General features: G+C 42.9%; 1 protein-coding gene and 1 long non-coding RNA gene across 5 annotated transcripts; one reads left to right on the forward strand and one right to left on the reverse strand.

Moving 5' to 3' along the window:
- Positions 1-56,609: 56,609 nt before the first annotated feature.
- Positions 56,610-75,419, reverse strand: LOC144721607 (uncharacterized). 4 transcript variants are annotated; one of them, XR_013585934.1, is made up of 5 exons: positions 75,202-75,419; positions 71,391-71,555; positions 63,388-63,481; positions 59,834-59,877; positions 56,610-59,388 (listed from the first exon to the last, which is right to left on the reverse strand). It is a non-coding gene; the product is annotated as an uncharacterized LOC144721607 (long non-coding RNA). The 4 variants fall into 4 exon arrangements; XR_013585933.1 differs by having other exon boundaries at positions 63,388-63,484; XR_013585932.1 differs by lacking the exon at positions 71,391-71,555.
- A 9,405-nt stretch (positions 75,420-84,824) lies between these two features.
- LOC144721608 (uncharacterized) lies at positions 84,825-114,318 on the forward strand. Its single transcript, XM_078599381.1, has 7 exons — positions 84,825-84,991; positions 90,631-90,765; positions 91,769-91,869; positions 92,808-92,953; positions 96,418-96,646; positions 98,316-98,536; positions 113,549-114,318. Exons 1-7 carry the CDS (start codon positions 84,834-84,836, stop codon positions 113,714-113,716), a joined length of 1,158 nt encoding a protein of 385 aa, XP_078455507.1. The 5' UTR covers positions 84,825-84,833; the 3' UTR covers positions 113,717-114,318.
- Positions 114,319-144,179: the final 29,861 nt, after the last annotated feature.

Below are 144,179 nucleotides of genomic sequence, written 5' to 3' on the forward strand. Positions count from 1 at the left end.
GGAAGTTATAAGCTTATCTTTTTTCTCTCTCTGGCTATTTGTTCTCTCTGCCTGTGTCCTCTTTTTGGAATTTTCACACTTAAATGATAACTTAGCAATCTTTGAAATACGTAATCAACCGGGCTATGCGTTAATTGTGTGTTGACCGATTCTCTGTGTTGCATTACATTACATTTCGATATTTTACTAGGTTATTTAATTTTAGTGTGTCTTTCTCCTGATTTTCAAGCTTGCGTGCCGTGCCGCGTAGTCCTCCCCCCCCCACCAGCGTAATGTGTGTATGCGTTGGTCATATCAGTAATGTGCTTATACTAGGCGAACTTATAACCAACTGCTACTGTATTATACAGGAACACCTGGTGAGGAAAAATGTGACCACGTGAAATGAATGCTCGCACGTAGATATCGTCATCATTAGATCTGGGAAGTTCAAATTCCAAGGTCTGATGGTGGCCAGATGTCCAACTTGCATCACAACAGGGCTGTACATTAAAATGGCTGTACATGACTATTTGTAATGACGGAAAATGTACACATGTGAAGTATTGGAATGACGGCAGGAAACCACTTGACGGGTATCACACTTTTATTAAACCTTGACTTGTCACGATACAACGTGTGGTCACTATTCCTCTGACTACACACACTTCACTTGACACGTGTGGTCACTATTCCTCTGACTACACACACTTCACTTGACACGTGTAGTTACTATGCCTCTGACTACACACACTTCGCTTGACACGTGTAGTTACTATGCCTCTGACTACACACACTTCACTTGACACGTGTAGTTACTATGGCTCACACTGCATTCCGCCCCGTAACGTCCGTGGAGCCTACAGGCCCACCCCAGCTTGGGCGTGGGCCACAACCTCTGAGTCCCAAGGGCCGGCCCTCTCACAGACGCTCGGCCCCGGGTCCCAGGGTTCCGCCTCTGGGTCACACAGAGCCCCGGCCCCTACAGGACAGCGGCACTAGGTGCCGCAGGGCCCTATCTCTTCCTCCTCCGTCTTCAGTCTTCGCTGGTCACCCGCTCCCCGTGCGCCTGTGCGCACCACCTTATATAGCCCCCGCTCACGGGAGACGGAGCGTATGCGGACCTCGACGTGAGCATCCCCCTTAGTTGACCAATCCCCGCGCGCTTGCCCCAGGATCCCATCGCTGTCAGCGCGCGTCACTCATACCCAACCAATCACTGCCTCATAACCCCCGACCCCGCGCTGACCCCTGATCCTTCACCGTCAGCGCGCGTCACCAACACACACAGCCAATCACTACGCGCTGGCACACGATCCCTACCCCAGCGCGTATCACCACTACACATGTATTACAGTCGTGGCTTTTTCAAACAGATCCCCAGTGAATTTCGATTTAAAGCTTTCGTGACTGCAGGGATTCATATGATTGGTTCTTTCGGTAAAGTCACGTAGAAGGGAAATAATAAATAATACTGCCGGATGGATATCTGGCCATCATCATATCTCGTGTGAAAACCACACCTGATGATGATTACTTGTGTTGCAATCGAAGCGTCGTGAGAATTTAATTGTTTTATTTGTATGATTGTATTATTTCCCTTCTATGTGACTTTACCGAAAGAACCAATAATATAAAGATCCCGAGTGTTTTTGTTTTGCAAATGCAATGCGTGTTGACTAAAGTCGAAAGCGTTAGAAAACATACCGATGTTAAACAAGATTGGCATTAAATGTATGTGAAAGGTAAAATAGAGTGAATGTGCAGTCCTGGAAATTGCTGCTCACACTACTCCTGGCGGTAGGACCTCCACGAAATGGAGCCCTATAGACCCACTCCAGTGGGCATATTTAGTCTACTCTACCACGCTGGCCAGATGTCTCGGAAGAGGTGAGAGTTTATCACACTTTACCCCAAGACCTGCCAATACATTAACTGTGGTGCAACCAGAGCCGTCCCCATGGGGTGCCGTACGCCTTCAAACTAAACCGGCAGTATTACATCTGACACCGTGACGTCGAAGCGAGAGGCCCCCCAAAGCGTGGGGCCCAGGGCGTTCACCCCGAATTACTGTGCCCGAGGGACGGCTCTGGGTGTACCCATGCACAATAAATATACTTCTGCAGGGACAGAAGCCGGGAGGGGCCAGGTGGGCAAACGGGTGACTTTAGAAACCTGCCCAGTTTTTCAAATGCTGAGCCGGGAGAATAAACAGGCCTTCCTCTAGATCAGTGGTTCTTAACCTGGGATGCACGCATCCCCTGGGGATGGGAGATTCTATTTCTGGGGATGCGAGACATGGAACAGATTTTTTTTAGGAGGTAAATCTTCGAAAACACAAATTAAACATGGGCACGTAAGTACAACAACTTTGTTTAATCAAACCCATGTATTTATTAACATTTGAAAAATGTTTACGATTGGGAACCAAAGGGGTGCAAGGCAGCAGTAAAGGTTAAGAACTGCCGCTCTCGATGGCAAGTCAAGTGCATGAACCATCGCAGGATCCCATATTTATGTAACGCACAAGAAACTACGAGAACTAACATATACACTGGCATGTGATGGGCTAAGTCAGGGGTCGGCAACCTACGGCTCCGGAGCCGCATGCGGCTCTTTACGGGCTGCTTCTTGACGATATGTACGTATGTACAGTATGTACTCAGATGCATTACGGCTCTTGAAATACTGAATTTTGTACCGAATTGGAAAGAAATGGCTCTTCTTGTTATTTTGGTTGCCGACCCCTGGGCTAAGTAGTTGGGTCATACAGAAACCAATGTATACTGCCACCTGTCGTTGGTTGATAAAAATACAGTTTTAAATGTTATCGGCCATGATCGATTCACTGCTGGATGAAGGCAGCCCCAATCCGCCGCCATTCCCCACGGCCGAGCAGTGCAACAATTAACCCCGCACCTTCGCATGAGCCCATCTCACACTTTTGAGATCTCTACTTTACAATGGAAATTATATTCTGAATATTTTTCCTCATGCCTCCTTTGGTTGGTTAAACATCAATATGCGCTTTTTAAAACTATGAATATCACTTTAGAGATCAGGCTACATCTTGATTCATTACGCTATCATTGTAAACGCACATCGCGGCAGTTTTTAGTCAATATTTATGTTAAAAGTATCTCAACATATTTTGCCTCATGACTCGTTTTTGCTGCCATCGGATTCCCTCATTACATAGTTGAGATGTTTCATTTGAACAATCACGGGTGAAAAGAACGATACTGCTTGACAACTGGAGCGGGGGTGGGGGCATTCAGCAAAATGAAGAAGCTTCGGATCGGACAGGAGGATGGAGAGAGTTTGAGCCAAAGTACTTGACATTGCACAGAGGATGAGAGGGGAATTAAATTGTACAATTCCTCAAAGTGTTCGGAACGAGGAAACGATTGAACTGGATGAATGGAGATCGCTCCGCTCTATGTTTTGTGACAGGTTCACAGGGAGTGATGTTTCACAAAATAAAAAGCTATCACAATAATGCTTTTTGTTATTGTAGCGTCTTCGCACAGAACTAAACCATACGGACGGGTATCTGCCGTCATGAAAATGCCGGAGATACAATATTTATACCGACGGTGAAATATTTTTGTCTTCCACGTGACAGTCACTGGCGGTTTGTTCACGTCAGTGTTAGAATACAATAGACCAGATCTCACTCTCTCCCTTAGCATTGGGTTGGTAATGAATGTCCTTAGTGAGTGTGTTGGCGAATTCAGGTTATTGATAAATACCGAAATATCATAGAAGGAGCGCACACAAAGCAGCTGGCAAATGAAGTTTTCCAAGCAGTCAGAATCTAACGCGTGATGATGAAATTGCTAAAATAATAAAATGATTTTTGGATGTAATTCCACTCGTAATCTTGCATTACACACTTGACATCATCAGTGGCGGCTAAAGTACGCGTGCACTCCGCCAGTAATATTACGTAGGGCCTCCAGGAGGCAGTGTCCGTTAAACTTCCGAGCAGACCGGGCAGCATCGAAAGGGCCTTCTTCCTTTCTCAGCGATGGCTCTCATCGAGTGAAAGTAATTTCATCGCCTGCTTAAGTGATATGCCTGCGCGCGGTTTCCATTTGTCATGAAGTTGGCAAGACGAACTGCACCACAGCCGCCTCGCGCCCGCCGCCACCGCTGTGTGACAGTCAACGGTCACAAATGGAATTCTCAACGAAATTGCTGCGACAAGCAGATTGACATTAGACAACACCCAAGTCCATATTTGTCATAATTTTTTTTTTACGTCTTACACTTTATTTCTTTCACGGCAATGAAATTTTATTAAGGGCCACGACACATTCGTAAAATAATTTCACGATTAAAAAGCACGTATTGATAAATAGGCACGCGTAATTTCATGACGCTTTAATAGAGTCGCCGCATTGTCTAGGCTAATACCTACCGTTAGCGGTGATTAATTTTTAAAAGATAATTTAATTTGTGTCGAGACATTTTAATCGAGTGCTTGTTAACAGCACTTGCCTGCTCAAGCTAATGACCCAAACTGCACCCACCTTACTTCTACTCTCCCCACCCCACGTTCAATGTACGACTGATAACAGCTCAGCCCCCCTCTTTCCCCCTGTAAGCGATCTCCTTCACTACTAATTGCCATTAATGCCGACGTAATCTGCAGAGCGTCTTGGCGCATTACTCAGCTTGACAAATGGTGGATAATTATTTCTGTGGCTGTAAAGGTGAATTAAGCCCCGGGGAGCGCCTGCCAGTTTGTGTAATGAGATTTCTCGGCCTTGCTAATCAGTGCCTTATTAGAGGTTAATTAGCAGTTAATTATTACAAACCACAAGCTGTCGCCACCTTTCTCCAGGCACGAGGGCAGCTTAATCAGAAACGCAGAGTCGGAACGTGGTGGTGGCGGTGACATGTTCTTCGGCACGGATTCGTGCAACGATGACCAAGCCAGATTGTGCCACGGTGTTAATGGTTGGCCACCGGCTTCCACCCTCAACACTACGGAGAGTGTTTCAAAGCCACGCGCCTCTCGGCACCCAGCGGTGTGAATGAGTAGACCCGCAGCTTCGTCGATGAGGGTCGTTGTGGGATGGGGTCAAGTGTGGGTACTCCCATCTCGTCCAACGCGTTTGAGCAGCGTGGAAGATTAGGCCAAAATACAAAGGGGCTCCCCGGAGCACGCGGAAACTATTGCGGGACTGCATCTTTGCATGGGCCGGCCAACGCGGAAAATTATTTCTGTACCCGGCACACCGAGTGCAGCGTACCTCTCGCTTCGGCTGTAGTTATGAGTCCCATGTCGAAATTAAACCCCTCGTGCAAGTCTTAAATGAACCGACAGGCCCACACATCAAGCGATGTTTAGAATGTTTGTATTTGGTCACTTAAGAACAACAAAAAAGCATGTATATGTGTTCTTTTATTATTGTTGATAATATTGAATTAAATGTCTAATTAACAGAACAAAACATGAAACTGTATGATACAAATGCAATTAAAGCGTAAACAAGTCAATATCGCTTTTCATTGGCTTAAAAGATCGAATTGCATATATCGCATTGTCAATAAGAGACGGCATTCACGGTTTCCTCATTGGCTTCATGAAATGCTTTATTCTATAAAATAACAAACGTAAAGCATGTTTACGTCATTTGCAGTTTACGCGTTGATAACCAGTCACAGTGACTTCATTAAAAGTGTTTACACAAAGGGGCAGCCCTGCATGTGCTTGCTCACGTCACTGCTGGCAGACGGGTCTCCCCTAGAGGGGGGCTCTCTTCCTTAGAGGGGGGCTCTCTCCTCGTGGGGGTGTTTAGGGCGACTCTTCCTCGCCGACGTCTTGGAGGAGGTGACAGTACCCACGCTTTACCCCACGTACACGTGACGTGCCGATAGACTCTGATTTACCCATTTTCACTGCTGGGTGAACAGAGGCGGGCAGGATTTAAGAAACTTGCAAAAACATAGTAATAGGTTTTTACCCTTTCAACTGGTACACAAACTGACACCTTTATACAAGGCATCATGTTTGCAATAACCACAACACGAGCAGTCAAAATGCAAACAAAAAGAAACAACTCTGATAATGATATGCACTGTCATTGAAGTTGATTGGTCCACACCCGAGACAGCTTTTCTTAGAGCCTAGTCTCCATTGGTGTTGGACCAGATGACGCTAAAGGCGTACAACTCAAAAACAGTGCACTATCAGAATATTGAGAGCTTAGTGTCAGTTTTTGTACCAGTTGAAAGGGTAAAAACCAATTACTATATTTTGCAAAAACATTTTCGATTGCCACACCAATTTTAGTTTGGTGGTCTGATAATATTCTTAATGTAAAAGGGGATGAATTTTCGCTTCGATAGTAACAAAACAGACTATCTACACGTTGTTGTCTACAGGATTTACCAACAAGACATTTTCACAGTGTTATTCAACAAGACATTTTCACAGTGTTATTCAACAAGACATTTTCACAGTGTTATTCAACAAGACATTTTCACAGTGTTATTCAACAAGACATTTTCACAGTGTTATTCAACAAGACATTTTCACAGTGTTATTCAATAAGACATTTTCACAGTGTTATTCAACAAGACATTTTCACAGTGTTAGTCAACAAAACATTTTCACAGTGTTATTCATCAAGACATTTTCAGTGTTATTCAACAAGATATTTTCACAGTGTTATTCAACAAGACATTTTCACAGTGTTATTCAACAAGACATTTTCACAGTGTTATTCAACAAGACATTTTCACAGTGTTATTCAACAAGACATTTTCACAGTGTTATTCAACAAGACATTTTCACAGTGTTATTCAACAAGACATTTTCACAGTGTTATTCAACAAGACATTTTCACAGTGTTATTCAACAAGACATTTTCACAGTGTTATTCAACAAGACATTTTCACAGTGTTATTCAACAAGACATTTTCACAGTGTTATTCAACAAGACATTTTCACAGTGTTATTCAACAAGACATTTTCACAGTGTTATTCAACAAGACATTTTCACAGTGTTATTCAATAAGACATTTTCACAGTGTTATTCAACAAGACATTTTCACAGTGTTATTCAACAAGACATTTTCACAGTGTTATTCAACAAGACATTTTCACAGTGTTATTCAACAAGACATTTTCACAGTGTTATTCAACAAGACATTTTCACAGTGTTATTCAACAAGACATTTTCACAGTGTTATTCAACAAGACATTTTCACAGTGTTATTCAATAAGACATTTTCACAGTGTTATTCAACAATACATTTTCACAGTGTTATTCAACAAGACATTTTCACAGTGTTATTCAACAAGACATTTTCACAGTGTTATTCAACAAGACATTTTCACAGTGTTATTCAACAAGACATTTTCACAGTGTTATTCAACAAGACACGCTACATTAATAACAATATTTCCGTACATTCTTTTCACCGTACTTCGTACATCGACTCAAAGTAAATCACCACCACAGTCGTAGAACAGGCCAGCTTCAAATAAGGATGAAGTGCTATTTGAAAACTGACCTTTGTCGTGATGAATATAATAACGTTGTGTCAAAGAAAATCTGCCCATGATGATTGCTGCTGGCTATTAGAGTAACTGTATCATACCCTCCCCGTATCCCCTCCCATCCCGTCACACAATTCATTGAATTGTGACAATTCATGGTGGTGAATGTTGCGGCCTCTAGTGGCTGGAGCGGGTCACATGAATCCGTGACGTACAAAACAAAAGATACGAATTGAACAAAATTCGATTCTTACACACACCATTTGACGCGTTATCGTGAAATTAAGAATCGATGTTTATTGGTGGAATCTATATCGATGCGTCATTACACCCTTAATGGTCATGCGTGGCAAGTGTGGTAGCCATCGATTGTGCAGGATGCGCAACTGGACGGGTGGCCCAGGGATGGGAGGTGCCTAGACGTTGGGTTACGCAGAGGTGGAACATTTGACAAGGAGAGGGGTCCCATTTCATTCTCTGCGCAAGGACCACAATGTCGACAAAGCTACGCAACTGGCTGTGACATGTGGACTGAAAACATATTCGCTGAAAACGAAAATAAAAGCATCGTTAATAGAACAAATAACAATCTGAGACATCGTAGTCACGATTAAGAAGGAAAAATAAGAGACGTTGCCACGATAAGGTATAAGAGTGATAGATAAGAGCAGTGGGGAAATGGCAGGGGAGAGAGGAAACACGAGTCACCGATGATATTGGAGATGGAGCAACGATGTTGGGATGTGCAGAAGTGAGATGGATTGGCTCTACTGACGACTGTAGGAGCAGGTTCAACTGTGGAAAGGCATTTGCCAAGCAGCGGATTGAGAATGGAGTCCTTACAATGGCAAATATTGTCAAATAGTCTTTTCTGCCTAACGTTATTTTCATGATAAATGTCTGTAGTTTTATTCCCTGATACGGGAAATATTTAAAAAAATAACTTGATTGCTTAGATTAATGGACTTTTTCAGGCGTGTAATATTAATACGTAGAAATGAAAATGCCAGCACATTTAAATAATGCCAGAATTCTATTTAACTATACTATAATTCAATATACTAATTATAAAATGGCCATATATTTTATCCCAATTTCCTCTTCCTTATGCGTTTTGTTCCCACCTCCTGACAGAATCGTGTTAATTATTAAATTGGTGCACTCATTTGTCTTAATACCTTCATTAAGGCTTTGTACGAAGTGTCCGATGGCAGGTAACATTTTTGCCTAAAATATTAAATGAAATTCCTCATTCTGAAATGTATTACTTTTTAATTGACAAATGGGAATTTAAAGGTTAAGAAGAAATACTTAATGTTCCGCGGCTTTAAAATTCTGATTGCGCCGCATGGCTATATCACGGCGGTGGTGAGGTTTCAAGTCACATTAGAAGCTTACTCGCCACGTGAAAAGATCACACGGTGGAACACACGTAGCCGCGAAACCACGTGAACTTACCTTGACGCTCTCCACCGCGGTAAGTTGTGGAAGTACTGCATATGCACTACATTTGTTTTAATCGTACCATTTACGGATGTGCAATTTGCGCTTTTATGTACACCCATCCAGCCTTCGAGGTTGATTTGCAATTGCAACTTTTCTGCATTAAAAGCACACGTCAGTGAGATTAACAGCCTTTTCACAGGCCATTAGCCATGGGAGCCAGATACAGTCTCCTATGTCTGGGACCCCAGGCATGTCTTATCTGTTTTTCGGGGTACAATATCTCTCGGGCTCTTTCAGAGAGGAGACCTCGGAGATGCAGACCCAATTGAATAAATCACAGGCTGTGACAAGTCTACTTAAAGCCACCATCTGTAACTTTCACGCATTCAAGTGGCCCCTTGAATAATGGCAACTGCTTTGCGTTGATCTTTACCCAGAGCGATACCTGCAGAGGTAAACCCGATGCCGAACCGCACGGCAATCAGTCATCGCAGGAGCAGATTGGAAAAATCCCACCGAAGAGCATTGTCACAATGAGAAGGGGGCCGTTCAAATGATATCTTTTTGTCTTTCCTTTCCCGATTCCTCTTGAAAATGAATGGATTCCGTCGACATTAAATCGGAAGTGAATGATACTTTGCCGTTTCCCCCCCCCCCCCCCACTGATGCAATTATATAAAAAAAAAAGCTTGACATGGAGGTTGGTGATGACATTTAACGCGTTATATAATTTAATATTCCAGGTTTTAACAAATAAATAAAAACGCGTTGCCTATCGGCACCCACCCATGAACCTGATACAAATGCAATAGTATCACCTCTCTGATAGGCCTCTGCTCAGTGTAACCAGGCAGCTGTGTTAAACACGTGAAAGATGATAATAATAATAATTCTGAGAACGCCACCTGATGCCTTTTGTCGTGTCCCGCTGCTTTTGAAAATATCTTTCTTTGAGAAGAAGCTGACATCTCCTTGCAAGCTGTTTGTTGTTCCTGACGGACATTAAGACAGAGTTCGGAGGGAAAGAACGTGCATCTGTCAGGACAAACGTTGCTGAATGATTCATGCTTCCTTTTCTGCTCAGAGGGGTCCTTGATGGCCTCCAAAGTGCTGATGAATGGGCACCTGCCCTCCCCTGTCACATTAGGCGAGATGAATTGGAGGCGGTATGAGGAATGCACCAAGGTGTCCCGCGCATTTATCTCTGGGCGCTCCCGAGTTCTGGTCTTGCTCAAGTCTTGAAAACCATCGGGTTTGAAATGGTATACGTGGCCTTCAGGGCTGTTCTGGCATTATCATCGCAATGCTGACATTAACTGCCCCAGTTACTCAAAAGCCCATGAAGCTAACTTGTAGGGTTGGAAGGAGGAGGTTTAGTGTGTAAGGCTAGAAGAGGCATTGGAGAGTGGATGAGCTGAAAGGGCGGTGGTGGGGGCAGAGGGTGGGGGCGGGGTGCTGTGTGTGTGGTAGAGAGAGGGGGGGGGGGCAAAGGGAGAAAGGAGGGGGCGTGGGAGACTTATTTGCCTAATTTGTTTCAAAAGGGGACCGTGTCGCACCAGGGCATTCATAATGCATGAAATTAAAAGGTTTAAATGTAACCCAATGAAATAAATGAGGCCTGTGACTTTCATTCTGCACGCCTTAAAGCTCCGTAAAGGATAATGGAGCCTGCAGGCAGCGCAGCTTTGAAAATGCTTCAATGTAATTATTCATTCATTGGAGCGACAAGAAAAAGGCAAACTGTGATATTTGCAGCAAATTAACGCCGGTGTAAGATTTGACATTTCTAAATGAAAAGTTCGGATAAAAGAGAACACTCATTTTATTTTGAGAATGTTTTTTTTTATCTTCCCCCCCCCTTCTCTCTCTCTCTTCGTCACTTTATTGCACGCTTTTGAGCGAGCCGACGAATTTCGCAAGAAGATTTTGTCCAATTGGTTCTATTACACGCGAGGATACAATTTATGAGTTGCTATCAAAAGGATTTAAGAACACGGGCTTTTGGTGTGTGGCCCCATACAGAGCTGCTTGCTCCACGCATTGTTTCTGTACACTGAACATCCCACTTAACTGGAGTCCAGCATAAAATATTTACGTGTCTCTGTGCTGAATAATTTATTGCTTGGGACTTGGCGTTTCAGTCACAAATTGCACACAGATGCAGGTGCAAACGTTGGACGAAAAAAAATTGTTTAACATCGCAAATATATGAACAATCTTCTCACGCTCGTAAAAAAAGTAAATTGTATGATTATTTATATTCTTATGCAACACTCTTCATCTGATGTCTCAAAGTAACTGTGCTGTGTGTGTATTCGTGAACTATTCCCCTTTTTGCTGCGTTTATCACACTATGGCTCTTAGATGGTGTTTTGGATAATGCAAATAGAGTCAATCGTATACACAAAACAATGAGTAGGATGAAACCATATGGGGATTATTGGCTAAACACTATGCGTAACTGCTATGGAGAGCTTGTGGCATTTCTATTCCATATGGGTCAGTTTGAGTGCAAGCCAGGCTTAATGGATTCAGTTTACCCCTTATTAGGGATTTTATGCGATTATAACAGAGCTCTCTCTCTCTCTCTTGCATTGTTTTACAGATTTCTCTTGCTTTCTTGAACAGAGGGTACATTATGAGATATGATGAATATTGTGGGTATTTCACATTTTCTCTCACCATTGTTGTGTTTAGAGTTGAGGTTGTTAGAACTTAGGGGATTTCACCCAGTGTTGGCCCCCAAGCATTACAGGACGACTGACCGGCATGGTAAAGTATAGTCAGAGAACCCCCACGACTCACATGGCATGTTTAGTTTGTTGTCCATACACCGCAGAGTTGGCTACGTACGATGCTAAAGAAGTTCAACATACAACAACCGCCATTCGCCACTAAGTGGCGGTGACGTCACCACGACGCTTGTACCAGGCCAAGTGCACCTTGAGGCCACGTGAAGTGTCGAACGCCCGCTGGCAGGAGGTCACGGGGCAGACCCAGGTGCCACGGGTCGACTGACCGAGATGACCGAGATGACTGGATGATGCACCACCTGTGCCCCCTACTGTACCAACTTGCTGTGCTTTAGCCACCCGGCGATCCGACATACATCCATCAACGGATTGTACGTAGATAGTGTCGTAGCTATTGAGTGTGCAGGCAGGCAGTGCAATTGCACCGATCGCCTGCGGAACGGAGAGGCCCAGGTACCGGGCAACGAAGGGAGGGAGACATTGGAGAGCGAGGTCCCCCCGTTTCATTCCTTCCGCCAGGGCCCATGGCAACCACACTACGTCACTGCATATGAGATATTGCATGATATAATTATAGGTTATGATGATAAATGATATGATTTATACGTTGTAAGGTATGATGTGCATTCGTCATGATGAGAATTATATACTCGGGGTCTAACAACACACTGATTAATCGATTAATGCAAAAAATAATATATGAGCTCACAATTGTATACAAGTGTTTAATTTAGGAAGAATTAATGGAGTTTCCCCCGTTCGTTTATGTTTAGGCAATGGAATAATGTGACCCTTCCAGCCACGATAGGCCATTACGTTTACACCCTCCAAAAATAATCTATTTCTTAATTTGAATCTCGAATTATATATTTCCACCCATAAACTTTGTACCGTTATATGGCAGACACTTGTTTTACCTCTTAGAACGGAGGACAATCAGTTATTGTGGAGCTCCTCCTTGCGATTAAAACTCAACTTTTCAAAGTTGCATGCGATATCCATTGCGTGGGAATAAAACAATCGATTATGAGCCAGGAATTTTGGCACGCATTGAATTGCGTCAAATGTTATCCTGCATTCCTTGTATCAATGTAAGATGGGGAACAGAAAAAAAATATTCCATAAGTAATGTTGTCATTGATTTAAACAATGGGGGGGGGGGGGGGTGTTGCTCTGCGGCAAAGCCAGTGAAACTGTCTGAAACAAACAAGTTAGTTCAGATTGTAATGTGAAGCACGTATCCAGTAAAGTTCACGCGTTCCAACCACAAACTAGTTACATTGTTTTAAATAATGTGAACACACCCACCTGTTTTCACAGGTCTACGTACATTGCAGACTTCGATACGGTGTTGAGTGCCGCCCCCTTTGTCTTGAGGGATCGATCTGCGTGGTCCACAATCCTCCCACATGCTAAACACTCATTTACATGAAATTGGCCAAACATCTAAATGCAGAACAATCTGAAAAAAACTATCTTGATACACTTTTATAGGCTTTCCTGGGCAAATAAAGGGCATTATTATTATTATGCGTGCATGTGTAGTGTTCACAAAACGTTGTTTAAATGAATAAATAATAGAGCTGGAATGATGTGTATCGAGTCAATGAATTGACTACAAATTTACATCAACTTTTGTGGACAATTTATTTGGAGCCGTTGAAAGATGGTGGCCACCCCAATATCCTGCCTCATGAAGGCAGGTAACCCGCTGCACATGCAACACCCAGTGTGATGAGCCGGAACATGCCGGTGATGTCACCAAGCTCCGCCCATCACCTCCCGTCCAGCAGCACACGTGGAAACATAGGTGATAATAAAAAAAAAATGTCATGTTAACCCATTAGTCGATTTATGAAACTGATTATCGTTCAAACATTCGGACACATAAATAATAGGATAGGCCACCTCTAATAAACAAGTGCGAGTGTAAATACAAAGTAATTTAAGAGACACGATACTGCTCAGTCATAGGACACGTAAGGGCTGATGAAAGAACGGCTTGCAGAGGTCATAGAAAGCGCAGAATTGATGGTGAGGTTGGCCTTTCTAGATTTATGGAAGCTCTTTCTTTTGCCAATTCTTTTCTTCCCCCCGATGGAACAACAAGGAAATCGACACGTGTGCTGGTGATTTATTTTATTACATTGCTAGATTCCAAAACACTCCTTCTAAAATTTTTCATTGATTTATATATATGTGTATATATGTGTATATGCGTAACAGTTACCGTGCATGTGGAGTCGCTTGAATTGAAAAGACCGTGAAATCGAATTAGCAAAAAATCAAACAAGAAATTTGTACAAGAGCATATGGTCGGGTGTTATGTTCGCCATTCTCGTGAGCGTTTATATTTAAGCCAAATTCTTGTTTGTTGGAACAAGGTCAAGTTAAGCCATCTGGTCTTTACGCTTTATTAAAAAATGTGTTTCTCTTAATACTGCATTGTTTATTACATTTAACCAGGTCAGGATAAATTTAACGCACGATTTAAACGTGCCATTCAGAGCGATGTAGCTATTTTATGAGGAGAAAAAAAAATATTAGAGGCAAAATAAGTAAAAAAAATGTTGTTTGGTTTTTTGAAATGTGTATTCTGGAGCATTGTGATCGTGTTATTGGTACAAAACATTAACAACAGTGCACTTGTCCTTATTTTGTAGCCAGAATGTTGAAACCGGGCCAGAGTTTGCTTTCTTATACATATGCCGTAAGATAATACCGCTCTGGAAAGCCAATAGGCCGGTGGACTGAAAAATATTTTATTTAACGGAGGTCTACTTATATAATTTTATTTTGTGGCTAATGGCCAGTGCCATCTTATGAGATCATTTACCGTTTATAGTCAATGATGTCTCGTCTAAAGGTAGCCATAGCATTAACATACTTACGTTACACGTGTCCTTCCTCTGGAGGCACTTAAAGCAAACACAATTACGCTCAGCTCTTACTGTCGACAGCAGCCACATTTCATCATCTACCGCACTATACATTGCGTGTATTTTTTATTATTATTGGACATATCCATATAAGACACGTTTTTTTTAAAATCCACTGCTGGATAAGGACCTCCTTAGACCATGCGGGTTATTTAACCATACTTCACCACGCTGGTCAGTGGAGTTGGGGGAAATACACAACAATAGCATTTGCTGACCCGTCCTCTGCTGCCCCCACAACGCCTGTATCACCCGTTGTTTGTGCTTGCTGGGCACCCGTCCAAGCACTATCCAGGCACTATCTGGCTTAGCTTCCCGGAACTGACAGGACCGGCTGTATTCCAGGTTATTTGGACATATGCATATTATTATTACTATCGACATTTCCTTTTTTATCAGCTTGCTTCTGTTGAAACTTTGCTCTGCCTATGAGCGAATCAAAAGGAATGTGACTGATCCCATCAGATCTCAGAAGCTAAGCAGGTTTGACCCTGGATTAGGGCTTGAATGGGTCACAAGCACGCACAGACAACGGGCGCTCAAGGCATTGTGGGCAGCAGAGTTCTAGGCAACTGCAGGGATACACGGTGGGCAATGCAGCAAAATGCATCATTGCATTGTACTTCAATGCCCCCACATCTATGCTCCCTGCCTTCACCAACCCCCACAGCCTACGTGGCACGGGCCGGCCCTCGTGCCGATCGTGGATTGCCAAAATGGTTGTAGATGTGCGTGCACGGTTTTGTTATAGTCGAGAGGGAAGACGTTTGTTTGTTCTTCAAAGCGTTTGGACGAGGTTGCGCGGTTCTGCCGGTAAAGGAGCTCACTCACCTCAGACGACTTGCGAACACAAATGCCCTTTGGTGTCTCGGTGCACGCGAATCAAGCTCCACTGCGTTGCCTTTCAAGTGGCCCGCTTGTCGGCGGTAGTCTCTGAAAAAATAGAATGTTGGGCTTTTTCCTAACAAATAAAAATGGGACCTTTGTTCTGAGAGGCAGCCAGATTTATCGGTACCCGTCTGTCAGGAAGGCCCTTAAATTCAGGTCAAACAAACCGACGTCTGTTGACAGCTCAACAGGAAGTGAAGGCAGCAGACAAAAGCGGAGTTTGTAGAGTAAGACAGAGCAGGTGAGCCACTGGGGATAATCCACCCTGAAGAATGAGCAATATGATAAAACACACAAAAAATATTTCCTTGCCCTAAATGTTTATCCTCAGTAAAATTAAATAGCGTTGATTAATCACTCTTCAAGCGACGATTTACTTGGGTCGGTTTCATCCAAAGTATTTCGGGTTTGTGTCTGAATCTCACAGTCACTTGATGGGTTTGCATTGACCTCCAACGTGAAAAAAGAAATGGAATAAAATAGACATGCAAACAAAAATTGTCTTCATCTGTGCCTTTCATAATATTTTGTTATCCCATTTCAAATGTCAGCTAGAATAATTGCCAATACAAACTTCAAGTCAGTGTGACATTTTTCTCAAATGAGCATTGAGGCAGTGCTGGTCTCCTGTTAATAGCTTGGAGCCAGCGGTGGACATTCCACATTCCTATGGTGGGGGTGAGTCTATCCATAGGGCAACCACTGTTTGACTTCATCACAAAGTGATACCTATAGTATTGACCCTAGGGCGATGGTGGGCTAAGTTAACTTCCAACTAGGATTTGAACTCGAGACTTTCCATTCCAAGCCACTCGCTGTAATTGTTTTAGATTTTAAGTTTATTCATTTCCCAAATGTAACACGCATTCTGTTTATTTCTGGTTATTCCTTGGAAGTGTTTTTGTGCTTCAGATGAATGCTGGTTGGGCTAGCTTGCTTTGTCTGGTGGGAACGATTAAATTGCACACAGCTTTTTCTGGTGTAATCAGCCTGTTCCGAGTGAGCAGTTTAAGTCCCTAAAGTTGCTTAACCAACCCAGCAAGCTTAATCAGGCCGACCTCTGCATGAGCATGATCAACAAGGCATTGCTAAACAACCTGGCAGCCCCAAGGATGCAAAACACCCAGCGATGTAAAAACAGGGCTCTGCTAGCAAGGTGCATTGGTCCTGAAAACGACTGTTCAGATAAAACAAGTTGTTTCTCAAAAATGTAAGGTTAGACACAGACTTGGGGTAAATTATTATTGCAATGGTCTTATTGGAAATGAGTATAAACAAGTATAGCCCGTAAAAACAAAGTTTTTCACTATAAATCCTTTATATGCGTGGCGGCTAGAGTCCTCTCGCCCTCTGGCTTGAGATGGCAGCCACCTATGGGTCAGATGATTGCATGGCAGCATTAAGCAATTGGTAATTAAATATAATTATTTTGTCCTAAAAAGTGTAAAATTTTGGAAAAAAATTTTCACGAACATTAATTGTCACGCACAACGAGTCTGTGTGGAAATTGTCAGCTCGATTGGATCACGGGAAGTGGGTTAAAAAACGACCGAAAGATTTGCACGGTCCTAAGCAAGCAAGTGAACTTAATATAAAGGATTTAAAAACAAAGTTTTTTACTATAAATCCTTTATATGCGTGGCAGCGAACTTAATATAAAGGATTTAAAAATATATTCGCCTGTGGAGGACGCAGGGATCGATCCCGTGACCTTTGGCATGGGAAGCAAGGGCGCTACCAACTGCGCTACTCCGCCACGGCCTGTGGAGGGGTTACGCTCTGGGCTCTTACACTCTGACGTTCAGCCAAAGCCATGAATGCGTTATATTTGAATATATGTAAAATATTTGTTTTGCCTAAAAAGTGTAAAATTTTGGGAATTTTTTTTCACGAACAATAATTGTCTGGCACAACGAGTCTGTGTGGAAAATGTCAGCTCGATTGGATCACGGGAAGTGGGTTAAAAAACGACCGAAAGATTTGCACGGTCCTAAGCAAGCAAGCAAGCACGCAAGCAAGCAAGCAAGCACGCGAACTTAATATAAAGGATTTAAAAAATCACAATGTACATATGATTTGCATTTGAGCTAACAAAAACTGCTGTAGATCTAATTATAACTCATCCACGGCCTGCTGAGACTTAATGGCAGAACAGGGGCAGGCGGTCAATCTGTTAGCAACGCGCCCTAGGCCCCACACACAGCATGGTCATGCAGAGATTTCCACGGTCCTCTGCATTAAGTGCTTCCCTATAAAGCATATTGACATGAGCAGCCACTGTGAAATTATCACATGTGTAGTGTTGGCTGGGGGGAGTCGGGTTCATAGCACAGTGGTAAATGCAATACGCTACAAATCCGGCGATCTGAGTTCGATTCCAATCAAGAGCTGACATCAGTGTCGAGTGACATCTGAACCAGTCCTGGGCCGACTAACTTCACCGACCAGCACTGACAAGTCGTGGTGAAGTATGGTGAAATCAACCCCCCACCACGAATATGACATGATGTGGCCTTTATCCAGCAGTGGATTAACACAGGGCAGTACATTTTTGTTTCTCAAACTCGTTTCTTGTTATTAAACAAGAGCTGGGTACAAAGCTCAAGCGACGGGCAGATTGGGGGAGGGGGGGGGGTAGAGATATTCCGCAGACGATAATCCCGAGGCCTGGTGCCCTCGAGGCTTGGGAAAGTGAAGGTGGTTTGGGCTCACTGCCCTGCTCACGTCGGGGCAACGTTCGGAATGTGGTATTTTTAGGGGAGGGGAAGACGAGGGAGTGGGGGGGGCACATTATAATTTTGTCATACATATATATTATATCTATAAAACGGCGTGGATACCTTTGTGATATAATTCATTTGAAAATGTTGCATTGCAATACAGTAATATATTTTAACACAGGCAAGCACATTTTTACTTATAAGCCTTGAGAAAAAGAGAAGTAGACTTAACAGTGTATTTATTTTATAGCAATTGCATGAATAAGTAGCTAAACGAGTATTACATCCATCATTTAACCACTGCAATGCAATTCACAAACCCAATAATCTCTTTAGGACCATTGTTTGTGGCCCAGCCACCCAGTTTGACCGGATTTGTGTAAGTGGCCATGAAAATAATTATGACTAAGCCTCAACGGGAATTTTACCAACGTCACTTAACCTTTCTAATAATATGGGCTCATGAGACTACCCTCCAACTGAACTTTGCTACAAACATTCCAGACATGTCAGCGGTTAGCATTGCTGAACTTATTGTAGAAGAGGAAGGCGAATGGAGGAACAACTCTGCGCTATTCCCTTGCCCTTCTGGACAAGTCCAATATCAGAATCGGAATCTTTTGTTCATCCTGGAGAAATCCGATGAGCTATTAAGCTCTTTTTTTACAGATGCCCAGTAGGGGCAGGTTAGAATGTTACAACAACAATACAAACAACATCAGAGTGCAAGGTTTAAGAAAGGTGTGCAAATCATTAAACATAAATCAAAACTAAACTATTGTTATTCTTGGTTCTTTCGGTAAAGTCACGTAGAAGGGAAATAATAAAATAAAAAAAATATTAAATAATAAAATTCTCACGACGTTTCGACTGCAACACAAGCAATCATCATCAAGTTTTATATTTTTATTATTTTATTATTTCCCTTCTACGTGACTTTACCGAAAGAACCAAGAATATGAATCCCTGCAGTCACGAAAGCTTTACACCAAAAATTTAACTATTGTTATTTTACCAGGTAAAGTCCACTGAGCTATTAGTTTCTTTCAGAAGCGACCCGTCCGCAAATTATAGCTCAACGAAGTGGCTTATCATGTTGAAATGTATAACAGCCAAATAATCTATACGCATGTTTATAAATGTGGAGGGAAAAACCGGAGGGCGCGGAGAAAAAAATCTCCACGCGATATGAATTCAACTCACCTTGCTCAACCACGACGAGCACCCAGGGAATATTCAACGTGCCCCACATTAACAAAATGGGGAAAATCTAAAAGGCAGGGAGGGAGTGCGTCACTGAGCAATGAACCACAGCAATGTGTGATTCGTTCTATCTCATGATAATGATACAGATTTATCTGCTGATTGTAAAAATTCGATGTTTCATCTCATTAACGTTTTCCTGGTCAATTGTTTGCAATACAAATCTAAATTGACATTGCTGTTCCATGCCCTTGCAAAAGGAGGTACTTTCTAAATACATAGAAATAAATAAAACACCAAAATCATCTAGAAATTTGGAACCACTATGATGAGATTGTTTGAAGGAAGTATGGATATGCACTCTTACCAAGACTATTCACAGATGCTTTACAACATATTTATTAATTTTTTTGGATTGTAGAAATATAAGACTAAAGATAAATGGTGAAAGGACGAAGCATTCCAGATATTCTCATAATTATTCTAACAATCAATGGAAGTGAACTTGAACAATATATATGAAACATCATATTGCACCTCTAAGAGAAGTAATGAATGATGTGGATGGAAGATTGTGGGTAATACATTAATAGACAAGAGTCTGTTTCTTCGTGATTAATATAAAAATGAAATACACTTAAGTACATCAACCTGTGGGTCTTTTGGCATTGATCGTTTTGTAAGGAAAGTGGACTTGGGCAGGACACGTCACTGGAAGGGATGATGAGATGATGGACGGGACTGGTGATGGAATGATTGCCAAGATAGAGAATGCGCCAATGGGGACGTCTAGCCAAGATGGAGCAAAGGGATCAGTTCTTGTGAAAGAGCGAGATGGATTATATCACCAGGGGACCTTTTTAAATAGTTACAGCCTGGGGAGGCTTTCATCCAGCAGTGGACTGACCATGGCTGACGATGATGATATCACGTGGATTTCCCTTTCCAGTTATTAGCCACGTAATAAAATCTGATTTGAAATACACTGATGAAAAAAATGTAATGAGGAACAACACGCCTTTAAAAATGTCTATAAACATGTAATATTGATTATGTAAACATTATTTATTATATATTCATCTGCTATAACTTTCAAACACTAAAATTAAATGTGCAATAATGCTTTTAAATGCATAACATGTTTTATGACGGAACGAAATTCTACGAGAGAATAAATACGAAAAGAGAGTGATAAAACTGACTTGAAAATTTAAGGACACATTAGCCTCTAATCGCATGAGTATAAATCCTTAACAAATATCTTAGAGAGCAGAATAACGAATAATTTAGAGGCCATCCAACAGCGGGAGCAAACTGGAGTTTAAAAAAGGTTTCTCTACCATCGACCATATTCTGGAAAATGAAATTGAATATCAAGTAGCATTTTGCCGAGCCAATTTAGGCGATGAAAAAGGAATTTCACTCAGTGGAAAGTTATGCAGACATTATAAAAGCCAGTCAGTTTAACACGTAGGTTTTGTGACCAATACCATCCATAATACAGGTTTTTTGGGTTAGATCGCGTTGTAAACATGTATTATGGATTATAAAAGCTGTGACAAACCAAAGCCTAGATTAATGGAAGAAAGTAACAACTTTAGATACTCTTAATCTATATCCTTTTTTATTTAATCTTGTTGGCAGCCTTACAAGTACGCACGTGGGTCTGAGTGTGTGGTAGAGGCTCACGCACTGCGCTATGAACCCAGCGACCTGAGTTCGATTCCTACTCACGGCGAACAACAGTGACGATTATCTGAACCAGTCCTGGGCTTCTCCTAGGTCGACTGAGCCTTAAATGAGTACCTGGTGCGGTGTGTAAACACCGGCACTTGGGAGACAAAGGCGATCGAGAGCGGTGCTGGCCACCGACCCCCTCGTGTGTGCTATGCCGCCTTTAGTAGGAGCTCGCTAACAGCACTTGCCCCAACTAGTCTGTTGGGATCTTCGTCTTTGTGTGTGCGCGCACGTACAGTGTGTGTACTCGTGTGTGAAAAATCAGGCTGTGCGGGGGTCTTGTAATCACCGAGTTAGGATCAGTGCCCAATCTGCACTCAGCCAGCTTGACCACGATGCCTGACCTACTTGTGCGTTTACATTATCGCAGCAGTCATAATCAGCGTAACAGGAACGGTGTGTATTGAATTATAGCATTCGAGGTGGCCACATGTGCTAGCTCCAGTGATTAATTTCAGCCTGATCGATCTCGGTCGACGACCCTAGAACATATATCTTCACCCGGTACACCACATCTTGTATAGCTCTTGCTTTGGCTGTGGCGACTCGCGATGTAGTTTTGCGCAGTAACCCAAGGGTCTAATTTCAGCCGTGTCTGTTTGATTTGGCGACCTGGATATTATTTCAAAACCCGACACACCACACACCACATCTAGAATACCGCAAGCGATGCCTGTAGCGACCACTCGTGTGCCTTCCCCAGTCGACTAGCGACCTGGAAATGTTTCCATGAGAAATGAAGCCCTTATTGAAGTAATAAAAATAATAATTTACACTTCTAAAGCGTCTTTCACTCGGAGATCACAAGGCGCGGTACAAAAAACAGACACACACACACAGGTTCACACCAATAAAATTCAACCACAAAACAAAGGATTCAAGAAATAGAAAAAGCCCTAAAAAGAAGTGGAGTCTTAAGGCGTGGTTTGAATAAAACGAGGGGGGAGTCAGCAGAGAGAACGTCCAGTGGAAGTGAATTCCACAGCCAGTGGGCCACACGAGGAGAGGCCCGGTCACCCATCGTCGTACAGAGACGTGACCTCAGCACATACAACAGGCCAGACTCAGAAGATCGTAGCACTCTTGTTGAAACATATGGGGGAAGGAGGCCCTGTATATATATGAGGGAGCAGCCATTACTGCAGTGGCCCTCAGATTAAGGTGGGTTCACAAGTGTGTAGAGCTGATAGAATCAGCCTGGCCGTCAGTGACAATATACAGGTACAGAGCAATTCCATTAACTGGTCACACAGGTTACAACAACAACGAGTAGATACCTCATTATTCTATGGAAATAAACTCACCATTGATGATTGCCGTTAGCGAAGAAGAGTGATGAAATGGCTGTGATGACGGTGTTCTTCACTGCAAGGCCCACAGGCCACTGGCGGCCCCTGGTGGCCTTCAGTGCGGCCCCTGACATGTGACCCCCGACAACACACAGCACGTGACAACACCCCCATCATGCCGTCAAATGCAATGGCTTCAAATGTGTGGCGGGTCTCACACTGATGTATTACACTGGTCAACAAAAAAAAACAATTCTGGCCTGAACTTTTGCAACTGTTTTCGACTAATTTCAGGTTGCTGATTCCAAATCTGATCTCAGATTTGCTCGATCACATCGCATTTTATGCTATCGGCATACCCCATTTTCATTGATTTTACCCGAAATTAACTCTGTCACTTATGATTGCAAGTTGTTGCGAGTCAGTGACTGCTTTAGTGTTAAAATATGGTGCTGTATTTTTAGGATTGTGTGTTTATAATATCATTGTATGTAGATATCCACATTTATTTAATATTTTTCCCCTGCAGTTTTTATTGAAAATGCAATATTTGATATCTCAAAACCCTGATGTGATAGACAAAAACTGATGCCAGATTTCGAATCAGCACTCCAAAATTACCTTAAAACCGTTGGAATACCTTATGCCAGAAAAAGTGTGTTGACCAGTGTTATCGGTGAAGTACCCCCCCTCCCCCTCTTAAAATGTGTGAAGAACACTGAGTCATGACGTGAATTTATTCTAGAACATGTCAGCAGAATGTCTGTTCTACATATTTTCACCTCATAATAAACGTTTTTGGGTTAGATCGCGTCATTTATAAATGTGTCGTAACCCTCCACCACCCGACACGGCCAATCAGCAAAAAAGTGTCACGTTGACAAAAGACAAATAGTTCACTATTTTAGCCCACCGGTGTGTTGAAGAGTGAAACCACAACATTTACAATTTTTGAGTACGACGTTTCACTGGTAATTGCATCCAGCATCATCGGGAAATTCGCCAGAATGGCGCAATTACCAGCGAAACGTCGTACTCAAAAATTGTAAATGTTGTGGATTCACTCTTCAACACACCGGTGGGCTAAAGCAGTGAACTATTTGTCTTTTGTCAACGTGCCACTTTTTTGCTGATTGGCCGTGTCGGGTGGTGGAGGGTTACAACACATTTATAAATAACGCGATCTAACCCAAAAAGTTTATTATGAATACAGTAATCCCTCGCCACTTCGCGGTTCAAGTTTCGCGGCCTCAGTGCATCGCGGATTTTTCGAACTGATTTAAAGGCCTCATTATACCTGTGCAGTAACACCATCATCATCATTCGTCATCACATTCATCGAACTGCACAGGTCTGTCATCGTCGTCATTGTCATCGTCATTGTCATCGTCGTCGTCGTCGTCATTACTGGAGTCAAGTCTCAAGATACTACTGTCATTGGTGAGTGTAGAACACCATAATACGTATCGTATGCGAAAGAGAGAGTGAATGTATAATATTAAGGTTTTATAATTAAATAGATTTAAGTAAAATATATATATAAAGTATAAATATACATATTTTAAACATTCTGGTACCCACACACACATATACGGAAATTCCTAAGGGGCCAATCCTACTTCGCGGATTTTCACCTATCACGAGGGGTTCCGGTCCCCATTAACCGCGATAAACGAGGGATCACTGTAATATTGGTCGCGAAAGCCTACCACGTGTTAAATATTTTCACCTACAAATACTGCGCCCCGATTTCCAAGAGTAACGAACGTAGCGCGAGTCGTGACATCGCGATGCTTTGTTTGGTCCTTAGAAATGTGTTGTTCAACTTGATCGCAAGCAATGCTGAATCATTTCGCATTCACGAGGAAAAAAAAACCCACGCTTTGTAACTGAACAATGGCGTTTACAGATGGCCCAATCAATACCGGCCAATATCTGCTTAACATTCTATTGAGCAGTGAAACTACACTAAACGCCGGCGCTGATGGGAAACGCCAAAAAAACAGATGAATAGTCTTTAAGCCAATCTCCTGGGCATAATCAATCTCATTTACGGGTACAGATACTCGATAGAAGACCCAGACTTACACTGGACACCTCATGGTCACCCATGCCATTACAAAGAATAAATGTCCTTCCTCATCCCATCCCTCCATGCGCCTTGCTATTTTTCTCGTTCATACGGATTGATAAAAATGTTTCCAAAACAAATGAATAACCGCAAAAATTTAAATCGCGATCAAAATCGGATTGTCAATGCCGCATTTGAAGTAGAGCGGTGGCACAGTGGTTAGCACGCCACGCTTTGAAGCCAGCGCCCTGAGTTTGATTTCCGCCTATCGCCAAAATTATTTGCGAGCGATAACGGGCTCGCCACCACCCTCTGCTCAACTTCACCAACCTACACTGACCAGTGCGGTGAAGTATGGTCAGCCAAGCCCGATGACCGGCATGGTTTTGGCAGGCTGCATCAGTCAAGGGGGGCTTACAAAGGGCAGAATTTAACTAATTAGTCAATGACTTATGTCGTAAACATTTTATAATAATGAAATCATAATAATTAACTTATTAACGACACATGTTCACAAAACCAAAATTACTGTACTGTAAATTTATTTAAAACATCATATACTTTAAACGCGTTTTTTCTTTTCTTTCTGAACTGTGTTATTTTGAATGCAGTTAAACGATCCTGGAGCGGCAATACTCATGTTCATCTTTGCGGCCTTTGTGCCTACCACACGGTCATCGTCCTTCCACGATTATCACGGTTGGCTACGTACGGTGCGAAAGAAGTTCAACATGCATACGAGCGGCAGAATGATCGCTTCATTGCTCTGACAGCTGGGGCCGAGTTGTGGACGATAACGTGGCTTTTTAACAGATGATTGAGCGGAACACTGTCAACAAAGCACTATTCCCATGAACATTCGCAGCGCCACGAGAGATTTTTCCTTCCCAAAGCAATTATTTTTAAGTGCACGAACAATAGCGCTCCGCTGATGAATTGATCACTAAATTGTATTGTGCGGTTTATGCCCCAATTAAAAGAATGTTTATGCTCAATTGACACTTCTGAAAAGTATGTGTATTTTAATCTAGCACAAAAGTGCGCACTCCGCGTTGTAGCTAATGATGCACAAGGACGAGCCCCCCCCCGCCCCTCCGGCCAAAAATACAATGTGAGGTCTTTTTGTTTGGCGGATATCACAGAAATTATTAATCTCAACAATTATTTCACATTCAAACGTTCACATTCGGTTGAAAAAGTGCTTTGCGCGACGTGCTAAAATCGTTGAAGTTAATCTGTGCTTTGCACTAACCGGGCATGTAGGGACACTAATCTATGCCACGCGTGTCAGGTGACGTCATAGAAACACCTTTGCGAATGAGATGTCCCATCACAAGGTATTATCCAGGTAAAATATATCAATACATAAACGTGTTGTTAGTAATGAACGAGTGGAATACATTTCAGTTTCCTCTGAAAGAATCTAGTTTGTCTGTAACACTAACAATGTACTGGAATGATCTTTGCCAATCCACTGCTGAATTGAAAGCCTACACACATATTTTGGTAAAGGGGGTTGCTTCACCATACTTCACCATATTGGTCAGTGCGGGTAGGTGAAGGACAGGTCAAGGACCAGTTCACATAGCCCTCAACACTGAGGCAGTATTAGCCCTAGTGGTGAACTAAAAATCTGGAATTCCCATAATCGTGAACCCGTGGAATGTTTATAATAATGGTAATGTGTTCGGATGTTAATACATACTGAGAGACTGCAGTGTATGTATTTATACAATAGGTTGGATATTTTTCTGCTCAAGTTTTGCCAATCCCAAAAAATGTAATTGTGCTAACAATTGTCACATGTAATAGGAATGTGAAATATATAAAATATTGAATATTACACGGAGAAATATGAAAACTCAGATTAGAGAACAAACGAAAATCAGATTGACTGTAAAAAAAAATGGACGATGGTGGGTGGTCGAGACGAATGATGGAATAGCAGACACAGGAGTGAACACATTGGAGAGGACAGCTACTGCAGAGATTGAGCGATAATATCAGCTTGCGTGTAAGAGTGAGGTGACCTGCGGCATCGCATGAATGTAGGGAATGACGAAAGTGTAGAAAAGGCCTTCATCCTCCAGCGGATAGAACATGGCTGATAATGACAGTTTATGGTGTACTGTAAAATATCGACTTGATTAAACATACAAAAAGATTATTCCTTTCTCAAGAGAGTGATGCAGGTTAACCTGGAAATGATTGAACGTCGCTGAATACAAATTGAAATACAATTGTCAAAAGCTTCCGAATAAACGGAGTAAAGAGTCTGGTTATTTATTTTTGAACTCTGGGAGCCACTCTTGAAGAAGCATTGGAGAGTGGATAAACCCACCCCAATCCAGCCAAAAACCAGCAGCAATTTGCCCCAGAGAACCATGTAACATGCAGAGACAGAGACAGCATGTTTGTTACGTGATTATTTCCAGTCAATGGAGATAAATCGACCATTTACACAGTGTGCTGTGAGGATTTCTGCGAAGAAAGGCAGCTCGTAAAGGGGAATGCTGCTCCAAATTCACACAAATGCGTTAAGTGTGGTTCAAATTGCCGCACGGTTCGCCGTGAGGAATTCTGGGCACATGAAGCACCTCTTGCGAGCTGCCGTGAAACACTAGAAATATTAACAAAACTCTGCCTGCCGTGATAAAGGATCATCCAGACGGGGGTCGTTTGTCAAGGCTACAGCTCTCCGATGGGTCTTTCGGGTTGCGGCACATGTTGTTTTTGCACGATGTCCGACGTTTATTCTCCACGTGCTGGGAACTTCTTCAGGAACTGCCTAACAACACCGAAGAGCCACAGCGTACAACTGCGAAAGCCGACACAGTTGTATCTGTTAAGGCTCGTCTTTGAGAAGTAAAACGTGAAGGGCTCCTACTTTTCTCGACGCAGGGGACATACTGGTATTGTTTAATATTGGTTCCTAACCTTTACTGCAGCCTGCAATCCTCTGGTTCTCAATCGTTTAAACAAATTATAACCTTAATAAATACATAGGTTTGATCAAACAAAGTAGTTGTACTTACGTGGCCATGCTTAATTTGTGTTTTAGATGATTTACCTCCTAAAAATAATGGTCAAGTCTTGCACCCCCAGAAAGGGCATCTCGCACCCCCACGGCGTGCATGCACCCCATGTGAAGAATCACTGCTTAAATGCGAACGCTTGTAATGTTGGAGATCCACGGTGCATTGGAGATTCAAGTGTATGGTTGAATGACTCGATCAAATGAGCATATGCATGTTTAAGTAAGTTTCACTGAAGGTGGCTGGGTGGCTAAGAGGACAGAGCGCTGAGCTGACACCACTGACCTGCTGGGTTTGTTTCCAGGCAGCCACCTGCAATTAAAATTGGTTCCCAAGTTTAGTGAGTTGATGATTTCAGCCCAGTCACCAATGATTGCACGTAAAAATTGTTTTATGTGGTTAGCTTCCATAGACCATTTGCTTCCATGAAGGAACGTAGTGCTCTGTGACAAATCCAAATGTATACTCAGTTTAATGACAAATAAACAACAACCTATAAGACAATTGGGATAAGGTAAAGGTGCAGCCCTGCAATTGCTTGCTCATGCCACTGCTGGCGCAAGCTCTAGATAGGTAATCTAAATCATATTTGGCCTATTCTGGGGGGGGAGGGGGCGGACGGATGTAATAAACTTGCTCCCTTGTTTAAACTGCCATTCTGGGAGATGGAGTCGAACCGGTGGCCTCTGGGTGACCATCTGATGTTCTAATTAATATAGTATACCACGGCAGAATCATCATAAAACCGGGGGGGGGGGAGACGGGGCGAACATGACAAGAAAATAAAAAAGAGTGTCCATTTACTGGTGCGGCCCGAACCTGTAAGAGAGCCAAGAAAGGGGGTATTTTGTTTTGAGAAAATAAAAAAAGTCCATGAGAAACGTACACCTTTAATTGCTCGACGGTGGCGCAGACCAGAGGTGAAACGAAGCCCGCTGGGACCCGATCGATGGGGTCCGGTTGTGCCGACGGCGGTTGTACGCCGTGGTTGTGAAGCACAGCCACATCGGTGGGGTGGCGTCTGCACATTGTCATCTTTTGTTCGGGCCTCTCTCTCTCCCCCCCACCACCACGCCGCCGCCGTTGAAAAGAGTGACAGGCGATTGTCGTGACACGGAACAGACACGTTGGCGTATCGGCTTGCGCTACAAGAGAGGCGATGTGTCAGCGTTGGCCGGCCAAGGCTTTGTGCCGTCCCTTACACAACGTCCGAGTTAAGATGTTCCCGGGGTGCCCTCGGCGAATTGTCTTCTTCAGTAACGGGCGGGCGTCCGACCATAATTGCGCGTAATAATCCCCAGCGTGACACGTTACTGCTATATTATGAGACAAATAAGAATTTCACGGTTTTTTTTTCGTGAAGCTAAGTTTGTTTTATCTGAGAAGTGCAACGCATTAACCGACATTCAATGCAAATGTCGACTAAGGGACTGCATAATAAGGATAATTTTCTCTTGCCATTAAATTTTTGAAGGTTTCGATTTAAAGCTTTCGTGACTGCAGGGATTCATCTTCTTGGTTCTTTCGGTAAAGGCACGTAGAATGGAAATAATAAAATAATAAAAATAAAACATAATAAAATAATTCTCACGACGTTTCGGCCACGACAGACCTGTTCTCCACCTGAGGACGGCTGCTTGCGTTGTGGCCGAAACGTCGTGAGAATTATTTTATTATGTTTTATTTTTATTAATTTATTATTTCCATTCTACGTGACTTTACCGAAAGAACCAAGAAGAGTATTTGAAGGTGTGCAGATTTATTTAAGGCCTCGACACAGAGGCGTCGTTTCTCTGTGTGCCTATGTGTTTGTCTCTCTCTGTGTGTCTCTGTGTTATCTCTCTCTGCTTACGTGCCTGTCTATGTGTCTCCTGTTCTGTGTTTAATCTCTCTCTTAAATTTAGCAATCTTTAGAAGAACGTAATCAACCAGGTAGGGTGCTGACTGTTATGTTAGCCGACTATCTGTGTTGTATTACATTATATTTCTAAGTTGACTAGGTTTTGTTTTTCTTCTTGGTTCTTTCAGTAAAGTCACGTAGAAGAGAAATAATAAAATAATAAAAATAAAACAAAATAAAAGAATAAAAGTTATTTTCATTATTTTATTATTTCCCTTCTACGTGACTTTACCCAAAGAACCAAGAAGATGAATCCCTGCAGTCACGAAAGCTTTAAATCGAAATTTAAGTTTTGTTTTCTCTTTAATTTGTACCTGATGATGGTTGCTTGTGTTGCAATCGAAACGTCATGTGCTATTATTTATTATTTTATCTTTCTACGTGACTTCACCGAAAGAACCAAAGAGTAGTCCGCAGGATCATCATTGCTGCTTTATTAGTGAATACTTTTTTGTTTTAGGGTGAGGATCATCTGGCTCATAGCATTTGTCTGAAAACTATTTAATAAATGTTTGCTGCATTACTATTTCAGAGGTTTTCGTAGTTGTACTGTGCTTCTCCACGACGTGTTTTTGGGATTGTCCTGCGTGCTGTTAGGCACGATGAACGACATTCACTCCATCTGCTGAATTCAGTTCCTAAAACAATCTCCTTGCATGGTGGAGCCAGGCGTGGGACATCGTACCGAATGGAGTGTGGTATCTATCGCATTACTGTCTGTCCCACTAATTTTTATTATTTTCACAACCATTTTTGTTTTACGATATTGTTAATCATTATGGGACTCAATGTTGCTTTGCATTTCCCAACTACTAAATATTTGTGTTCTTGCCTGATTATAAATTAAGCCCGAATCGAAATGATCCAATGCTCTCTTACCATGTATCATTACATTTCATTATTTGTTGTCAACACAGCTTAATTATAAACCGTTAAATGTTGGTATTTCTTTTGCAATCATCTCTGAATCTATAAAGTGCCACACCGGAGTGCCGCTATACATATTTCATACGCACTTGATATAAATTCCACGGTAATCTACCAAGCCGTACACACCCGTTTCATAAGATAATCTATAGCGTAAGAAAACCCCTTCGATACGAGCGATCGATGCCGCTGTAAATATTCACAGATTTTGAAACCGCTTGTACAGAAATGAACGAGTATTGACACGAAGCAAAGGAACACTTTGTAAGAAGACAACAGCGGCCACGTGCTTTATCAGCTATCCATGAATCTTTGACCCTGCGTGTGGGTACATCGAAATAAAGAAAGCCGTGCGAGTTTCACTCTTTGAGATGCTTAATATGATGAGACATCTCCACCCAACTGTAATGTTCTAGCCAGGGCTCAGTAATCCTTCACCCGCCCCTCCCCCCCCCTCTCAATAAAAAAAAATCCAGGAAAGGAAAGCGATAGAAAAAGAAGTGTTTGTGGAATTTGAGTCTTCAGCATCACCCAAAGCTTATGGCAGTGTGACGGTTTTGACCTTCAACTGGCTTTTATGTTCCAGGTTAACATGTTGTGTTATAAAAGACCCTTTATGTGTCCCCTTTTATGTTGTCACGTGGCTGAAAATAAGCACTGGTATTTCTTTTGTCGGATCACATTGTAAACACTTGGGGGTCATCTGCGGATTTCACAAGTGGGTGTTGTGTGTCAACCCGTAGAGTGTATTGATGAATAACGATAATATTGATGTGCAGCTCTTGATTAATCCACTGCTGGATGAAAGCCTCCCCATGCTGTGTTGGTCAACGGGGTTGTTTGACCATACTTCACCATGCTGGTTAGTGCTGGTTGGTGAAGGGGTGGGGGGGTGCAAAACTGGTTCAGATATCGCTTTAGGTAGAGGAAATACATGGCAGGCAATGCCCACGAGAAACGTTTTACTTTTTGCGAAGAAGTGTCATGCTGTCTTCTTCTATGAGGCTAAATCGGCAGACACAACTTGTATTACTCAATGCGACTGTATGTTTATGAAAGGAAGGAGTGAAATGGAGCTGGGAGAGGTGAAGGTAGGCATGGAAAGGACAGATTTAAGGCCACGTTATTTCATATGTGATGTCTCAAGCCCAACTAGTCGGGAAAGTTTAAGTCATATTTTTTTGGGTGATTACACATTTTGGATAGTGGACAATGGTAGTTTAGCGGTTGACATGTATTTTACATAAACTGCATTCATTATAAAGGTGCAGTTTAAATGCTTATTCATATCCGTATTTATAAAAAAAATACACATTTCAGCTGGTACGTATTTTTCAACAGCTTTCCGATGACAAAGGTTGGGTCTGTGTGTGTTGGAGCAACACTTTTAAATATAAACTGTTGCATAACAAAAACACGCTGCAGTATATTCATAACAATACTCAGCAGCACAAATATCTATAATTCTATGTGTATGTATATGTATGCAATTTAATTCGATTCGAGCATTTTTTGTTACATTATGGTGACTGTAGTGGCCTCTAGTGGCTGCAGAGGTGACAACCCAATTACTTGCATGTACGGATGTAAAATATTTATATTTACACGTGATTCTATACACGTATCTCGAGCTTCAGAATAAAAATCATTTACACATCGATTCATCGTTCCACCCATTCTGTGTATTTTATTATAAACATAGATATTTTATTCCAAATTACCTTTGTGAGCAATGTATAAACGCGTATGACATGAGGCAAATCGCTATGTAAATCCTAAAGTCAGATGTGTACCATTGAATTGTTATATATATAATGCAAATGTAGGCATCATTACATTATTTAGGAATTTTATTTCCATGCAAATATTTCGTAAATAAGTCTGCTTGTTTTGTTTCAACAACTGGTTCCAATTATTTTGACGACGTCCACCACTTCTACTATCCGGTCCAGGAGCTTTCCCTTTTTCTCACGTGATGACTTCGGTAATTCTTCATCCAAGCAGTAGATAGATCATTGCCGACGATGTCGTGACCGTTGAGGACCGCGCGCGGGTCCTCCTCTGCGTGCCGTCCCAACGAAGCAGTGCCATCTTTAACTCCATACGACGAAGAACCGACGACTCTTTGGGCAAAATATGGTCCTGGCAGAACGTGAGTCGCGTGGTGCTTCAAGTGGCAGCTGGACATAGGTCTCCTGTGGGATCACAGGGGAGTGCGAGGGGGGGGAACTCCCATTGAGAGACAGCGAGAGAGAGAGAGGCACGCTGATCTCCGGAGAATCGACAGAATGTCCCGCCTGCCACTGACCAGAAGGGGTAGCGGAACCACATTGAAAGTGAACGGAACGCACGCGGGCACAGGCGGAGGGGGGGGGTCAAGTGCAGTGCAGGTCGACAGCGGAACGCCGAGGCGGGCGACACGCTTCGTTTTGGACAAACAAACAAAACAAACACAAAACCTTGATAGACTAAGTGGCGAATATATCATCCCCGGCTCGCCGCGGTCAATCCTCCCCCCACCCCCCCCCCCCAAGAAGATTTTGACTCAGCCTCCACGTTTCAGGGCCGAGCGATAATCGGGATGACAGTTTGGAGACAATTGCTTTATGCGGGGGTGCAGTGTTGGCTTGGGAGACGACAAGATGTGCTTCCTGAACCATGACCTCCAATAACCAGCGGGTCCAACGTGTTAGTCAATATCTTCGGTCTATATGAGCCCACCCCTATCGGATGGATAGAAAAAAAACACTTTCATTAATATTAAAGAAAATCATTACGAGAGTAGCAATGATGATATCCTCGCCTCTGTATTCATTTAAATGTGATGTATGCACTTGATGCTCGTTTGGGTCAATAAAATATGAGATGTTTCATTGATTTTAGTTTTAGTATATTTTTTTGCAGTCGGTACATAGGCATAATTAATGCCTATGTACCGCGTTCGAAATGCGATACATTTTGAAAAGCAAATCTAATCATTCGTGGAAAGGCGGAAGGTGAAAGGGGCTGCTTTGGTTGGAGAGTAGGGGGGGGGGGTGGTTCAAATTTAATAAAAACTCCCACTTGTAATTGGGATCTCGGATTTGGACCAGGAAGCAACTCGCGCTATTAGCAAAACAAACACCAATTACCCCGGCCAGGGAGCGGCTTGGGATCAGCGTGGGAAAGAGGGCCAATGGCTCGGTCCGCTGAACTGCCTTTACCCTCTATCCCACAGCCCCCCCCCCCTCTAGCCCCAGCACGTATCACCGCCGTGCGTACTGCCACCCCCTCCCGCCCTGTAGCACTCCCCCTGTAATCTCACAATGGCCCATAAGGTTGCACTGTTCCCAGGCTTCTGTTACAAGCCAGCACTTGAACTGCATTCAGAGGCCAGTGCAAGGCAGGAGACACAAGATCCATTCTCGTCAGCACGCCAGCCGGCTGTGCTCTGACAGCGCTTCGAGATGGCTCTGCCCTCTGGCTATGACGCCCACTCTCTCTCTCTCTTACATTTTTTTTCTCATCAGGATGCAATGGGGGGAGGGGGCAGTGGAGGGTGGGGGTCATGGGTAGAGGTGGTGGGGGGGGGCATTTGGAGGCTCTCTGATTCCTATCGTCTTTGCTTCCTCTACAGCTCCTGTTTCAGAACGTAACAATAACACCAGCGCGTTTACAAAAAAAAGGACAGCCGCTTCCGGCAAAATAGGCAGTTATTACAGTTAATATAATACGTTACAGTTAATATAGCGTAGTGCAGGGCAATTTATTTGAGTGCTCCTCCCTCTTCGAAATGACAGAAGGTTTCAAACCAAGTGATTTACTGCAGGATGTCCTGCGGCTAGGCAGAGACAGCTGTATTCGACGGGATGAATGTTAAGGGAGGGCTCCATCAAAATCTCAACAACGACTCAGGATTCTCATTTGAAGCGCTGCACTTGGGATTCGTTCTTAGGAACACCATTCAATTACGGTGTTGAACCATGACAACCGATTTACATCAACCTAGCAAGTGGTAGGAGTAATTGCATTGTTATCGCTGAAAGAAAATATATCGAAAGGAAAACACATGTGTGCGTGGAGAAGTTGAGCTTGGCGCTGGACTGTGAACCCGGGGGGGCCCTGAGTTCGATCCCTGGCCCCGGCAAATACCAGTGGTGAGTGATCTCTCAGTCAGTTATGGAAACTTCCTTCACCAATGAGCACTTACCAGCGTGGAGAAGTATGGTCAAACAACTTCCCTAGTGCTGTGTAGGTAGACCTTAATCCCACAGTGGGCAAAGGGCTGTATACACACACACACGTCGATTTAAAGCGTTCGTGACTGCAGGGATTCATATTTTTGGTTCTTTCGGTAAAGTCACGTAGAAGGGAAAAAATAAAATAATAATAAAAAACATAACACAATAGGATAAACTAATAATAAAACATAATAAAATAATGAGAATTTTATTTCATTATGTTTTATTGTATTTATTTTATTATTTCCCTTCTACGTGACTTTACCGAAAGAACCAAGAATACACACACACGGGTTTAGCTCAAATTGCTGTTTAATGTTCATACCTATATAATGGATGATACCTTTGGTGGACTGCCGGTATATTCGTGTTTTGGATGTGATTGCAGCAATCAGTAAGAATACACAAGGCATGACCAGCACTACAATACAGTATTGAAATGTATCAATAGCAATATGGCTTGCAATAAATAGCAATGATAATTTACAACCTTTGTCACTTGACATCGATAATGTCTGTGCATTCTTTTCGATTCCTTCTGTGAACGCAGTTGTTTTTGCTCTACTTTCTGTAATCTTTGCTCTGACCTCTATGCGCATCATTGCCGTGCCTAGTATTCTGTTTAACCTTTTTGCTTTCGTAATTTTGGTGACCCAGGTTACTCTCGCAAATGAGACTGCACCTCATCACCGGAGCTCTCACCTTGTTAAACAAAATAAACTTGAATTGCTGTTGGACGAAGGCCTCCCCATGCAGTGCCGGTTATGTTGACCTCTCGGCCGTACTTCAGCACGCTGGCCAGTGCATGTTTGGCGAAGTTGTCAGACGCGCCAGGGCCGATTCAGATATCACTCGTCACTACTGTTAGCCGTGGCCAGGAAACTAAATCGGTTTTGCCACATTCATGTCAGAGTGCGTTAACCAATGAGCCACTGTCCCAGCCTAGCGGAGAAATGTATGTAGCCAGATTCGCACCTCGATGGCACCACCGAAAAACATTACCAAGAAGATGTTACCATGATCGATTATGAAGAGTTTGGTACATTTCCACCATAAATCCTGGCAACGGCCTTTGGCTAGCCATCGAATAAGAACGAGCACTGCATCGCATGCTTTCAGATGCACTTGAGCGGCAATCTGGAATGCTCTTCCTTCCGATATTAGGAGTCTATGGAGATATGCTCTAGATTGAAAACTAATTTCTTTAGAACGGCGTTTTGTGCTAAGTTTGTTGTCCTTCCCCTGCACCTACAATTAGCATGGTGGGCTACATATGATGCGAAAGAAGTTAAATATATATATATACATAAATAGTATACAAATTGACATTTACAAAAAAAAACATGACATCACTCTTATTTGGCATAACCAAGAGGTTTCAAAATTAAGGTATCACTCATATTATCTTTCCATATACGCACCACTATGAACACCCCTACACTTATTATATGAACTCATTAGCGCATAGAGATTGGTCTTCAAAATGCGTAATAGTATTTCGGTGTAGATTTATCATGCGGTGTGACATTTCATTTTCTAAACATTTGTGTTTATTTTCTCAATTAAATTTCAGTTATATTGGTATCGTGTCATGATGTGTGTGTGTGTTGTTTATTTGTGGGGAGCAGTAGTGTAGCAGTTAGCGCGCTGCATGACGAACATGGCGACCCAAGTTCGATTCCCACTCAAGGCCAACACATGGGACGATTATCTCCCCTAGATCGACTCGGCCTAAAATGGTGTTGTGTGTAGACATTGGCACTGGGGAGAGAAAGGCGGTCGGGCGTGGTGCTATGTCAGCCTTTTTAGGTGCTCACTAACAACACTTGCCCCAGAAGTCTCTTAAGGCTATGAGGGTGGTCTTTGCCTTCATCTTTTATGCAGGGATTGTGTATTTATATGATATGAGAGCCCAAATAGACTGAAAGTCAAATTTTCTAGGGTGAGCTGGACCACACAAAGGAAATTGTAAACAAATGGCCATTCATCTTCTTATCACTATTTTATCACTACGACCAGGTTATTGTTTCCATGAACTTAACTCCCTAATTACCCCATCTATGTTGAGGACTTGGTATAGCAAACTGATTGTTGAATGTCATCTATATTTTTGAAACAACCATAATGCAGGTCATAACACTTATTTCTGATTATTTTATTTTTTAATATTCATTTATCCATGAAAGCCATACTGAGTCGTTGGACTCTTGTTCAAAAAGGTTCTGCATTCAGTTGCTATTTTAAGATATTTTCAGACAATTAACTCTTTCCCATTCCGTTGACGTATGTGTTCATTATCAGTTGTTCTTCTGATTCCGTTCTGATGACGCACGTGTGCGTGTGTACGTCATCGGAACGGAATCGGAAGAAAAACTAAAATAAAATAACTTTATGGGTAAGTCTTATGACATACCCATAAAGCTCATGCGGGAGGGAGTGGAGCACAGTTTGCACCAGCTATCAGAGAGTGTGGTTGTGTCGCTACAATTCTCTGCGGTGAGTACAATGTCTTTAAAAACAACGGCGCTATGCCTCTCTAAATAAAAATAATGCGAACTCCTTGCGCATTCCGAGATTCAGCAGTGAATGGGACTCACCCTGCAACTTGCAGACGTCTCGGAACGGGAACGGGTTAATAATGAGTGTTTATAAGTGTGAGAGGAAACCAGAGCACCCAGAGAAAATCTACGTGCACGAGGGGACAACATTCTATTCCCGTACAGGTGGAAACAGATGGCGATTAGTCCATTTGCTGGACTGTCTTCTGCTGGCAAGCCAGGGTATGGCATATCAATGCCCACGGGAAGAGAATTTCACAACAACTGTGTGATCCACGAACCCTCTCCATCAACGGCTTTAACATTGCCAATTTGAAAGGCGCTTCATAAAACTGAGTTTATTATGATGATTATTACTATCATACTGCTGCATTAGAGGCATACATACCCACCCGGCACTGCTCATCTTAGAAAATTCCCTCCCATCGTCTCCTTTCCAAAGTTCCTATAAATCTCGCTCAATTCAAGGAACGTATTGACTGTTATCTGTTACACCTTTGAAAGTGTTGGGGTTTTTTTTTTGCTGGCCGTTAGGAGGTTTGGGCTTTTGGGCCCTGTGCTAAAAAAAACTACAATCTAACATCATCAGATTAAAGCATTTTTCCCTTTTTGAACTCTCCTCACCAAAAAAATGTTCACTATCCCCTGTAACACGAACAACACGCGTTTTTTCCCTTAAATGTTACTTTAAATATATATATCTACATTGTGGGAGACCATAACATTTCTTCTCCAAAGTCAGCTCGCTATTGCCATCGGTATCACGTAAAAGTGTCATTTTTTTGAAACATAAAGGATGGCATTTACACAGTCATATGCTCTAACTGTGATGCAGTGTGTGCAAATATTACCAAAAAAATATCATGTCTGTCGTTTATGTTTGTTACACGGGTTGCTACGTAGGGGATCCGGAGATACTCTTGCCTTTGGACGCTAGATGAATTCAAATAATTTAAACAATTACTAAAATAACAAAACATTGTTTTTTTGTTGCTAATAACAAAACATTGTTTTTTTGATGCTAATAACAAAACATAGTTTTTTTGATGCTAATAACAAAACATTGTTTTTTTGATGCTAATAACAAAACATTGTTTTTTTGTTGCTAATAACAAACATTGTTTTTTTGTTGCTAATAACAAAACATAGTTTTTTTAATGCTAATAACAAAACATTGTTTTTTTGTTGCTAATAACAAAACATTGTTTTTTTGATGCTAATAACAAAACATTGTTTTATTGATGCTAATAACAAAACATTGTTTTTTTGATGCTAATAACAAACATTGTTTTTTTGATGCTAATAACAAAACATTGTTTTTTTGATGCTAATAACAACACATTGTTTTTTTTGTTGCTAATAACAAAACATTTTTTTTTTGTTGCTAATAACAAAACATTTTTTTTTTGATGCGTCGGTTGTCTTTGGGTTGAATATTGCTCCAATAGATGGCACTGCAGCACTGCAATACGTCGCATCGTTGGAGACGCGTCGTTATTTTGAATCAATGTTCACGAATCATTCATTCATGAAATTTCGTTAACATCAATTTCCTCCATTTCCGAAAAAGCTAAATAAAAACAGAACACTAAACACACAAATTGTTTGTCAGATTGCTGACCCACTTTCACCGCCATTACACCACCGGCATTTACAACATTACTCCGTAAAACGACGGTGATTATTGCCCAACTTGCTTCGATGCAATATTTCTATCAATGCATTGCAAGCGTCATTGCCTTGTAAAATCTTCGTTCACAAAAGTACAGCTACACCCCCACCTCCGCTCACTTCATTTCAAATTTACACATTTGTGAACTAAATTAGCTACACACGGCAAATGGACCAAAGATGGCAGCGGTTGGTGGGGGGTGGTGGGGGGAGGAAATCACAATCAGAGGATCCATTAATAGCGATCTTTTAGATCCTGCCATCACCTGAGGAGCCGTAAAGTGATCCGGTTATATTTTATTACCACGGTTCTATTTTGTGTCTGACGCTGTCAAGGTGCTAAATCGTGTGTAATGTGTCTGTTAGTGGCGCGCCGTGGGGAAGAGGAGAAATACAGCGTCACCGGCCGAGCCTTCGTGTCTCGAGGTCGCCTTGCCCACTCGGTAACCGGAATCTCCGGAGGCTAAACGAGCCTCGGAACCCCTCGCCAGCCCGGCAATGAGAAACGGCCGTACGATAAATCTCGCGGCGGCTGAGAACGATAGCGGTGAAAAAAAAAAATCTAATTATTCTTTCAAAGCGATTCCATTGCCTAGGGTAAAGCTGCAGCGAAGGCACAGGTTAGATTACTTACACAGTGTGCGTACAGCTTAATTCGGGTGCAGCACCGGTAGCTTTGCTCTTAGCCTAAAATAAAAGTATCATATATTCTTTTGTGATGGTATATAATTTATGAACTGAGCTTTTGTGTAGAAAGGAGCCTTTGGTCTTTGGCTCAATATAAATGAATAGATGCGTGCCGGTGACTTTCCACTTTTCTTTAGGGTGTGTTCAAAAGTGCTTACAGCAAGGTCTTATTTTAACTTACGAGATATTTGTTTTGTAAAGTACCATACATGACCTTGTTGGTCAAGAATAATAACAACAACAACGAAGTGGCAGCTAGGCGGAGATAAAATAATGAAATCAGCTCGTGTGAGGTGCTAGGTGGATTATTACATCGCATGTTCGTGAGAGGTGACGGCTTGAAACCTTCATTCAGCAGCGGATTGACCATGTATGCTTATGATGATGGCATGAGCTGATATACAGTACTATTCACCGAATCATGTAAAAAAAAACTTAGTATATTTTTTACACGAATAAGCTCAAAACGTAAACAGTATTATCGCAATAGCTACAAAAAACATGACATTATTATAGGTATTATGTCTTCTACACCGCCCATAACAATTCACAGGCCAGCAGCGTCTGCCTGTCATGTGACTTGATAACTTGATCCTTACGAACTTGTATGTTGTATTGCGAGGAATTCCCTCCCCCCATGTGTTGCAAATAATCACCGTGCTTATTGGACGCACTAAAACCCATCTATCTTACACCTTTACAAATGATTACAATCGTCACCAGCGCTGTATTATAGATGTATTGCTATCATTGTGTATGCAGAAAGTGCGTGTAGATCAATGGACACTTCAAAGTAAAAGGGATACGTTCTGCACATCCCCTCCTGGGGCCTTACGGGCTTCGGGTGATGAACCGGTTACGATTCTTGTTGGACTGGGTTACAAATGACCCCTTTGAGCAGGTGGTCAACGCAATGTGTCGCTGGACATGAGTATATAACTCAACTTCCACCCCTTTGTTTCCGAGTGGAAAGTAGTGGAAAGGTTTACATTTCAAAAAAGTATGATATTGAGCAATTCTTTTTTGCGCACGACACAGGCACACCTACAGATTTATAGGGGCTATTTGTTGGTGTCATGCACAGTACCCTAAAGTGTCGTTGCTCGTTTGAAAATTGACACACTTTTCTTTTTACATCGGACAAAAAAAAAACACCCCCCTTCAAATTTTAAAAAGCTTTCATTTTTCATGTTTCTTTAAGCACCGTGCTTGTCAAACAAAGCGATGCGTGCTTGAAATGATGAATGATACATTGAGATTCCCCTTAAGCAGCAGGTGCAGTGGTGCGAAGTCGCACATCCGATTCGCTGAGGACAGAGGTTACAGGCAGATATGTGAACATTGGCACAGATATGGGGTCATCCATAGGAGCTGACAGCAAAGCACAAACTGTTTTGGTAAAACGCTTCCCTTGTGCGTCAGAAGTGAGCAAAATGTACGCGAGCTTAACAAGACTCCATTCTAGATTTGAAGTTTTCGTGACTGCAAGGATCCATACTCTTTTGTTCTTTCGGTAAAGTCACGTAGGTGAAAAAAAACAAGACTTGACTGCCTAATCAAGCTGTATTTACGAACGCCTCTAGAGAACATCACAGCTACACCGTGCACAAATGCCACAACGGGTGCCGACGGTCTGTTGGTCAGGGGTGACAAGCGACGGTCGGATATGCGACGTCGTGCTGCGAGATGCCCCGCCGCACAGGTGCCCTCCGCCAGCGAAACGGAACTGGCCAGTCGGAGTGGGGAAGAAGAAAAAAAGACATCTGCAGGCTTTAACTCGGCATTTACATTTCTCCGTTGCCGCTAATGGCTTCCACTGCAGAGCTCACGAGGGTCGCCGTATTATCGCTTTATATCATCTCTAATGTGGAATTCCATCACCCCATGCCCAGGTCGCGTCGGAGGCCAATCTCACCGCCGAGTGTTTCACCGCTCTCCCAGCGAGGGGTGGTGCCACGCTAGGGGCGATGCGCGTGGCCGCTCGCCCGCTCCCGGCTCCCCGCCGATGGGAGATCACACTCGGGCAGCAGACCGGACTTCAAACGAGAAAATCCGCTGCGGTTCGTCACAGCAAGTTTCCGTTAAAAGGGGCAAACACATCGCGAATGAACGAGATTAGTTGCGGTGTTTGCACGGACAGAATGGGAAAAAAAAGGATCGTGAAATTTGGGGGTTGCTGGGTTGTTTTTTTTTGCCGTGATTAAGAATCGACTGAAAATGAGTTCGTGGCAGTGCTGAAAACGATATTGAGCGTCAGCAAGTCTGCATGCGTACAAGTAGTCACTTGTTTTATATCTTAGATTTGAAAGTTAATTTAGATATTTATTTAATAATTTTACCTTTCAACATTTTGCTTGGGAGGTACAGGTAAACCACATATAACACATTCTGAAACGTGTATTTGCACTATTGACTCATACAGTAGGTGTGCGTAATTAAAATAATTTACTAACTGCACAAAGTCCCATATTAAACCATGATAACAATTGCAGGGACCATGCTAAAGCTATGAGCTATATTAAACATCGGTACTCGGTGTGCTGTATTGCACACGGCCATAAATATATCCATTTGCAAAAAAAAAAAAATTAGGGTAAAAGAGGAATGGGCAACTAATATTTACCTGGGCTTTATTAAGATAATTGTAACCGTCTTTCCGACAGCTCTGTGCTTCACCTGAGGACGGCTGCTTGTGTTGTGGCCGAAACGTCGTGAAACTTGTATTTTATTATGTTTTATTTTTATTATTTTATTATTTCCCTTCTACGTGACTTTACCGAAAGAACCAAGAATATGAATCCCTGCAGTCACGAAAGCTTTAAATCGAAATATAATAGTAACCATTACATGCGGTATTTGTAGCAATGCAATGAGCTTGTGTTCAGGCTCAGAGTAGCGTGTCGCATCGCAGGATCATAAGAAGTGAAAACGGCTTGCGTTATACCTTCATCCAGCCGCAGGTAAATCAAGGTTGAAAATTATGCCAATGATGATGACAGTGATGACGCTGGTAATACTGAATTATTAAATAAAACATTTATTGCTACACTAAACTGAAATCAAGCATTACAGAATTTGTTTTCCAGACCAAATAAAGTCCAGACATTCACCACCTGTACAAGATCTACTTAAACTGCAACACAGCGTCTGAATATTTGTCATATTTCTAGTTCCTTGGTGTCTGGCTGTCTGAGTCGTAGGCATTATAATCGAGTCTCTAGAATCTGGCTGGGGCCGCGCAGTTTCTTGCAATGCTGCAATGTCTACGAAGGTGGCTCTGGTCGATGACTTCCGCTCCAAAAATATGTTGTGCTCTGGCGAACGCTAGATTCTTAATAAACGTCTCTAAAATGTACGAATCAATGCGCGCACGATACACAACGGTACGGGTCATACGCCTTTTTAAAATGCCAACAATGCAATTGCTTCCGTATTCCCGATGATGAGCTACACACTGGAAACGTATGGCATGTAATTATTAACTATACTGGTTGGGTAACAAATGCAACAATATTTGACCAAAACATCAAATGCCTTTCAAAAACCGTAATTAAACACCTGCAGTACTTCAAGCACTCACTACCCTGGCTATTTCATACCCCACCACACATTATTACCGTCGACAAAAAAAATACTAAACGAAAAAATGTCCTTTACAAGCCACTTAAAAAATACTTAAATCTGCTTTTATGTAAGAAAACCATTAAAAAAATGTGCAGTATTTAAGAATTACAGAGAACGGAAGTGAGGGTAGCTCACAATGGCAGAGACGAAAATGAATGGGTCCTATTTTTCAATATCCCTGACGAGGTAACAAAAGGAGTGAGATGGCTCAAAATGAAGCATCGTCCTTCGCCACTTCCACCTCTCACTCCTCACACAAAATGTGCGGCACGTGGAATGTTTTAAAAGCACGCAGTCTCTTATTTTTCTCGCCGACGCTGCATCGATCGCATCCGCCATCTGTTCATTAGCGACAGGGTACAAGAGCCGGGGATAGCTAATTAAGGGAGTGGGTAACTGACCTCTTCTTTCAGAGGCAGCTTGTTTTCAAAGGAAAACAGAATGTTTTTACCAATACCTTGACAACACTCCGTGTTTATAATGAAGCAATGACACAATCCACTTTCACTCTCAATACGCGGACATCAGTCTTGCATGCAATAAGCATGATATTTTTTAGTGACAAAATGTGTCGAGGGGTGGGGGGGGGTGTACGCACAGAAGACATGGAATGCCACGGTCCTACATCGAACAAAGAGGTTTTTAGTCATTAAAATTGTGGCATGACCAGTTGCATTAAACCTTCAAATGCATTGCTTGTTTTTGCATGCCGTATTAAATTGCATAATGAAAGCTCTAATGTGGTTTTTCTTTTGGGTGGTGGATAAAAAAAAACCCCATCTTGTTATACATCTGAAATGTTGCTGACATTTCAAGTAGAGAATTAAAATTACGTTTGGAAATGTATGGATAAACGTACTATTTATTAAAAAATATATATTTTTTAATATTGAAGTAATCGACAGAAGTTTGCCAATCAGTCTACGTAGGGTGAAACTTCTTAAAGGAGTACCAGAATGCTACAAATACATTAATGTTTTATAAAATTTGTTCTGAATCAATGTACTGGAAATAAAAAGCACTAAAAGCATTGCTGCAAATATATAAATTTTATGACTCCATAATCCAACTTCATAAATGCAATATGACTCATTTATTGCAAGAATTTCTGGAAAGAACTTGAGGCTTTTTAGCATTGAAGGCTGGAAACGTGTGGCACCTCTTCTGCATTTAATATTGCATGAACGCGGTCCGTTGGAGGACTGTTTTTTTTACTTAAATATTATTGCGCATTAATTTATTTATTTGCATGCGAATGCATTTACCTGCACATTCATCCGCGTGTTAATTCATTGGACGCCCGTGTTATTTGTACACAAACCCAGCAAGGACCCATTCGTGCCGTGCAGTTGTGTGTGTGCATTTTGTGGTGGTTGCGCGTGCCATTTCTTTCGCTCCAAGAAAATAGAGTTTTTTTTTCTTGCTCTATGTGGAAGACTTGATTTGAGATGACTCCAAAAAATCTCGTTTTAAGTGACTTCCTCCCAAATTGGGACCTTGCTTTACAGAGCCTGCATGTTAGAGGCTCTTAACAACATGCCACCAGAGAGAATGTACTGTGATTTCTACTTTCCTTTTGTTCGACTGAGCATCACATCACACGGTAGTTCCAGCCTAATCCGCAGCCCCTCGGTTGTCACTTTATCTTTAGTACTTAAAATAACACTATAATGGGTTTAAAAAGACTAGCAGGGAATCCGTATCCTTACAAAAAAATCTTTTTTTTTATACGTTGGAAGCAGGGAAATGGGCTTCACAGAACAAGGCCCCATGGATCATTTCAAATGCTTTCTCTTTCGCTTCATCGCCTCTCCTGCAGAGCGAACATGTCAGGAAGATTTAATGTCATATTCTGCATTAGCCTTCGGATTGTGACCCTATTTCTAGCAGAGTGTATAAATCTGCATCACTTTTCGCCGCTGGAGCCATTGTGAACATGATGGTTCTCTGTTTTATGAAATGTACTTACTGTACGTGATTAAGCCCCCCCCCCCCACCAATATTTAAACACAAGGAGGCGTTGTCGTTAGCTGACTGTGCTATGAGCTCTCCGACCCAAGTTCGATTCCCAGCCACAGCCAACATCAGGGGCGAGTGATAATGGAGCTGATCTTGCCCCTGTCCCCCTTCACTTATCCGGACCGTGTGATGAAGTACGCTCGAACCTATACAGCTTCGGTAGGCCTTCATCGAGCAATGGATTAACAAACGATTGCATATGTAGGAATTTTAACACAAATGCCAAATATTGGCTTGCTGTGGTTGTGCTCAAGTTACAATCCATCTAGTTTAGCATTAAGTTGTGAAGCCACATCGAAGCTATACCAACACATATAAATACATCTACATGCTAGAAATTAGGGGATTGGAGTGGTGTACGGTGATTATCACGCTGTCCTTTGAGCCCGATTATCTGAGTTCACCTCCCCACCATGGCTAGTGACAAGTGATGTCTGAACCGGTCCTGGGCCTCTCCTTCACAAATATGCACTGCTCAGCGTGGTGAAGTATGATCCAACCCCCCCCCATGATTGACACAGCATGTGGAGGCATTCGTCGAGCTATGAATAATTATTATTCATTATTTTTTGCCGGGCAGTGGTGACTATGCGAGCCTGTAATGCAGCGCTGAGGAGGTGATGGTTGGTGGATCGCACAAAGATTGCGAACCTCCCTTCCCGTGGGGCTTCGTGAAGGTCTCATACTCTGGCTTGCCAGGAAAGGGAGTACAGTCAAATATAAACTGATATCACCTGTCCCTTCTGTATGAGATAGAGCGCTGTCCCCTCACGTGTTTAGGTTTTCTCCAGGTGCTCCGGTTTCCTCGCCCACATGTTAACGCTCATTAAATTGGCTGAAAACATCTCAATATATAGAGGATCGCAGAGCTTCGGTAACTGTTGGCTCACTGCTTGGCTGCCTTCCCACTTGTCCGTAGTTCCTCGTACCTCTGAGTCGTTCTCTCTATGTGAGAGTGCGCGAATATTCTGTGGCGCGTTACGAGTTGAAGCGAGTTTCTCATCCTATGAGGGTAAAACGTGAGATCCATTCATAGATACGGTGCATATAACAGAATTGCTAAGAGCTGTGACTGGGCCACGTAAACAAACACGGTGTTAACGGCGACTCATTGAAAAGCTTTTAATCGAAGCGGGCAACGAAATTGTTTGCTTGCTTCCTCGAGCGATTCATTAGCTTTGCAATCCACACTCTTGGCCAGGAATTAAATGGGTTCAATTCAATTACAATCTGGGAAGCAATTGTTGAGTGAATTACTTTAAATGGAGTTAGAGGGGCGAGGGAGAATGGCAGATGACATGACAGCACTGTAACGTTATCTGTGCGGCAGGCTCAAGCAAGACTGCTATTACACATCATTGTCTAGGCAGGAATGCCTCTTGCAACCCTACACTACAATCTTCAAGTGACTCCAAATCATGGTTCCAATTCGTTTAATTTGCAGTTTAAGTTACGTTTGGTTTTAAAGAAATCTGTATTGTGTGTGTGTGTGAGGTTTTTTTTTCTCTTTTTTTTTCTGCTGCACTCTACAATTCTTTGCCCAGTCACTTTGGAGTTGACCGAGTCTGAAGGCTCGTGTTAAACATAGAAGCTGAATAGTGCACGCAGAAAAAAAAGGAAGCATGAAGAACCGTACATTTGGAATTACGGCGAGAGACAGGAAGAAGAATACGTGGATTCGAGAACGTACACAGGTTAGAGACATCATATTGACCGTTAAGAAAAGTTAGCAGGCTTGGGCCGGACGCGATGCAGGGATAGGTGATGGCACGTGGTTGAGACTAAAGGCAGAATGGCAGCTAAAGGATGGAACACACCCAAGAGCAATGAAATGAGATCATATCCATGAGCGACATGGATTGTTCCAAGACTGAGAGATGACGACGGTTCGGGAAGGCCTTCATCCAGCAGTGAACTGATTAGCATTAAAGACATTAACATTTTACAGAATTGCAGAAAGATTGTCGATTTGTTCTCAAATCATTTATTAATATTTTTGCTAAGTTATTTATTCATAGGTTGATGTATTTTTATTTCATTTTACACTGCTACGTATGTGCTTAGTGACACTGTGAGGTAATATTTCAACATAACTGGGCTGTTTGTCTTTGTCGATCTACTGCTGGATGAAGGTATACTCCATGCTGGGGGTGGTCATGGGAGTTTTTTTTTTTACCATACCTCCTGATACTGATAAATTCAGAAAAGCCCAGGACTTGTTCAGATATCACGAGCCACTCATGTTAACCATAGCCGGGAATAAAACTTGTATTTCTCGGTCCAGAGCTCAGTGCAATAACCACTATGCTACCGCTTGCTCGTCATCTCTGTTGGATTCACTATTTTCGTGAGCGCCGCCGATTGCGAGACCTAAATATTCCCAGCCATAACGATCTGCGCATTATCCCGTACCACCCACTGAAATCGCGCAAATCGTTCTTGAGCAAGGTCAGAGCCTTTGTAAATTTGGGCTTCAGCCCTTCAGAGAAATAGCGACAGATTTGGTCGAACAGGTAGCTGATGATCGCCGATCCCACTAAAGAACCCGGGGGAGTGAATCTACCTCAAAAACACCTGACTACATGAGGTCAAATTTGCACGTCTAATGGCAGATGGACACACTATGACCTTAATTAGTGGAAAATATCAGAAAGCACGGCGTGTGATTGCGGAAACACCGACCACACCACATAGCCATTATCCACAGTGAACTCTGCGTGAGTCTAATAGTCTCCCAGTGAATGCATAAGTTTCTGCACGAGTCTAGAGGTCTCTGTGCAAGTCTACTGCGATCCCAAATCGTGAACCACTGAACATGGACATATACGATGACAGTCATTCTGCCATATGCAAGAGAGACTCAGTAGAAAGTCAGCAATTGCGTGTATGTGAAGAGACTGGTCTCTGGCACAGGAATACATGTTTTTTTAGTCGTGAAGTTAGGAACGTCTGGATCAACGAACATAAGCAGATTAAATATATAATTTAAACTGTTATTTTGGGCAGGACATTTCGCTGGAAGGCATGATGGTTGATGGATGAGAATACTGAATCGGTCTTCGTGCTATGTGCAAACATTGGCACTCGGGAGACAAAGGCTGCTGGGCATGTTGCTAGACAGCCACCCCTTCGTGTGCTGTGCCAGCCTTCATAGGTGCTCGTTAACAGCACTTTCCCCCAAGAGCCTGTTAAGGCTAATCGGTGGATCTTTGTCTTTGTGTTACATCGCAGAAATGTTCGTGCAATATGTTGGCGGCTCGGGGAAGGAAGTGGGTTGACCATGTCTGCCGACTGGCTCACAACCTTTCTGGGACCGCCGTCCACTGTCAACCATCAATAATTTTGCGCGAACCACCATGCGCCAATGACATTTTTGTTGTTGTTTTTAATTAAAATGTCTCGGGATCGTGGTGTCCGCAACCGTTCTGCGGGCTACGTCCCGCGGCCTTGCAGATCACCGCGGGTCCATTGGACCCACGTGTTGGGAAGCAATGCACCGGGGCATGGGCGAGAAAAACCCTACTGACGCGTTAAAGTCGTCAAAAAAAAATAAAAAATAATTCGTTCTAATCTCTTTGCTCAATTTTTTTTTCATTTTGCACATTTTTTTGTTTGTTACACTCAAGCAGTTTGTGCGCGCCGAACGCCCGCAAACGGCAAAAGGCTGGAGAGAGCCACTGCCGCACGCGTGTTCGCCCATTGTGGCGTGCATTCATTCGCTCTGGCCGCGTGACAAACAGATACCGGGGGCAGGGGAGCCACCCCCATCCATAATTAATGTATCGTTTATCAAATTAATTACCCACAAAAATGTTAGGGAGCAGCTTCTTTTGAAAACAGTGGGCAAATTCATGGCGGGCGGCGGGGGTGGGTGGGTGGGGGGGGGGGCACGCCGGCGCTGTCAGTGTGCCCGACTGCAGTCCCTGCATTGGGTTTCTGCCGGGTGACAGACAAATAATTAATTATTATTCGCTGACATTCCGGAGCTGGAGTAGGAGGGGGCTGGGGGGGGGGCTTCCTTGTAAGTGGCAGCTTCGGCCAAAAAATTCGCTCCCGCTCCCAACGCATCGCCCATTTCCATCATCGTGCTCTGGACGTGCTGCACATCGCCTTGTGCCGGGGCACGCCTTGCTTGGGTGCCGACTGTTGCCTGTGCTGCCCGTGCAAAACGTTCAACAACGATCTTGATTTGAAGCTTTTGTGGCTGCAGGAATCCATACTCTTTGGTTCTTACGTGACTTGACCGAAAGAACCAAAGAGTATTTCAACAACGATGGTCATCTTCTTGGTTCTTTTGGTAAAGTCACGTAGAAGGGAAATCATAAAATAATAAATAATAAAACGTAATAAAATAAAATTCTCACGACGTTTCGGCCACAACACAAGCAGCCGTCCTCAGGTGACACTGCTAACCTTGGTAGCGTATATTTAAATATACGCGTATATTTAAATATACGCTACCTAGCTTAGCAGTGTTCATTACGACGCTGTTTTTCAGACAGCTCTGTTCTTCACCTGAGGACGACTGCTCGTGTTGTGACCGAAACGTCGTGAGAATTTTATTGTATTATGTTTTATTTGTATTATTTTATTATTTCCCTTCTACGTGACTTTACCGAAAGAACCAAGAAGATGAATCCCTGCAGTCACGAAAGCTTTAAATCAAAACTATGGTTATATATGCGCGCACAAGAAGGTGTCTCAAAACGGTGAAACACAACAGCAATCTACGACGCTGTTTTTCAGACAGCTGTGTTCTTCACCTGAGGACGACTGCTCGTGTTGTGACCGAAACGTCGTGAGAATTTTATTGTATTATGTTTTATTTGTATTATTTTATTATTTCCCTTCTACGTGACTTTACCGAAAGAACCAAGAAGATGAATCCCTGCAGTCACGAAAGCTTTAAATCAAAACTATGGTTATACAGTATATGCGCGCACAAGAAGGTGTCTCAAAACGGTGAAACACAACAGCAATCTCAGCATGCTTAGCATGTCTAGATAGGGTTGTTGTTGTTGTTGTTTTACGTAAACACAGTGCCCCTCGTGCGTAGGCTTTCATGGTTGTGCTGTTTTTGGATTGTACCGTGTTGTGATTTAGTTTGACATCCGACATTCACACTCCCCTTTCCTGGGCTTGGTGGAAGCTTCTTGAGCTTTTACACTGTGAGACCTCCTTTACCAGTGGCAAAATATAGTAGTAGGTTTTTACCCTTTAAACTGGTACAAAAACTACTACTATATTTTGCCACCGGTAAAGGAGGTCTCATAGTGTAAATGCTTACCCCGAGCTCTCAATACTCTGATAGTGCGCTGTTTTTGAGTTGTGTGCCTTTTGGCGTCATCTGGTCCAACACCAATGGAGACTAGGCTCTAAGAAAAGCTGTCTCGGGTGTGGACCAATCAACTTCAAGGACAGTGCATATCATTATCAGAGTTGTTTCTTTTTGTTTGCATTTTGACTGCTTGTGTTGTGGTTATTGCAAACATGATGCCTTGTATAAAGGTGTCAGTTTTTGTACCAGTTTAAAGGGTAAAAACCTACTACTACCTTCTTGAGCTTCTTTAGGAACTGAATTCAGTACCCGTAGCAGCGCCCATCACGATGAGCGAAACGTCGGACGTTGTGCCAAACAGCAACAACAAGAACACGTGGAACAACCCACAACACACCGGAGAGCCACAATGTCGTTTTGTTGTTGTTGTTGTTGTCGTAGCTTTTGCGCCTTTGAGCTACACCAGTAACAATTTCTGGACACTCCGCACACGCCTGGCTACGGAAGCTTTCTCCGGCGCTCGGCTGCATGCTGCTTCCAGGTGATACCACTTCTTACAACACAGCTGCTCTCTGTGTCATTTTATGCTTCATTTCCTATTGAGCGAACACGCATTGATTGAGACATCTGAAGCGAACGACTTTGGCATTTGTGAACATTGTATTAAGCAGAAATGAACGTAATACATCAGAGTATAGGGCACGATAACCACGTGTGATTAAAAATCATTTTTCTATTTGATTACTGCACTGGGGTAATCATCAGCTGCTTATGTCCCGGTGTTGTGTTATAATGAAGTTTGTAAAAGAAAACTCGCTTTTAATCATGATGCGAATCAAAAAAGCGTCTCGTACGAGGAAAGATGACATTGTTCAACTCATTGAGCCTGTTAAATCTATCGGAACAAAACCTCAAATTGCTGAAGCTACTGTAAAAAAATCAGTACTGTATAGTTGGGTGGCAAGGATTGTATTTTTCAGTTTTATTAAAACCTGCCCTAGAGCCAATCTATCATTTATGGGAATAAATATTTCAGGAGAACAACCCATTCAGTTTCGATAAGCTGGGTCGCGCTTTACCGCGGGACGGGGAAAGGAGGCTACATTTCTTCCCGGACAGAATGTCTGCTCCATCAGAGCAAAGGGAAGTGGACCACCGTTTTCGAGTTGGGGACGTGGAAGAGGTTCCACACCAAGGCATGGTGTTGGACGGTTGTTGCGTGTGGCTATAGCCAAATCTTCTTAAGGATCTTTTGAAACATCCGGCTGTCTGGCGCAGAAGAACGGTCAATCGAACGAAGCAGCTCTGGCCGTTGCTGCTGGGAAGACCAGGGAGCCCATTCCAGGTACTTCGGGCGAACAATACGCCTGTGTGTGTCACTCAAAGTGTACACCTCCGGTGTTTCAATGGCCACGGTCACACGGGAGTGAGGATCATTCCACACCGGCATCCTCCTGCCCTCTCGGATATCATTTCCCCCAGCAATAAACATCTAATCTCTCCTCCTGGCCTTTTTAATCAAAACACACTCCGAAAAAGGGGGGCTTTCTGTGGCATTGGGGTTCAGCTTTTAATGGGTGCTACCGTAGCTCCGTGGTGCTTTATCCCAAATTGTGTTTTTTACCGTTTCAGGAAGAGTAAGTTATGATTGACCGTCGTATACTGCTTTAGGTTTGTCATACTTTCTCATTTGTTAACTTATATTTAAGTGATCGATTACGAGACTGATTATTGCCTTGATTACTTGACGAATCGCATAACAGGAGAATAGCTGGTAGATACATTCTCACCTCTGTTCTCACGTGTGCTGGTGGCTTGGTGACATCATTGGTATAATCAGCCTCTTTCTCAAAAAAACCCATATGGTATGCCCGCTATTTGTCATTTAGCGTCTTAAAATGCAGTCACATATTGTCCCTGTACGTTCAAATTGTTTTCAACATTTAGATTACACCTCGATTTCCTTTCCCTCCCCAGTGCCGAAGTTTACACACCGCATCAGCTACTCATTTAAGACTGTGTCGACCTAGCACCAGTCCAGATGTCACTCGACACTGATGTAAACCATGGCCAGGAATGAAACTCAGGGTCATCGGGTTCATAGCAAAGTGTCCTAACTGGTGTGACACCACTCCCCACATTCACACATATGCAGAAATACACACTAACAATACCACAACTTTTTTTTTTATAAATAGTGGTATAAAATACAAAAATGTTTCACTAACAGCATGTACATATTATCACGTATTATTTCTGAATCAGAATCCTGAAATTACCGTGTCAAGGTTTAAAAATGAAAACAATTCAAGGTTGTAATTCAATTATTGCACTACTTAAAAAGTAAATCGCCATCAATGTTTTACCAGCACCACTTAAATTGTCTTTGTGCAGAAAACTGTTTTTTATATATTTTTTTAGATTGTGCAAGCTGATCTAACTTGTTTAGCAGAGCATATTTCTTTCCTGTATTTTAAATTAACATTTACTAATTTTACACAGCGACTGCATTGTTACTATTTACATGTTTATTTCATTCCTTACGCATATAATATTAATGTTGCATTTGCCAGTTGCAAAATTACCCAGAATATGCCATAGCTCATTAGATCTCCGATGCTAAGCAGAGTTGAGCCTGGATAGTGTTTAGATGGGCAACCACCATGCATGTCAGGAAGCAAAGAGCAGTCCAGCAAAATCCATTGTTATGCCATACTTTATATGCTTCCACGTGCATGCTACCTGCCCTCACCAACCCACACTGACCAGCGTGGTGAATAATGATATGCAATCACTTTCTTACCTTCTCACTGATAATTCCCTTGTTATTATGACAAATACCCATTTGTTCTGGCACCTCGAAACGTAATTCATGGGAAGCACGGTATGACCAATACATTATAACACTTATGATGATTGTAAAATAGCCACCGCGACCTGCACAGTATCAGGTGCCCTTAGCCAACAGTGGATTGACAAAAGGGCTGTGCTTGTACACGTGCAATGTTGCATTTGTGGCCATATACCTGCTGAAACTTTATGATGTCATCTCTCAGTTTCCCTCCTGGCCACTCTGCTACTACAAACTCTCACTCTTTTCCAAATTAATTGCAGGGATGCACTCTTACATGTTTACCCTCTGCCTGTACCAATATTATGTTAAGTAAAGTTCTATCATATTTCATTTAATCTCAGTTTAGCTGCTTAGATTGTGTAAATGTTTTTTTTAATTGTTTCTGAATGTTATATTATTATTTTTATTTTAGGCCACGGTTTGTAAGAGCTTGGTTGACTGCATCAATTTTCACTGAGTGAAATGTATTTTCATAGTTTACAAAGGCGAGGCATAATATTCGATTGTCGTTTCCACAATCTCATTCATCGTTTGTATGTGATCAATGATCGAACACATTTTCATAAACCGGCTTGCTCATGTGGATGGTTGGTCTCTAAATGTTCCGTTATACTTTTCCCAATAATTTAATTCAGTTCTTGAGATATAAAAAAATGATGCGTAAAAACTTAGTATTTTTGTAATGTTTTTGGGTCCAAACAAATTGTCCCACTTTATTAACATATTTGCTAAAGTTAAGACAGTCATTTTAACAAGCAATCGATATGAGCCACGCGCAATGATTGAAGAACTCAACAAAGGGGGCTGCAAAGTGCCGTTCAAGATAAATGAGAGCGGTACAAAAGTCTCGGTAAAGCTTTCTCGCGTAGCTATATTAGTTTGCTATCAATAAGGTATTTAAACATCATCAATTTACACGTGGCATTAAATGCAGCGAAGAAAAAAAAGGCACGCATTTTTTTTTACAAGCGAAACAGCAACCTACCCCCCTTCGCCAGCCTCCCTTTTTAGTAATTTAATTTATATCCAGCCACTTCCCTTATTTGAATAAGATTTACAATGGGCGAGTACAAAAGATGTTGCTTTGTGAATGAGCAGACGCCATAAAGGCACTCCGAGAGACACACCGCACCGTGCCCAAATACATGGCAGCTTTGATCGCTAAGCGCCAGCATGGGTGGAGGGTGGGGGGGTGGGTGAAGGGGTTGGGTAGGGCTAGGGCTAGGAGCAGCCCACGGTGTGGGTGGGGTGGGGTGGGGGTGGGGGTGGGGTGGGGGAGTCGGAATAGATTTAGTGACACTGATGACTGTATGTGTTTTAATTCAGCAGGAGCCTCTTTAACACGGCTATTACTCCGGCGGCCCATTCACGTGCCTCCCCCGAGCCCAGCCTTTGTGTGACGCGCGGGCCCGTCTCGTTCCTCATCCGTTCACGGCCCCCGAATTGCATTGATCGCGAGGGCTCGCCTCCGGCCATCCCCGGCCGCTCCATTCAGCGCGCGAGCTCGCGACAGGGGATAGGGCGTCCTCGCTCCCGGAGACATCTGCTGCTGCGCTCTCCTCCCTCAAAGAGAGACGACGCACGCTCTTGTGACACACGCGGGTTAGGGCCTCTGTTTTCTGTCTCTCTCTCTTTTTTGCCGCGCGCGACAATGAAATAAAAACCGTGTCGAGTTAAAAGCGCGGGCGGGTGTAGGAGGGCAGACAAAACGCGTTGTTAGCCAACGCCCTCAAATGATAGCTTCATTATGTGCTTGAGGCAGCTTTGGTTGATGTTTGGGTGTTGCTTGGGCAGTGATTTCTCTTTGACACCTGGCGAAAAATCAAGCTACGCGTTTTAGGGGTGATGCCCGCGCGTTTTTTTTTTCGGCACGATGTCCGACGTTTTGCCCCACGTTCCTGAAGTAGCTCTCGGAACGTGCAGCGAAACGTCGGGCATCACGCCGAAGAAAAACGAGATACAAAGTTAAAATCGCACACCAAAGAATCGTGGTCAACAAAACGTTGTGTGGACGTTGATTTACACGGGGAATTATCTGCGGTATGCTGGGTTGTGTGCTGTGCGTAGATTTTCAATGTTATGCCTTTTAATATTTTACGCCAACCTTTGAATGTGGTTAAATAATGCATTTGAATGCTTTTAAAATGCTGCGCGATCAAAACTGTTGATTTTAACATTCGCTATCGTTCATGAAAGAAAAGGAAAACAATCAACATCGCTTGTTCCTTAATTAAATCAAAGCGCATTTCAAAAAAATCAGAGTTTCCTTTTGGCTGAAACTGAGCTATAAAGTGTCCCTTTTCTCCTCACTTTTATCACAAGCCTTCCGGGATACATTTTCCAGACCCTGCCAAACTAGATGAACTGATACGTGATAGCCAAGCATTCAGGGAAAATCTTTGAACGTGTTCGAGAAATGACATGCACATTTCAGCAGAATTTCATAACACTTTCCTCAATTGTGTTTTAAACTGGCGGAGCGTCTATCAGATAGGATACGAGTATGAAAAGAATTCAATAACAGCGCTTGGTGAATGCTGAGGGCAATCATCAGTCACTAATTTTTTTTGTCTTATTTTAGTCATTATAAATTTGTTAGGACATGTTTTTATAATTTTACAACTCATTAACCTCTCGCCTCCAATTAATGTACGGGCTGCACGGCAATTATAATGAATAATTATTCATACTTGACTTAAAGCTTTCGTGACTGCAGGAATTCATATTCTTTGGGTCTCTCGGTAAAGCCACGTAGATAGAAAAATAATAATAAAATAGTAACAATATCACGACGTTTCGATCGCAACACAAGCAATCGTCATCTGGTGAAAAGTATAGCGGGAGAGCTGCTGAGGCAGGGAAAACAAATTGTTATTATTTTTTAAATGTTTATTATTTTTATATCTACGTGGCTTTACCGAAATACCCAAAGAATATAATTATTCATACGTCGCGATAGCCAAGATACCACCTCTCTATTCATCGATGTTTTAATTCACGTGATGTCTTTGGATGTTATTTGAATTTTATTTATGACTGTAAATAAGTTAAGAAACATTTTAAATAAAGATTTTCCAGTTGCTTCTTTATGCTGATAATTTCTATAACCATCTTAGCGGTGTTCCTCTTAGGGTTGTTCCACTTAGTCTGCACAGTAGGATGTCAAAAGTCACCCGGAGGCTAGACTCATATGTAGAATATTTTGTTATTTTCACTCAGTCTTCCCAGAGCTGATCCGCTCTCAGTCGGGATTAAAAAAAACCAGCCCCCTCTGGACAGAAGATTACAATGCTAATTCAAAGTATTTGCATTTTATTTTTGCCACTAATTAATCGCTGATCTTATGACATATTTTGTATGCTGACTTGAAGAAGGCAAGGTCAGAATATGACTCTAATATGGATGTAATGGCAGCAGGCATAACACTAATTAATGAGGAAAATAATACAAACAAAACAAGGATATATACAAATGAAACAAGGATATATATATACAACTTTTTTCGAATCCGTGAAATGAAGCATCTTTAAACTACATCGAGTACTGATCTGAAGAGTCAATGATACAAACGTTGTCTTAGTTTTGGAGAGCAGTGGTGCGATGAACCGAGCAACCTGAGTTCAATTCTCAGCCACGGCGAGCATCAGAGGGAAGTAACATCAGAAATGGTCGTGAGCTCCCTACCTTCACCAACCCGCAGTGACCTGCGTGGTGAAGTATAGTCAAACAACCCTCGTGACTGACACAACGTGAGGAGGCCTTCAGCAAGGAGCGGATTGACGATTGGATGGATGTAATTATGAGTATAACAAAACCTCAATGAGAGCAATAGTCCATGTCATACAATCATCTCTCCTGTCACCGATATCAGGGTCTGGCATTGAAAATCGCTAAAGTATATAAATGGATCGCCCACGAATTCACCCACTTATTAATGTATTGCTCGGCAGCTTAATTTGAGAAAATAGCCACCCTTTTTCAACTCCTGTGGCAATTAATGTATTGCATTGCGTGCTGTTAAAATGGTGCAGCGTCTCTTTCTGGTAAATATTTAATGCATTGGCCACGAGGCATACTCCTCTTGTCCCGAAATGAAATGCCATTTTGTTAACCAAAGTAACAGCTGCGTGGATTTTTTTTTTTTAGAATGTGCTCAACTGAAATGATGTGTTTTTTTTTAGAGCATCAACACTATCAGGTACCACTTCTGTGATAATTACACACAACACCTTCGACGGTGACACTCGCGCCATTACTAGCTGGGGAAGCATGACGAAGAAAGTTGTACTTAACCGGGCTTGTGTCTTTTTTTTGTTGTAAAATTTCCTGCGGCAATTTTCCTGTAGATAGGGGAAGGATGGAATTTCATGAGGGACGCGAGAGCCTGTGGGTAAGATTAGACTTTTGGGCGATGCAAAGAGCACAGAGGGTCATGGGATAATCTTGTGCCCTGTGTTTGAAGCCAGCGGAAACCTTGAGGTTTGCGAAGAAATGTCAATAAGCTGGATCGTAGGCAGTAGATTTTATGGATTACGCATTAACTGCGTACGCTCCGTATGCTTGCTAGGGCAAGGTAGAACATATACTCTTACGATTCAATATTAATGTATGGTTTATTTGCAGGACTAATAGAATATTATAGAGATATCCTGGCAGAGTAAGACGAATATTGTTCTGTATACATTTAATTCAGCTCTGGCAGATCTTGCTGGGTTTTTAATAGCCGCGTTGTTGTGACATCACTCATGCGTCAATAAATGATTTCTGTTGCTCCATACCGAGCACAAACAAGCTCAATCTCGGCAGGCAGCGCCAGAAGCTTGCTGTGCATTGTCCCCAAGAGAAGCTATACTTTTAACCACGTGCCATCTTGCGTCGACAATAAAACGTGGATATATACAGCGTCCATATGCGACCGCACCTCTCAACATGCTGTGCAAAATCATCGGGCATATTTATTTTATAGACAAATCGGTTATATGGGTCTCTATATAAGTCTCCCGGTCTCTGCGAATCAATACAATACAATGTGGATGTATAGCGTCTAAATGTAACCGCTTCTCAAGATGATGTACAGAAAAAAACCAGCGGGAATATCTATTACACAGTGAAAATAGGCAGTCAGTCATAACCGAGACTTGAACAGCGGGCATGGAGTCGACAGCACGGACGGCTGGGGATATAGAGTTCCAGATATATGTGTAATCATCGTAATGACAAGTTCATCCTGTTCGTAGCCTTGCCACTACATTGCATTGCATTCACCGCTTAATTTTTTTTCTTCTTCAATGTATCAAATGGTAACTCGGCTATACACCATGCTTTCGTGTTGAGGTTTTTTTTGTTAATGCTTTATATTCCAGCGTGCCTAACCCAGCTGTCTGCTCCCATCTCACACTTGGCTAGGCGCATGCAGGGTGTTTTGCCCTCCCCGCCTCCGACGCCCACATCTCTCCCAAATGCCCAGCCTTTCCCCGGCGGAGTAATACGGCTCTAATGAGGTGTAGATGAGCGCTAACTGCCAGTCCCCCAAGTGTCCGGGGGCTGCCTCCCTCTCTGTCCCCGCCCCCCTCTGAATGGCTTCTCTTTACTAAACAATGGGACCTCATTATCACTCACTTAACTTTATGGAGGGTCACAGCTGGGACATGGGGCAGAGGTGCCCCAAACAACAAGACAAATGTTCCTTGTCACGTCAAATACATCGCGGAATACGCGGAACAAAATCTTTTGTTGTTGCTCTCCAACAAAAAAAAAAATGCTCGTTACACATTGTCACAAATCGGGCTCAGATACTGAGAATAACTTGGAGTGTAGTTACATCTCATAGGGGCGGTGCTTGCTTTAATCACGTGTGCGTAAATTGTTGGGTCGTTTTCATTTCGGACGCATTTCATTTAAACGCCGGGCCACTTTTCTTCATTTTGCGTTTGAGGAATACAAATTCACATGGGTGTGGATTCACCACCGCTGAGCGCGGTTGTATTAAGAACCCAATGAGTCAGAGAAAAGACCAGGTGGGGTCCCCCTTACTATCATCGCCAGGCTCCCTTGGGGTTCAGATCCGATCACTCCTGTGGGATGCAAACGAGCAGCGTTAGTCATTATCAGCCCGAGTGCTATGGGGGGAGAGTTTTATTAAAGTTGTCGATTTTTTCTTCAGAGCCGCGTGACTGATACGTGCAGTGGAGCCCATTGTTTTTTTGGGGGGCGGAGAGGGGGGGGGGTATTCTCTCCCACAGATAAATAACTGCGGAGTGGAACCAGGGAGAAGGCAAAATAAGCGGAGGAAGACAACGGAAGAGATGGCACCAGCGAGATGAAATCACAGTTCAAAGGCCACTTTACTGGACAGAAACAACTAAATAAAGGAAGAAATAGAAGAACATGTGGGCGGCCTTTTGGCCAGCAAGTGGGACGTTACAGGCTGACAACAACAACAACAATTTAAGTCGCCTTTAAAGAACTTTGGAGCTTAAAAAAACCGTGACATCTGGCCAAGTAACGACGGTAGCTTACCTCCGTCTGGCACGGCTGCTCTGAGGTCCCAGCGGAACTATAAGCTGCTTCCACAGACAACAAAACAAAATAAAAACGTGAAATGAAACTCGTACTCTTTTGATAACAAAGATGCTTAAAATAAAAATGTGCAAATCACACGGTAAAAAAATGAACCCCGCAAAACAATAATAGTTGCAAGCAGGTGAATGAATGGGTGGATACATAAATGATTGAATGGATGGCGAAGTGGCGCTCATAATTCTAGTCTTTTTAAAAATGGTCGGGGAATTGAAGTTGCCTTTACATATCAGAGCCCCGAGGCAGGTCTCAGTGCCACACACTATGGCTCGCTTAAACTGATGGAGCTCTACACGCCTTTCAAAGTAATTTTTTTTTATGGAGAATGAAAAGGAATAATATCTGCCAGTATTGCACAGGTTGTCCCCCTCATACCACTCTGCCGAAGCGGCTCGACACGTAATTATCACCTTTCGAGCCTACGATTCGATAATAAAAAACATTTTCTGTCTATGAACGTGGTGAGTCTAGCAGCTTCCAATGGCTGAACCCACACACCACGAACTGTAAAATATCGATGCCCATGCGTGCGATTCAACACATTATATTGCGAGCTTAAGAATCTATACGAATCGACGCATCAAAACAACCCGAATAGGCACTAGGCAGGAATCGCTTCACCCCTACCCTACCACTTCCCCACAATGCAACTACTTATCATGAATCGGGGTTGCAATTTGATTCAAGAATCAATTATTCGTCTCATTTTTTGCCAAATCCTTTCTATTGTTTCTCCCCCAATCCCCTCTCATTTCTACGGTATTTTTATTTGCTGCATTCTCTTGAATGTAACAAAAGCCTCTCCCCAGTCTGTGTTGGTCATGGGGATTGTTTGACTATATTTGATCACGCTGGTCAGTACAGGCTGGTGAAGACGACTCGTTGACTGGTTCAGATTTCACTCGCGACTCGTGTTCGTCGTGCCAGGGAATCATCGTTACAAGCCAAATATTCCACGAATATATCCACGAATGGATATTCTGACTACATAATCCGCAAAGCCATCACCTCAACCGTGAGGAAGGAGTCATCTGAGGATCCAGTCAAAAGCATCACCTTTCCATACATAGCAGGGGTAATCAACATTATTTCCAAAATGATGAACAAACACAAGATCCAGGTCCGATTTAACACAGTACATAAAATTCGTGATCTGATCCCATCTGTGATGGACAAGATTCCTGACATGCAATATCCCGGCGTCTACAAACTAAGCTGTATCTGCGGCAGCAGTTAGATTGGGGAAACCAAGCGATATGTCTCGGACCGTGTTCGTGAGCATAAGGCAGATTTGAAACACGGTAGGACCAATACTTCTGCCGTGGCTGATCATTATTTTAATGCGGTTGGTTCACACGAAATTGATTTCTCTAAGACGATGGTACTTTGCAAGCCTACTGGCTATCAACAAATATTTGTTCATGAAGCCATCCATATATACAGACACAGACACAATTTCAACCGAGAGGATGGTTATAAACTCAGCAATCGTTGGAAAGATGTCATCAACCACTTTAGGTCATAACTTGATTTGTGTTTTCTTGTTCAACCTCCACCGTCAGCAGTGTGGGTATGTGGAGCGAGGTGCAAATGATTGCCTGGCGGCCCTTTGATTGGTGTAGACCAGGGGTCGGCAACCTACGGCTCCGGAGCCGCATGCGGCTCTTTACGGGCTGCTTCTTGACGATATGTACGTATGTACAGTATGTACTCAGATGCATTGCGGCTCTTGAAATACTGAATTTTGTACCGAATTGGAAAGAAATGGCTCTTCTTGTTATTTTGGTTGCCGACCCCTGGTGTAGACCCACTGTGTTGGCGTTGCTTTCTTCTACAATTACATTAGCTGCCCCACCCATCCTGCTGACACACTTGGACTACGCCCATCTCTAAACCTTTATAAAGTTTGCCTTTAGAGGCTAACCCCCCTTTTCCTGATGACAACCGCTTGTGTTGCGACTGAAATGTCATGGTTTTTGTCTTTATTTATTTTTATATTTTTTCTTTTATTTGTATTATACTTAAATTACTGAAAGAACCATGAATAAGTCTACATTATAGACTGCCAGTACGCTCACTCAGTTTAATAAACATTGCTACAGTCTACATCATAGACTGCCAATACGCTCACCAGCTTAAAAAACAGGTTACAGTCTACATTATAGACTGCCAGTACACTCACCGAGGTTAAGAACCAGGCTACAGTCTACATTATAGACTGCCAGTCCGCTCACTTCGATTAAGAACCAGGCTACAGTCTACATTAGTGTTTTTTAATATATATTAATTTCACTTAATTTTTTATTATTATTTTTCTATCTACGTGACTTTACCGAAAGAACAAAAGAATATGAATTCCTGCAGCCACGAAAGTTTTCAGTAAAAAATTACACCACTTCTTGTTCCGTGATTCATTGTTCGTATCACAACCATCGGCTAAGTACCGTGGCCCACTGGCAGACAAAGTGAATGCCAAATTCTGGAGTGAAATATACAGGGTACAACTGTAAATTACATTATTTAAAGCAATGCCATGATTTTGTAGAGGATACAGTCAAACTTGTAGCCTTGAAACGGATTGCGCATTTTTTCTTTAACAAATCTACAATATCCATTGCACACGCCGCAGTATGAATAAAACATCCGCCACCAACTGTATGCAATGCATTTTTGCTAGAGATGCAACCCTCTTGCGATGCCCAGTACATTACTTCTCCCACCATTGTCAATGCCACGCTAAATAAGTAAACAGACCTGGCATTTGAGCCAGGGCCCATTTTGAAAAGGTAGAAAAGAGGCTTTGTTTGATGAATGTTGCCCGTTATCAAGGAGCCCTTTGTTTGGCCGCCTTGAGAAGGGCCTGATTGATGTGTCGGTGTACAGGGTGGCAGGCGGCAGGCTAATGAGGGGCAGAGACCTTCAGCACTCTACCTTGACTTTGTTTTACCTCAGGCACGGTGCTCTTACAGATGGACCCAACGCCGCCATTTGCTTTTGTTGTTGTTATTGTTGTTGCCACCGAGGCGGGCAATAACGCGGTGAAACTTCGTTTGCGCGAGTACACCACGCCACGCGCAGCACGCGGCGTGGCACTTGCGCGTATTACTGGTCCCCGCGCGTTGCCAAATTGCTTGCCCCGGAGGCTCAGTGGCACCGGCTCGGGGCAGCCTTTACAAACAGCCTGATTACAATCGCTGACCTCTGCTCCCTGGTGCCTCGCAGCTAAGTGGGGAAGCTTGTCTCGTTAGGCATTGTTTATTCACTCGCCGGCCAGGAGGGCCGCGCGCTGAGAACGCGGCCAGCAAGTGCCCGATGTTGTCTCGGGGTCGAGCTAGGCCCGTTGAGGGCCACAAAACCGGTGTGGTGTTTGATTCGTTGCTGCAGTGCAAACGTTCATAATCGAGAGTGCATCCAATGATTTTGTCATGGTGGATAATCATGAAGGTGCTACTTCCAAGACATTCGGACACAGCATGGCAGAGTTGGACACATACCCGTTTGAGGGGCTCTCTAGAGCCTCCCCGCTAGTGGAGGTCCTTCCTCCAGTCGTGGCGTGAGCAAGCAATTGCAGGGCTGCAGCTGAACCTTCTGCTAAATAAAAACAATGGATCAGTCTTGAACTTTACAAGTCCACCGTCATTATCATCAACAACCAGCAATTCAATGTCAGTGCCTATTTGTGACACGATAAAAATTCCGTTTAGCCAGTACCCAGCTAGTTTACAAGGGAGATCTATGGTGCCACGCTCTATCCTCTGCTCGATGACGATTACTCCATGATGTTACCATATCTCACGGTCCTGCAATGCCAAATTTCACCTAACTCCTGTTGATAGGCTCATTTAATCGCTCGAGCTCCTCCATAGTTATCCTTTTGGCTGCAATTTCATCATGAGTTTCTAACATCATCCCTTCTTGCAATGTGGCCTGCCCAAGCCCACTTAAATTTCTTAACAGTCACTGTAATATTTTTGGTTCTTTCGGTAAAGTCACGTAGAAGGGAAATAATAAAATAATAAAAATACAACTATACAAATTCTCACGACGTTTCGATTGCAACACAAGCAATTATTATTTCTCTTCTACGTGACTTCATCGAAGGAACCAAGAATATGAATCCCTGCAGTCACGAAAGCTTTAAATCGAAAAGTCACTGTAATATTTATAAATTGCATTTATTTTCCAATTGATGTATTCCTATTTCAGTCTGTCTATGGAATTCCCAGGATGCACCTGTCCTTGTTTAGTTGCAGTCCTAGCAGGCAATATTCGCTGATTGAAAACTTTCCAGCTTCATCACATTTAAATGGTTGCTTTTCATCATCGAATTTATCCTTCCAAAAGCAGTCTATCCTGCTCTCACTCGCCTCTTTATTTTATCATGTTGGTCTGCCTTCAACAAAATACCCTAGATATAATACTGTGTTGCGTTTTACAGTTGTGTCACTTGAAAAATATAAATGTGTTCACATCATTTGTTAGGCTATTCAATATTTTCCTGTAGTTCACTGCCATTGTTATAATGACTATGTCGACGGTGCATCTGAGAAGCCTAACATTTTCAAATCTTTATCACCTGAAGAGGTAACCACTGTGCTGTGTGGTCTGAAAAACAGAAAGCTCCCAGACCAGACGGAATAACTGCAGACGGCATAAAATAAGTGAGAACAGCTGTTTAAACAACATTCTCGTACCCCCTTTGCTACGTGTTTTCACACACACGAAATATCTAAATAATGCAATAAGACATCAATCATCTATTCAACAAGGATATAGGACGAAAGTGAAGAATAGGACGAAAGTAGGAATCACGTGATGATCAACTTTTCACAAAAATGACAGTGCACCAAATAATTGTCGATTTAGAGGCAACCAACCATGAGAAGAAGCTGGTGTCATATAAAGTCTATTTTTTACCACTGACTACATACATAGCATCAATCATAATCTATCAAATACCATCATGGCTAGATTGTGTTTTCTATGAAAAGGTGTTTTATTCAGTGGAACGTGGAATAAAGTAGCTATACTGAGATTGAACAAAGAAAGTAACAAGATAACATTTAATCTTGACTTAAAGCTTTCGTGACTGTAGGAATTCATATTCTTGGGTCTTTCGGTAAAGTGACGTTGATAGTTTTTGGTTATTTTTGTTATTTCATTTGCACCTATCTACGTGACTTTACCGAAAGACCCAAGAATAAAGATACAATTATAAAAGGAGTCAGGCAAGAAGGCACACTCTCACCAACAACATTCAAATACATTGTCTGAAAATTGTAAAAGTAATTTCTTATTAAAAAAAAGTTATCTGCGTAACATTATTCTTTTAAAATATGTAATTCACAAATATCCTTGTTACCAAAGCACACTAACAATACTTGTTATTATTTCACACAAACAGTTCATTCACACAGCAGTTCCGGAATAAATGAGATATGAAGCAAATACAAAAACATGAATTCCATACACAGCAATAACAAATGTTCTCCTTTGCAAGCACACTTACTCCATCTCCATCCACAAGCCAGCCTCACATCGCTCTGCATGTGTGTTGTGGTATTCGCGAGACAATTTTGCAGAGTGAAAACGTCCACACCGCCACCCACTCACAGTCCCTCGCTGGCTTACTTGGAACACACACTCGGCGATCTGTGAGTGAACTCCAAAGTAAATCTGTGCTAATTGCACTGATTCCAAACACGCAGTATAATCAGAAGCCATGGTAATCTCCTAAGCCGAGGGCTTGTTGTGTTTAAAAGAGGTGCAATTTGTCTCGGTGATTTACCGTGTGCAAAGCAGGGATATTTTTCATAAGCCTCGCGCACCAACAGCAGGAGTTACCGATAAATCCTTCTTCTCTTTCCGGTGTCACGTGCCAAGACGCTGGCCACATATTCTTTAATAGGTTCCTGGCCTTTATTAAAGCTCTAAAAGCCATTAGGAGGAGCGAGCTATGAGGCACTCCGTCATGGTTGGAAAGGCCGACACAGCTTGTTAAACAGATGATTGAGCTCGGGATAATGTAATTACCACTCTTACTCAATTGCAAGTAGAGCCATTTACATTTTTATAATTACATAAGGCTATATCTAATGGGTCTCCAAGTACTATTTGCCATAGTAACTGGTGTGGCAATAATGGTAATTTAACAACCTCTCTGACTAAAGTGCAGGTTTCCAAATTTCAATTAAATATAATTTTTAAAACATGCTCATTTTGTTGGATATCAGTGTATTGATAAGAAAAAAATATTTAACAGCGGATAAAGAAATAAAAAAGGGAGAGTAATGAAAACGAACGGTTTATACGATTTTAACTGTATGGAATGTACATTAATTATTCGCGTTACATTGAAATAGCAGTTACTTCATTTCATCTATAATACATATGTTTATTGTTTATATTGTATCACTTTGCGTAAAAAACTTAGCCAATTAATGAAATATACTTACATATATGATAATAATAGTATACAATATTTTAAAGATTCAGAAGTCTGAAGTAGCCATGTGATAATTCAGTGTAACCATTATCGCAGTCCAACACATTATCAGTGGCCATCATTTATCGAGAGTAAATGTCGGGACCAACAACACGAGAGCCATAAGTCGACATTCCTACCATTAACCTCTCCCTCTAATATAATATCGTAATGTATATATTTATCCAGGATGCCACACTGAGTCATATGACTCCTGTTCAAGAGGACCCTGCATTGAATTTGTATTTTAAGATGTTTGCAACCAATTAATAGGTTGTTTATACACGTGGGAGGAAAACTGGAGCACCCGGAGACAAACCACGGGTGCGAGGGGGCAACACTCTATCCCCATACAGATGGACACAGATGGCAATTAGTGCACATTTGCTGTAATGACTTCTCCTGGTGACCCAGGGTATGGCACCTTCAATGCCCATGGGAAGGGAGTTCAATAAAGTTTGTGCGATTCACCAACCCTCACTGCCTCCACAGTGCTGGATTGCAGGCGTTGGTTGGTAATGGTGATGAAAATAAAAGCAACTTGTACATTTGTTTATAATAATTCAAAGCTTTTCTTTGAAAAATTCTCGATTGAGGTTAGTCACAATTCGATCTCAGTGTACCACAAGATGGCAGCATAAAACAGGTTGCTCACCCAGACAACTTGCCAACGACAGCATTCGTGACACACTGGTTACCTGTTTACGATGCCATCATCCAAACTATGGCCCCATTAAAAAGACATTTAAAAACTGTACTGCACAAAAGCGTCTCTCATAATGTGCCATTTGTATTCGTGCACAGATTGAATCACAAATTGTATTGGGGGGAAAAAATATAGAAACAACCTAAATGAGCTTCCACAAAAAATAATAGCGCTCTATTTACGAGTCATAATAGTTAGTCACTCTTCTTCCTATGCGTGTCAGCAGGCTAAAACTTTCAACTGAAGAGATGTACATGCTGAATAAAAAACAACGGGGGCCCTCTGATTCACGATCGACAGGGAACATGTTACGTTCGCTGTCAAGGCACCCTATCCTGCACAAAACGACTAAATGTGTCTGAGATGTGGCGTTACAGAAGATTGGAATGAGCAAGATGGCGTTCAGAGAAGAAGATGATGCGCTGAAAGTAAATGGCTAAAAGTCGAATGGGAAGTCTCATGCGAAGGAAGGTGGCATATATATATTCGGCATATCCAAAGAGGCTTAAGCTGGAGATAGGACTACGATGATTCTGCAAGGGAAACATAGAAGGGAAGGGGGTGGATCAGTTGATGGGACACTGTGATGAGTTGAACGGGAGTCTCAATGACAGACGCTGAAGATCGCGAAAGATGGACAACATCTGTCATGGACATCAACCCTCCGTTATGACGATGACACGAGAAGATAGATCAATAGTCTGAACAAGTGTACCTTTTCAAGATAAGCAACACTATCTTGAATTAGTTGCTTATAAAACTGCCTTCAAATAGTGTTTTAATGCACCATTCATGGGTTGAGGGTTGAAGAAAACGTTTCAATACATTCAACTTTTTATTGCATGCATCTGGATCCCATCATCATCACCAACATCGGTATCCACTGTTGGATGAAAGCTTTCCCAAGTTGTCACACTCCCTCGCGGTTCTACAAGACCGCAATCCATCTCGCTCCTTGCACAGAAGCTGATCTTAATGCCCCTTTTGCCGTTTGTGCCGTTCTCTTTGTGCTAAATAAATAGAATAGAATTTTCTCATTTGGCTGCCATTCCATCACTAGGCTCGTCTATCAGCCATCAACTCTGCTCGCGAAATGTCCTGCCCAAGGCCACTCTCACTTTGCTCTGGTCGATTTAATGTCTCTTGTTTGTGTTTGTTGCCCGATGCACGTGTTCCTCTCTCTTTATCTCAGTGTTAGGGGCGGCCACAGTGGTGAGATGCAACTACCTCGACTGATATGCAGAAAGTCGTGGGTTCGATCCAGACCCTGACGCCTGCTGTATATTTAGGGTTTGCATGTCTCTGTCCCCGTGGTCGTGTGGATTTTTCTCCGGGTCCTCCGGGTTTTCTCTCCACATTTAGAATGAACACGCGTTTAGGGTATTATGCTGCTACACATTTCCACGTGATAAGCCACTTCATTAAGCTATCGTTTGTGGCCAGGTCGCTTCTGAAAAAGAGCTGTATAGCTCAGTGGGCCTTACCTTGTAAAAAAAAATTTGCTTAGTAGTATAGTTTATAGATGGTTCAAACAATTTCTGATGTATATTTATGAATTTATTTTACAATCCAATGTTTAGCAAACATCTTCCAACATTTCTGTGAATAGTCTTGGTGGCAGCGCTTTGCCTTCCCTTCCTCTATTCGCTTTTATGAGTTTCTTTTATGAGTTATTTTTTTATATGGCAATACATTTTTTTTTCTTCAAGATTAGAAAAAGGTAGAGCCTTCAAAAGTATAAAAAGAAGCATGTTGTTGTGTACGGTAACCAAAGGAGCAAACCTGAATAAAGGCACGCTCCAGTTTTAATTAAAAAATACGACAATACCACTGCAAAACTTGTCAAACTTTGCCACAAGTTTTCAGCGTGCCATCGAGAAGCATTTTGAGGCTGTTAGATTGTGTGAACACGGTGCTTTGATGCGTGGCTTGATTCATTTTCGCTAGCCACTACAGCAATAATGACATTTTGATTATCTTTTATTTCCCCCGGTATGGGTGGCAATGGGGAATGCATTTCTCTTCATAGAGCTGTAAAGGACCTATTTGTGTGTTGGGAGCACCATTACAAAAAAAAAGTGACTTCAAAGACTCAATGGCCCCCAAAAAAAATCAATTCACTCCCTGTCGTATCTGGTATCTGTAAAAGCATAATATAATATCCTTATATTAATGCAGTCTTTGTGGTGAGAGAATGTGAGTTATATTCAGTTAAAAGAAGTTAGACTTGTGAAAGATAACACTAAAAGATACATCATGAGACTTACCAAAGGACAGGACTTTCTATATTGTCCTGAATCTGTTAGAGGCGATGAAAGGAAATCATTACGGAGCCCATTGTGCATTCCATGATTGTTTCACAATGCAGTTGCTGCTCGTTGGAATGATACCTGCGCTACTTGCACTTATTATTTTAATCAATAATGAAGGTGAATACAAAAAAATACCAATAAGGAAGAAATATTTTAGAAAGGGAAACAAACTTGAGGGTTTAATGTTGAAATAGATAAATAGATTTATATTGATTCATACGCTACTTGTACTGAATTGCGTTTGTAATCGTCGACGTTTTTAAAAAAAATCTTTGTTGATGTTGTGTGCAATGAGTTAATGTGACCCCCTCCAAAGACTACATTTACATATTCTTAGGTTTTTTCGGTAAAGTCACGTAGGTAAAACATTAAAATTAATAAAAGTAAAATAAAATAAAAATCACGACGTTTCGGAGGCAACACAAGCTTCCGTCTTCAGGTGGAACCGTCACAGCCACGACAGCTGTACCACAATGTTCCAAAATAAAAAAAAATCATGGATTCTTGAATTAGGATCCTGGATCGTGATAACGCATTGAATTACCCGCAGTTTGAGTGAATCATTGCACCCTTACATTGAACCATATTGACAATAAACTGTTCATTATGTTAGATATATTTATCATCACGTGAAATGAAGGGGTACGTTCACGCTTTCAAGTGAATGTATTTTAGTTTGAACCTAATATATATGTTTAAAAAATAACCTGTGCGTATATAAATTAAACACACAAGATAACTGTGTTTTAACATGCGATATTATACACATCATGTTCATAAGGAACTCCGAGGGGAAAATAAATGCATGTTTTTCAAAATAAATTCTTTTGACCCATGTTATTTCATTACTTTAGGCAAAAAGGAAGGCACCCAGTTATAGGACACATGCAGAGTCAAGTAATTGAATCAGTGTTTCTTTAAAAATATCCTTCCACATTATACCAGCACCCTCCAGCTTAATGATGATTCACTTTAATTACGCACCAATTGTAAATGATTCAATATTCTTCACCATTTATTACATTTCAATTTCCTTGGCCCTTTCATTGACACCAGGCATGCTCATGGGGGAGTAGAGTTAATTAACTGTAATGTAAATGGAAAAAAATACATCAAAATGGTTTTGGAGTCCAGAGAGATGAAGAGGATTTTTTTTGGGGCCACCGACTTAATACATGGTCATGTATTGACACCCAAGTCACTGGCTCGTAATGTTCATGTATACTTCTCCCAACCTTCGTCGCTCATGGTCAAATATGTCCATAGTCATGGCAACACCAAGCGCTGGTCTATTTTTTTCGTGAAGAAACCTGTGCACTCAAATGCACAATGTTGGAGGGATAAAATAATCCGATTACATTAATTGTGGTGCTCTTGTTGTGCATAGTCTTAACAATAAACGACATTTTCTGTATAACGAAAAATAAGAATAGGTTATACCTTTGCTGGCAATAAAGCAGGTGTTAAGATGTTCAATCACCAAATAGAAACCCTTTGCAATGCATGGAGTGAGACAAGGCCATAAAGAAGGCTGTCTCTTGTGTAGGCTAATCAGTTTCAAAGACAATGCATATATTATCAGCGCTTATTTGTTTGTATGTTTTGCTACAAGCATGTGTGGTTAATGCAGACTTTGGACATCGTAACACCTGTTTTATTGCCAGACAGGGTAAAAACAATTCTTATTTTTCATCAATTTGGATACTGGCAAAAAGGCCCTATAGATATTTTTTCTGCATAGTTTTTCTCAATGGCATTGTTACAATGTAAGTGATTAAAAACAAAACCATGTTCGATAATATTTAGGTTTAGTGTCCATCAGTTTTGTTACACGGTGAAAATGTGAATCTTGACGTCTTCCAATTGAGTTCATTCTTCATGAGATTCGCTTTTAAATTCACTAAACCTGCAGGTTTTACAATGCACTTCCATTTATGAAAAGAAAAACACGAGATAAATCATCAGCCATGATGAATTCACTGCTTGGATGAATACCTTTCTCAAATTTGCCTCCCATCTCTCACGTACTGTACCGCAACGCAGCAATCTGCCCAGCGAGTTCATTTCATTGCTCCGTTTGCTCAGTAGATGCTCTCCATTCCTTGGCTGCCACTCCGTCACTTATCTTGACCATCGGCCAAGACAGAATCTGTATTTAGACTGATGTCCATTAGGAGCGGGTCAGAAAGTTACAACAACGAACAGTACAAAAACACGATAGGAGTGCAAAGTGTAGGAAAGGTATGCACATCACAAAAAAAGATTAAAGTAAAAAAAAATCCAGATGAGGCCCACTGAACTATTAGCTTCTTTTTTTATAAGCGACCTGGCCACAAACGACAGCTCTACGAAGTGGCTTATCATTTGGATATTTATAGCAGCCAATTTATCTAAATAATGAATACCAATATAATTTACAGGAATGCAATGGCACTGCTTAATTGGCTTATATTGTTGTGTGTCCAGTACCTGCGGGCAGTTTGTTGAGTGGATGAATGTGCACAGGCTGCTTAAACATGCAACAAGTTCAACATTTTACCTTTTCCCCCACAGATGTCAAACACACATCAAACACAGTTCTTTCCTCCCCCCCCCCCAACATTGTACTCGATTCCCTCAAGCAGGGATTCAAAGGGATTCCCTCCTGTTACTAAATCAGAAGTGAAACATTGCAGACGGGAAGTCAATGACACAGAAGTGATGCCGATATTGAGAAAAGGAAGTCAATATCATGCACATCAATAGCTGAGGTCACCAAAATCCCGCGGGTTGACATTTCTCAAGCAAAAAAAAAGCAATAATGTAAAAAAAAATCGGACTTTTAATGGCGTTAGCGAGGATTCGCAATCCGCATGAGATGTGTTAATGTTTCAGTTTGTATTTATTAATAAATGTAGATATTCCTAGAGACGCATTCTTGGAATTGCATTGAGAGAGAGAAAGAGGAACATCTGGATAACAGAACATTCACAGGTTAAAGACAAACAGCAATTCAAACTGTAAAAAAAAAAACACGTAAGCGAGCTTGAGCAGGACGTGTCGCTGTAAGAGATGATTGCCGATGGTCGAGGATAGTGATGGAATGGCATCCGAGGAATGGAATGCATTCGAGAGTACATCCACCGAGGAAATGGAGTGGTGAAATCGTGTGGACGTGCTGGATGGGGGTTTATATCGCCGGATCGCGAGCGATGGCAGTGGTTCGTGAAGAACTCCATTCAGCGGTGGATTTACCGTGGCTGACGATGAAGAAGCGGATGATGGTGATGATGGTGATGATGGTATAATTTAAACACACCTCTCAGTGGAGTTGTTTCAAAAAAAAAATATTAATTGGCAAAAAATGCATTTCATTCAGCAAGCCTTCCTGCTACTTGTTTTGTCTTGGATGCTGATTGCTTTGGCGCAATGATGGAGATAATTGGGTAATTAATTTGATGCTGATTTCATTATAAATATAGATTTTTCAACGTGACAGTAAAAAGTGCTTACCATAAAGGGGTTTGGGCTAATTACTTAGAAAATGTCAATACATTGTTTTTCTTTTTTTTAAGATGAAATAGCATTTGACCACGTTATCGTACGTAAATTATTCCTTGATGAAGACCAGCACTCAACCAAAAAAATTATACTCGTGAGAAAAAAATATCATAAGCACGGTTGTGTTAGCAATTGCGATGACAACACACTGCGTTCTTTCTAAAACTTTGCAAACGTGCTTTTTGTGTAGCACGAGCGGTATCCAGTGGCCTCTGGACATGTCTCATGGAATTGCAGAGATGCAACGTTTAATCGGAATAAGCTGTTTTTAAAATGGTAAACATACTGCTCGGTGGCGTTTTGGGAATGGGCGAACACAGAAAGCGGCCCTTTCGAGTTTAAATAAAAAGTAACAGAACCCTGTGTTCTTGCTGGAAATGATGTTGGCCTTGAGGCTAATTTAAAGGCATGGCAGTAAGTGAAAAACTCAGGCTGTTTTTAAAAGTTCCATTTGTCTTGCTGCTCAGCGAGGTGTTTACCAGTTTTGTTCCCGTGCGTGTGGACAGTAATTACCAATAGAGCATGAAGCCTCTATTGATTCCACAAAGTCCTTATCAATCATCATAGGCCGAGTCCATTCCCCAACCCGACATTATGAGGTATCATGGGCCTATTTCGAGAAATTATTATCACATTCTAGAAGGGAAATACATCACGGTGATTGAATTTACACTTTGCTGCATTCAACATATACGCACCCTGAATAATAGTTGTCTCAGGCAATATATTCTTTTAAGTGTAATTTATGAGTGCCCCTACACCAGTATGTGGGGCTTCATCCCAAATCATAAAAGCTTAAGTACAGCGAATTTGTGCGCCGTAAATTCTCTGCTACAGGGGCTAATATCAGGCTTGATTTGGTACGAGGTACTGCGGTACAGAGGCACAGGGACTATTTCATCGCACACGCTCCAAACTTGCGGCGGTGTTAGCCGCCAAACATCGCCGGTGCCGACAACTCATGGCCAAACGAATGGCCGCTCTTGTGTCACTGATTTGGGAATGAGCGGTATGAAAATGGGACTATCCTTCCAAGGCTCAATCGAGATAAGGTGTTGGTTAAAGATGAATGCAGTCCACGCGCGTACCTCTGCATGGGTAATGTGCTCTGTGCATCGCCGTGTTATTTCCACCGGGTTTTAGGGACGCGAGGGTTGAGAGAAGGGGAAAATGGACACACACACAAAAATACCCAAGGCTGTAAATGCTACATCCAATGAACAGTAATGCTTTTATGTGTGTGAAGAGCCCGTATGCCTTGTTTAGATATTTAACATTTGAAATGTGAATGCCCGTTGCATTTGCATGTAATTCTATCCCTTGAAGACGTCGTCTGCATCTTAGAAATTCCACCCAGTATTATATTTTATTTCAGGAAGAGTGCAGGGAATGTTACAGTGTATTATTTAGTACACGCCACATTTAAAGTGGTACGTGAACTCTCGTTACGTGCATACGTCGGTACAATAACCTGAACTCAAAATGCAATCTGCGTCCTTTAATTATACCAGTTGCGATACCGTATTTATAACGTGGCATCGACTAATTTTCTACATTTTATTGGCTTATCGCAACACATGCTCCTATAAAATATCACCAAAGCTGGCAATACCAAGAGAGAAGTATTGTATTTGCGCGAGCAAAGAATATAATCAGGGAACCAAAAGTAAAAGGCAAATGATCTCTGCCTCGTTCTTAATAACACCCTGTGATGTATGGTCGCCTTCATCTTTGCTGATATATTATAGCTATTTCATATTGTCTCCCATGTCGCCCTAAGGAGAGTCATACATCTTAAAACTGTTATTTATTACAAAAATGCAGTGCCATGAAAACTGTTAGTGTGATGATATTTACCCCGAGGCCAGCCCAGGCACATAAATAACAGCACTATTTCTACGCGCTGAAAAGCAGACATAATTTCAAATAAAATGAAACATTCTTTTATGGAAATTCAGAGGCAGCTGCGCAGGAAGAAAAGTATCGTTAGCGGGCTGTTTTTATTTCATTTTTTGGGGCGGGTGGAGGGGGGAATCTCTACGAAAAGTTTTAAGGATATGACCCATTTTCAAAGATCTCAGGGTACTTTGTTTCTCTTTATTGTTTAAACACCTGATGCCTAAGAGGCCCAGGGTTAGTTTTTCCACGACACATTCCACACACGCAGACAAATGACCTGACAGTCAGCGTATACATAACCCTAAACAAAAAAACTGCGTCGTATTTTGTGAAGCAGTGGATTATCCATTGAACAATTATGACTTACTTGTATATGTATTGGTCAGCGCTTTTGTCGATATACTGCTGGATGAGGGCCTTCCCGTGCCTGTGAGGATCATGAGAGTTATTTGACCATACTGTACTTCCCCTTGCTGATCAGTGCCGGTTGGTGATGGCATGGAGACATGGAAGACATATAATTACGTGGAAGCATAGAAGTAAAGTACAAGAATAGATTTTGGTGCACTGCCCTCTGCTGCCCAACACGTGGCCCAATAAGTACAATGGCCACCTGTTCATGATGGTCACCCATCTAGGCACTATCCAGGCTCAAATCTGATTGGCTTGGGAGATCCGATGTAATTGGGCACATTTCAGGTGATTTGGTCTGAGGCTCAACCTTTTCATGTTTTGAAAAACAAAAATTGGAATGATGAAGACGACAACAGATTCTATCTTCATTGGGCTTTTTTTCAGAAAAGCCTGAAGCAGGCCAATCGACCGAAACATGGAGACCGTTCTTTCCTCTTCGTGACAATAAAACAGCAAAAACCCCTCTGTTATTATAATTTAGTTAACGTGCTATTTTATGCGTTTGCAGTTGGATGAATAAAAACGAACACAGCGGGGACAGGATGTGCAGATTTCACAGTTATCAAATCTCTCTCTGTGTATGCACTGTGGTGGGTGTGAGTGTGTTGTTACCGCTGTGTGTTGTTCATCGCGACAGCCCTTTCAAATGGCCGTGTTCACCAAAGTGGGTGTTAAGCTTGCCGCTCGAACCGCCTCTACTCGGGAACAACATATTGCTCTTTAGGCTGTCACTTGACAGTATCCATTTTAAACTGCTGTATCTTACCAGTGTGTTCCCTGCTCTAGAAATGTGTGCTTCAATTGAACGCAGAAATGGAATTTCATCCTGCATATCTCCATTCCAAGCATTTCAAACAAAACAAACCGTACTTTAATAAGGTACACATTAATGTATACCTTCATTAACATCGTAGTCAGGATCTATCCTCTGCTGGATGAAGGCCTCCCAAAGCCTTCACCATCATTGTACTGTCCTGTCATGTAACAATCCATCGAGTACCTGCGCACGAACTGATTTCATCGATCCATCCCCAAGGCGGATTTCCTCTTGAGCACGCGCCATTGGCTGCCACTCCTTGGTTAGTCTCAACCATCGACGACATTATCCCTTCTAGTGATGCGTCATTCCCAAGTGCACTTTTCTAAACAGTCCAAATGATATAGGCACCTCCCCAATAAAAGTGCACATGCACACCTCGGCAAATGCATTGCTCCATTTGCAGCAACACGGCCATAATTCGTAGATGGCTTGGTTTCACCTAATTCCTAAGGTGGGCTGAATCGATTTGCCCATATGTGTTTTTTTAAGTGAGGGAATGCATTGCTTACATTTGGTTATCCCCTTAATTTGGATGATTCGAGCTCTGAGAAATCATATGATCAGTTTGACTGTCATATATAAAATAAACATAATTCTCTGCAGCAGTGGGAAAGTGCACAACCCCTAGTGTGGATAAGAGATCACTTGAAGGGATCTCACAAGTACTAATGTGAAATCTGCTTGAACTGATACATAAGGTTGCAGTGCTCTACAAACATTCCGAATAGATTATCTGTCTCACGACATGACACCAATAGCAGTTACAGCACAATCAGGATACAATTGTGAAGAAAAAAAACAATTAAAAAATGTAAATGATCTGTATATGTTATACAAATAAACCAGGACTAGCAAGTCCAAGGACAATTTGTAAATACTGTAGCAGCCAAGAAAGGGAACGTATCTGAGTGGACATAGTCGAGAGAGATGGAGCAATTACATCATCTTGTGTGAATTATGACGACGCAGGATTGTAAGAAATGGCTACGGCCTTCATCCAGCAGTGGACTGATCATGGCTGATGCTGATAATGATGAGATACTGTTATTGTAAATACCCTCCAGTTAGATTCCCTCTGCCTTTTGTATACAGTACATCCATGGAATTATTTTATAAGATAAAAAACATGAAGTTTACTGAAAGCAGGTATAAAGCAGTGGCAAATATTCCTCTAGTTGGTATTGTAGGTTAACATACCAAACCCTTGTTTAGAGATTAGCATAATCCTCAATCAATTGAATGGGTCACATTTGCATACGGTATTTACTGCTACTCCATTAACCCAAGGGTCTTAACTACATTTTAATGCAAAACATCTTTAATCAAAGCTCTGCTATAATTAACTTCATTGGAAAAAGTCGTGGGGAGAAAATCATTACTTACAGTAATTCGCTTTTGATTTTTTTGGAATGTTATCCACTTCTATTTCAATTCAAAAATTCCACTGATTAAAACCTATTAGCAAGAATTACTGCATTTAATTCACACTTTTAATTATGGAGAGAACTCATGTATGGTCTAATTTGTTAAGTCAATTACTGCATGCAAAAGGTCCCCATCAAATTAACAAGCCACTTCTGTTAAATTTTTAAAACCTGGCTGTTTACACCAGGAACACAATATATAAATCACACCGACGAATCCAAAAAAATGGTTTTAAATCAGAACAGGCACCCCCATAAATGAGTCTGACTGGCATCCTTTTTTTGCAAGAAAGCATGCACAATACAGTACCAAATTTCAAGAACTGACATACAAAATTAAACTTTGTTTATGAATAATTTTGCACACTGCAGACGATTTTCTATGTCTCCTGCCAGCAATTACTAAACCGAGAATGTGTGCCCTCTTTTGTTAAAGTGACAAATATGTGGCATTTAAAAATGACTTCGAATTGAATTTAATTACCAGGAATGACTTAGTTCTGTCAGTTAACGCACCAACAAAAAAAGATGTGTAACATTGCTTCATCTGCATGAAGCAGTGCACGTCTGAAAAATGAATTTAACAACGAAAACGAAACAAAAGAAACGCATTAAGACACAGCTGAAGTATTTGTGGCACGAGCTAAAGAAGGATTTTGTTGCACCGCATGAATATTTTTGCATGCGCATGTAAGGAAGTTGTAAAAAATTCAGGAGGCATGCCGCGGCAGTATTTATAGGGCCGTCCTGATTAATTAATACACCCCCCTTTTTATTAATGTCCTACTCATTTTCCCCAAAAAAGGATTTCATTATGGGCTCATGCCTAGGGTAATGGCCAAGACAGTGAGCACGCAGGTGTACACGCTTTTAATTGCTTGAAACAAGTAGATCAATCACACGGGCAGCTGCAATTTTTTGGCACCATATGGTGACTCCGCAACTGGCAAATACGGGAAGTCCTGCTCCACAAAAGAACGGGGGGGGGGGGGCGCAAACCATTTGTTATCTTTAAAGAGCCAATGCATTTTAATATAATGGGTCAGTTCTTACTGACCTGCCATTATTCACTCATAATCCTCATTGGGTAGGGCCTCTTGCATGCATGGAGGAGTAGGCATGCTATTTGAAAGACAAATGCACAGAGGTTAATGCCTGTAAACCATTTTCTCTCAAATCTGATAATAAAACAACTTCAGATTTGATGGTTTTTGTAATGATATTTGTATACAGGTTTTTTCTGCTCATGATTACGCATGAATAGGCTGTAAAAGTGAAATAAATACACGGTAGCCTGTACGGTGAATGAAAGACAGTTTTGAAATTGCTGAGGTTAATAACACTCTGTAAACTGTACGCGTGCAGCCTGACGCCGGCACTTCTCCCCAAAAGCGTTTATAAAGTCAGATTTGCACATTCTGAACACCACGCATTTTTATACATATAAGCTGAATGTAAAAAATAAACATAATATCATTTGGATTCATTCAGCATTTAATTGTAACTGCATCTCTAGATGCCCTACAATAATTAGAAACATGCCCAATACAGCGTAGCGCCATAATGTTGCGTATAAAAAGAAAATTACTGAGCAATTTTTAATGCAATGATTATTTAGTAATCAGCGGATAGTGTTTTTTGTACCCTTTATAGTAACAAACCAGTGACTAAAACACTGATCTTGTTCTGGTAGCTATTAGTGTCCTTTAAAAAAGTATCCTCAAGCTCTTGCGTAATTAAGGGTTGTTACTCTAAACAGGGATAGCTTAAAAACAATTGAATTACACGTGTATGTTTTTTGAATGAACCATGTGAATTATTGCGAGACAAACTGGAGTGTGTAGCTTTAGGACTGTTCTCAGTGAAGAGTTCTCTTTAAGTAGCAATTAGCAAAGTTGATTGTAACTTGGTGTTGGCCTCAGGTGGCCTAAGGACTCATGATGAATGATGTTTAGCTTGGGTGGGAACCCAAGGCGTGGTAGCTAAGGGGAAGATTGGCAGCGCTAAGGCACTAGCAATTCTCCTTTCCTGAATAAATAAATACACATTACTGCGGCATAAATCTTTAAGTCCTGCGCTTCTTGTGTACACAGATCGCTGGGGGTTTCCTTCTCATTCCTGTCCGAGCTGCAGCCACTCTGGGCCCACATGGAGTTGGATAGATCCGTGCAAGCACAACCAAACAGAATCTGTCATTGGATGTGGTTCATGGCTTTAATAATAATAATGATAATACAGCAGCCGTTATCAATCCACTGCTGGCTAAAGGGCTGTCCACACCTTGTCAGTTATGAGTTTTTTTTTTACCATACTTCACCATGCTGATCAGAGCAGGTTGGGTGAAGGAGGCAGGGCTCGGCCGGCTCAAATATCACTTACCACTGATGGTTCGCCATAGATGGATATCGAGCTCAGGTTGGTGGGCTCACAGTGGAGTGCGCTCATTTCTGCACAACCACTCCACCCTCACATCTAAATTCTGCCGATGCCGATGCGGTTACCTTGTGTGTTGGTTTTCAACTGTTGACACTTTGCTGTGACAATAGCAATGATTATGGTGAGACAAATAATAGTAGAACGCTGGTTTGTCGCTAAACAGAAAAAAAGCCTTTCTGGAAATCCCCAGCTCTCAACCCTCACCAAACCATCGCTTGTAAGTCCTAGTGACTCCTAATAAAAGAACACGTATGATTCACTTACAATGTCGATGCATTACATCATTTCATTTCTGTGCCATGCTGGGAGTTCTCGAGGTGTCCCGTTGTTTGACGTGACTGCAAATTCCATTGGGCAGTGATCAGCAGTGGGATAATGGAATGTGATTTGCAGTGGGGTCACTGGAGGGATTTTTTTTTTCCTACAATGCCGAGGCCCCCTCCAATCGATGGAAGTGAGACCCTTATATCAGTGTGCTGGAAAGTGCAAAATGAAATACAGCACAGGTCCTGTCTTATCAGCAAAACCGGCAGCCGCGGGTGCCCCCATACCTGAGAGCAGAGGTCGCAACCGGGTACCCGATACCCGTACCCTACCCGATACCCGGCTACCCGTTTGCGACCCTGGTGCGGACGGGTATGGGTACGGGTAGTACCGTGAGTCACTGGTGAGTCACCGTTTGTCACTCATTTCCCATCGTCTTGTCTCTTCTCACAATTCAAGTTCCTAGAATCAACCCACCCGCGCCTGCAACGTGGCTTCATCCCAGAGGTTGCAATTAGGTACCCGATATCCGTACCCTACCCGATACCCGGCCGGGTACGGGTAGGGTACGGGTACGGCCGGGTACGGGTACGGGTACGGGTACCCGTTTGCGACCCTGGTGCGGCCTGGTACGGGTAAGGAATCAAAACCCGTTTGCGACCTCTGCCTGAGAGTGGCCTTTAATTTTCTCTCTGTAAAGGGACCGAGCTGTACTGACCAACGTGGTGAAGCATGGCCAAACAACCCTCCTGTCTAACAGAGCATGGGAAGGCCTTCATACAGTCGTGGTTTTATAAAGGTTAATGCATTTTTATTATTATTATAAAAAAGATCATGGCAAATGTAAATAATGGTAGTGCCTCTTGTGGCTGCAGGGGATATGTGAACCCATTACATGCAATATATGCTTTTTCCTCTATTAAGTATCATCACCACTACGGTGCAGCCCAGCCAACATAAGAGCCAAATCTCAGTTTCGAAATCCGACCGTCACATATCCGCCCGAACCAAACGACGACCATTGCAGTAAGTGTGCAAGGTGTAACTGTACTTTTGTACAGATGTTCACAAATCCAACATTTTCACACATCTCAGTTCCCCAGTGAGTTTGATGTAGACGTATTCTGCTATGAAAGTCTCACTCAAAAGAGGTTGAGACAAAATGTTCAACATTGGCAGCCAAGAGACTGTTAGCTAATTAAGTGGGGTTCCCACTGGCATTATGGGACAAGGCCAGAGGGAGATGTGGCTGTTGCCTGGAGATCTATGCCATAATCCATCATGTGATGTTATCACACATTAGCTATGAACTCCTATGGCCGAGCAGCTTCTCTGAGAGATTACGTTGGATTATCAAATAGGTCTAAAACATGTCAAAGTGCGATGTGGTTTTTCTTATATCTGCCACAATCCAACATCTGCACACACGTGGCCACAAGCAATTTATCAGGAGGCCAATTCTTGTGGCCTCAGTCAGGCAAAGTCAACGAGTGTAATTGTAAAAAACCTCTTTCACCTGCATGGAATATTCTTTCACATATTGAGGGCAGGGTGTTGGAATCTTCACCACGAATCCTGACAACTGAGAGGACGACCTAACACGAGATGGTGCGATACTGCACAGATGTTCCTGTTATGATGGGTTATCTCCTCATTTACAGATTTCATTGGTGAGATACTCTTCAGGAAGATTTTGGAGATTGGAGGTGTCTACTGTGCAGCAGCTGCAAGATCTGGCAGAAGATAGAAACCGCTGGCAAGGTGTGGTGACATCAACGGCTTTGGCCACGATGCCCTCTTGTCCTGAGCATTAAGTTGTGATTGGTGGCCTGTGTGCTGCATATCTCTGCCCCCAGAGCAGTTCATGCAGCATGTGTTGGTGCTAAATCATAATTCAGACTTAAGTTATAGTCATTACCTTAGGTAGAAATTATTCCTTGTTAATTCCTTCCAACGAAGATTAAAAGTGTTCATGAATTCGCTCTCTCCATCCATCTGGGGTGAGGGGGGTGTGCTTCCAATATGACGAAACTTCAGTATTAAGAAGTTCAACATACATATATTAAGTTGTGTTGCGATTAGGGACTTGTCCTATAGCAATGGCCACATTAATCAAATGGCTGCACAGAACTTGGAGACAAACCATAGAAAATAGGACCGTATACAAACACATTTACCCTGACAACTACCCACCGACTTCCGTACAAATTAAATCCTTCCAAGCACATGTTGGAAATCGTTACGTAATACATATGCATTATTTTTACCAACGAGTTATTTTGTTTTTAATATGGGCCTGCATTGGGGCTCGATGTGGCACAGCGAGCTCCTTGTTTACTGCAGAATGTGCATGGCAGGGAATTAAGGGAGGGAGAGGCGACTGTGAGGGTAACGGAATGTTTTTTTGCGTTAAGCTTCAATGATAAACACAACGATGCTTGAGTGGAAAAAAAATCCCATATTGATATACGACTGTCGAAATATACTGATAACAGTATACAAGTGATGTTGTTAGCTTCGAGGCTGATGTTATTCTTCTCGTTAGTGCTCTACCAGTTATCTTCTAGGGTTAGGCTTCGAGCAATAACACGTTATAATGACCACGTTCATGAAAATATGCATTCATATCATAAACGTTTTAGGTAGCTCAGGACATATTTGGGAGATCAGCAACGAGAAAGAACAACCAGTGTTCTCGGCACTTCACTGGGTGATGTAACCATCGAGTGTGCAGGCGGTGCAACTGTTCACGGGTCGGATGAGACCAGTCGCTGAGGCAGGTGGTGGGGGCAGGGGGTGACATTTCGTGTTTTGCCCCCTTGCTTGCTGCTCATTTTTCAGACCCCCACCACCTTGCTCCAGTCACCTTTTGATCAATTTGTCCGGTTTTCAATCGGGTACGTTCCTAACAGCAGCACTACTTCATACGAGAGTTTCGTTCACATTGGATAACCTTTACGCGAGTTATCCTGCCCCCACGTTACAGACGGACAGAGCTAATGCATTACAGCTTTTTTTTCTTCCTGGAAAGTGTTGATTAAAAAAACACCCCGAGGCGTTTTAATGCCGATGACTTCAAGTATCCGAGTGCCGTCTCAAACGTGTTATGAAACACAACACATGTTAAACAATAATACAAACTTCAAAATACTATTTAAAAACACGGTGTATCCTACAACCTGCTCCGCTTGCTGTCAATGCAGAAGTTGAATGCAACTATACATACAGAAATAAATTTCACGTGATCATAATTTCCTGATCGGTGTTAATTGATAGCGCGCTGGACTTTCAATTTAGAGATCGCCGGTTCAATGCGATTTGTCGGCGCGGCAGTTGAACGAATACAGCAAAGTGGCTTAAATACCTCACCCCGCCTCTATAAAACCACGAGTAGAAATTGCTTTGCCACACTAATTCGGCAGGTCGCCTGTGCTGCGGCAAAGTGTGAGCACTCCCCACTTCTGCGAAGACGTGTGACCGGCATGGAAGAGTAGACCAAACACCCTCAAGAACCGGGCTCCCGACAGATGCCCCGCTAGTGGAGGCCCTTCCGACAGCAGTCGCGTAAGTACTACGACTACTACGACTACTTTTTTATTTATTTTATTTTACCAGGTAAGGCCCACTGAGCTACAAAGCTCTTTTTTCAGAAGCGACCTGGCCACAAATGATTGCTCAACGAAGTGGCTCATCGCGTGGAAATTAAAAGCAGCCAAATACTCCTAAACGCGTGTTTCTAAACGTGGAGGGTAAAACAGGAGGACCCGGGGAAAAGTCCACGCGACCACGGGGAGAACATGCAAACTCGAAAAATACAAGCGTCAGGGTCGATAATAGCAGGGGTGCGCATTTATCTTTGACTTACCTTTATTCAGATGTTATTAACGACAACTTAAAACAACGCTGGATAGCACAATGCAAGGAGGCGAATGCAACCGAAACATAAACTCATCGATGTTGTATTTTTCGATTTAAAGCTTTCGTGACTGCAGGGATTCATGTTCTTGGTTCTTTCGGTAAAGTCACGTAGAAGGGAAGTAATAAAAGAATAAAAATAAAACATAATAAAATAATTCTCACGACGTTTCGGCCACAACGCAAGCAGCCGTCCTCTTCGCCTGAGGACGGCTGCTTGCGTTGTGGCCGAAACGTCGTGAGAATTATTTTATTACGTTTTATTTTTATTATTTTATTATTTCCCTTCTACGTGACTTTACCGAAAGAACCAAGGAGATCATCGATGTTTGTACGTGGAATCGCAACACCGATTCGGGACAATTGATCGAATCTTGGTTGATCGAATCTTGGGTGGGCGAATCCTTGCATGCGTTTTCGTCATCATCATTATTCGCCACGATGACCTTATCCACTGCTGGATGAACCCTACCCAAGCCGCGTCACCAACTCTCACCGTCCCGCGGATGTAACAACCCCGTGCATCACCTGCACACGAACTCATTTAATCGCCCCGACTGTGCTCCCTCCTTCGGCTGTCACTCCGTCCTTAGTCTCGACCACTGGGCTATACACACACACACACAATTGCCCAGCCATCCATACTCGTTGCTTAACTTTGCTGCGCCACGCGTCCTCGATAAGCGGCCAGCACACTCGTTAGCCGCAGTGCTTATTTCTGTATAAATGACGTTGGCGGGGCCGCTCCTGGCTTCGTCACGTATTCCCATCGCTCCGGCTACACGTCAACTCTGTTTACCGGCTGGCGGGAGCACATCGGACAGCCGTGACTCAGTCTGCGCTCTGTCCCTTCCCGAGCTCAAGCTGCCGCGGAGCGGTGGAAGGTAAGGTTCAATCGAAATCGTGTGGCGCACGTACAACACCGCCACTGGGGAGAGACGTCCCGATCGACGGTTCGAGACGACACCCCCAGTGCGCACAGGCACGGGCTGTTGCCTGAAGTCATAGGTGCTCGCTAACAGCGCCTGGCTCGGCGGTGCGTTGTTGTCTTTCGGGAGGGGGTGCAAATCTTTGTGTTTGTGGCAGTAAACGAGAACAAAAGTGATACAGTTAACACGGTTATCAGCTGCTCGCTCATTGGCTTAATTGAGCGGCTCCACGTGCTCTGGGTGTAAGGAGTTATTATTGGTTGACAGCACGTGATGCTGCTGCTGTTGTTGTTAGTGTGAGTTGCGCACGCGTGTTGTACGTGCTCAGACCTTTGTCACTCCACTGCTGGATGATGAGGGGGGTGAGGGCTGCTTCCCCACCATGCCGTACTTGTCTTGGGATGGGAGGGGATGGTTCGGTTCGGTCATACTTCACCACGCTGGTCAATGTGGGTTGGTGAAGCCGGCTACTGTATCGTGTTTGTGTAATCTCACTGTGTGGCTTTAATGGGTTTTTTTTTGCGTGAGCACAAAGGTGCAGCCCTGCAATTGCTTGTTAACGCAACCGCTGGTAGTTCACGCAACCGCTGGTAGTCGACGACAGGGAGTCTGCGGAAAAGACAAATAATAACATCCCTCATGAAGGAAATGTACGATTTCAAACAGCGAGCAGAGTCTGCGAGTTGAAACACTTGAAGAAGAAACTTTTGGGAACCGCTGCTCCAGAGGGTAATTGTGGTGCCGTGTTCAGGATACACGAAATATTCTATGGGCTGTCTACTTTTACGTTGTTTGATGGTGGCTTGTTTTGGTTAGTGGGCGTATTTGTGTTGTGGAAAATACTGTCGGCTGTGCCTGACAAACATCCGACTGAAGCAGTCAGTGCAGATTAGGGCTACTCATGTCAGAGGTAGGGCTATTTCATAATGCATCTTCATATTACGTCTGCTACCGTTGTATTTTCCTGCCTATTATATTTTTTTTGAAGATTTCCTGAAGTTATTTTATTTTCTTACTGCTGCCTATGACAAAATCACTAGGAATGCGCCCGATCCTGTCAGATCTCGGAAGCTAAGCAAGTTGGCGCCTGGATAGTGCTTTTATTAGTGACATTCAACCACGCATAAACAGGTGTTGTAGGCTGCGATTCTACGTGGTGGGCAGTAGAGGGCGGTGCAATAAAATAATTGCATGCACCTATGCTCCCAGTTGTACACCAACCCGCCCTTACCAGCTTGAAGTATGGTCAAATAAACCACAGAGTACTGGGGAGGCCCTCTTCCAGAAGTGGATTGACAGAGGGCTGTTCATTTTTATTAATTTAGTATTAGTTTCTAGCGTCATTTACTTTCAAGTCTTTTGATTTGATTGCCTAATTCTTGGAAAATGTCGTGACCAGACAGATCAGTTTCAGTGCAGATACAGCATTGCCATCTTCCATCAAAGTACTGACCAGGCTGAAATCTGCTGAGCTGAGATCTATATCAGCACTGAAGCTGACATACCTGGAAAGTAGCCATTCAGTAATATGACTCACGTTTTTTTTTTTACAAAAACCACGTGACCACGTTTTGTATTGCATGTTCACTGGCGATGCCAAAATCATTTTGAACGTGTCCAACTTCAGCAGATTTCAGACGCTGAACAAGATTAAACCTGTTTAGTACTTGTATGAGAGACTGTCTTGTTTAGCTTGGTTAGTACTTGGATGGGAGACTGCCTGGTGCACCAGGCGTTGCAGGCCAGGGCTGCAAGGTGGCCAGGAGAGGGCAATACACCAGTGGGTCATTGCGTCGATCTTTGCAAAGCTTTTCGTGTTACCCCCCCCCCCCCGTCATATGTGTGGTGGGTTTTCTCTTGTTTATTCCAACATAAACCAAACAAGTCAATAATGGAATCGGCCAGACATCCCAAAGTAACAGCACCCTACTGAAAAAGAGTCTTGAGACTCTGTGAGGCTTTTCTGGCCAAATAAAGGGCCATTACATGCCTCTGGTTAATTCTCTCGAAGGGTTGATGGCCGGTGGGCAAAAATAACTACTGGGTGGCAGCCAATGAAACGAAAGTGCCTTCGGTGCATCCACCGTAGAGATGGAGCATTGGGTTTGGCTTGCATGCGGGTGGTGGGTGGGTGATGCATTGTGAGACCCTGAAGCATGGCAGTCATTTTGGTGAGGCCTTCGTTCAGGAGTGGATTGATCATGGCTGATACATGTTGGTATGAATATTGACATAGTTCTGCTGTATGTTGAACTTCTTTCGCGCCGTACGTAACCAACGGCGCTAATCGGAGGTGCAGGGGAAGGACAACAAACTAAACACAAAAGCAGTTTTAAAAAATACTTTTCAATGTAGATTTTAAAGTGGCTTGTTTTTGAATTGCTCCTTGGAGTACCATTGTCTTTCACGTGGTTTTGTGCTTCTTTAATTTGCATCTCTTTATTCATATTAACGTGCACTCTTCCATTCATCCCAAGTTCCACCTGTTCTGCCACCAGTGCTTACACTCATTGTCCCATCAGGACATTGATCTATGTACAAAAAAGATCACTATAATGCATATGCTCCATTTGTGCACCCTTCATTGTGCCCTCTATTAAAAGAATACCACCTCTCGTTCAGTTTTGTCATCATCATCACACAATCAAAAGCCATGATCAGTCCACTGCTGGATGAAGACCTCCCCAAGTCTTTGCTTTCTCTAACAATCTCAATAACCAGCAAACAGAATCATTATTAAAATAATGCAGACCTAAATACCAAGTGTCACCAAGGTGCTGGTCTGGTTATTGAGATGTTGTTTCTGTTCCATATATTGTGGGGGTTTTGTTTTCTTTCCAGTTTTCACTTTCAACTTTAACATAGAGAAGCCTCCTTGCTCCTGACACAGTGCATGTTATTGTGCCCATAAATTGTAGGTGCCTTCGACTGGATTGCTTAACAGAGGCTGGAAAGGGTATATGGATGATGACTCTATTGTATACATTCATTATAGCTTTAATTGCACCATTGGAACCACATTTGCCAGTAAAAAATATGATAATTGTTTTTTTACCCTTCTATCTGGCAACAAAACTGACACCTTTTTTTACAAGGAGGCATGTTTGCATAGACCACAATACCTGCAGTCGTAATGCAAACAAAAAACATAACTCTGATAATATATGCACTGTCCTTGAATTTGATAGGTCCACACCCGAGACAGCTTTCCTTAGAGCCTAGTCTCACATGGGTTGGACCAGATGACGCCAAAAGGCCAACCCATGTAAGAATAGGCTCTAAGGAAAGCTGTCTCGGGTGTGGACCAATCAACTTCAAGGACAGTGCATATATGATCAGAGTTATGTTTTTTGTTTGCATTATGGCTGCAGGTATTGCGGTTTTTGCAAACATGACTCCTTATAAAAAAAAAAGGTGTCAGTTTTGTTGCCAGATAGAAGGGTAAAAAAACAATTATCAGCTTTAATTGCCTTTTGCAGTGACCCAAAATTACCCTCACACGTGTGCCTTGCTTACACTGTGTTCTTAGAAATCCCACTACACTATGCAGTAAATTTCAGACGAGTTGACTCAAAGATGAACCGTCTATAAAGCCATTAAGAGTTTGAAGTTACATATGTTGGGGTAGTTAATGAGTGGGTAAATAAATGGTAAATGATGCCAACTATCTTACATTCGTTTATTTTGTTACCTGTTGAGTAAGTTCCAAGCGAGGGGCATTTTAATACGTCGTCTTCAGCCATGATAGAGTCACTGCTGGTCGAAGGTCTCCACAAGCCATCTCTGGTAAGCACGGTTGGCTGCGTACAGTGCGAAAGAAGTTCAACACACACACACAGGCATGCAATGTAACAAGTCACATGTTGTACCACCTACACATGAGCTGATTTCATCCGGTAATCTCCTCAGTGAAAATCCTCTCAACATATATTCCATTCCTTGGCTGATGTGTCCTGCCTGAACAAACTTACTTTTCTTAACCCGTTTCAATTATGCATTTAACCACCATATACTGTATTCTCTGATCCAAGTGTTTATCTTTTTCTGTGCTTCAATTTAATAATGTATTTAAACATATGCGCACTATTGAATACATGTAATAAACACATGTTTACGCACTGTAAACTGCTGAAATCAAAGACGTGTTAATCATGTTACATTTGCTGATGATGTGTGGCGATGCAGTGGCACTTCAGTGGCTAGTGTGCTACGCAATGAGCCAAGCAACCTGATTTTGAATCTCGGCCTTGGCTAATATTCGTGGCGAGTGATGTCTGAACCAATCCTGGACACCCGTCTTCACCAACCCACATTGACCAACGTGGTGAAGTATGTTTAAAGAATACCCCATGACTGTTGTATAGCATGGGGAGGCCTTCATCCAGCAGTGGAATGATAACGGCCCACAATATTATCATCCATGAGGGTGAAATGGTGTGTGCTGATGCATGGTAAACAAACATGGCATTAATACTGTGCCCACTGCCGGGAAAACAAATCCTTTTCCATGAATTCTTATTTTAGAATAGGCACGAGACTCAACATCTCATGGCATTTGTAATTGATGAGCATATAGGATAGCCCGCAATAACCCAAGCAGTTTGCCACAACCTCTGTCTATATTTAGGTTGTTTGTGGCCTGTGTTCCCAGCGTTAGAGGTTTGTGTTACTGTTTGCGTGTGACTTGGCTTTCTGACTTGCTGCTCTAAGAATGTGCACGTGGTTAAAATGTAGCTGACTCTTGGCCTCATTCTTCACGTAGAAGTGTCAACATTGCATGTGGCATCTGCTGATGCCTCTTAGACATTAATACTTTAAACTATTTTCTCATTCTACCAGGTAAGGCCCACTGAGCTATTAGATATTTTTCAGAAGCGACCTGGCCACAAACAAAAGCTCAACTAAGTGGCTTATCATGTGGAAATGTTTTTATATCAGTCAAATAATCTAAACGCACGTTTCTAAATGTGGAGGGGAAAACCTGTGAGGACCCGGAGAAAATCCATGCGACTACGGGGAGAAAGAAATAACATGCAAACTCCAAATACACAGGCATCGTCAGGGTTTGGATTGAAACCCATGACCTCCTGCATACCAGGCGAGGGAGATAACATCTCGCCACAAGGGCACCCCATATTAACCCAGCGAGCCGAGTTCAATAACCGTGGCAAATATCTGAATCGATTCTGAGCCTCCCCTCGAGGTTAACCTCAAATCAGTACCAGGTGCAGTGTGTAAACATCACCACTGGGAAGACAAAGGCGGCCAGGCGCGGTGCAGGCCACCCACCCCCTCGTGTGTCATGCTGGTCTTCATAGGTGCTCGCTTACAGCACTTGCCCCAATCGTCTTTAAGGGGGGATCTTTGTCTTTGTGCCGACCAGGGGTGCAACATTTGTGGCTGTTTCTTATATATAAAATAAATAAAGATATCTAAACATAGTAGGGAGTGTCTGGACACCTACAAATGCATATTGGCTACACACCCCGGTTCACCAGTGCAGTGCGCTAACCGCCGAGCCACCACTCCCCAATGTCATTATCCACACTGTACTCTATTGTGCTCCTTGCATTGTGACTTTGTGTGATTTCCAGTTCTGCAGCAGTCATGTTGAAGATTAACAGCCGCTTGCTGCAGGCGCAGCTGGCGAGCACACCTGTTTGTCACAAGGAGAGTGAAGATGTTCAACAGGAACGGAAAGCCCTGCAACAACTGGCCACAAATCTTCGGTACAAAAACAAATCTCGGCAGCTACTTTTTTTCTACCTTATGTTATATTTGTTTGGTAATTTCCCCCCCCCCCGCCCAACTTTATCCCAATTGTGCCATCGGCGTCATGCCTTGAGACGAGGCATCAATCGAGGCCTCCCGCAGAACAGCGCAGCCTCTTGGCGTTAGACGATGGCCCACGGAAGTGGATATCAACAGAGCTAGCTCTGAGATGCCTTCAAGCAACGCCGTAATTATATTATATATTGGGGGGACACACATTCCCCCCCCCCCCCAATATTCAAATATTCTCAAAATGCCCCCCCCCCCCAATATATTGCTATAAAAAATTGCTATGCTATGTAAATAAAAACAACAATTTGCTAAACCTTGGCCACAATATCTGGCCTTCATATAAATCAATGCATAGATTTCTGTTTATATGATTGTGGTTATGGTTGGACTTTATTAATGCCTAATCTCTGCCATTACATACAATGAAACAGGAAATGGTAAAAAAAGTAAAAACAGAGCAATGTAATACGATACATTATTAGACATTATTGTAAAAAATAAATAAAAAGTCCATCTCATGTGTTAGTGAATTTTTTAAATATTTTAGGCAGGAAATTAGTTTTAAAGTTTACATATTTTTCTTGGTTGAGACCCCCAGACACCCTGGAAGATTTGGTCCCCCCCAATGTTGACTTCATGGCCACGGCTTTGCCTTCAAGTGACCTCTGATCAGCACAATAGAGGGCAGCATGCTCCTACCCACTCTGCACATGAGAGTAATGTTTGCCACGTAACAAACCGATATTTGAAATATCAGAACCGGAATTTAGCCAAATTCAACACGATTGTGTGTGTTTTTGTGTGTGTGTGCAGTCATTCATGACCGGGCTGAGACCAGCTGCTCGTTTTTTTGTTTTTAATTCAGATTCATGTGCAAGGCTTCGGTGGCCCCGATGCCGTAATTGTGAGCATCTCAACACGTGTGGCGTTTCTTTTTCTCCCAACTAGGAATGTTTGCAAGATGACAAACGACAGCATTTTCTGTGGTCTGCGAATCCCTGACCGGTTTAAAAAAGTTAAGCAAGAAATCAGTTTGGTTGTCCTCACAGGTCAGTCTGAGGGCAACGGTGACCGTGTTTCTCCAGATTGTTTTCATCGGTTGCACCTCGGTTCGCTCGGCGCTAATGTCCAACGTTTCGCTCCACGTGATACGAGCTTCTCCAACGACTGAATTGAGAGCTGTACAGTAGAACCGCGGAAACCTACGCAGGACAAGTCATTTGGTGATGCTCTTTTAGGCAGTGGTGCACAAGCACAGTCATGTAGGTGTGTGTATGTGTGTATGTAGCGTTTAGCGCGCTGCGCTATGAACCTGGCGACCCGGGTTCGATTCCCGCTCACCGCTAACACCAGTGACGATTATCTGAACCGGTCCTGGGCCTCCCCTAGGTCGACTCAGCCTTAAATGAGTACCTGGTGCGGTGTGTAAACATCGCCACTAGGGAGACAAAGGCGGTCGGGCGTGGTGCTGGCCACCCACCCCCTCGTGTACCGTTCTGGCCTTCATAGGTGCTCGCTAACAGCACTTGCCCCTACAGTCTGTTCAGGCTATACGGGGGATCTTTGTTTTTTGTTGAACTTCCTTCGCACCGTGCGTAGCCACCCGTGCTAATTAACAAGGAAACTCACCACATTCGTTGATGGCACTGCCCTGTAAGGAAATATGTATTTTATGCCACGCATTTGGCAATGACCCTTCGTAGCACAGAAACATTGCCCAACACATCACCTGTTACACATTGTTCCTTTTAAGGCCATCGTGTTATAGATGAATGCGGTGTATATCTGTTTATTTATTTATTTCTTCCCGGTATGTCATATCTTCTCTGCGTCGTTTCCCGCATCGCAATAATAGTTTGCAGGGCTCCGTCTGATCGCGGATGTGTGTGTGCACATTTTTCTCTCTTTAATGAACAAGCCAGCGCTCGCTGCCCTATGTGGCTTTCGGCATCGTCGCGTAATCAACGGCCCTGCCGTCTCTTGCCAGGAAAGGGAGTCTTTTGTATCGACGTGAAGAATTGGGTGGGAGAGGTGAGCCGAGATGGCAAGCACTGGCTTGTTAAGCACAAGGGGGAGGTGGCTGGGGAATTCTCAAGAAGTGTCCAGCACCCAGACCCCCTGCTCGACATTAAGGTAAACATTTCACTTGTGCTTGTGATCCTCGCACGTTTGTGTACATATATTACACCGGCCACTGATGATAGTTTACATTAAAAAAAAGATACATACGCCATTCGTATAAGGTTACAGAAATCGTTTTTGTCAGTTCCAACCTTTTCATCATCGTTATTTTCAGCTAAGCCTCACGGATTGTGATTATTACTGGCTCGAAGAATTCTAAGCACCGCATAATGCAGTGGACATATAGGCGCAACTTTTTCAGAGAATCTAAGCCAAACGTCCCATTGCCGCATGCAGTTAGTGACTAGGATTTTCTTTCTCCATGTGCTTCTTCTGTACTGCGCCTCTTTTCCTGTCACAGCCACCGTGCTCATACCTCGCTCCACCACGTCCTTACATCTCACCTTCAGTCGCGCTTCACTCCTTCTGCCCTCCGCTGCTGTCAACTCCACAGCCCGTCTCATCGCATCTTTTTGTCCATATTTGCACAACACAATCACCAAATATTGCCTTCTTGAAATTGCAAAAAAAAGTTATAATCCAGAGTTTGCACTTTGTGGATACATTTCGTTATTGTTTCCTATTTTCTGGGTCCCGTAATTACGCATTACTTTATTTCCTTCATGGATAAAAATAGGATTTCTGCGTTCGTAGGAAGTGCTTTTCTTCGTGCAGTGATACCAATTGAGATCTTATCAGGATGATGAGAGTTTGATTTAAGTGAAATTAGACCGATGAGGACCTGCATTCAGTGCCTTGGAGATAAAGTCAAACATTTTGGTGACTGTCGAAAGACAATCTGACATCAAATATTTCCCTGATTAGGGGTCATTTCGAAATTTTCGCATTTCTGGAGGTTTGGTTACACTCGATAAATAAGAGCCTTTTAAGCACGATAATGACCGTGGACTTCATATTTTTTAATAACCCCCTCATATTTTACAATAACTGAAAGATACACATAGTTTGTACAGTTATGGATCCATTAAGTTTAGGAATGTGAAATAGATCTTGGAAATAATTTTGAGGGAGCATGAAGATAGCATATTAATGCTGAAGGCATCATTCACTCAAAGTGTGCATTTACCGTGCATCCTGTAGTTTATTTCTTATCGGCGTACTCCAATTACGGCAAGCAAGGACAGAGGGATCTCTCTTCTGTCTCCAAACTTGATATTAAGTGGAGAAAGACAGCTGTGGCTTGCAGGGTAGAGAGATGAAGGCTCTGATTACGGACCGAAAAACATGGTTATAAAGGGACGTATTTGTAATAGTGTGAACAAAGGGTGGAAAATATCCCAGCTTTTCTTCGACGGCCCACTACACGTACAATGGGATACAAGGACCTTTCCGTTTTTCAATTACGTTTAAACAGAAAATGAAGATGCGCTGTGAATTACCTCTGTTCGACTTGAGAGTGTGGCTGCAGAAATAATAATATAATGCCTATGGTGCTTTGTGCCAAAGGCCTTTATTTGTGCACCGCATGAATACAATTATACCGGGACGATTCAGAGTTCATACCCCGTCTACTACGACAGGCATATTTGTTAATGTTTCAGATACTCTATTCAAGTTGTATTGTTGGGAAAAAAAATATATATACATTTTAAAAAGAAACGCCGCGGCATGTTACATGGTTAATGGTTGCTTCGATTTTCTTCATATCCTCAAATGTAATGGACAATAATGTTGAATGGTAATCAGCCACGGATGATTGGTTCTTTTGCAGTGGTTTAAAAGGGCATCTGAATTTTCATTCGTCTGCAGTAAAACAATTAAGTTGTGTTTTAAAAACGTACCATTAAAGTAATACTGTTGGTTTATAATCATTAAAGTAATAATAGTAATATGCAGCCGTGTATCTGTTATGGGGGATGAAGTACCGCTCCACGCTGTGTTAAACATGGGGGTTGTTTGACTGTATTTCATCATGCTGATCACTGCTGGTTGGTAAACGTGGAGTCCTGTACTGATTCAGATATCGTTCGCCATTAGTGTCTGTCGTGGCAGGGAATCGAACTCGGGATGCCGGGTTCAGAGCTAACCACTGCGTCACTGCCTCCCCCAATGTCACATTGAATCAAAAACAGTTACCTGCGAGTAGACTTTATACAGCACCGTTTCTTTGTCGGTAATGGTTTAAGTCAGCCATAGTTGCAGCCCATCTGCTGTACTTTCCGTGAAAAAAATATAGCATTAGCTTTGTGCTTCGTCTATGTGCACACGTAATGTCCTATTGGCATGGAGGGATGGATTATTGGAATTGCTCATGGAGACAGAAAAAGGAACACATGTTCTCGAGAACATGGGTAAGTTCGAGACAGATCTCATTTTGACTGATAAGGAATGAAAGTGGACTATGGCGGGACACGTCACTCGAAGGGATGATTGTCGATGGTCCAGAATAACAACATAATGGCAGCCAAGAGAGGAAATGCTCGCACTCGCCGTGAAGATGGAGTGACAATTTCAACTACTCGCATGCAGGGGTGACTTTGATTTTGAAATGACAGGACTGTGGAAGATGGCTACGGCTTAAAGCGTACCTCTTGTCTCATGCCCCATCTCTTCCTCTTCCCTCCCCTCGCCCCTCCTCTCCTTCCCATCCCTCCCCGACCCTTTCGTTATCACCAAGTACCCCCTATCGTGGGTTCTCATTCATCAATCCTTGCACGCCCCTGCCATCTAAATCATTCTATTCTGTCATCGTTTCTCAAACTACGTCAAGCGTCTTGAGTGAAGGCACTCTATAAGCATAACATTAGATTAGAGTGGTCTTCATCCAGCAGCGGACTGATCATCGCTGATGATGATGGTGATTTAATGTTCACGCTAAAAAGTACGGCAGTCAAATATTATCTAACCCCACAGACCACGTGCTGTTGAGCGTTGAAGAGTAAGTCTATATTTGGAAAACACACGGTCACTCTGTAGCTCTCAGCACGTGGAATTGAACATCCGACACCATCCCGAACAACACACGGTATATGACGGAAACACATTGGAGAGCTACACGGCCCAACTGTACACACCTACTCGGTGTCAGATGGAGGAGCTGCATTGGGAGTATCCCACGCAAACGACTACGGTCGGGTTGTAACGAGTCCTGTGATGTGCTGTAACGGGCCTTCGTTTTGTTTCAATACAAATTTAAATACGAAAGGGAAGACAATATATCTCCATACATCTGTCTCTCCACGTAAAATTAATGAATGTATTTTTTACGCTTCCTGTCAACCGCAATGCCTTCTGGGAGTGCACAGTTTCAGCAGCCATGGTTCAATGAAATCAAACGCTGAACGAGTTTTGTTTCATCAGCAGTCAGGATTTCTTGAATAAATGCTGGTGTTGTTATAGGCAAGGATGCACTCTATAAGATAAGTGTGCCAGTTCGACACAAAATCATATCATACGTAACACAAAATAATGATTTGCGTTATGTAATAGTACGGTCATTTTTTTTTGTTTTTCAGAAAAAAATAGAAAATCTTTGGAATTTCCTTGTCGAGAAAGGTGTGGGCATCAAGAAGAAGCAGATGCATCATAAGGTTATCTTCATTAATCCCAAATGCCAGTTAGAAGCTGAGTTACAGAAGAACGAGGACATTGTTGGGCCGGAAGATGTGGACAGCGTCATGCTCTGTTTTCAGGACTCATACCTTACAAGTTTAACTGATGCGATAACACCGTACTGGATAACGGGTGAGATTTCTACAGATCAAGGCATGTTAAAGATTTATGTTGTTATAGACCATGCTGCCATGGTGTAATGATATCACACTGCAGTCCAGAGGTCGCCGCTCTGATTTCATCTTCTGACGCGGCAGTTGGAACGACGGGGCAGGTTCCTTAAGTACCCCCCCCACCCCCCACCTACGTCCACCTGACAATCGGTAGGTCACGTGTGGTGGGGCAAAGTGTGGGAACCCAGACCTCATCCAAGGCGGTCTAGCAAGTGTGAAAGAGTAGGCCAATTACCATCTGTGGAAGGACTGTCTAGGAGAAGGCCCTTCAGCCAGCATTGGGCTTCCTGAGAACCGTTTCTAAATGTGATTCCAAATTTTGTACACGTCATCTGAAAAATTCAACATTTGCTTGCTCATGTTCGAAAATAATAATAATAATCAATAACACTGTCCTCAATGTGCAAATATACATGGAGGGCAATCAATGTGCAAACCTTGCCAAATATGTTTTCTTTTATATTTTATTTCACCGATCCTATTACAACTGTGGTCTTGCCGTCAAGTCATGAGTAGAGAAAATATTCCATTTCAGAACTCCGCAGATGACAGTGCATCACACTGTGTCGGTGAATAGCCCCGGAAAATAACAGCTCGGAACTACTTCCTGAATTCACTTCAAAAGGCCTCCTTATCCACACCAGGGACACACCATTATATGCCTTGCAAAGAGTGTGCATCACGTGTCAAGCAAACTGACATTTGTAAGCCTCGGAGCAGAATTTCTACAAATTAAATTATCTTTTTTTTAATTTTTAGTCATTGTTGACTGATTTGAGGCTCTCATCTCGCTATACTCTAGAAACTGATTAAATAACGGGTTTTACTTGCGTTCGGCCGAAGGCCAAATGAAACGGATTACTTCTGATCTCATCAGATCTCGGAGACCAAGCAGGGGTTGAGCCTGGACAGTGCTTGGGTGGGTGACCGCCATGCACAAAAGACGGGTGCAGTCGATATTGTGGTGGGCACGAGCACTCGCCCCTCCTTTACCAACCAATGCGTGATGAAGTATGGTCAAAATATTTAACACAGCCCATAATGGGGGAGGGGGGGGGGGGCCTCATCCAGCAGTGGGTTCACAAAAAAACGAGCCGTGCATATACATATGCTTTAGAAAGTAATTGTAAGTGACATACAAACTATAGACCTGTGTGTATATATTACAGATACGTTTTTTATTCACATTTTCAGATTTTTTTTATTTTTAAGGACTGTTTTGGATTTTCTGTTGTTCTGGATATTTCACATTAACAAATGTGCGGTCGTAACATAGTGGAAGTGACGTAACTTCCTTAAGGGTTTTTTTTCTGGGTTAAATTGCGTAAATATGTGTCGTTAACCCACCACCACTCGATACAGTCCATTAGTAAGGGTTGTCACGTAAATAAAATATGCCAATTAGTTACTATTTAGGCACACCGGTGTGTTGGAGAGTAAACCCACGACATTTACAATTTGTAAATCATTTCCTGTAACCTCACTCCTTCGGATCAATTCGAAAAAAAAACATTTCCAGATCATCTGAAATTAAATATGTAGGCCAGATTTCCGGCAATTTTTTCAGATGATTTAAACATTTTTGGGTATTTATTTTTTAATTTTTTTACCCCAATGGTTTCTTTTAGGGCACCTTTCGTACCAACAGCTGAAGGAGTGTCAGAGCGCGCTGCGTGGCATAGGCACGTGGGACGTGGTGGAGCTTCAGGGAGGCATGCGTCTGCTCGGGGATTACAACGGCTGTCCCAGCGTGGCCCTGGACCGCAAGGAGACAGAGCTGCTCGAGTTCTCCCACCAGAGGAATGCCACCATGGGCTACGTGTGGGCCATTCTCGGCTACACCCCGCAGGTAACGACGGAAACGCTCGACACCCAGGCAACCCTGTAGGTTTGAGTCGGTGTTCGCTGTGCTATGTGGACACCGTCGTTCCTCAATCGCGTCCCTTTCTTGTCCCCGTCTCATCCCCTTCTCGTCCCCTTCAAATCCCCCTTCTCGTCCCATCTCCCCCCTCTCATCCCCCTTCTCGTCCCCCTTCTCGTCCCCCTCTCGTCCCCTGCCGTCTCATCCCCAGTGATTGTCAATGCAAGACAGTGTTCTTTCCTTCACCAGGTGAGAGCCCATTGAGCTTTTGAGAAGCCATAGAAACGGGCACATCTCTTGTTATGTCGGTAACCGTAATTACTTGGCGACTGTGTATATATAGCCGTTTGGACTTATTTCGCAGACGAAGATGACGGACGGTGAAGTTGTTTGCAGGCCGTGTACAAAATGTTCCTGTGTCGCCGTACAGCAATTCGGCCTGGGTAAAGATCGACGCACGTTGGATGAAGCTATTCGCTTTCCAACCAAGTCAATTATAAACGATCATCTTCTACTGCAGCGTGCAAAACCCCCTAATTATGAAATTAACTGCACGTGCAGAGATGTCTTTAAACCGTCCTTGCTATGTTATCATATAAACCCGGTCCTCTAATTGCAAATTGTTTAGTCTCATCATCCGTGACAAATCACAAAACGATGATTATTACCTGCAGGCCTTTAAGCGATATCGTCTGCCGGCAGTAGGGAGCAGCAGTGGCTCATTACGAGGCTGTGTAATTGCCTTGTCAGACGGAGAGGTATAATGTATCTCCTTGTTTTTAGCGTATGTACATTTTAATTCATGTTTACATGCGCACGTTCCCAAGTATACATCTCTGCACTCTGGTTCAAAAGTGCACAGTTGCTATCTTTTTTTTAACGTAATAAATAAGTAAAATACATTACGCCCGCGAGATTGCACCCACCATGCAGGTAACATATCTGCGAATTTGACGTTAGATTGTTAATACTTTAAACAAAAATCGTAACATTTTATTAATTTCAAACCAATTGTGCCTTCTTTTCTGTGTGATCTTAACGATTCAAATGCACGCATGTAAATTGATATTGAATGTATCGGCGCTCTTTAAAAGCTAACACAATAGTTACATTGGTAAGCCATTGTGGGTGGTCCCCCCCCCGCCTGCACATTGTAGGAAAAAAATGTATTAGCTCCTCTTTGCTACAGCTGTGATGCCCAGACAGATTGCATGGCCAGCTGGCTAGATAGCACTTGGTTCCCATGTGAAAGAGGAGAGTGGCACTTGTGCTTAGAACAGATTTTGGCAATTTTGTGTTTCTTTAGTCCCAGGTCTTTTAGAACCAATGCCTTTTCATTCCCGGTACAGATTAATTAGCGCTTGCCGGGTCCACTCGCACGGGCCTGCTATTTGACTAGCAATTAAATTCTACAGCACTTTTTATCACCAGAAGTAAGTAATGATTGGTTCATTTCCACTTGAGGGGCTCGTTTTATATGCCAAAGACCATTCCGTCTATACACATTCGCCAGGTGCAGACCTTTTTTTGCTTTGAAGAACCACTGAACAACAAAACGATTACTCTAATCTGACAATAATTAAATGTTTCTTAGCTTTGTCCAAAACTGGTAAATGTACACATCAATCATGCCATTAAATATTTCATCAGGATGTCAGCGGAGGCAAGGCGACAACACGGTGTGTTATTTTTCAAGTCCCCAGTGTTTTAAGAAGAAGAATTTTAATTAGCCGTGACAGAGCTTGTTGGGTTTGTTTTGTCTAAGGCTTGGATACGTGATGTTGTTTCGTTACATAGCTAGGATTTTATTCGGTGCTTTAGATTTCATTCCACATTTATCAATCTTACGGTGAACTCATGTCGAAACATTAGCATACAACGTATGCAATACTTGTTTCCCAATTATATTTATTGTTAACTACAGTACTATTTATTGGTAACTCATGATAATTATAATGTCCAGCCATATGTCAATCCACTGCCAGATGAAGGCCTCCCCGTGCTATGTCGGCCACGGGAGTTGCTTGACTATACTTCACCACGCTGGTCGCTATGGGTTGCTGATGGGTCGGTGGTGGGGGGGGCAGGGGTAGGGCCACAATTGGGTCGGATATCACTCGCCACTGATGCTTGCCCTGGCTGAGAATCACACTCAGGTCACCGGGTTCAGAGTGTAGCGCACTCACCACAATGCCACCAATTCCCGATATTTGTAATTACAATGCACATTACCATTCTTTACTGTGATCAGTCCGTTTTGTTTGTAATGCTTTAATTGCAAAAGAGTTCAGCGTAAATTGGTCACACGCAATTTCACACGCGTCATTTAATTGTCCACACCGTGTGTAACCAGTTGACCCTGAAGAGTGTCTTTATTTCCGTGCAGGAAAATGTGAGACGTTTTGATGTTCATGCTAATTCATGATTACGTTTCAAGTTATAAAATATATCATTACTGTAATCAACAAAAGGGAAGTGAACATGGCACAGATGTAATAATTGCATTTAATCAACTGTGTGAATTATGTATTTAATTCGTGTATGTTTCGATTAGCAAGATTGACTACGTACGGTGCGAAAAAAGTTCAACATTTTTACATAACACTGTGTTACTTTAGTATAACTACATGTTAATTTTGATTCATGTTGTTTTTTTCTGACTTCATGTGAACGAAAAGACACAAATTCGCCAGTTTTCTCATTGAAAATAGGTATATTTCAAAATATAACTGTCCTGGTCACAAAAGCAAAGTTTGTGGGGAATAATAGCCATTTTCTGTACTTTTTAGGCATAAGCAATTACAAAATAACACTTACTACCCAGGAACATAATTGTGTTACATAGTGTAATCCACATGTTCCTATTTCCGTTTTTCAGTCTAAATCTGTGATTTTACATATTCCCTCTGTTTTGTAAACATAATAAATATATCTTCTTGGTTCTTTCGGTAAAGTCACGTAGAATGTAAATAATAAAATAATAAAATAAAACAATAAAATAATTCTCACGATGTTTCGGCCACAACGCAAGCAGCCGTCCTCAGGTGAAGAACAGGTCTGTCGAGGAGACAGAGTTGTGGCCGAAACGTCGTGAGAATTATTTTATTATGTTTTATTTTATTATTTTATTATTTCCATTCTACGTGACTTTACCGAAAGAACCAAGAAGATGAATCCCTGCAGTCACGAAAGCTTTAAATCGAAAAATAATAAATATACGTTCACACACTGAGGGGCCTCTTAAGAGTAGGGAACAATGGGTAGATTTCTACAGGCCCAACAGTCAGCTGATATGCTGGTGTGGTTAAAGTGTGAAGGACGACATTCCATGAAAAGCGGCTTTTGGCTAGCCATCGAATAAAGACGGTCACTGCATCGCTCGCTCTCAGATGTGTTTCTGTGGCGCCTGGAACACTCTTCCTCCCGATATTAGGAATCACACTGGAGAGCTATGCACTTGTAAATCAACATTGCAAACTCTTTTCTGTAGAACTGCTTTTTTGTGTTTTGTTTGTTGTCCTTCCCCCGCACCTCCGATTAGCACGGCTGGCTATGTGCCATGTGAAAGAAGTTCAACTTACATACACAGATGGTCACAGGCAGGAGAGGAGAGTCTTGAGCCTGGGTGAGAATTAGCGGAGGGTTATCTTAGAAGTGCAGACAGCCACAAGAAGGGATTCCAGACAATGCGAGCAGCAGCAGCAGAGATGCAGCGAGTACCCATCGAGCAAAGGTCGGCTGAGAGTTATGACCGAAGGTCTTGTTTGCTGGAGCGCAAAGCAAGTGCCTTCAGGGAAGATTTAGTGTTCATGTACGTTGCCAATTTGAACAATTATGATATGCTCAAGGGCACATTTGGCCAGGATGCTTGTGTTTCGACCAATCTTTTACCTCATTGCTCACAGCGACTGGCATAGGCGTGGTGATACCACATTCGTCATAATAGATGCAGTCCGCATTAGAAGCAGAGTGATGAATTAAGAACTAACGTGCATTGTCAGTTGCATTCTCGAATGTAAAAGAAGTCCAAACGTGCTAAGTATAGCAACATTATATTTATATCATGATGTCATATTACTAAGTGCTAGAGTTTGACTGGGTCACCAGTCACATTCTTATTTTCCATACTAACCGGTCTGGAGTTTGGCAATTGCACACTTGGCCCAACCGTAAATCTCAATTGCAATCGGATGTTAAACTGAATTGAGTTGTGCTTAGTGTGAGGTGGTCAATTTAAGGGCCAACCTACCAGAACATGACTGAGTTGCTTGGTGGTGAATGGAGGCCTTCAACTAGCAGTGGATTGACCATGGTCACGGCTGATGGTGACCTGGAGGTCCCTTCGAATCCTGCCAACCACAACACTCACTCCAAATATGTACGCAATGGCAATCACCACGCGTAATGTAGGCAAACCAGATTCCGGGTTTGTGTTTTGATCTGGGAATACCATCTAGTTAATGATACGCTTTTAATATCAAAGAGGTTTTTAATTAATCCACTTCTGGATGAAGACCTCTCCCGACGTCGTTTTGAGCATGGAAGTTATTTGACCATTGATCAGTGCGAAATGGTACTGATGATATCCATGGTCGGCTCTTCTACAACATGGTTCACTACTAGCTGTAGACACTGCCGGATGGAAATGTTGTTATCTCCTGACACGAAACAGAAAACACGGTTGGAATATAGTTAGAGGAATATAGTTCGAGTAAAATAAGCAACACGCTTTTTAAAGGCAATATTTAAAGTCACCATATCGTTATTATTGCCATTTTAACTGGACGATGCTGCTTAAAAAAGTATTTTTTTCGAGGCAAAAAATATTTAACTCACATGATACACAGATTCAGGGAATTGCTGGAAAAGTTGCCGAGCACCAAAATATATCCTTTGATTAAATATGGTTGGTTTACAGCGTTTTATAAAAAATATTTTATTATTTCCCTTCTACGTGACTTTACTGAAAGAACCAAGAATATGAATCCCTGCATTCACGAAAGCTTTAAATCAAAATTTTACAGCGCTTTGTTAATCCACTACTGGATGAAGGCTTCTAAACGTTTTTTTACCATACTTCACCTTGCTGGTCAGCGCTGGTTGGTAAAGGGGCCAGTTGTGTAGTTCCCTGGAGCAGCTCAGACATCATCTGTCACTGATGTCAGCCGTGACCAGGAGTCGAACTCGGGTCGACCGAGTTTACAGCGCATCGCACGAACCGCCGCGCCACCGCTGCATGCGTTACGTGCAACTCTATTCATCTTCAGCTGTAATTATCGGTGCAATACTCACCAATTCCTTTTATATGCGCAGCGCTTTCTATTCCGATCTGTCCATTAGAAACCGCTGTAAAGAACAGCACGGAAGGTGTGAAAGGAAGCTTTCTCTGCCGGTAATTACCGATGCGACGGGAAGAAAAGAGCAAGCTTGTGTGTGTGTGTTTTTAAAGCATTATAATTTTGCACAGTTCACCGCATTATGTAGCGTATCTGCATGTGATAATGAACAAACCGGCATAATAGCCATACCCCTGGCAACAAATGATTAACTGGTATAACATTGTTGAGGTACAACATAGTCAAAATATTAATTTGGCTGGGTTTTTTTCTTAAACGCTGCGGATGATTTTTCTTGTTCACCTATTACATACTCTTTGGTTCTTTCGGTAAATAATAGATCACGACGTTTCGATCGCAACACAAGCAACCGTCATCAGGTGTGAAAAAACACAGCAGGAGGACAACTGATGACGGCTGTTTGCTTGTGTTGCGATCGAAACGTCGTGATCTATTATTTTTTCTACCCACGTGACTTTACCGATAGAAACAAAGAGCATGGATTCCTGCAGTCACGAAAGCTTCAAATCAACACCTATTACATTTCGAAGGGTTCCATTTTCCCAGGTAGGTATCCAACCTGTGTCATCAACCTCATAACGCACCTCGCCAAACCAGATCCAGCCCGGTGAACACTGCGCAGCCCTTGGAAATGCTCTAGCGACTTGGTTATTTAATTCTTTGGGAAATGTATTGACCTACCGGTAGTACAGATGTTTAGCAAATTCTCTTAATCGTTTAGAATCTGCCCATCACAGCTTGTGCAAATAGACAAGCATCGCTGCGCCTGTAAAAAAAAAAAGCCGCTTTTTTTTTCAGCCTTTTTTGTTTTGTAAAGTGCCTCGAGGTGTTTGGCCTACCCCGGCCTCACCGAGAGCTGTTTCCTTTTAGATGTTTTTAGATCACTAACAGGTAGTTTACCTCCGAGGCACGCAGCGGATAGCTGACACAGGTCTCCCAAGTCGCAGGGCTAATGGAGAAGTAATGAAGTGCACGATCGTTCACTTAGCGGAGATTCCGAGGTTGCTCGCTGCTGATTCTGCCGTGCCGTTGTGTAATGCACAACATCAACAACACCCCAACACGGCGGATGCGGTGTTGCACAAAAAAGAATAATCTACGTATTTGATGATCATGTTGGAGTTAAAGCGGGAGAAAGATGTTTCGATGAGGCTTAGATAGTTCGGCAGAGCTGTTCCAGAAAGTGGTTACTCAATTGCCTCGAAGAAAATCATTACTGAAAGATCAGGTTTATACACTGCCCGTGCCTGTAAGGGATTACTTAAGAAGTGTTTGCAATGACCTATTGATCACAGAGGCACGGAGCCATTGTCTCCCTGGGCTGCCCTTCCAAATTAGGCAACCCAACCCATTACAAGAAATGGGATTTTGCAAATCCCTAATAATGTACATGCATGTAGAGGCACTGGCTATCCTGTTGCTCTTCTATGGATTCTGATTAATAAAACATTGCAGTATTTAGAGAGGCAGCACTTAAAAAGTAGAGAGAATCATGCATAGTTGAAACTGTTCATGGAAAATGAATTATACGGGAAGAAAGAAAATGTCTCACCTCCTTGGCACAAAAAATACATTATCTCGTAATTTGTTACAGAAAAAGGTTAGAGCCCATCATGCAGGTGTTTTTTTTTTTCAAATGCATTGCAAAATCTACCTTCATTCAGTGTCTGTAATTGATTTGACATTCTAACTTTTAAAAGGTGTAAATAAGTCTGAGAATTAGTGCATTTGTGGTTAGGTGAATGTAACCGAGGGTTGGCTTGGACGGGGGTAGGAGGGGGGGGATGGTGAGTGGTGGCGCGATGGTTAGTTCACTGTGCTATGAACCCAGACATCTGAGTTCGATTCCCTGACATCAGTGGCAAGACACATCTGAATTGATATTGTCCTCTCCATTTCACCGAAATCGCACTGACCAGTGTGGTGAAATATGGTCAAACAACCCCGATGATCTCCTATCGATCACCGCGTGGGGATGTCTTCATCCAGCAGTGGATTAGCAAAGGGCTGCGAAGAAAAGGGTAACTGCAGCCTGATTTTTTTGACGTTACGACAGTGATATATATGTACACTGCCCGCGTGCACTTTACCTGCTTCACATGTGCATTCGACGGACGGAGGGATTTTAAAGTAATTATTTTTCCCCCCCCATTCCATATCTCACAGCAAGTCATTAGAGCGGCGCTTGCTGTCAGTTGGTATCCTTGGGTGGCATTTTCAGTAAAAATGAGTTTTGGAAATATCTGCACGAGAAGTGCGACTTAAGTAAATGAAAGACAGTGCTGCACCATGAATAAGTCATTAATGCATAAATATTAAATTCCATTAGTGGGTGGGAATATGTTTGTAGAGGGAGACAAAAGTGCTTTGTTAACTGCATTATTAAGCTGGTAAAACCTAATATATTAAAAAACAAAAAAAAATCACTTGTACTGACACGGGTTCATTGCCGCACATGGCAGATCAGGAGCGGTGGATGAAACTGGAGTTGACAGCAGGACCAGCCATGAAGAAGGAAAGTCTCCCCTCTTCCTGTTTTAATGGAACTCATATTCTTTGAGCACAGCATCAAGCTGTCAATAGGAGACAGTCTGTCGCCACTGCCTACCTGCCCTCTACCCATCACATTTCCCGCCCATCTAACAGCCGCTAATGCTGCAGTTCTCAACACTTCACCACTCGAAACAGTCTAATACAGTAATCTATAGTGAGGTCTGGGTGGTTTTTTTCATCTTCAGCTATTGTTATTATTTCTACCGTTATCCGACCCCTGCTAAGTGCGGGTTCAGACAACAAATGAATGCGATCAAAGTTAAATATAACGATGCTGGTAATGCATCGGTTCTTCAAAAAGAATTAAACAAAACATTCCAAACTTGCAACCCTCTGTAAATCCACTGCTGCGTGGAAGCTGCATCAGTTGTGAAGGTTGTACTGGCCATACTTCACCACGCTGGTCAGTGCGGATTGGCGAAGGCGTGGATGCCCAGGGACTGTTAGCTGTGGCTGGGGATCCAACTCAGCTTGCTGAATTCATACTGGAATGGGCTAACAGCACCGCCACTGCTCCACACATGAGAATAATACTCGTCACAGGGAAATAAATAAATTGTATGGTATGGCGGTACCCACGACACTGTTAGCGCACACACACACATGCGGATTGTTACTGAGCATCATCCTCATCATTATGAGTCGTAATTAATCTACTGCTGGATGAAGGAAGGCCTCGCCAAGCCACCACCGTCTCCCACGATCCTGCGATGCAATCCTATTAAGCTATTAACTATTTTTATTTCATCAGGTAAGGCTCACTGAGCTGTATAGCTCATTGGTAGATGTGACAGAGCCGATTTTGTTTTTCCATTTCCACAGTGGTCATCCTCTGGGGCATGTTCCCTCCTTTGGCTGCTGGTCAGGTGTTAGTCTCGCCCATTGGCCATCTTTCCTTTCTAACAAGCCCATTTACTTTAATCCACGGTCAAGTGTGTTGCCACCAACCTGCCCATGTCCCCTAATCCCTGTGTTTTTATTTCGGTCCCAAGCCTGCGTCTCTCCGTGCTTCTCTACCAACTTGTATACGTTTTTTGTCCCATCCGCTTCGTCGGTGGTCATGTTTCCGATCCGTACGTCATAGCAGGTGATGCTCGGGCATTAGACACTGTTTTTTTTTCTTCCTTTAGACAAGTTAGACAACAACGGCAATTTTTTTCGCGTCGTCATCAAATTCAGCTCTTAATTTATTTATTTTTCCGGGTACAATAAATAAGAAAAGCGCTTGTCCATAACAAATGCCCCGATCAAACTCGCGCGCTCTGTGTAGAAAGTGAGCCGTATAATGGCGTTGCTCAAAGGTGGTTTGTTGTGCTTGGATACAGTGATCTATTGGGGCAATCAGATACGTTACCTGATGTGAGTTTACCTAATAACGTGCTGCCCATTGTGCTTGTTGGTCACTCAACTATCAGCATTTCATCACATATTGATAGTACCACATCTCACTATAATGAGCCCTTGGGAGACAACTTGAACGTTAAATGGAACGATGAGTGATAAATTGTAACCTGCCACGACTGACCTTTTCAGCTGGTGAATTAATGATAGTTGCCCTATTGAGAAGTTCTTGAAGTTTGCATTTCATGCTATTGCTCCACTTGGGTCTCTGGTAAACATCATTTATATGCAAATGTGTCACTTAGAGACGGCTGCAGGGGACCTCCTTCATCGGGTCTCTTTGAGGCATCGGTCTCAGCGCTCTGATCATTTATCTAAGAGGATATTTTTAGGCATGAGATGTTTGCAAGGTGGTGTCTCACCCGTGACGAAACTGTAGTTTTCTAAATGACCTATTTATTGTAGTGTCACATTGCAGGCTTGAATGCTTGGTAAAATATATGCCCCTGGAAGGAAAAAAAAACCCCGAATTATTGGGGTGTACGCATATATGCTGGGTGGAGTGGTGGCGCAGTGGTTTGCGTACTACGCTATGGGCCCCGTGAACTGAGTTTGATTCCCGGCCATGGCTACCGTCGGTGTTGAGTGATTTTCGAATGAAACCTGGACGCACCCCCCCCCCCCACCCTTTACCATCTTCCACTGACCAGCGAAGTGAAGTATGGCCAAACGACCTCAATGACTCATAGGGAGTAGGGAACCCTTAATCTCTTCTTGGTTCTTTCGGTAAAGTCACGTAGAAGGGAAGTAATAAAATAATAAAAATAAAACATAATAAAATAGTTCTCACGACGTTTCGGCCACAACGCAAGCAGCCGTCCTCAGGTGAAGACCAGGTCTGTAGGGGAGACAGTGTTATTAGGCAGGTCTCCCCGACAGACCTGGTCTTCACCTGAGGACAGCTGCTTGCGTTGTGGCCGAAACGTCGTGAGAATTATTTTATTATGTTTTATTTTTTTTTTATTTTATTACTTCCCTTCTTCGTGACTTTACCGAAAGAACCAAGAAGATGAATCCCTGCAGTCACGAAAGCTTTAAATCGAAATTTAACCCTTAATCTGTCGGAGTACAGACAAAGTGATGTAAACTATATCTGTATACAAGGTGGGAGGTGCATTAATTAGCTGTGTGGTACGGTTAGTTAAACCGATGTGAACAAAACCTTCATAGGTCGTTTTCTTGCTGAACTGAACGTGTTTGCTGTCAGACGCAGATGTGTTACGAGGAAGATAATGGCACCGGTTATTAGGCAGGTTATTCACCTCGTTTGTGCATTCACATCGTCACCCTTGATGCCTGTTGCTAAGTAAAAGCCTGTCGACAAAATGACGGTCACGCACAATTCTCTACTTAAGGGGTGATTGTGAAAATGTGGTTGATCACATTTTCACCTGGGGAATCATTTAGCACACGAAGCTTAACTTCTGTGCCGTCATGCACATGCACAATAACGCAATTGTACATTTCTCATGCCAGTGCATTAATCAATACAAATTAAATATACGGGGGATGGGGGGTTGGAAGGAGTGGAGGAAAGGGGGGGGGGGCAGGTGATATTTTTTTTTCTTCTTCCAATTTAAACAGTCGTATTGTTTTGCCTTTGATGTGAATGGAGAGAATTGTGTGTTTAAAGTCGGTTTCTGCACAGAAAAATGATTGGCCTGTGATTTACTGCAGAGGGTGACTTCTGGCAAACTGAATTGCGGTAAAGCTGAGGCGAGGTTCACAGGTGACAAACATAAAAGCGGAGGGATACGGTTAAATTGAGCTCCCCCTCAAATGACAACAAATAGGAGACTGGTAAATAGTATGGTAATGTATTCCGGGGGAGAGCTTTTTAGATTCAAAAAAAATATATACAACACCATTAATTCCTCTTTGAAAATAGATGGCAGCTGCAGCAATTGAATAACAGAAAATCCTTAATGAAGTTATTGTTAGATTTAATAGAGACGGTGAACAAAGCGCGGAAGCGCTCTGTCTCACGCACGCTCATTTTTTTGGTAGATAAAAGGAATAGGGTGCGACCTCACCAGCTGATGAATGCGGTGACATCTTCCGTGCGGTGTCTTTTATTGTGGCCTACGGGAAAGGTTAGAACCATCAAATTTCACAGTCTGGAAATCCAGTCATCTCAAGCAGTGCGGTATCAGGTCATCTAAATTAATCTTAGAACCTAAATAATAAATATGTTGGTTACCAACTGGGTGAAAAGAAAAAAAAACAGTTGTTGCATTACAATTAGGTACAGTAGAATAAAATGCTGTGAATAATGCATGACGGTATCGTTGCACTGTTTGCACCGTACGATACACCGTACTTATTTTGGGTATAGGATAGGAAAACACGAATAACGCTCTAATCCACGTGTAAAAATACAGTCTTGCAATATTCTCCCATCTGCAACTTTGCACAAAATGTTTCTAATTGCCTGCCACCACTGGCATGTGGCAGCAGGACATTTCTGTACAGTTTTATTCAAATTATGGTTCGTTGAATATCAAAAAACAAACCTCATAAATAAAGTAGCCTTTTTTTTTCAAAGCAACTATCTGAAATCAGAGTTGGAAAACATATTGTACTGATTGGATGCGATCTGGCTTGCTTGGGCTGCACTGCATTTGAAACGGAATCTTTCTGTTTCGCAGTTGTCACAGTAACACATATTTAGCCCCTAGCACCCTCAGTTTACCGAGAACATTCAACATTAATTCACTCTAATTTATTTAAACCAACATCGTCACGGGGCTTGTCATTCTAATAATGTTCAGTACTTTATGGGTCTGTCTCCTTTGCCTGTGGCTTGAAATTGGTTACGGTTTAGTAGCTCAATAATTCAGGGCTGATGTGCTTTTGCCCAGGGCTTCTATTAGCATCTTGCTGCTGTCTCTGAACCTAAGGGATCGCAAAGCGTGGGAGAGATTTGCTTGCCCGAGAGACAGGCGCGTTTTCGGGCAGTGTGGCCCATGGAAAACAGTGAAGGATATAGAGAGCTGTAAGAAATAATTGCATTAATGGTTGGGAGAAGGGGGAAATGTGGAAGGATCAGAGTTCAGACTTGATCTCACATTAACAACATGTGCTGTAATGAACTCATTACACTCAACGGTTATTAAAAGTGAAATTCCCTAAAGTGGTGAACTGATGTATTTAATTTGCCTTATGTGCAGTAATTAGGATTATGTGGGTGGTGGTGTGCATTTGACTCGAGTTTTGATTACCTACAATTAATCCGTCGCATTGTACACGGTCAAGCATGTTTAGCAGCAGATGTTTTTCCCACCAGGAACCATGCGTTCGCCATGAGGACCATTTGGATTTCAATTCAATGCGATCACACTATGTGTTGGTGTGACAGTAGCATTGCTCGGCACGGCGAGTCTTAACTTGTCCTTTCTTTATTTAACGAATTCTTCATTGTGCGCAAGAGTGCTAGATATTTTTGCGTATGTAAGATGGATTTTTTTGCAATTTAAAATAAAATTGCATTTCATTCGGTATATGTGTACATCCAAATCAATGCAATTATAATGCAACAATGTGTAACATTGCCTTTTTGTGTTTATGCATGTGTGAAATAATGGCTTGCAATCTTACATTTTTTGCTTTGTTTTTTTTCTCCCAGGGTGAGTCTTTTTTCGTCACGACAGTAAAAATGAGAAACCAGAAATGCAACTGCAGTCACTTTCAAATGTATTGGATGTGGCTTTACCAAGGATAGAGTCAATATAGAAAAGAAGATAACCCAAGGATAGGGCCTTGAAGGAATCCATAGCAAAGTGGTATTGCAGTCCTCCAGCCAAAACCTCCTCGCTTTGCGCTATCCCAGTCGCAGTGGGTGATCATAAACCCCGTGCAGACTTCCCACGGGCGATGTGGATCACATCTGATGCCCAAGAGGCGATTACTACAGGACGATCCCCATCACAGATGTGGTGAACTTCGCACAATGGAAAGCATCGTGAACAGTCGCCCCTGATACTCGGTTCCTGGCAGGATGGTGACACAAGTCCATTTCCGCATCCGATGATGTCCTTGACTGGATATTTGAGCTCGATCTACCCTTGTATATTTTCTTATTTCCACATGACGAGAGGAGAATAGCAGTGAATAACTAAAGGATATGAATGGAGCATTGTTGGAGGGGCACCTGAGATGAGCATACATTGTTTGAGACAGTCAAGTATCCGTTAAAGGCAGCATTGATGTGAAAGAAAACAAGGTAGACAATTCCAAATTGCAGGTGTATAATATATCAGTGTGGTGTATTTTATTATCCACATGAACCTTGACAAAAATGTCGCCTTACCTTGAAAAAAAACAACCCATCTCACCGCTCTCTATTTGTCGTAGAAATCTTTTTGCTCGCCATAAGTGAGCTGCACAGACCCTTCTAATTATTCAAGTTAGTGTTAATGGGTGCTGGTTTTATTTGTTTTGGTGTGCGCTTTGAATGTAGTCCAAAGTGTGATCGGGTATGAAGCACTTCACAGGCCATGATGTTAAATCGTCACTGGTTGGTTAACCAGCTCTCGGGTTATTGTGCTTGCAGAATTGAGTGATGCGCAAATTGGCAAACGGCACAGGTGGAGGAACGGATGAATGCGTAGCGGACCGTCGTGTCGTAATACGTTTTTGCAAGGTTAACTGGGGGAATAAGGGAGAAATAAATTCAAATTTAGCCCAATAAAACAATTTATTATCCTGTAACTTATGGTAACTTACCCCGCGGCAAGGTTAACTAACCGTAAACTAACCAACCGCATCTTTTAAAATGGACTGCGTTTTTAATGCTTTCACATCTTTCAGCCACATAAATTGGGATGGCTGCTTACTGAAAACTACATTATATAGCTATCAAGCCATATGAAATATGTAATGTTGCAGTGCTTTCATTAATGGTATCATTTCACCACAAATACAGCCTCGCACACATACATACACACCAAAAGGGGCCAGAATGTATTGCCATACATGCCAGTTTTGCAAAACTCCAATACAAGCAGCAGGAAATTGCATAGCATAAAAATTCCAATTTACCAGTTTCACCGAGTGCGTAAAATATAATATGGTCCCGTGCACCTCGTAGAATCCTTGGGAGGGAGGTAGAAGTGTTGCGTAATCTTGCCTGAGCCTGGCTCATGATGGTCCTCGAATTGTGCGTGCGCGCGTGTACGTGCGCGTACGTGCGTGTACGTGCGTGTACCTGCATGCGTGTACGTGCGCGCGTGTACGTGCGTGTGTGTACGTGCGTGTGCACGCGCGTGCGTGTACGTGCGTGCGTGCGTACGCGTGTACGCGAACGGTTTTGCTATTAATTTAGTCATTCGCGCATACATGTTGGTGAGTGTGCACATGTGCATCCATGTGTGGTTTTAAGCAATTCTGTTTATATTTACTTGTGTTCATGTGTTCATTTGTGTTCGTGTGTGCGTTCGTGTGTGTGTACACGTGTGTTCATGTGTACGTTTGTGCATGCACGTGTACCTGTGTGTGTGTTTGCGCCCGTGCGTGTACATTTTGTTGCGCGCGCGTGCATGTCCACATTCGTGCGTGCGCGCATTCACATTCACGTCGTGCCGGCGTGCGTATTCGCGTGCGTGCGCTTGTTCACGTGTTTGCGTGTATGTGCGTGTGCGCGTGTGCGCGTGCGTGTGTGCGTGTGCGGTTTGTCTGCGCCGTGTGGAAGGTGACCGTGAGGATGTTTGAGCGAGGCGGCAGGAGCTGGGGATGGCAGCCGAGCACGGGCACCGCCGTCATTCCCTACAACGCCCACATCGTCTTCCGCGTGTGCGGGGAGGATGCAGACGCCAAAATCCCCGCCAATGACATTGACAGGATCATCCTGAGCATATGAGATTGATTCGGCGTAAAAAAAAAAATCATAACCGCGGCGCATTAACCGCCGCGATGTCCCGCCATCTCGGCTGATCAATTAACGGGATTTGTGTTTTAACTAATCGAAACATAAATCTCATCAGCCCCAGGTCAGTGGACATGAAAGGGTGCAACATCACAACATTAATATGTTTGTCTTTTACTTACCACACAAGGACATTTGACTGGAATACAGGATGGAGATTTAATCAGACTGGCTTGAGGGCTGTTTGGCTAATGTATATAAAAAAAAAACCTCAACCTCTTAGGATAGGAATATAAATTGGTGATAAATATTTCATATCATCTCACAATAAGTGGTTTCATTTTGAAAAATAATCAACGTAACCAACAGCCCCGAATGTTTAAATGCGCACTCGTGATTGATTTTTAAATAAAATTTTTACATTGTTAATCCTTCACGTGTATTTATATTACAAGCTCATATATTCTTTTCAAAGTTAAAGTCAATGCATGCTTTTTAATTTTTCGTCATGAATTGTCTGTTCTTGTAAACATTCTGTGGTCTTCTGACTTAAGGTTTGTATGGTTCAATGATCTCTATAAACTTGATTTGAATTGCCGTGTGCCTTACAATATTAGATTTGTTAAGCAATCAGAAGCATAATTCCTTTGTTAAAGATTTGCATACTTATAGTTACACAACATTGCCATGTATTTCATTGAATGCCTTGAACTTGAAATCGTTAAATGCATAGTAATTTGTTGAAACATGTAGGCTTGCATGCTTCGAGTTACATTGAGATATCAAAAAAAGAAACCCATGGATTTGAGAACATAAGCAGGGCAAAGACATTTATTTTTTATTTTTCTAAGAAGTAAGTCGGCTTCGGCAGGACACTTTGCGAGAAGGAATAGTCAAGGTTCAAGAATAGTGAAGGAGTGGCAGCCAAGAAGTGTAACACGTCCTAAAGGGCGTCCGTCTCGGAGATGGAGCGTGCAGGAGCTAGTTGGACTAAATAATCGCAGGATTATGAGAGATGGTGGTGGCTTGGAGAAGACTTCATCCAGCAGTGGATTGATCATGGCTGATGATGATTGTACTCTACGATGAGCCAGTCGATTTTGGTGGCGTTATATCATAGTTTTTCAAAAGAAAAATATGATTTGGCTTCATTGGAAATGAAGAATCCCAATTGTGCATCGCCTCTTCAGATAGATGGAGTCATATGGTTGTAGTTTTTTCCAGCCCATTCGTTCGAACAAATATTGCTTCTGCGGAGCTGAATCCCGTGTTCAATGAACTAGAAAACCACTCGTGAAACTACTGCGGTTTCGTAAAGTTCAGTGGGTTCAATTTCAGCAATCTCTTAGACGTTGTCACTGATTTTCTGCATGGGGTTGTGCCTTATTCCTTTGCACAATCTATTATCTTAAGGCACCAACAGTTTTTTTCCCTCCAAATCAAACCTCTAGCATGCAGCATTGCTGCTGGCTTGTGGTACCAATCAGGCCGTATGTGTACGGTAGTTTAGAGAAATGTGGATTTATGAATGTTGACAGTTGAATTTTACGATGATCTTTGCCGTTACAAATGGAATTGCATTCTCATCCAAGCTCAGCGTAGCCAATAATGGGTCCTGGTTAATGAGCTGACCCAACACTCACCACGGTATTTCAGAATGACCTCTGCGTGGCCCTTTGCGCTGCCTGACCTTATTATATCCATGTCTCTTTAGCCACTGAAAGTCAAGGCGATCTTTAAAGTTAATTACGTATTTACTGGTAGCAAGAAAATCATCCAATCATCATTACTGTTGTCATCTGTAACGTATCACCACTCAAGAGTAAAATGTGGAAACGAATCGGCTTAAAGTCTTTTATTAAAAAAATGTCCCTGCTGATGTTTCTCCCATTTGTTTTTGAAGCACACCATTAAACAAAAAACAGCTGCTATATTTAAAGTGTGCACACATTCTTTCTCAATTCGAGAAACATGCGAACTCTTAACTAATACACCTTTCAGAAAAAAAGAACTCGGCACATTCGTCAGTAATATTTTTTTTTAATGAGCGACGTTTTGGGCAATCGCTCTTTTTCATAGCACATGACGAAGGGCCATTGTCCGAAACGTCGCCAATGATATATGTTTTTGTTCATTTCAGGCCAAATATTATTGACGAATGTTTAGTTGTTATTTGTGCGTGTGTAGCATTGTCAACGCAGCATCACCACATCATTTATTGCACCTTTAACCGTGCTGTTTGTTGCTAGCCGCGTGGCATTTTGGGAATATCGGGCCTCTTGGGCCCGTGCTCAGCAACGGTGATTTAAAAGCACAACATACTAAAATGTCCACACTGCATTTTAGTTTCTTCACCTCCGCTTAGAAACCGAAACTCGCGCGCGGTTTCTTTTCTTTCCGCCCCCCCCCCCCCACAACATCCGCAAAAGACATGTCGGAGGCCTCAGAGTAATTTGTGGTGATGAAGGCCTCAAGCAAACAATGGAAGTGCATCCGAGTGTGGCTGTGTGGGTCGTTGCCGTGGATCTGTGCTCGCTTCACCATGCAATCACAGCCTGTCGCCATCTGTTCCAAACCGCTATTCTTCAATTTCACAACCTCGCCGCAGACGCGACGGCTTCCCAGTAACTCATCTTTAGAGCGGCCGCTAAATTTGTTCCCTCTAAGAGAAGGGGGCCGCCGGCGCCATTGCCGGCGGTATTTCTCTATAACCCCTGGTAGTTGTTGGGTTCAGGCCATCTATCTTGCGAGCGGCCGCGGCTTTGAATCAGCGGCCCCTTGGAGATAATGTACAATGTGTGGAGGGGGGCAGACGAGCGTGATGAATGTGTTTTGTTGTTTTGTGAGGAATTGTATTAGCCCGAGTCATGATAGATGGTGTCATGATGGAACACGGGCTAACGGAGAATAAGAACATGTTTTTAATGACCGACAGAGAGAGAGAGAGAGCACTAACATATTTTTTTGTCTGTGACAGCAAACGATGATTCAATATTACAAATAGAAATTGCATGATTTTTTTGTTTGTTTTGTTCATGTACACACTGTGCTAGCCCTTAATTGCCTTGGATAAGTCCATTAAAGTGCTGTAAACCCATTGAAAAACTGCCGCCAATGTCTCTAAAAGTTCATTTTCGGGTTCAATTTTGATGTCCTGCTCTGGAGTAAATAACTCCACCAATCTGCCGTTAACAACAGCTTGTGCGCTCTCTCGGCTAGCCACTCCACCGCTATTGAGAACAGGAAGCCACTGAAAGAGGTTGCAGCGAGAGGGACACTAATGCACATCGAGCCAGTTAAATGTTCCGTCCGTCCATTTCTGCCTCCCTCAATTACGAGCTGTGCGCACGAGAATCCGAGAGCACACCTAGCACGAGCCGCCCCCCAATGTGCCGGAGTCACTACTTTTTTTGACGAGACCCGTGAGCTTTGTTCAGCAAATGGGGATACGCGTCTTGGCACTTAGCAGATGCTCATCAGCTCTTTCTTTGATACGCGCACAATGAAGGGGGAAGATGCTCCTCCAACTTACGTGCTTGCATAATGGCCGCGGTGGTTAATGTAACGTGTTTACGTTTTTTTCTCTCTCTCTCTCCTATTTCCTGCTAAATGACATTAGTTGTGCAGACTATTGTCCGGCCTTATTGCGAATGTTACTCGGATCTCCCTTTGTGCAGCACTTGGTATACAAGGTCTGATCAATAGCTGAATGGTGTTCATATTTTCCTATACAGTGGTATACTATATATACTTGCATTTGCTCTTGTGAATCTGCTGCATTTTTACTTATTTAATAATCAAAAAGTATTTGAATAACTCTTCAAGTAGGCCAATTAATGCTTTTAAGCATATTTCCTTTTTTTTTGTCATCGTCGTCGTATGCGCAAAAATAGCAGATGTTGAGGTCAATATTGCTGCCAATTTTTCAATTTAGGGCAGCAACTAATATAATCCAATGACTGCTTTAGTCAGAATTCTTGTTGTCTTCGTGTGGGTGGAGAGTGTCGGTGCTTTCCTTGGAGACCACGATCAAGCACATGGACATCTTGCAAGTAATTGTTCTTTATGTTTTAAGTATGAATTATAATGGAACATTTTGACATGTGTAGGTAGGTATTGTTTTTTTTGTGAGCAGAAAATAGTAACCCTGTACCTTGGTTATAATTGCGCTGTTGGGCCCTGGCATTTACTTGGACTGATTGAGGTATAAATCTGCAGCTCGCTCAGTTGCGTGAAGATACTCTCGACCATTTACGTGTCGCAAGCATTGGCCATTGCCGATGGAGTTGCAATCGCCATCAGCCATGGTCAGACTACTGCTGGATGAAGTCCTCGCCAAGCCGATGGCATTTTTCACGATCCTGTAATGGTCAACGCAGTGGAAGGATTGAGGATGAATGCAACTTAATTTCACCCAGAGTGCGCCTGAACTCATCACGTCTCGGTAACCAAAGTAGCTTTGAGTCTGGATAGTGCTTAGATGGGTGACCGCAATGCATAAAACAGGTGTTATAGGCTGCTGCTTCTGGGTCAGCAGAGGTCAATGCACAAAAGCCCAGTGTTGTAGTGTATCATGCTCCCTACCTTCACCAAGTCAAACTGGTGAAGTATGACCACATAAGCACGACAACCTTACAGCGTTGGGTATTGAAATGTTTTCATGGGAGTATATGAACACACCTTTATGGACTTCACGGCTATATAAAATAAACGCACCCTACAACAGACGATATTCCCCACAGTTTATGATTATTCCATAATTGTTGCTATTATGTGAACAGCATGGCTTTATAGAGGCATACGATAGACAGGCTTCTCACTCCAAGTCAGCTCTTGCCCTCCCGGCTCGCAGTTTGCGCGCTCCTGATGACAATTGTAACCAGGTGCACTCTTAAAAAACGAGGGCTTCGGTAGCAGCACAGGTATAAATTGCTAACTCCAGACTATTCATTTATTTTTTTTCAAGTCAGGGGGCGTGAGGGTAGGCGGAGGACAAAAACACTTGTCAGAATATCTCACATTCATGCAAGGAAATTGTGAAGCTGTTAAAGCCACAATGCTTCCATAATATATTTCTAGAGGATACCGTCAGTGTGGGGTTTCGTGGGTGTGTGTGTGTGCAATTGCTTAGTTATTGTGCATGTCCTTGGCATACAAAACTGGCGAGTTAATATTTTATAGCACAATTTGGGTCAGGGTAGGTGGCCCCAGTTTGACCACATTCATGCAGCAATAACCTTGACATGCGCTGAGTGCAAAAGAAAAAAGGAAATCTGCAGGAAGCATTGAGATTATGTGTGCATGATCCAGAGTCAATTAATTTTTTGGAGATGTAATCTCCACAAAACCTTGTTAGGGCACTGGTTCAAATTTTAACAAAGATATTCATCTTGCTATTGATCCCGGGATATCGTGATGGGTAGCAGGATTGATAGAAGCAGGGGGAAAGCCCACAAAGAGGCACTGGACAATCTCGGCACTTGCATTTCTGGAATGGCAACATGTATCGTAGTGTTCAGAGATGAATCTCTGCATGTTCTGCCACTACATATTTTGTATTGGATACATGCGCAATTTGAGAAAGTAGATATTTATCTTTGAAATTGAAGTCCAAAATGTTCCTTGGGTCAACATTGTCCATGAAACGGAACGCGTTCAAGATCGTGTCCACCTCGGAGATGTAATGATGAATTCCAGCTCACGTGCCGGGTGCTCGTTGGCTTTGTCACATCGCAGGACCGTGAGAGATGACGACGGCAGTGGCTTGGGCAGGTCTTCATCCAGCAGTGGATTGACCATGGTCGTTGATGACTCTACATGCTGTGCAATCAAAGTTAGATTGATGTATCTTCTTGGTTCTTTCGGTAAAGTCACGTAGAAGGGAAGTAATACAATAATAAAAATAAAACATAATAAAATAATTCTCACGACGTTTCGGCCACAACGCAAGCAGCCGTCCTCAGGTGAAGATCAGGTCTTTACCTGAGGACGGCATGCTTCCTGCAGAACCAAGAAGATGAATCCCTGCAGTCACGAAAGCTTTAAATCGAAAATTAGATTGATGTTGTTATTAAAAAGTAAACCTGTTAAACGAATTAAGTCTTTGCACGGTTTTCGCTTCTAAGATTGTACTAATTGTAGCCGTGTTCACTATCGAATGGGATAGAGTGGTTGCGCAGTGCTCGTCGACTGAGCTATTAGTCTGGCAACCTGCGTTCCATTCCTGGCCATGGCGAACATCCAGCAGCAGCAGAAAAAAAAAATGGGCCGGGTAATTAATGATTTATTTTGTTATTTGATTACACCTTCACATACGAATGTGCGGGCAAATAATACCTGCCGTTGAAATGCGCCATGTGTAACCATGAAATCACTGTTGGGCAATTGTTGTTGCTCAGGTGTGCACATTGTTCTTGAAGTTAATAAATTTGCCGTGAACATAAACAACCTCAGTTCAACACGTAGGCTTTCGCAATCAATATCATCCATAAGTGACGTAATCACATCTATCCCTCTATTTAAGGAACGGAACGGGAGGATTTCTCCACAAATCTGGCTGTCGCCTGATGAAGCTAGTTGTAATTTCTGGTGAAACGCTGTACTCAGATTGTAAATGTTTTGGATTTGCTCTCCAACACACCTGTGTGCTGTACCAGTAACGAATTGGCCACGTTCTGTTTACGTGACAAACCTTACTAATTGGCTGTCTCAGGTGGTGGCGGGTTTAACGACGCATTTATATTTACGCGATCTAACCCAACACAAAAACTATTATGGATAGATAACCTCCCGCACCTTTACACGCACATGTACTGCAATCAGCACACCCCGCTCGAATACAATCCACACGTGTACATGTACAGCCCTTTGACAACCCACTGCATGAGGACTTCCCCATACTGTGCGGACCATGGGGTATTATTTGACCATACTTCACCATGCTGGTCTTTGCGGATTTGGTGAAGGTGGGGGAGCATATACATTTAGCCATAATCCAGTGCCATAAGTGTTTTTGGTGCACAGATCCATTGCAGTCAGGAACTGTGATCAGGAGCTGTCTTGCATGATCAGAGTGCTTTTCATTGTCTAGTAGTTGTGTCTTTCCAAAACTGCCCTGACCACTGTGGTGAAGTGTGGTCGTGTCTGTCTCACATTCACTATGGCCCCCAGCCCTTTGCATCTCTGATTCAGCCAGCCGTGGCGTCGCTTGGGTAGGTGACAAAGCAGAGGGCGCTTAATAATCACCTTGTATGAAGAGGACGCCGTCTGGGTTTGGTTTTTGCTACGTACAACAACGGCCGTGGTACGTCCGTTGGTCTTCTTTCGCACCGCACGTAGCCAAAGCAGGCTAATCGGAGGTGGTGAATCTAACCTCGTCACATCGGAGACAGAATTGTCAGAACTCAACTGGCGCGCTGTTGGACTCAGCGAGGTGAGGAGTGAAGGAGAATGGAACGAGAGGCGATGGTAGTAATTATGGAGGAGTGCGAAGTTATTAGTCTCTCTGCGAATTAAACATGTAATTGTAAGATCGTCAAGAGTACTGCAGATGGAATTGTCCATGAACACTCAAGCTCTCGAATCACTACTAGTTAAAGATAATTCAAACAAGTGCTCCAACAAGAAGCCACCGAGATGTAGATGCAGACCAAGTGTATGAATAACTTAACTAATTTCGAGACAGGGAAGGGGGGGGGGTGTAAAATGCGCAAGACAATAATCGGCGACTTCAGTGCAACGGCAGATAAAAGGTGCGGAGACAAGAGGATGATTGGTCAAATGTGGTATCGTGGGGAGTGAGAAGAGAGCGTCCACTGGAGATCACAACTGGCAGGGACATGAAGATAATGAATACCTTTTGTCAAAAAGGAATCTCGACAATGGACATGGAGAAGAAGCTCTAATGGAGAAATTATAAATTAAATTGACTTCATTCCCTCCCCAATGACGAATTCCAGATTGTCAGCAAAGCCTCTGTCCGTAGGAAATTCAACAAAGAAAGCAATCGTTGCAGGCCGGCGTGATACGCATTGCTCCTCAACATCGCCAGAGAGAGGATAAAGTAAATTACAGGCAAGAACATGTTGGTTAACATCAACAATCTAGTCCGGGAGATCGGTGAATTTAAACAAGTATTAAACGACCGATTAAAAGCCACAGAGATTGAAAATAATGGAATGGGTCTCGTTAACTTGAAATAGAGATGACTCACATTGTAATGGACAGTACACTGAGAGTGGTGGTTCAAATAAAATAAAAACTGGACGACCTATCTGAGAGGACAAAATACATGTTGAAGAAAACGAGGGATATCTAAAAGAAGGGAAATGTCAAATGAAATATGCTACTGCACAAAACCCACTCGGAAAAGAACAAGGAAAGTAATTATAAAAGACAAAATAGAAATGATTTAAGATGTCATGACAAGAGCAGCAAAAAGAGAGTTGATGATTGGCAAGTCCCAAATTGTCATCCGTAGAGAGAGCAAAATGGTACCTTTATGCATTATAAACATATCTCATGAAACTATCTTAGGATTCATATGCTCAAGGAAACACGTCGTTTTTCAGGTGAGATGGATGTTCTTGATATCACACCCCCAAGAAGGTAACCATTGCCCCTTCGCAGTATAAAGGAATGGTTGTGAGAAGAGTAGTCAGGTATGGAGATATGCTTTCAATCGTTATTACAATGACCAAAAAACTGTGCTAAATTATTGAAGAAAGATGACAAAGAAAAGCTGCAAAGTGGTGCTAAAGATAAATGTCAGCACAACAAACATCACATGCGACAAGTTGGCTGAACAAAGGAAAGTCATTGTCGGAGGGATGCAACTAAAATCACGATGGATTATGGATATTTTGGAAGTTAATGAAGGTGGACTGGGATCAAGATGATGAAACAGAAGTGAGAAGCAACGGCAAGATAGAGTGGTTTTTGAACATTGAATTTTGTTAATGAAATGACACATACCGATGCGCTTAAAGACAACATTTTCAATGAGAGCGTTTTGCCTGCAATGATATATGGATTTAGAAACACCAAACTCTGACAATGTGGAACAAAAAGCTGAAGAGCATGTACAAGAAGCTTGGAGAGATGCATGCTGGGAATTGCACATAGGTACAGAGAAACAGAAAGAGGATCACGTGGATCGGTGACATGTGACTGAACACGTTCCTCGAAGAAATGATAAACTGAACTAAGATTTTTATTTTATTTTACCGGCGAAGATCCACTGAGCTGTTTTGCTCTTTTTCAGAAGCGACCTGGCCACAAATGATAGCTCAACGAAGTGGCTTATGTTGAAATGTATAGCAGCCAAATACTCTAAACGCATGTTTATAAATGTGGAGGAAAAACCGGAAGACCCAGAGACAAATCCACGCGACCACGGGAAGAACATGCAAGCTCCAAATATACAGGCGTCAGGGTCGGGATGAAACCCACGACCTCCTGCATACCAGGTGAGGTAGTTAACATCTCGCCACCGTGGCGTCCCTTTGATAGCAGATGGACGAGACTGGTGATGGAATGACAGCCAGACAGAATGTGCTGGAGAGGATGACTACCACGGAAATGGAGAGCCGAGATCGGCATCACATAACTGTGAAGAATGGCGACGGGCGTGAAGAGGCCTTCATCAAGCAGTGCATGGAACATAGTTGCTGATGACGATTATGATCCATGACAGAAGTGATAATATTCTTTGGGTCTTTCGGTAAAGTCACGTAGATTCAAAGAAAATAACAAAAAACTATGACATTTTGATCGCAACTTCAGGAAAAGGGGGTTAGCTTCTAGAGGAAAACTGTTTGTAAAGATTTTAAATGGGCGTAGCCTAAATGTCAGTAGCATGGGCGGGGCAGGTGATGTTAATGTAAGTGTTGGGCAGCGACTGCGACGGTGGTGGGTTTTCCACCAATTAAAGAGCTGCCAGGTAAATATTAGCATGTTGATGTAAGATCGGTGAGCGGCCTCCATGCTGAGGTGGCTATGTTAATGTGAGAGATTAGCATGTTAATGTAGGATCGCAAAGCTGCCACCACCTCGAGGACGTGAGCGAAGGTTGCTGTGTTGGTGTGAGAAATTTAACCTGTTAATGTAAAATCGGAGAGCCGAAAATAACAACTAACATCGGAAGGTCGTAGGATGGGAACATCACAGCCAGTTATGACTTAAACTGGTTGATAACATCCTTCCAACGATTGCTAAGTTTGTACCCATCTTTTTAGTTGAAATTGTGTCTGTGTCTGTATATATGTGGATAGCTTCATGAATGAATCTTTGTTGATAGCCAGTGGGTTTGCAACGTACCTTCGTCTTAGAGAAATATATTTAGTGTGAGCCCACCGCATTAAAACAATGATCAGCCATGGCCGAGGTATTGGTCCTACCGTGTTTCAGATCTGCCTTGTGTTCACGAACACGGTCCGAGACATGTCGCTTAGTTCCCAAATGTAACTACTGCCGCAGACACAGCTTAGTTTGTAGACGCCGGGGTATTGCATGTCAGGGATCACATCCTTCACAGTTGATATCAGATCACTAATTTTATGTACTGTGTTAAATCAAACCTGGATCTTGTGTTTGCTTATAATGCGAGAAATTTTTTGGGTGACCCCTGGTATGTATGGCAAGGTGATGGTTTGGAAATGGGTCCTCAGATGGTTCTTTCCCAATGGTTGGGGTGATAGCTTTACGAATTGTGTAGTCTGAATATCCATTCATCTTAAGAGCTTGGTGTACGTGTACCAGTTCACTGGCTAAGTGATGTAGGTCGAAAATACATCGAGGTCTATGGTGTAGAGTTTTGATGAGGGAATTTTTCTTGGATGGATGTTGGTGGGAGTCAAGTTATAGATAGGCATCCATATGGGTGGCTTTCCTGTAGACAATGTCTCATTGAGCCATCTGGTCTCTTTTTGATTAAAACATTCAAGAATGGTAGCCTGCCATCCTTTTCCACCTCCATGGTGAATTTGATGGCTGGGTGTATGGAATTGATGTGCTTGAGGAATTGGTTCAGAGCTGGTCGGCCATGTGGCCAGATGACGAACGTGTCATTTCTGTACCTCTTCCACAAGGACAGACGTAGAGTGGATGCCTGGATGGCATCTGTTTAAAATTTTTCCATGAAAACATTGGCTACAACTGGAGATAAGGGAGAGCCCATTGGGGGTACCTTCAACTTGTTTGTAGAATGTTCCATTCCAGGTGAAGTAAGTGTTGGTGAGGCAGTGTCTCACCAGGGCCAGTACATTAGCATTCAGTCTTAGTGGGACCAAATCTTCAATGATTGCAATGGTGTCAGGCACAGAAGTAATAATGTACAGTTAACGTTCTCTATAAGGACATGCTTCTAATGTGTACCCATGTACAACAAAAAGCAGCAGCATCGGTGTGTGTCTTTATATATTGTTCGGTGCAGGCTCTGGTGAAATAGACAAGTAAAACAAAAAAAAGCGACTCAAAAGCCAACCATAATGTACGTGCATAATGATAGGATCTATTCAGCCGCTCTCGAAGGCTGCTACTGCTCCTGCTGATTTTGCGACTGTTTTCTTGGTAATGGTGAATATAACCACTTATTAAAAGCGTTGACAGGTTCCTATTCACTGAATGGTTGGGGCAGAGATGGAGGGAGGAGAGGTCTGCTTCAGGCACGGGAGATTGGGGTAAAGGGGTGGGAAGGGCATCTGACGGGGGAGGGGGGCCCAGTGAGGGTTGATATTGGGTGCATCCACAAACAGCTGTCTAATGTTCCCCTACTACCTAATGGGAAAATAATACCCCGTTTGCTAAATTGGAGGATAACACTGTTAGACTCTGTGTGTTAATTTGTTAATTACACCATTCCTCCCTACGACTCTCTAACACCATTACCTTCCCGAGACAAGCCAGCGTGGGCATTAAATAATGCATTTACGTCCCATTTTGCTGGTGCATTAATTTTGCGGGCAATGTATCCTGCTTTTTAAGCAACAACAAATCGTAAAATTCTTCCTAGATCATTATATTACAATCTTGTCTCATTTTTTCATCTTCCAAAAGTTTCGAAACAATAAATAAAGTGCAGTTTGTATAATTTCTCATTGACAGTCATGCTCAATCCGCTGCTGGATGCAGATATTCTCAGGTCGTTGCCAGCCCTCGTAGTCTAGCGATGTCAAAATTCATCTTAGTCATGCACATGGACTAATATCATCGCTCCATCTCCACGAAGGTCTAAACTAAAAGTAATCTAAACTATCTTTATTTGACCAGGTAAGGCCCACTGAGTTGAATAGCTCTTTTTTTAGAAGCGAAATGACCACAAATGATAGCTCGACGAAGTGGCTTATCTTGTGGAAATTTATAGCAGCCAATTGCTCTTAACATGTGTCTCTAAATGTGGAGAAAACATCCGCGTGACCACGGGGAGAACATGCAAACTCCAAATATACACGTGTCAGGGTCGGGTTCGGGTTCGAACTCACGACCTCCTGCATACCAGGCGAGGTAGTTAACATCTCGTCACTGCGGAGCCCCGTGCTCATGGATGTGTTCTCTCTTTGTGCTGCCATTCCACAACCAGTCTTGTCCATCAGACATCATGCATTCCAGTGATGTGTCTTGCCCAAGGCCACATCACCTGTGTTCCTCTCACCATCTACTCAGTGTAATTCCCAGCATGCATTACATCTGGTCATAAATATATAATCTATATTCTATGGGTCTTTCGGTAAAACCACGTAGATACAAAAATAATAAAAAAATATCACGACGTTTCGATCGCAACGCAAGCAATCGTCTTCAGGTGAGAGAATCTTGCCATGTCTCACCGGAAGACGATTGCCGACGCGAGAGGCATACTGGACGTGGTGTGCCGGGTTGGTTATATTTTAGAGCTCACCGGCCAGAACACACCCGGCTGAAACTGAGCCCTGAGTGGGTGTAAGCGACTTGGTGGAGCTTCTGAAGCAGCATCATCCGCGAATTGTGATGCCCTTCACGGCGCAGCTTTGCCCTAAAACACCCGCGACCAAATCTGCTGATGGCTGCAATAACCCACCCGGCGTTCACCTTGAACTCGGGAGAACTGGCAAGCTGTGGGGAGAATCTATTTCTCAATAGCCAGGGTTTTAATAGCGATCGATACGTATGGATTTTGCAGTATCAGGCAAATGCATTATGTTTAATTACACCATTAAATACACAAGCGAACATCTTGGGGCACACTCTCAGAGCCTTCATGGTTTCAATTACACTACCTTCACTTTTGGGACCTAATAAGTTGCCCTCTTTCGACGACAGGATCGAAAATCAACAGCAACTCAAGTGTCTGGCAATTCTTGTGTCAGACCTTTTCCAAACCTCTGAAAGCCATAGATCTGCCGCCGCCTCGTAAGTGAATTGATTGACAAAAATTGATACTGCAATTAAAAATGAAGCAACATGCTCGATTTTTCATTCTGGACCGAAATAGATATAAATATTTTTTAAAAATTCCGCTAGTTTATGTTGGCAAACAACTTGCGATGTAAAACTTCTGTCCCCAATGACAAAAACATCAGTGTTTAACGACAAAATCAAAGACTGTTGGGCATAGATGTTTTAATTACATCCGTTATGAGTGCATTTATTATGGTCTATGTATGTTTCCTTCCAAAAATACAACGGCTATCATATCAAACATATATCGTTTCATTCCACATCGTACCAGAAGTTTGAATGAGCACCAAAACATTTACGAGTTCTGTGTATATCTGTTTGCGCTGTGAGTGAATCAACCAGAATTTTCCCAATCTCATCAGATCTCAGAAGCTAAGCATGTTTAAGCCTGCAGTGCTTGGGATGGGCAACCACCACGATTGTCAGTTGTTGTCGGCTGTGTGGCTACGTGGTGTACTTCTATTTCCCACATTTCACGCTTCTTGACTTCACTCACCCTCACAGACCAGTGCGGTGAAGTATAGTCAAATCACCCTCACTGACTGCATGGCACGGGGGAAGACCTCATCCAGCAACAGCGGATTGACACAAGTTTCGTACACATACGTACGCACGTGCATGTATATATTTTTGAGTGTTCGCCAATACAATTTGTTTTTGATGTTTGTTCAACAACAGCGGCGTTCTTTACCGCGCTTGTCAAACCGTGAGCCAACAGATGCTTGGAGTGACAGCAGGGACCCAGCAGAGGTGGCTTGAGCCGTATCAAGGGCCCTGTGATCTCCAAGGTCAGAGGTCATTTTGAAATCATTGGGCGGGTGGCCAGTTCATATTACCCAAGTCGCCAGCCCTAGGCAGCCACACAGCAGGACTCGCCTGACCGCCCCTTGCCTGACCAGCGGGGCATGTAGGCAGCCAGCGCTAAGGTCAGCCGTGGCCAGCGTTGGCCATAGGCCAACAACCCGGCAACACATTAGGGGTAAAAGAAGCTCAGCGCGGAAACCTGACACTGACTTAATGGCTCCAAATGCGCTTTTTTTTATAAAGTGCCCCCTCCTCGATGCCACGCCATTTATTCCATGGGAGAGAAAGTTGACATAAGACCCTTGACATGCGTGGCCTTTATCCCCGTGTTCGCCTCCTCAGCCTTAGGCCTGAACATGGCTGTCCCGTGTTCCTGGAGAGTGTCAGAGAACTGTGGATGAATGTTGCGCAGGTTCTGCCTCGGTGTTGTCTATTGATCGGCGCCAGCTAATTAAAGCGGAGCTGCGGTCTGTGGTGTGTGCGCTCGGTTAATAATGGCGTCGGATGGGTTTTTGTCCAAACATAAAGAGCAAACTGAGTTATCGGCGATGCTGCGAGGTAGCAGATATACGACATTATGATGATAATTGCACTCGCTCCAGCTTTGGGAAAGGAGGATCGTTGGGGGGGGGGGGGGGTCTGTGTGTAGATTTTAGCAAACCGGTCGTGAAAAAAATTGTAATTTCGACACTCGACTGTTACAGTTTTCGGTGAAAGATAGTCTAATAAAAACTGTTTGGCTTTGAAAAACATCCAATTTTAGTTTTTATGTAAACATTTGTAGATTGTTTGCAGTTGATCAAGAGAAAATGTATTTATTTAGGGGTTTTCGTGCTAACATGTAATAGTGCAATGCCCACGCTGTTATTCTTTCCGTATTTAGAATTTGTCCCGATGCTATTTATTGGTCGTGTTAAATATTAGCATCCTAAGCACTGGATATTTTATTATTACAAATCAGAGATAATTATATAGTGCATTTCCAAACATACATATCCTATATTGCAGACTGACAAAATAATTTGCATTTTTTTCTACGCAGATGCATAAGCGCAGGAAGAGCTCAGAACCTGCGAACGTGTTCTCCATTTGTCTCACCACGCTAATTGTTCGCCCATGATGCAGCACAGTTTCATCTTATGTTTGTCCTTTAATTAAAAGGACATGACGAGGTGCATTTGTAAAGGGTGTCGTGTGTCAATACTTCATTAAACAAAAAAAACTTTCTTGTTGGCGGAACTGCACTATCTCCGCTTTCTCAATCGTCTGCGGAGTGGCTGGCACCTGCCGCGCCGCCACCAATCAATACGAGTCTGGTCTAACATCGGGCAAATTGAAAAGGAGCAATTCCACCTCGAGCTTTCACTCTTCCAGACCATTTATTGATGAACAAACATCCCGGATCTGCCAGTCCTCAAGGGCCCCCAATGATTCTGTAAAACCAAATAGATTGCTTTGAAGGTCAGGCAGCGCATTCACCATAAACACAAAACCATTTTGTGGTCTGGATGTCCATCTATCACCGGCCGCTGAGAAGCTTCGTCAGGTTCTCCGATCCCCAGTTTACCTCCTGGCACGAGACAGACTGTCTCGCCAGCAGACAACACTCGGGTAACGGTGAAAAACTATCGGTGCTTTTAGAGGACGCACCGTGGAATGGGAGAGGGTCCGCATGTTTGAGATCATCGGCTGCTGGAAATTACGCCACTGCCTGGAAGCCCAGGAGGGTTATGTACAAAAAAAATCCATTGCTTCTCTGCACTGTCGGGCGTCAGCTAATTAACGTCCTCTCACCCCCCCTCCACTACCCCATTCCACCGCCCACCTCCTCCACCCACCCACACCACTCCTCCTCCTCCTCTCCACATGAACTGTGAGTGTTACACGAGTCTGCCTGCCTTGCGATAGCCATGTCTCGCTGCCTTCCTGTTTGAATGTGACCATCGCAGCTGGAAATCAAGTTCACGGATGCTGGTTTACACTATTTCTTCTTATTATTGCTCATCAAAACTAAAAATATATAATGTGTCAAAGATAGTACAAGGATTACGTTCTTTTCGGAAACGCCTGTGCACAGTTCTTATATCCTGACGATATTGTCTTGTTCTCTCCCGAAGTGTTTTACATCTGTTGGACTTTTCATTCCATTTTTATGAGCTTGAATTTTGCTACCAATTTAAGTTTGGCAAATATATTTTGTGTCTTTGCGCCGCTCCATCTTTTTTGAAGTATAAAAACCTCCAAGATTATTTATTTTACAGCACCTTTGGCAACTATGATACATAGAAGATTGCAACCCACAGGGAAAAAAATATATATTATAAGAAGTAATCTCATGAACTCCAAAATAAATAACTAATTTGTGTAAGTAGACCATTTTTGTGTTTCCGAAGAACCAAAATTTAAAATTGCCTCACCCAATGAATATGACTGCACAGCTTCCATCCTCACAATAGCTATCATCAGGCATTAAAGGGGCCTGCAGATGATAATATAATTTAGCTTGGCAGCAAAAAGGACAAAAAATATAGCAATTTGCCATCTTCCATGAATCACGCCTGAGCTCTCGCGCAAAACAGCAGCAATTACAGCCCAAAAACCGCCACGGCATATTACGCCAAACTGCCTTCAAAAGGAGAAAGATTGCCCCATTATGTATAATTACTGAGCATTACCAGAAAATTAGAAACAACATTTAACTAAATGACTGAATAATATTCAGGATATTGAAGAAACTCCTCCACACTTTGGGGGCACATTCATAGGGCCATTGTTGTAACTGGGCTCACTTAATGTAATAATTTCAAGCCAGCCGGCCTGTAATCACAATAAACTATACAAATTGTCCTTGTTATGTCATTATGTGAGGTTTGTAAAACCGAGGGGGGGGGGGGGGTCTATACACCTGTTTCAGATGGTAAATGGTACACATCAATTTTAAACAGCAGATAGGCAGTCAGACTGTCAAAGGAAGGTTTAGAATAGATTCTGAAATTGAAAGGTAGGCTCGCCTTTTATACCGTGGTTGCCTGGCTCCCATGGCCCGTGAGTTTGGGAGTTAAATGTCATTATATTTTCCAGGTAAAAAAAAAAGAATCGTGCTTGCACATTTATGCGGGGCACAATTCAGCCCATCAATTATGATAAACTGATCAACGCGAAACGGTACATTTATCACAGGATGCACAGCAGATAAAATGATTGTTATTTTAAAAAAAAAGGTTTTCAAATAATTTTAATGTAAAACCAAAAAATTCTAGACATATAAATATATACGGCCAAGACACAAAACGCGTGCACTGTTGTACGCACTGGAGGTGGGGGGAGATCATCCACGGGGGCCCACATTGAGAGGCTCAGGGGGCCTGTTTAAGATATTGAGGGCGGTGGGACGGGGGGCTCGTCACCTGCTTCTCCTTCAACGCCGAAGTTTGGAAGGAGGGTGAGAGTTGTGTATATTCTCCGAGATATCTTCTTGGTTCTTTCGGTAAAGTCGCGTAGAATAGAAACAATAAAATAATATAAATAAAACATAAAATAATTATCACGACGTTTCGGCCACAACGCAAGCAGCCGTCCTCAGGCGAAGAACAGGTCTGTCGGGAAGACAGCATCTGAATCTCTGAGATACCTTCTTAAACAGAGTAAAGTACAGTAATTCATCGCGATGGGAATTCCATATGTAACTGAGATTAATTGCTTCATACACATAAAACAGAAATCCCCATGTCCGTGTTACCTGCACTCACGCGAGCAGCTGCGGTTGTCCCAGAGCCACGTGTCGCTTCAGGACCGCCATCGGGTCCGAATGCATTCGGGCGTGAAGGGAAATTTATCCGCCACACAACCTCCTCGATTTCAACAGTCTCAATGAAGAGCGGTAGAAGGTATAATGAACTTACATAACAGCCAATAGTTTGTTGTCCTTCCCCCGCACCTTCGATGAGCACGGTTGGCGGTGTACGGTGCGAAAGAAACTCAGCATACATACTTGCAATTGGAAAAATGCATGTGACTGACCATTTCATCATTATCATATCGTTGTAATCCGCTGTGGATGTAGGCCTCCTCATCACGCAGTCGCCGCCTCTCACAGTCAGTGGTCCATCTTCTTGGTGCTTTCGGTAAAGTCACGTAAAAGGGAAATAATAAAATAATAAAAATTCAACATAATAAAATAATTATCACGACGTTTCGGCCACAACGCAAGTAGCCGTCCTCAGGTGAAGAACAGGTCTGTCGGAAAGTTTCAGACGCTGTCTTTCCGACAGACCTGTTCTTCACCTGAGGACGGCTGCTTGCGTTGTGGCCGAAACGTGGTGAGAATTATTTTATTATGTTTTATTTTTATTATTTTACTATTTCCCTTCTGCGTGACTTTTCCGAAAGAACCAAGAAGATGAATCCCTGCAGTCACGAAAGCTTTAAATCGAAAAGTCAGTGGTCCATTTCAGCCAAAACAGTCGGGGACGCTGTTCCGGGAATAACGTTGGCGTGCCACATCCATGTTGTCCTCATGACACTTGTGGTACCCCCCATGGGAAAATCGGAATGCACGGTACAATAACATAGGATGACCATGGATTAATGTACCTTGTCCTCCGATGGCAGTGCCTTAACACTGATCATCCCACCTCCAAGCCGGCCTAACTACATTCCGGAAAATATGAAGTGAGAAATTAAGCCCTGCCCACGGTTCTGCGATGTAACATTCCACCTCGGGTGACAAATTACGCGCTCAGATATGGACGCATACATTCCTGCGGCACATTAATTTACATTTTGCATCAATAATCATTTGATGCTGGTATGAGAGTGGCTTTTTTTTTTCAGAAGACACAGAAATGCTTTATTTGGCCCAATGAGGGAGAATAAATAGGTGCCTTTGTCTAAACCAAACAATGCCACTGCTTGCCGCATTCAGGCAGGCCGTTGTGTGGAAACGGTTAATAATGAGCCCTTTTTGACCGCTGCTTGTCCCGCTGTTTGTTATCAGCCCATTATTTGGCAGTAATTACAGATCTGTCAGACAGGCCTCATAAGAGACGCCAGACAGTTTGATATGATAATGCTGCAGAGATCCTTGGGGCAGATACTGGCTTCAGACTGCTGGTTCACTGACTTGGCTTTCTTCATTCAGCCGATCAAGAAAGAGGAATCCATAAAGCTTCTCTGTGGACTGCAAGGAATGGTGTTTCCAGATTTGTGAATGCTAATATCACATATTTATATGCACTTATTGTCATGCCGTAAAGGTTTCCTTTTTGCCTTTGGGAGCATACATTTGAGCTTTCTGTATGCAGTTAAAAGCAATATGCTGTACATTGGGAATATAAAGAGGTATCGATTCATCATCGTTAGCCATGATCGATCCACTGCTGGATGCTCCCCCTCCACGGCAGATATCCTTTCGGACGCGTTCCATCCCTTGGCTGAAGCTCCCTCATTTTTAAATCCTTTATATTAAGTTCACTTGCTTGCTTGCGCGCTTACGACCGTGCACATCTTTCGGTCGTTTTTTAACCCACTTCCCGTGATCCAATCGAGCTGACATTTTGCACACAGACTCGTTGTGCGTGACAATTTATTTTCGTGAAAAAAAATTCCAAAATGTTCCACTTTTAAGGGAATTTTTTTTTTCATATTTTATTTAAAATACCAATGTGATAAAAATGAAACTCTTACTCGAGAAAAACAGAAATGAATAATAAAATAAAACCGATGCCACGCATACAAAGGATTTATAGTGAAAAACTGTGTTTTTACGGGTTAATTTTTTTTCTTGACCATCAGCTGTCATCCCTTCTAGCGTCGTGTCCTGCATCAAATAATTTTCACGTGAGAATAGATTCCGTATGACTTGTTCAAATTACTGTGCAAACGTTATGCTGATGTTACACACTATGGGAAAATAAAACCAATTAATTTCATGTAAATGGGAGAATAGCTAATATACAACAAAAAAAATAAACAAACGATTAATTGTTCATGAATTGATTCGTGAGCCTGAATCATGGCAATTCACGAAATGCCTGAAGGGGTAGTGAATTGTTACATGATTTGGTATAGGATGAGCAGCGGCGCAGTCGTTCGCACACTGCGCTATGAACCCAGAAACCTGAGTTATATTCCATGGCTATGACATCAGTGGCACAACAGTCCTGGGTGCCTCTTCACCTGCACCCACCTGCACTGACCTGCGTGGTGAAGTATGGTCAAAAGAACCCCATGACCGACACGGCATGGAGAGGCCTTCATCAACTGTTGGATTGAGAATGGCATGCATTTTTACGACTGGAATCGCTGGAATTTATTTTGGTTGAAATGCTTTTATTTATTCTTTAAAAAAACGAACAAGGTAAGATACACAAACCGTGTTCAGTAAGGTATGCACCAAAGGCATTGCAGAAAACCTTAGCTTATGAGCTGCCTCATGGTAATGGAGCAATTCTGTACTAAAATTGAGTTATACTGGTGCCGAGGCATGTGTAAATATGGGATCACACCTGCCGTTTTTCACCTGTTTAGGAGCTGACTTGCCTATGAATTCCATTTGGCTTAAAGGGCTATTTCATTTTTTTCACCGTCTTGCTTGTGCATTATTGAAATCGTACAAAAAAAGAACTGTAATGAATCTATTCAAATTTTTTTTACCTTTCTCTTTAAGAAAAAAAAATCTCATTGATTACTTTTAGTGCTCCGAGCAGCTGAACAGCAAAATCGTAAGAGGACCTTTTGCGAATCAATCGCGGCTGTGCGGAAGTTAAGCTCTGTGCGTCTGTTTACAGGGGCCAGATCTTTGCATTCTTACACACGGGCCGGTGTCACAAACAAACAAAAAAGAGCAACAAATAAACGATTCACTTAAATTTTGAGTGGTGCTTTTCATTATTTCTTTCCCTGCTGCCATATCACTTCCCTTCCCTTCCTCACACTCCCATACCCAGCCGCCACCACTCCTCCGCCTCCTTGTCCTCCTCCACCCGCTGGGTCACATCGCTATCTCAGGGCTCACCATCAGCCCTGTCTGCCATACGTGTGCTGCCACCGCCGCCGCCGCCGCTGCTTGTCTGTCCGTGGTGCTGACAGAAAGGGAGGGCTCTGTTTGACAGAAAGTCTTCGCTAACAAATGAGGCTTCTATTCTCTTTTCCATGGCCGGCCAGCCAGCAGACGCCCATGACTCAGCAGGGAATGGGTAAGACCTGTTGGGGAGGTGGGGAGGAGGAGTGAGTGAGGAAGGAGGGGGGGGGGTAGAGATCGTATCAGGCAGACATTGCAGACAAGGGGGCTGGCAGGCCAAGCAAAACAGTCTGCGTGGGCCACTAAAGTTTATATGGCACGCTTAAGCAGCGCAGAAACAAATAAATCATAGGGCATCGAAACGCCACCACCTCCTTGCGACTTCCGATTCAGCAGTGAGTGTCAGTAAACAGAGGCGCAGTTAACGGTTGCCTGCTTTCGGGAAGAATGCCTAATTCAAAATTCAACTTGTATTTACAGAATAAAAATGTTTCGACAAATAAATAACAATCAAACATAACATTTAAAATTCTGAAATGATGAACCAACCCAAAGTTCAAAAGACAAAACTAACGTTTCATCTTACCCACGATTTACATATTTGCCAATTGATGGAAGCTTTATGAACTTTGATTAAATTTGTTAAATAAATAATATTGAAATTATGATGGTTATGTGATGGTTTACCTCCAAAAGTGATCTCTATTTCTCCTGATTCAAGAATCCATTCTTTTTCGTAAAAAAAAATTCTCGTTTGTATTGTTTTCTTTTTTTTTAAATGTATGAATCTGTAATTAGCGATTCACCCACACTACTCGATGTGTATATTTCTAACTCTGAATTGATGAATGGATGTATCGTTAAATGAATACTAAAAATGGCATTTGATTCGAGGAGGCTTCGACTTACAAACTGGAGTATCGCCTCTTCTATACCAAATATAATTGAATAATCGTCATACTCAATGATAAATCCACTGCTGGATTAATACCTCCCCAATCCATCTCTAGCTCTCATGATCCTACGCTTTAATAATCCACCTAGCACCTGCACACGCGTTGGTTTGGAATTGTTGAATCATGATGTACAAGTCGTAATTAGATGTGTAATTAGATTTTAAAAATGTGTTTTTTTTGGGTCGATCGGGCTTTGTTAGTGCTTGTGTAGTCGCAGTCAACGTTAATTACAGCAGATACGCATGCCTGCGTGTGTGTGCATTTAATTGGATTAAATGTAAAACTACTCTTCAATTAACCACACCTGGCATCGGAGCATATTTAAATAAAACACCGAACTCCATCTCTCCTCATGAAAACAATGCGTTTCTATGTTCTCTCTAATCAGCAAAAGCGAAACACTGTTTTCCTGTTGAAAGTTGTTGTGTCTGTCATCACCCTCATCATCAGCAACCATGATGAAGTCACTGCTGGATGAAGGCCTTACCAATCCCTCACGGTCCCTGTATATAACGACCTTCCTAGCGCTGACTTCAAATCTGCGGTGACAACGCCAGGGCGCGTTTTCCTCCTTTGGCTACCACTATGTTGCTATTTTCGACCACTGACCATCATCAGGATCATCATCATTTATATATGTTGAACAAAGGTCCCTGATAACAAAATATACGGTCATCGGCCCCGAAGATGTGTGGCCAAAAAATTGTCAGCAGCCTAATCCTTAAATGTGTAAACAAATGAAATTGCGGCACCCGACATTCGGTGGACACGAGTGGATGGGTGCCTCGAAGGAGTTCAGGGGCACTGCGTCAGCAGCACTGAGATTCTGGGTTTAAATCTGAGTTTCAGCCACTCCGTCATGAAAGCAAGATCTCAAGCGGAGTGGACTTGATGGTTCCAGCCTAGTCACCAATGTTTGTGCCCAAGAAAAATGATCACAATAAATGTGTTCACATTAATTCAATTAGACAACGATCAAGCTCTGAGAAATGTAAACAATTCCACGCTCGTCCGACTGCCATGCGATGAATGTCTCTGCACCGCCCCATGTGTGGCCACGTGATCACCTGTGATGTCACCTTGCATGGGGCGTTCTCGAACACGGGGTGGTGCACTGCTTCATCTCGTGATAATAATACTCCGAGAGCACAATTGGATTGAAATTAAATTACAAAAAAGGGTAGCAAGAAGACATCTGTGAACTGTTATATCAAACGATGTTTGTCTGACCGGCAGTCAGTTTGTTTATATGACCGGCAGTCTCATGACAATAACGGGTGTGAGTTATACATCTAATGCCCAAGAGTATAGCCCTGCCCCTACTGGCACATAGGATTCACTGTTATATATGTACCATGTCCTCCAGATTATTAGATGCACCTTCCACCCTGTAAGCAAAAGTCGGGAGGTTGTGTGTGACCAGATCTGCCTAACTTTATTGATACTGGGAACAAGGTTTCTGCGACTCTTACCTTCCTGAAAATCGTATAATCTGGAGAATGCGGTATATTTATGTATAACTATATACGGTATTCACATTTGGACGAGAGACGGAGTACTTGGAGGGGCTTTCACAGCAAATGATCCGGCAAGGTATGTGGATAAATTAATTGACACCGGGCACACGTTTTGGAGTGCCTCTTACTTCCTAGAACGTCTTATAATCTGAAGAATACTATATACATGCGCGCACACACACACACATATTCCTCTTTGGAAGAGAGGAGTACTTAGGAGAAGGTTTCCAAAGCAACCCGTTCCCGTCGGCAGTGATGACGCGCAGAGTGGTGCGCTCGGACAAGCGCCGCGGCGTTCGCGGTGGCACAGAGGGGGCCCCCAGGTGCATCCTCTCGTGCGGAGAACGAGGAGGAGGAGGAGGAGGTGGGGAGAGCGACATTAAACATAATTAATAAATACACTCCGTTTGTGTTCTTTGTTAATCAGCTGCAAAACACCATTGCGAAAGCAATTACCTCGATGCTGGACGTTTACATTTTCCCATTGCCCCCACCCCCCCCCTCTCCCTCTCTCTTCATTTATTCAACCTCACCGATGCTTAATTACATGAAATTATTATTTTTTGAATAACGTGGCTGTTTATTTTTCAATTATGAATATATTGGAAATTGCTGTTTGGAAATGTGAGTGCGTACCGTGCGTGCGTGCGTTAGCGAGTGAGTCTTAATGGTCTATGGGTGCGGCGATCCCTTTAAACAAAGTTCAATCCCTGGCTAGACTCGAGTCTCTCTTAAGTAGACTCAGCCTAAAAGAATTACCCGGTGCAGAGTCAACGTCAGCAATCGGGAGACGAAAGCGGCTGGAAGCGAATGGTGATCGGGCTGGCCTCACCACCCATCTTTGTGCCAAGCTGGTGGCAATCAACATCATCATCATCAGCCATGGTCCATCCACTGCTGAATGAGCCCTAAACCAGAGGTCGCAACCGGGTACCCGATACCCGTACCCTATCCGATACCCGGCTACCCATACCCGGCCGGGTACGAGTACCCGTTTGCGACCCTGGTGCGGCCGGGTACGGGTAGACCGTGAGTCACTGGTGAGTCACCGTTTGTCACTCATTTCCCAACGTCTTGTCTCTTCTCACAATTCAAGTTCCTAGAATCAACCTACCCGCGCCTGCAACATGGCTTCATCCCAGAGGTCGCAATCAGGTACCCGATACCCGTACCCTACCCGATACCCGGCAGGGTACGGGTAGCCGGGTATCGGGTAGGGTACGGGTACCCGTTTTCGACCCTGGTGCGGCCGAGTACGGGTACGGGTAAGGAATCAAAACCCGTTTGCGACCTCTGCCTTAAACCATCACCATCTTTCGTTGTCTTGCAATTAAACAATCCAACTAGTTCGTGTACATGAGTTAACGTTATCCTGCCATCTATGCAGTGTGGATGTCCTCTCGGGCATGTTCTCTCCTTGAGCTGCCATTCTGAGCGAGGCTTTTCGAAGTAATATCCCGTTGGTGATCCCGTTAGCGATTGAGCTGCATAATGAGAATCCAACCGGAACCTTGCACCAGCTGATGTCATAACTCCCTCTCTGCGGTGGACAATCCCTTTCAGACACGTTCGATTCCTTGGCTGCCATTCCAGCACGCGTCTCGACCACTGGCCATCATTCCTTCTGGCGACGAGGCCTGCCAAAAACCAACTAAACTTTTCTTAACAGTCAATGTGCTTCAATAGGTGCACGCAAACATAATTTGCCCCAATAGCCTTTCTAGATTAAAATAGCAAGGGGGGGGGGGGGCGGGGGGATGTGTGCTTGGGGAATGTTTGTCTTTATAAAATAATAACAAAAATATAGAAATGTTTCCCGACAACGAATGATTCTCGCAGGCCCGCGTGCATTAAGAGAGGCTTAAGTGTCGCAATGAAACTGTTAGCGACGGTGCACGCGCACCAGAGTGTGCGCGCGCCTGCGACTGCTTAATGTTACATCAATGGGGACCAGGTGAGTAGGGCTCTTTCATTTGTTCTGCCGGCCCCTGAAGATCAGCCAATCAAATAATGTTGGGGGTGGGGGTGGGTTTCTCTACCTGATAGCACGCCGATTGTTTCTTCTCGGGGGCGGTGAGGGGGGGTAATTGCCCGTAATTACAGGTCTTGCCAATGCACACTCAAAGGTTCTGTATCTTTTATATGTATAAAGGATTACTGTGCACTCCACAGTTAGGTTTGTTTTATTTTTAAAAAAGTAGATTTTCGCTTCCAATATTATAAATTATAATATTTTTTGGAGGAGAGGGGGGTTTAGATGGCACACATGTGCCGTAAACCCACCACCACCACCTGACACAACCAATTAGTAAGGTTCGTCACGTGAGCACAACGTGCCAATTTGTAACAATTGTTTAAAGGCCACGCTGTGGCACGTGGCTCAAGGGTGTTGAGGAAACGTCATCATGCTGCTGAGTGCGAGTTGGTGAGGAGTGGAGCAGCGGGCCGATAATCACGGGCCAGCAACTTAGCTCAGTGGGCTTTACCTGCTAAGATGCGTACAGTTTAGTTTTTTCTTTATTACTTAAAGTTATTTGTTTACCTTTGCTATCATTTGCACTCGGTTCGTGTTTTTTTTTTGCATTGTTTGGTGTTATAGTGTTTTGACCCGCCCCTACTGGACATCTTTTGAAAAAGAGCTTTATAGCTTTTTTGATTCCTCGAGAATATATAAAGAGAAAATCCGAAACTCGGGCAGCTGGGTCAATAGTGCAGTGTACCACCGCTTGTGCAAAATATTTACATATATACAAATATAATACCGCCAATTATTTATACATTCTTAAGATGCATAACTTGTTTTTTTTTAACAAGAGATCTGCATTTCAATGTTTGGCAGAAGTCATTCATGAGTGTTTGGCTTGATTATGAGAAAAAAAAACTAGGCAACCCGGAGAAAAGCCACCACTCATACTAGAGGGTGACACTCATCACTGCCATTTCCTGGTCGCACCTTGCACCCACACGCCTACGACACCTGGCAAACCCGGACCGCCGTCCACCCAAGCACGATCCGGAACTCAATTCTACTTGGCTTCTGAGATCCATCCAGATCGAGTGAATTTTGTCACATTTTATGATCCTCTAAATTAAATTAAAAAAAATAACCCCTATTTGTCGATCGCAAAAAGAAAAAAACAATCCCCATCATCCGATGTGACATTGTAGAGGGTTTAGACACTTGCTCTTTCGCTGATAACACTCAAGCAATGGAACGGCGTTTGTATTACGGGGGTAAGTACAGCTGCTGCCAAGACGGTCATTAGCCCCGTTAGGGAGGCTAATTGTCGCCAAACAGAAACCCGAGGCGGATGTGAGGCTCTCTGGAACGCACGTGAGGTGGTGGGGCAGGCTCTCAAAAGGCATCGCTGTTTTGGCAACAGGTCCCGGTGCCCCCCACCCACCATCCACCCACCCACCCACCACTTCTCCCAACGCCGCACCCGCCGCCACTGCGTTTCCCCGCTGCTGGTGATCGCGATCAGCTCGGGCCCCATCCTGAGCAAGGATCACACACTTTTTTTTCTTTCAAAAAGATTAAGAAATAAAGCCGTCATTGGCCTGCAGGCCCTGTCCAGTGTTTGCACCAAAGCGAAGCACACGCACACTACGGAGAGGGAGATGGAGAGATGGAGAGAGAGAGAGGCCACCTAATCCAGTTTTTTTTTTAGGTTTGGGGGGGGGGGTTGCTTTCACAACAATGCGCATCCTGGACCCAAAACTGGGGGCATCTTGGACGCCGCAGTTTAACCCTTGGCGTAAGCGGCAATTTGTATAAACGGTAGCGAAACGCGTGGACACTGTGGGCCACACAGAGCTGTGAACGAAATCTCGAAAACACGCTGCAGAATTCGTATTAATACGCTCACGCAGCTCGGCGCAGGAATGGTCCTCTGAAGGCTGTGAACACCAGTGGAGTGTGTAGTAGTGTGGTTGGCATGGAGCCCTCGTGCGATGACTGAAATGGGACCCTCTGTCCAATTACCCCCCTCCCTTCTTCTCTCTCTCTCTGTCTCTTAGTAGACGGTACCTGGGCCCCTTCGGTCTGTGGGCCCCCTTGCAGTTGCACCGCCTGCACACTCGATGGCTGTGCGAATGATTCGGAAGCTAGTTGAGTTAATGGTCGTTCAACTTGCTTGTCTGCCCGTTAATAAATGTTGATGATTGGAGTAACTTTGTCGGAAGTGAACCGATGTGGTACATTTTTAAATACCGCTACCATTATAATTATCATCCTATCACTTCCCTTAATATAAAAATAAGCACCATGATGACATGGCATGGGAAGGCTGCATTGGATAGACCGTGGCTGGCGATGATTATGATAATAATGATGAAAATTAAGACGATGGTGACATTCTGACGAGAAGAGACGGTAGAATGCCCAGAAACACCCCACCCCCTCCTAGAAAACTCCACCACTGGACATAAGGCTGAGAGTCAATACCGCCACTCACGTGGCATGAATCAAGCCTGATCCCAGCGGGTCACGGCCGCGTGCAGGCAAGTGCCTAATGCACTGAGCAACGCCTTAAGCCCCTTTAGACACTTCAACATGGGTACTGAGTTTGTTTTTTTTCTCATTTCATAAGTACAATAAAAAAAGCCATGCTGAGAAAATGTAACAGTTTCCAAGAAATATTGATGCGGCTTCAACGACAGCGTGCATGTTTTGAACCGTGTTATGAAGCGTAATGTGCTATGCGTTAATGCAAACTTTGGCCCGTGTAAAAATGATATTTTTCAACCTGCCCTTTGTCAAAACGTGACATTCATGTTCAATGAAATGTGCGGTGGTTTATGGGCGCATTGTGATATAGCTGTACGATGCTCTGTCTGTAACATATTGCGGAGACGTGTCGTAACATTTTTCCACAGCACACCGACGTAGAGCGATATCGTCTCTTTTGCCTAAAGAGTTCATTGCTTTTTACTCACGTAATGGCAACGACATATGTCAACATTGCAACTGCTTGATAGTGCTCGAAAGCCAACAGAATGAACGTGCTGCAATTTATTAGAAAAATATATTTATGTATATACGGGTCAAAAGGTCGATCAGAGAGTAGAGAGAATCATTATTAGACATAATGGTAATTAAGAGAAACGTATCGCAGACACTTTTGAAGAGAACCATATTATCCAATTTAATCTCGATTTCCTATGGATTGGAGATTGCCTTGGGGCTGTTTTGTTGTTGCAATTACCAACAGTGGCGTGCTGGCTCTGGGTGTAGGTGTCTTTGCACAGGTCCGAGGGGAGCAGTGGCGCAGCGGTTAGCGCGCTGCGCTACAAACCCGGCCGCCCGAGTTCGATTCCCGCTCACGGCCACCACCAACACTGAAGTGGTAGCGATTATCTGAACCGGTCCTGGGCATCCCCTAGGTCGACTCATCATCACTGGGGAGACAAAGGCGGCCGGACGTGGTGCTGGCCACCCACCCCCTCGTGTTGCCGTGCCGGCCTTCATAGGTGCTACTCGCTACCAGCACTTGGCCCAACAGTCTGTTAAGGCTACACGGGGGATATTTGTGTATAGGTCTGGGTGCGTGGGGTGGAGTGGCGGTGTAGTGATGACAATCCTGCACTATGAACCCAATGAACTAAGTTAAATTCCTGGCTATGGCTAATACCAGTGGCAAATATCTAAACCAGTCCCAGGCCTCTCCTAGGTCGACTCAACCGTAAATAAGTATACCTGGTGTGGTGTGTTAACATCAACAATGAGGAAAAACAAAGGTTGCCGGGCATGGTACTGGCTACATCACCCCCTCGTGTGCCGTTTCGGCCTTCATATGTGCTCGCTAACAGCACTCGTCCAAACTATATATTTAATGTATGGTTTTGACAGATATTTGTATGGGAGCCGGTTTTCTGCTTTGCACACTGCGCTACGATGCCAGTGACCTGGGTTCAATTCCCAGGCATGGAGAAACACCAGATGCAAATATCATGATAAACTGTTCTGGGCCTCCCTTAGGTCACCTCAGTGTTAATTCGGTGCCAGATGCAATGCGTAAACATCAGTATTGGAGAGACTAAAGTGGTCAGATGTCGCGTGTAATGCTTTATTAACTTAATAGCAGTGTAGTGCTAACTCCTGAGGAGTGCTTGCTTACAGCACTTTCCCCAGATATCTGTACGGTTATACATGCAATCCTTGTTGGGTGTGTGTGTGATTATAAGGTTTTGCCTTCTATTAATGGTTCAGAAACTCAAAACAGGCACCCATGTGCAGAAACATTAATGTATGCAAACATTGGCGAAGGTCAAGCATGCACTGCGTGGGAATTGAGGCTGTTAATTACTGCCTCATAAATTCAGGTATTTTTTGCCCTCTCTTCAAATATTGGAAACAATCTGGGTTGATCCTGGAGAGTGCTTGCATGGTTGACCACCATTTGTAAAACAGGTGTTCTAGGCTGCTGTGGGGCTATGTTGCGGGCAGCCGAGAGCAGTACATACAAATAAATGTATACTAGCTTTACTACCCGGCTTCGCCCGAGACTTGAATTCTTGTCTTGGATTAATACACGGCCTACGCGGAGGGTGGGGGAGAGGTTGCGTGACGTCAGCAGGCACACTGCGTGACGTTGCCGCATGCGGGTGACATCACAGATGTGACGTTACCGCTCACTTGCCGTGCAAAATATATCCATTGTTGCGCCCCCCCCCCCCCCCAAAAGTCTATTTTTATACTTTTTGCATTGTGTACAGTCTGGAAG

The sequence above is a fragment of the Lampetra planeri genome, chromosome 12 (assembly GCF_965212315.1).
Source record: "Lampetra planeri chromosome 12, kcLamPlan1.2.h2, whole genome shotgun sequence".
NCBI lineage: Eukaryota > Metazoa > Chordata > Hyperoartia > Petromyzontiformes > Petromyzontidae > Lampetra > Lampetra planeri.

Coding starts and splice junctions, on each gene's coding strand:
- LOC144721608 (XM_078599381.1), top strand. CDS start 84,834: ATGACGTTGGCGGGGCCGCTCCTGGCTTCGTCACGTATTCCCATCGCT. Junction 91,870..92,807: donor CAGTTTGGTTGTCCTCACAG/GTCAGTCTGAGG, acceptor GTCTCTTGCCAG/GAAAGGGAGTCTTTTGTATC. Junction 98,537..113,548: donor TTCTCGGCTACACCCCGCAG/GTAACGACGGAA, acceptor GCCGTGTGGAAG/GTGACCGTGAGGATGTTTGA.